At 42.8% G+C, this 144,179-nt stretch overlaps 3 protein-coding genes across 7 annotated transcripts; all 3 read left to right on the top strand.

The window, feature by feature from the left end:
- Nucleotides 1-31,991: 31,991 nt before the first annotated feature.
- On the top strand, nucleotides 31,992-95,704 carry nrp1a (neuropilin 1a). Of its 4 annotated transcripts, none has more exons than XM_085418155.1 (18): nucleotides 31,992-32,531; nucleotides 33,749-34,208; nucleotides 35,476-35,650; nucleotides 52,862-53,043; nucleotides 62,402-62,629; nucleotides 66,077-66,232; nucleotides 68,771-68,937; nucleotides 78,563-78,718; nucleotides 80,752-80,896; nucleotides 84,598-84,929; nucleotides 86,211-86,355; nucleotides 89,369-89,458; nucleotides 90,183-90,233; nucleotides 92,105-92,248; nucleotides 92,341-92,618; nucleotides 92,701-92,797; nucleotides 92,922-92,972; nucleotides 93,072-95,704. In XM_085418155.1, the coding sequence occupies exons 2-18, from the start codon at nucleotides 34,142-34,144 to the stop codon at nucleotides 93,353-93,355; spliced, it is 2,748 nt and encodes a 915-aa protein (XP_085274281.1). In that variant the 5' UTR covers nucleotides 31,992-32,531; nucleotides 33,749-34,141; the 3' UTR covers nucleotides 93,356-95,704. The 4 variants fall into 4 exon arrangements, with proteins under 4 accessions (XP_085274281.1, XP_085274279.1, XP_085274280.1 ...); XM_085418153.1 differs by having other exon boundaries at nucleotides 89,369-89,479; XM_085418154.1 differs by lacking the exon at nucleotides 31,992-32,531 and having other exon boundaries at nucleotides 33,416-34,208; nucleotides 89,369-89,479.
- Nucleotides 95,705-101,673: 5,969 nt separating this feature from the next.
- itgb1a (integrin, beta 1a) lies at nucleotides 101,674-126,033 on the top strand. 2 transcript variants are annotated; one of them, XM_085418150.1, is made up of 17 exons: nucleotides 101,674-102,010; nucleotides 117,336-117,402; nucleotides 117,763-117,848; nucleotides 118,280-118,511; nucleotides 118,604-118,774; nucleotides 119,125-119,363; nucleotides 119,608-119,763; nucleotides 119,856-119,951; nucleotides 120,330-120,419; nucleotides 120,673-120,813; nucleotides 120,927-121,129; nucleotides 121,245-121,483; nucleotides 121,587-121,809; nucleotides 122,509-122,741; nucleotides 122,945-123,111; nucleotides 124,447-124,524; nucleotides 124,915-126,033. In XM_085418150.1, exons 2-16 carry the CDS (start codon nucleotides 117,336-117,338, stop codon nucleotides 124,522-124,524), a joined length of 2,421 nt encoding a protein of 806 aa, XP_085274276.1. In that variant the 5' UTR covers nucleotides 101,674-102,010; the 3' UTR covers nucleotides 124,915-126,033. The 2 variants fall into 2 exon arrangements, with proteins under 2 accessions (XP_085274276.1, XP_085274277.1); XM_085418151.1 differs by lacking the exon at nucleotides 124,447-124,524 and having other exon boundaries at nucleotides 124,915-126,032.
- Nucleotides 126,034-128,526: 2,493 nt separating this feature from the next.
- Nucleotides 128,527-141,605, top strand: rab18a (RAB18A, member RAS oncogene family). The gene is made up of 7 exons (XM_085418149.1): nucleotides 128,527-128,746; nucleotides 130,744-130,799; nucleotides 137,126-137,187; nucleotides 137,467-137,539; nucleotides 138,411-138,529; nucleotides 138,944-139,010; nucleotides 139,687-141,605. The coding sequence occupies exons 1-7, from the start codon at nucleotides 128,679-128,681 to the stop codon at nucleotides 139,854-139,856; spliced, it is 615 nt and encodes a 204-aa protein (XP_085274275.1). The 5' UTR covers nucleotides 128,527-128,678; the 3' UTR covers nucleotides 139,857-141,605.
- The last annotated feature ends 2,574 nt before the right edge of the window (nucleotides 141,606-144,179 follow it).

Here is a 144,179-nt window from a genome sequence, read left to right as displayed (position 1 = left end):
CTATGCGAAACAATATCTGCAGAAAACACACTCAACAATCAGCTTTTTAAAGCTTGATGTCTTAAATAGCCAATTTGCTCTTTGTTTTGCCTCTCCTGTATATCAGCCGAGACAGGAGTCATCCCGGTTTTGCATTTTGATCATAAGCGGCAGTCAAGAACACTCAATTGAGCGTGATGATTCATGATATTATGCTCCTATATTCCATGAATAAACATCAGTAGTAAACACAAAGAAGGTGGGCTCTCTGCTTGCTGGGTTCTGCCTCGTATTTAATTCGCACCTATTAAAATGCATAATCTCCTTTACCTCTTCACAATTGCGGAGAACAATTGCAGCCTGAGAGCCTTGTATTGTATCAACACTGTGATAGCGAGTAACAAAGGCCTAATTACTACCTGCTGGATATGATGAGGAATAATTAGCTCGATCGTGGAGAGCCACTGATGACAAGTTTGCAAGGAGCTCACTCGTGCCCCTTAATGGAGTGAAATCCATGTATTATCTCCGATGTTTGCACATGAGCAGTCAGTTGGATGTAATAAAAGCAAATATTATCGGTATAGTTTGTTTATTTCTCACATGTTGCCTCATTCAAATTGCTCAGAAGACAGTTGCATTCCTGCTGAAGCTGTTTGCTGAAGCAGATCTATTAGGGAAGTCAAAATGGAAATATTGTAGTAATGCATCTAGTTGCTGGAGCTCTTCAGTTGTAGCTGTGTTAAAAAGGTATAAATCTCACTGCCATATGGTAAGTCCAACTTGAGAGCTAACACTTGCCAATCTACCCACCACATTTACACTGAGTAAATTACGACCGATGCACAGCTAATAAGAGCTCTCTGTGCTATCACTGTGTTAAAAAATATCTCTGTTTCCCCTGGCCCGTTCAGGCCTTCCCTGGTCCTGGGGTTAACTCTCCTCACTGCCGGCCAGTTGATGCAGCATTCCTAGTTCTTGGACTGACCAAAGGTTACTGTGGACCATTAGCATTGAACAAAAGGAAGCAGACAAAAGAAGACGACAGGGAGAGGGGGCAGAGCAGAAGCAGGTGCCTTTTAATGATGGTGGCAGTCCATGTTTCTGTGTATCGGTGCGTGTACAATCCCTGAAAGACTCCAGTAATGACTCTGAGACACTGCTTAAGAAAAGAACTGTTCTCTTCCCAGATTCTGTCATAACCTGCTGACAGATGCCGTGCGGTTAAATGTCGGTGTGTGGCCAGCTATTTGTTTTCCATCTCTGCATGTGTGTGGCCACCTCTGTCTTTTCTTTGTCACCCAAAACATTGCGCAGAGCACCATAAATCAGCATTGGCTTTAACCCCCACCCCAACACACACACTCACACACACTGTAATTATATGTTAACATCCTTGCCTCTGTTCTTTATGGGAAACAGTGATTATTTCACTTGAATTTTCTAAAATAAGTTATTTTAACTTATAACTTCCACATTACTGCAAGAAAAGAAAAAAAAACACAAAGCGTGGCTAAACTGTGAAGAGAGAGCAGCACTGGCAGATGAAATATGTTAATAAGCTGCCAAGGCATGAGCGCAACTTCTGGTTAATGGCACAACATTGCAATTTGGCCCTCCAGAGGAGACAGAGAGATGAGGCATCTTCATCACCGCAAGTCCCCCGTTTGAGAGAAGAAGGAGTCAAGCAGACAGGCAGCATTAAGCTGCCAACGAGGAAGACGGAGAGAGGCTGCACGTCTCCAGCTCCCATGCACATTATCCCTCCAACAAGAGGAAAAGGGAATCTGGGATAATTTCCTTAAAAGACCGTAATAAAGAGAACATGAAAGAAAGAAGAAAAGGAGTATAACAACCCTGGACAGGAAGAATGGAGTGTTGATGGGAACAGTAGGGAGCCGGAGCGAAAGTGGCACATCAACGCGTGTCGGGGACCCCGGCCAACAGATCCCGTCCCTCTCAGCTTCACATGTTTTACCACACACACACACAAACAAAAATGTTGTGTTGTTGAAAGCCCATCAGCTGTTTGAAATCCGACAGCCAACACCTCAAAGATGTTTACAGTCGTCTCATTTCCAAACCGAGAGGCTGTTTTTGCTTTTTCTCTCCGTTCCATCAGAGACATTACTGATAGTGAATCTATGTGATTGGGTGTGACAGGCATCTGACATTAATATCCCAGCACTGTTATGGAATTATATCACACAAGTGGGTGGGCTGATTGGCCCGCTTGAGGGTGAATCCCGAGAAGGTGCACGGCAAGGTCACGGTGACAGCTCCAAGCGTGATGCAAATAAAGGAGGAAAAGTTCCATGGTGGAAATGCAATCAGCCGGGCCGTGTTGATTAAAACAACACATTTATTTTGTATAGGGGTTCCAGAGAATGGAATGGCCTCATTAAACTGGGGTCGGCGCAGAACTATCAGGGAGAGGGAGTAATAAGGGAGGAAAAAAAGGAAGAGAGACAAATTGACTACCATGTTCTAATGAAACATCTCAGAAGAGCGCAAGCGATTTGAGTGGCAGGCTGTTTGTCAATTCAAACACTCAGAGCATTCTCCAATGGAGAACAAATTGGTGAGATTTTGCCATTACATATATTGCTGCTATATTCAAGATCCAAAACAACAAAGAATCGATCCTGCTAACAAGCATTGCCTGTGGCGTATGATTATTCCAACGTGCCAAAAGACACCATTACCAATATGGACTGCTTATTTAATTACAAATTGCAAAATGCTCAGTAGTACATGTAAGTTTGTTATTATAAAACTGTAGTCTCTAACATATACATCCACCACTCATGTGTGAATGGCATTTGCTCCAAAACTACATTTCACACACACACACACACACACACACACACACACACACACACACACACACACACACACACACACACACACACACACACACACACACACACACACATTCTCATTTTGATATCTTGCTGAGGACATCTAATTGAAATAATGCTTTCCCTAGTTCTTACCCTAACCATTAAAAATGAATGCCTAATCCTAACCCTTAGCCTAAACCGAACCATAACCTAACTACCCTGACACTAAAACCACATTTTGAGCCTCAAAAATGCCTTCAAACTCGTGAGGACAGGCACTTTTGTCCTCATAAATGACCAGTGATGGGAATAACGGCATTACAAGTAACGGCGTTACTTTTTTCAGTAATGAGTAATCTAACTAATTACTATTCCTATCGTTACAACGCTGTTATCGTTACTAACAAGAAAATGCGCGTTACTATTTTTCAACAAACAGACGGTTGAAGCTGTCTTCAGCTTACTGCATCTTATATCAGTTGCGCGGAAGTAGCTGACTATGTAAGTAATCTGGGCGCTACAGCTTTAAGCAGCTGCGCGCACTCCTGCGGACAGCAATCACTTTCTGCCCAACGATCACTTTTTGGCACAACACCTGGAGCTAAGGGGGCAAAACAATCGCATGAGTGCTGCTGCTTGACTGAGGAAGAATAAAGTAGTCGTGGTAAGCCAATCACATGACCACTTTAAGACAAAGCAACAAGGTGATATATACCAGTTTTTAAATTGTGTTGATAGGCCACATACAACCAAATTCATGATAAACAATATATACCTGCCTGTTTTTTCCTCAATAGTTTTGTCACGTTTACTGTCTAAGGACAGCGCTAGCAAGCACTCTCTGCTTATGAGCAAAAAAAAACCCTGCCCTTTCATGTTGGTGGAAAAATGCACCATGTCAACCAATTAAAAAATTATATGTCAACATGATATTTGGTTGTTTAGGAAGAGGGGGAAGTTTTAGGAGTGATGTGATGTCTTTTGTAGTTAGTGTGTAGTGTTGTGGATAGTTTTGTGTTGTGTGTCAGAACAATGAGATGAGTGATACACCTGCTGCTGTCAGACCTGCAGGTATCAGGCTTGTGATGTTGTTTGCAAAACTTGTGCATATAATTTTAAAATTGTCAATTTATATTTGCATTTAAAGTTATGAAATATGATTCATTAAACATGTTTAGTGGTTGTTACAGTAAAAGATATAACTTTTTCTACTCTGATTGTATGTTTTTTGTCTGATTTTAGATCAATTGTGTTAATACAGTATGTCAAAATGAAAACATAACTGTAAATTCAGACAGGTGAGGTCGTGCTGAAAAGAAGGCAAAGTAAATAGTTTTTAAAGGTGAAATGTAGGGGTCAAATCAAAAGTAGTTAAAAATGGCCAATTATACCCTGGACACCAGAGGGTTAAAAATTTCTTTTTAAAGTAACGCAATAGTTACTTTTCAAGTAATTAATTACTTCTAGAATATTGTAACTCAGTTACTAACTCATTTACTTTTTTGAAGAAGTAACAAGTAACTATAATTAATTACCTTTTCAAAGTAACTTGCCCAACACTGTAAATGACTATAGTAACATTTCAATTTTTGGTCTCCACAAAGATGTCTAAACAGGTACACACACACACACACACACACACACACACACACACACACACACACACACACACACATGCACCTCTATGATAAACTCTGTTTTAACACTGCAAGTTTTATTTTGGTGGTGCTGTTCTGAGAACTACAGGATGTTCAACCCATTGCAACCAAATTTAACCAACTAAGGTGAAGGTTCAACATGTAGGCTGCTATCTGTCATGGCCAAGACACAGTCTGCTCCTGTACCGCCATGTATACTGATCAGGCATAACAATATGATCACTGATAGGTGAATAAGACTGATTATCACTATATAGTGGGTGGATCTATCAGGGAGCAAGTGAACGTCCTTAAACTTGATGCGTTAGAAGCAGGAAAAAAGGGTAATGTGGGGATTTTTAGTGAGTTCAACAAGGACCAAACTGTGATGGCTAGAGGACTGGTCAGAGCGCCTGCAGCTCTTGTGGGCTGTTTCTGGTCTGCAGTGATCAGTATCTATCAAAAGTGGTCCAAAGAAAGAACAGCGGTGAACCAGATACTGGGTCATGAGCAGCCAAAGTTCACTGATACATGTGGGGAGTGAAAGCTGGCCTGTGTGAGCAGATCCAACAGACGAGCTACTGGGGAAAGTGAAATTTGTCAAGTAAGCATTCATATATACAGTTTTTGTGCTACATAGTTGTGAATGAGGCCTTAAATATCATGCCCTGACCGTCTGCATATAGGGAAGTTTAACATCTCACTATTGTTACACCTTTACAATACACTGCATGGTAACTGTATTTGTTTTGTGCAATATTGTCCTTGTTTTCCACATTAGAAAACAAAGACAAAAGCTAACTATGCACAAAGCACCACTGGTCTTTTTATTCTTTGTTGAAAGTAAGAAAAGTACAAAATAACACAGTTCAAATACTGGATTTTTGTTTAAAGACACAAAGTCTAAAGAAAACTTAAAACTCGCTAACTGCCACACAAACTGAAATCAACAAAGAAAGTTTTCATGCTTGCATGACTATAATTTTTGTTGTTTGCTGTCTACTTTGTTTTCTACATCCTGTTTGTATTTGCATTCTTTATTCATTTCACCTCACAGCTGCCCTCAGATTGCATACGGAAGTCTGTGTGCATGCCTTCTTTTTTTCTCATGCATATGTCACACGACACGGCATGACAACAAGGGTTTCTGTCTGTCTTTCTATTAGAGGCAGGTGATCATTTTGTCTTCCTCCTCCTCAAGACAGAAGAGGCGTACAAACAGACTGATGATACACGTTGAAGATTACAATTGCCCCGTGGATGCCTCTTTGTTCCTCCACGCTTGATGGATAAGGGATGTCACCTGTGTGTGTTTCAGTGTGCGTTTGTGCATGAGAGAGAAAGACGGAGACAGAGAGTGAAAGCCAAGGCAGTAAAATTTTAGGGCAAAGATGACATGGCTGTTTAGCAGCTAGCTGCATGTAATTACACTGCAAAATGTGTTTTGCATGCTCAAGAGTTGGCACCACTGACAGGCTTACTCCTCAACTGCACTCAGACGAGAACACGCACACACTCACACACATCCTGTTAATAGCATTTGTTAGCAAGCCAGTGTTGACAAGAAAATGTATCACAAGAGCGTTTACAATTCAGCCCTTTTTCATTTGCCTTAAGAATTACAAGGACATGTGAAATCCATGCACGGTCTATATTCTTTTCCTTAATAACATCTCATGTACATTTTCTGCACATAGTTTGGGAAGATGAAGGCAGTGCTCCTCTACAAACCCTGGCTAGCTAATCAAAAGATTGTAGCAGGCCCTGGAGTTGGGTACTCTACCCTGTGTTATGCTAGGTGGAATAGGGAAGTCTAATTATGTCCTGAGGGCTGAGAGGGGCTTCCATTTATCCACCCCCACTCCTTACAAACTTTTTTCCCTCCCAAATACAGATATATGCTAACTTTTGCTGGGATCTATCAGACATGTTAGGTCAGCTGCAGCTTGTTTATCATCCAGATCTTCTGACAGCTCCACTCCTCACACAGGAGCCCATTTGATAAGAAGCATCAAGGAGTGCTAACTGATAAGCTGGTGGACACTTTACATCCAGGGCTACAATGACGCCAACTTTTGTAAACACAGATAATCAGTGGCTCATTCAGCCCAGAGTCCCAGGACCTCTGTTGTTAAGTAAGGTTATCTCCAGCTGAAAGTGGAGTCTGAACCCCGCAGGCATGTGGACAGGATGCCAAGCTTGTGTGACCTTGTTAGCCTTTGTGTATGCAGAAACCTGAAAGCTGCCCCTGGTTAAAGGTTAACACACTGCATAGTAAAAAGGTTTTTGTAGTTGTTGACCTTCGAGCATGGATTGCATCACCCGTGTAAGTGTACAACTATATGCTCTATTTCCAAGAAACACAAGGTGAAGCTAAACGTGTGTTTACTTTTTTAAAGCCACCTAGTTCGCCAGTACATCTGTGACACTGAGAACAACTTCACAGTTACCTAGTATCAATAACATTTAATTTACATGCACTATCATTCCTGATCTATTGGAGCCATTAAAAAGTAACTGTTCTAGATTCACATATTGCAGTATACACATAGCTGTAGTGTGGAATACAGTACTGTAATAATCCATCTCGGCTATTTAGTGAAAGAGCAACCACCAATCTAATTTTTAGCAAGCTGTGGAAAAATGAGCACCAACAATAGTGACACCAGGGCTAGCTAGTAGCTATAAAGCTAGCTAGCAGCTATAAAGCTAACCAGTATTGGTGTTGCTAATGTTAGCATTTTTTTCTATGGAATGCTGCTTTTCTGATTACATTTCTGATTTTCTGTCTACTTGCAGGTCCATGGCTAGTTCTAGTTCTAGTCTACTTTCAGACAAAAAAAAAACAGTCACAGGAAAAAAAAAACCAGGAAGAAAACGTCTTTATTTGGAAGAAATCTTGCTGGATAAATTAGATTTATCTCATTCATCAGCTCAATTCCGAGGCTGTGTTTCTTGGGACATATAGTGCAGAAAGCTCACAGCAACCTAGCTGAGTGTATTTCAACTCACTGGCTTAAAATTGACAAAACTCAGTCAATAAGGCCCAATGTGTGGCTCCAGACACATAGCAGGAGGCTTCTGGACTATGTGTGACCTGCTGGCATTTCAGCATGTTGCTCAACTCCCTTGACTTAGTTTATCTGCAGCGTTTCAATGAATGCTGGGTCCCACAAGCCAGGCTAACACTCTTTTCAGAGCTCTGAGTGAAATCGAGCACTCCAGATCCTATCTATTTGATTTCTCACAGTCCTAATATAACCTCTTCCACATGAGGCTTTTTATTACCGCTCAGGGAGACAAGCTTTATTTGCAAGCTGTTTGCTGTACCAAATCGTTATTGCTCCATGGCATTTCAATTGAATAAGATATCAACTTATTGTGTCATTCACTGGGCCCCAGACGTGACTCCAATAAGAAAAAAAGATATTGAAATAGGGAGTTTAATAAAAAGAGCTGACGATATGATTATATCTGAAGATGGTAGGAAATATCTAACAATAGTGCAAGAAGAATGGTATTCCCAAACTGATAGCTCTTAATCTTAAGTACTCAAAAAATCCACATAAAGACACAGTGATTTTGCTAAAAGCTCACAAAGTCATATTCCAGAATATTGTAAGATGTTTCTCTAATGCTGTTCTTCGTGTGTTTTTGCCCGTATAACACTGCAAACTTAAGGTAGAGGATAAAAGCACTGTTTAAAGGTTCAGTTCACCCAAGTCACACAATCAAATGCACACTCACACACACACACGGAGCCTCACTTACCCTTTTTTGGTATTTAGCTTCACATTTAGCTTTAACTTTTGGCTCCACTCCAGTACAATAGATGTGATTCAAATTTCATTTATGCTGCACAAAGCGCTGAAAATTGGATTTGAAAAATTAAACAGCTTTTCAAAGACCTTGGGCCTTTGTACCTCTCACTGTATAACTGCTAGAAAAGGATTTACTTTACGCTCAAGCAGATCACACAGACGTAAAAGAACCAATCATAATCAAAAGTTTTTCGCATGCAAAAATTTCAGCTTTTGAGAAGTATTAAACTACAAAGGACAAAGTAAAGTCTGACAAAAGCCACTTGAGTCGAATGTCTGACCAAACAAATCATGTTGATAGACTATGTAAAAGATGGACGTAACCACTCTGATGTCAACCATCAGCTTAATGACGACTGTTCAACTGCCATGAATCTGGACAGACTGTTTTTTTTATTCAATGCTTTTTTTTTTTAAATTTCTTGTCCCTGTGCCTAGCAATTCAACTACTCCTGTTGAATTTAACACTTTGGGACAGATTTGTCAGCGCAAACTGTGTTTTGGCAAAAAAACCCTGCTGTCTGAAAATGTTGGGAATGATTCAATACGAACTAATAACAGGCCAGGTAGAGCAGGGCGATATGACCAAAAATATTTAACACGATATACATTTGAAAATTTGCAATCACGATGTAACTGACGATATATTTGACACTAGACAAAATACTTTACAACTCCACAACTTTATTAGTGCAAAAAAAAAAAAACCCACCAAACATCAATGTATTTTCACTTAAACAAGAAAAATGTAACAGTGCAAATGCAAATTCCTTGCTGACAGTTTGACCAAAAGGCATTTCCAGTGGAAACTGGCCAACATATCCTCTGCATAACCATGTATAATATCCACAGAAGAAAAAACCACACAAACGCAATACGGTAATATTATGTTAAAGCACACTACGTATCACTCCGCGAGGCGCCTGCCTACGATAGCCGCAATGCTCCGACAATCCATCAAGTGGTGCGGGTTTGTAGCTTAGCAAAGTCGTACTGAAACATTTGACAGATTTTCGAGTGCCGTGTACAACATAAAATCGTTTCGAGGTCAGTAAACACAACCAGAATTCATACATAAGGCACACGGGATTATAAGGGACACGGTCGATTTTCAGAAAAATCAAAGGATCAATTTCAAGTGCCCCGTATTTTCCAAAAAACACGATAATAACGACAGCCGCTAGCATGCTCTACCAAAAATAGTGCTTTGTTGTGTATCTGACGGATGAAAGCTAAAAAAAGTTCCACACCACTGAAGTTGCAGCATTTCTTACAAACCAGTTGTGGTTCATCTGTTTCATTCAACGATCCGCATTCGCCCTTCTCATTCTCCGTCTGTGCATATGAAAACAAAGGCACTGCCTCATGCGCGTTTTACCCGTATTCTATTGCGATATTTCATTTTCTTATCGTTGCCCAACATTATACCGGTATTACCATGAATGGTATGATATGCCCAGCCCTAAGGCCAGGAATGCCTATGCCGGTACATTTTACCTAAGAAGGCAGGTTTTAAAGGCGAGAGCAGTGTGCCATGACAATTGAATGACCACTATATCACTGTGATTTTTACTTTCCATAAAAATTAATCAACAAAACAAAACACAGCACAAAAAATGTGTTTTGACACTGAGTTTTTAGCAAACCTGTAATGTCAATGTGCTTGTCTTTAAAGCACTTTGGGTCACCTTCTGTTGTTTAAATGTGCTGTAGGCTAGAAATAATAATAAATAATAGTATTGATGTAATACCTATACCATTGGTATGAATGCTGTCAAATATTTGGATCTGCCCACCTCTGTTGCATATGTATTTCTGGAAGTTCCTTTCTTAAGGCGCTATATATAGATAGCAGAATATTTAAATCTACATGAGCAGATTCCACTATTCCTGATTTACAAAAATGTTTTTGTGGTTTGGATTTGTGAAGAACCCCTTGATGTGACCTGGTGGGTATAACATGGAAATTGGGGTGTCACCAAACCCCTGCACAATAAAAAATACACCCCTGGAAGCCCTGTTTGTGATCTATGTGATCTCGCTTGTGTTGCTTCCAGGGAAATATTTGACAAAATCACTGCAAAAAGGTGTTCACACTGTTCTGTGCGCAGCTAAAATGTTTGGACACATGCAGGCACTTTTCTTTATCGGCTCACTGTCGATTGTTGTGGGACACCCAGCATGACAACACACACAAGCTTGCATCAGGCAAATACAGACAAACACACAGAGCCTTTTGCTGTCCAACTGACAAACACCTCCGCACACACACGTACATGTATGCACGCACACCTTATCACTGCAGTAGGATGTGGTTCTGAAGCTGTGACAAACTGTCCAGCCAGTGGAGGCTATCCACTGAGTGCTTTTCTGTTCTGTTCTTTGATGCTGTTTTAGTAATTAACTCAGACAAAAGCTCTGGCATGTCTCTTCTGATGTGAACTTAACAGGCACTCACGGAAAGACACATTTCACATCCATCCTCCTTGATAAGATAAGATAAGATAAGATAGAATAGAACTTTATTAATCCCTCGGGTGGGTTCCTCTGGGAAATTCGATTTCCAAAAAAGCACAGCACCGACAGAAGTTACAGAGTTATACACACACACATATATATAAATACAGAGACAATATAAATAAAATATACGAAGGGGATAAATAGAATAAATAGGAATAAAAATAAAAATACAAGTGAATTGCACATTTCAAGTATTGAGTCTATTGCACCGTTGACTATTTACAAAAGTATTGCACAAAAGGTATTGCACAGTGAGGTGAAGAGGCACTACAGCTTAGTTGTTCCCTCCTTTGTCCTCCTGTTTCCCCTCCCTCTCCCCTCCAGAGAGGAGTTAAACAGTCTGATGGCGTGTGGGACAAAGGAGTTTTTAAGTCTGTTAGTTCTTGTCTTTGGGAGAAGCAACCTGTCACTGAACAGACTCTTCTGGTTGTTAATGGCCGTGTGCAGAGGATGCCTGGCATTGTCCATAATGTCCATCAGTTTCTTTAATGTCCTTTTCTCTGCCACTGTCACCAGAGTGTCCAGCTTCATGCCGACCACAGAGCTAGCCCTCCTGATCAGTTTCTCCAGCCTGGATGAGTCCTTCTTTGCTGTGTTGCTCCCCCAGCACACCACAGCATAGAAAAGTACTCCAGCAACCACCGACTGGTAAAACATCCTCAGGAGCTTCCTGCAGATGTTAAAAGACCTCAGCCTCCTGAGGAAGTACAGTCGGCTTTGGGCTTTTTTATACAGGTACTCTGTGTTGCATGACCAGTCCAGTTTATTGTCCACCCACAGCCCGAGGTACTTGTACTTGTTGACCACCTCCACCTCCTCCCCCTCTATCTGAACCGGCAGTGGACCTTCTCTGGACCTCCCGAAGTCCACAACCAGTTCCTTAGTCTTTGAGGTGTTGAGTTGCAGGTGGTTTGTGTGACTCCATGCGACAAAGTTCCTCACCAGACTTCTGTACTCCTCTTCCTGATCATCCCAGATACACCCCATGATGGCTGTGTCGTCTGCAAACTTCTGAATGTGGCATAATTCAGAGTTGTAGCAGAAGTCAGAGGTGTACAGGGTGAAGAGAAGAGGGGACAGCACAGTTCCCTGTGGTGCTCCTGTGCTGCTGACCACTGTGTCAGACGTGATGTCCTTCAGCCTGACGTACTGTGGTCTGTCGGTGAGGTAGTCGGAGATCCAAGCCACCAGGCAGGGGTCCACCTCCATCCTGTTCAGTTTTTCTTGAAGCATACAGGGCCGGATGGTATTAAAGGCACTGGAAAAGTCAAGAAACAGGATCCTGACCGTGCCTTTTCCCCCATCCAGGTGTGAGTGGGCTCTGTGTAGGAGGTACAGGATGGCATCCTCCACTCCGACACCCGCCTTGTATGCAAACTGTAGTGGGTCCTGGGCATGTTGTACCTGTGGTCGGAGGAGGTTGAGGAAGAGCCGCTCTAGAGTCTTCATAAGATGTGACGTCAGTGCCACCGGTCGGAAGTCATTCAGCTCATTGGGCCGGTTCTTTTTGGGGACCGGGACGATGCAGGATGTCTTCCATAGGGCGGGCACTCTCCCCAGTCGCAGACTGAGGTTGAAGACTCGTTGTAGCGGCTCCCCAAGTTCAGCAGCACACGCCTTTAGCATCCTAGGACACACCTTGTCTGGGCCTGCTGCCTTTCTGGGGCGAAGCTTCCTCAGTTGTCTCCTGACCTGATCCACTGTGACACTGGGAGATGTTTGGGAAGAGGGGAGGGGGGGGAGATGTCTTGCTGCTGAGAGAGGGATTGGAGGAGGGGGGTGTCATGGTGTCAGGAAGGGGGGGAAGCGAGGGAGGTAGGAGAGTGGGGATTGGACTCTGTAGTGAAGGTGAGGGTGGGGGGGTTGTGGGCTGGTCAAACCTGTTGAAGAAGTTGTTGAGTTCGTTTGCCTTCTCCACAGTCCCCCCCACTGTGCTTTTCTTGGTGTTGTGGCCTGTGATGGTTTTCACACCATTCCAGACCTCCCTCATATTGTTCCTCTCCAACTTCTGCTCCACCTTCCTCCTGTAGGTGTCCTTTGCTTCCCTCAGGCAGCGTTTCACCTCCCGCTGTGCTGCCTTCATCTCCTCCTTCACTTTGCTCCTGAAAGCCTTCTTCTTCATGTTGAGGACAGCTTTGACTTCCTGTGTTACCCACGGTTTGTTATTAGGATAACACCGTACCGTCTTAGCAGGGGCGACCGTGTCCACACAAAAGTTGAGGTAGTCTGTAAGGCAGTGTGTCGCCCCCTCTATGACACAGGCTGAATGTGTCAACATTCAGAAATAGCTTGAAAATGAGCCAGCGGGGTATCTGTAGGAATGTCTGTCTGTGGATGAATCGGAGAACGTGTGATATTTCCATCATATACAACCCTAAACACTTGCCTGATATCCTCCTGGAACGAGGATCACGTGGAATTAATTGGGGTTTTCTGCAACATCAACGTGTCAGCATATGACAAACGACTGTAAACTGTTAAAAGTGATACTAATGGTGAAAAACAGCTAAAAAACATATCTATATACAATATAAAGCAACAAGAGAAGAATGCTAAAAGAGTCCTATCAGACACGTGACTTAATTTAATTACAATAAACAAAGGGGAACCTGATGAGATCATCTGGCCAACTACACGTTCCCCAAGCAACAAGCTGCTGCAGTCTAGTTCCTGATTACACCAGATGAATACATACAAACTTGCACAGTATTGGTCTCTTCTTTTTGAAAACAAACACCACCAATGGCTGACTTTTTTGATCTTTTTAACAGACCATTATAGTATTTACAGAAGCCCCGCAGAGACATATAAACTTGTACTTTTCAAACTTCAAACCAGAGCACTGCAAAGTATTTATTTAAATCTGTGCTCCCCTGTTGTCTCGAGGGTTTGGTGGAACACGGGCTCTGCTTTCATGTTTGGAAAAAGGGTTTCCTGGGCAAATGTGAGCCACTCCTCTGACGAATTCGAGGAACGGGAATGTTGTTCCTTGGTTTAGTTGTTTTTGTCCTCTTCTGGTTTCATGTATTTGCTTTTAGATTTACAGCAGTTTTCAAATATTTACATTCAAAGTTTCTTGTAAAGTTATGTCTTGTCTACAGTTTAGCATTGCCTTTTGTGGGTACCTTAGCCATGAAATCTTTTTAACTACCCTGAATGTGGGTAGCGAGAAAGAAGCCCTTTGAGTCCTGTGTTAAACACACAGTGAAAGATCCAAGTATGAGCAAGTTTCCGCAAAACATCTCACTGAATCGTCCAATTTCCGAGCTAAACCCTCAAAACCCACCTGGGGCTCTCAGCTGAGCTTCAAAATGCCCTCGCTCACAAAACCATCGCCCACCCTGAAAACCCAAATAAATTCCAAGCATTGTATTGTGTTACTGAGCCAAGTGAAACATTCCACATGTTTTGATATCAGAGGAGCTTTGGGAGGGTTCAGCTTTGCAGACTGTCAGAGCCATTTCCAAAGCAGCATCATATCTAAGTGAGGTCATTTTGTTGAATCACCCCCTGAAGCAAACTGCCTACCAAGCCTCTAATAACTTTATTACCACATATATCATGGCCAGGCTTTGGTCTTTTTGCTTGACTTTGTGGGGGACTTGGAAGCCATCTGCAAGCCGCTGTGCTGCTCTTCTGCTCTCTCCTCATTCATCTGACCTGCAGTCATCGCCGCCATTGTTTTATTTTTTTCTCACCCCCCCCCCCTTCCTCTTTGTTTCCCTGCCTGTCTTCATTAAACTTGTCAAGTTCCTGCCGCAGCTATGCCAGCCCTGTATTATGCTCTGCTGTTCTCATCACCGTGCCCTTCAGTTGCCTGGAAACTGCCGAAGAGATGTGAAGAGGCAGAGAACACCTTCTGACACAAAGTAAACACTGAAGCTTGTTATATAAAGTATATGGAAAGTTTTCAAGTCAAAGTAAAGTGCAATTTGTTTTTCAGGGTGTGGTCTTTAGCTGTTAATGTCAAATAAAAATAGGGACAGTCCTCTTTTTCTGAAAATGAAGAGCCTCTTCTTTTCTTCCTTCTTGCAAGAAGTTAGCACTAACGAAAGTAAGACAATAAGTTAATAATAATATTATTTGCATCCTTTCATTTTTCTTGCATTGTCAATTTTATTCCTTACAAAATGCGGACATTGTGCTTACAGTTGGGTTCATAAGTGTTTGGACTGTGAGACAGTTTTCTGTAATGTTGTCTCTGAAATCCAATCAAGAAAAAGCTGCGATTGAAGTGCAGACTTTCAGGGCTTAAACAAAAACTGATTAGGAATTATAATCCCCCATTTTTTGAGATTCAATAGTAATTAAACTAAAATGATTTCAAATATAACAACTATTTTGATCAATCAATGACTCCTTCGGCCACCTTCAGTTGCTGCTTCTTTATGGGTATCTGTATGTTCAGTTTTGTCTTCACTAGGTGATTTATAGTATGTTTCCTGACTGGGAAGTTAAGGATTTACCACCAGCACATCCTCACACGATGGCAGCTGTTTCCAAACGATAACTACAGCATGCTCTAGAAGCGGAGTTAAACCAGAACAGAAACTTGTACGTGTTTATCAGCAGTAGTGGTCAAAGGTGACTGATATCAGGTAGAAATCCTCTTTTGAAATCAAATTGGTGAAAGCGGTAAAGCTATTTCACTCCAACCTTAAACCTGGGGAAAAAAATCAGAAAGTGGAATTTTTTTTTTTTTTTTGTGCCCTTCTACTGAAAACAATTTTACCGCATTATGTTTCGCTATGGACTGGGCTACCTACAGGGCCACCCCTGTAGGAGTGGAAGTCCTTAGAAATTATGTGGTGATGTCATGGACTGAGCTACTGTCGTGAGATTTTTATTGTCATGGTTACAGTTAAGTTATACACTTAAGGGACAAAACTGTGTTCATGTCTAAAATATAAAGCTCCCTCGAGGCTGAAAACAGGACATAAACAGTAGTCTCCCACGTTCTAGAAATTTGGTTCACCCATCAATCCACCCAACCCCCCTCCCTGTACAGACGTAATCATGTGAAAGTTGGAAACGCTTGCTCCTCCTGCTGCATCTGCTCTGTGTGGATCTGAGTGAGGGTGGTGGACATACCTGGCATGTGATCTAAACTCCACCTACTTGCTGCCTTGGCCTGTGTTGGTGTCTGTGCCGTCATAGGTGATGATGGTGATGGCAGGCTCTGGTTTAAATGGTAAGGTCACAGATGGTTGTTGGGAGTGGGATGTTGTTGGGGATCTTGCCCACCAATGTCAAAAGAAAAAAAGAGGGGGAGGCTAATGATGTATCAGAAAAATGCACAGTGATGGATGTCTGGCACATGTGACATTTCAGTTTGCTACCAGTTTCACCTACTGGGGTGGGGTTGAGGTCAGTTTAGTTTAAACTGAATAAGGGTGTTTTATAGAAGAGCTGGTTTTATCTACAGAAGCTTTGTCATGCTGGAACAGGAAAGGGTCTTCCCCAAACTGCTGACACAAAGTTGAAAGCATAAGGTGCTTTCAAATGTGCCTCATTTAGGCTTGTTGTATATGAGTAACAGATCTTGGCCACAAATCAAGGAATTATAAATCGTTTGTGGTGAAAATATGAAAATGTTCAAAACTATGGTTGGAGCAGTAAATGTCCTTCATTGGAACTAAGCTGCCTGGACTAAATCACAGCTCACAAGCATCCTGGTGTAGGTAAACCTACTTTTAGCTGTGCATGGATCATCTTTGACACTGAGGTACCTAAAAGCTCCTTAAACTGTAAAGATGAGTATTATTCATGCACAGAATAAGAATGATTTTCAGAAAAGTATCGTCTAGTGTTTTTCAGAGATGACAAAATAGTTGAAGAGGCAGATTTTTGTGTCTTGTAGGGTGATGGGAGAACTTATAGCTAAGTTTATGGCTGTTTCATTATTTATATATCAGAAAGCCCACTTAAATAAAACACTGTGCAACTATTCAGAAGTTATAAACAGCAATTTACTGTAAGAATCTACTCACATTTACTAATATGCTATCAGGGACCACTCAGTGTATTATGCCCATGGCAGTAAAGCCATTTGTGTTTGGGATGAAAGGCCTGACATAAATAAATTCATTCATCCATCTGGGGTGCTGTAAAGCAGCCACACTGACAGGACCAGGCGGTGGACAGCTGAAGTAGCTGGACGGCCACAAATGCCTAATTGACTTATTATTCCAAAAAAAGCAAGCAATTTTGGTAAAATGGGATAGCACAGCACATAAAGTATCACACAAAATGACATTAATGAATGTGACAATAATGAAAAAATTGACACTGAAGAAAAAAAAAACAAATTACTTACTGCGGCTACTGATAGCTATTAGTCACTTAAAATCAATTTTTTAAAAATGTGTCCTCACTAGCCCCGCTGAAAGGATCCGCCTGTTTTTGTGGTTCACAACAAAGCAGTCAGTCACCGCATCAGTTTGACGACACATTTATCCATCTGGGAAAGCTGCTGACACTTAATTAATGCAGTAAAAGTGCTGCTCTTTATGGTAAACAAAAAAGAAGAGGGTTTTGGATCTAATATTTTAAGGTCATTTTATGAATGAAATTACTCATTTTACAAAGTGATCAGGTCACCTTCTATTTGAAAAAGTTTTATCTATTAGTATTAAGATAATACTGGGGGGGATTGGCCTGTTTCTAGAGCAAACTGAAGCATCCTCATAGGACCATTTTCACGTTGTCTGTGATCATAAGAAATTTTTAAGAAGTCTCAAAAACACACTCTCATGTATCATATATTATACACTTGGCTTTAAAGAGTTGAACACAAAATCTCTGTAATCCTCATATAATTATGTTGCTGTAAATTCAAAGTGATGACTGAAGGCACAGTTTTACATAAACTGTCATTCACAAAAGGTATATATGACAGAACGTAGGAGTTTGAGCACATACAGTTCTCAGAAAACTGGGCCAAAATGAAATGTTTTGTTATTTTTAGGGAAATTATTTAATAGCCACTGCACAATTTATCAGTTCAACAGTCATGAAATGTGTGATAACAAGATTAGAAGCAGGATCAGCGGACACACAGGATTTCCTGCCTTTTATGAATTCAGGCAGCCCTCCATTAGTTCATCATCTCAGACAGCCAGCCTGCCATATGTGTTAACTTTTCAAAGCAGTGAAGGCACATCATATCAAATGCCATCAGTCCTACTTGTCATCCCCCTGCCCATTGTATCTTGTCAATGTGTGACATACATTACATCGCTATATCCCATCAGTTTTCCTAAAACCAAAAACAAGGGCGGCCAATTCGTGCATCACTGCCACGCGGCAGCTGACATTAAATCGATACGAGGGGCATGTGTTGGTGGGTTGCACAGTGGCTGCAGCGCTAATGACAAAACAAGACAAATTAAGTGTCTGCTTAGGCACACTTCCTCAGCTTGACAGGATGATGGGGGCGGCGTAATGGGAAAAAGAGAGGACAAGGAGAGAAGAGACCAAAAGGCCAAGAAGAAAAATTCACTTTCATATATATATATATATATATATATATATATATATATATGCTTGTGCCCACAATATGATGTGGCACTGATTGCCACTGACATTTCAAAGCATGATAACCTCTATATGGATGTGTCATGCTTGGTATATATGTGTTTCTGTGCAGGCGCGTGTGTGTGCTCAGAGCAGGACTGATAAAACAGACAGAAGCATATCTCTACATCAGATGCCTGCAGTGGAACAAGTAGGGTCAGAGTTCAATATCATCACAATGTCAGTCCCAGTCTGCAGTTGGTATGGCTGTTAGCACTGAAACAGGGGAGCTGATAAACCAAACCCCAGAGCCGACACAGTATTGTAACAGAGCCACAGGATGGTACTGTAGCTCACAGTCTGCCATTTGATTCATATCAGCGAGCAGGGTGGGGAAGGAGGGCTGAAAAATCAGCAGAGCCTGAAATGATTGCGTGTCCAATTGCAAATTAAAGTAACAGTTAACAAGAATGCAACGTGTTGGGGACAAGCCTGTTGTTTGTGTTGTTGTGTTCTCATGCCAGGCCTCCGTTTTTTTGTTTTTTTTTCTTTTTTGTTTGTTTTTTTCTTTTTTCTAAAGCGTGTGCTGAAACCTTGTGGTGATTACACCCAGCCATATGTCTAGTCTGTGAACACTGTAGCTTCACAGCAATCCCATCCATTTGGCCTTTTAAAAACAGCCACTCGCATCAAACGCTTTATAATTAACCATAAAATATGACTGGAGGAGCTGTGGTGAGCTGCTGCTTTTGTTCGCTGTCCAAAAACTGGGCCTGGCTTCCTCTTGGAGGATGATTTCATGATTCTTTATTGAAAATTTAAACAGGGTAAGGGAAGCCCTGTGCCACTCTCTGTGTGTTTATTTTCCATCTGATACTATCCATTTGTCTGTCTTGACAAAATTGAAATATTAGAAAGCCATTGAAAAAAAACCTCTAGTTTAACACCAGACTGCAGTGCACTGAATATATATATAAATGGTTTTTGTGTGTTTTTAACCCACTCTACTCAGCTCTAATGCTCTTTTAAAGACCACTGAGAAACTATTTAGTAACCACTGTGACATGTGTTGTAGGTCTGTACCAATAAACATGTACTTTGCCAGACTGTGTGTCTCAGAGTGCTGATGTTCAGTGGGGATCGGGTTGGTTTTTCTTTTGGATAACAGTCTTTTGCGATTAAAAAGCAACTAAATCTGTGGAAGCAGTAGAGGTTTCAGTATTGCAGGGTTTCACACTGCCTGCTTCTCTCTATTTGTATGTCAGCCTTTCTCGACCACCAGAGAGGTTTATTGTTGTTCTTATTTTTAAAAATATTTTTCATCTTGACAAGAAAATGCCAAAAAATAAATAAATAGAACCTAATTTTCCAAAACGTTGGGATGAGGAGGAAATTACGAATGTTATATATACTCATATACACATACACACTCACATACAAGTGCATGTGAGCATACTCAGTTAGGACAGGGGCATGTTTGCCACTATGTTGCATCAACCTCTTCTTTTGACAACACTGTGTGTTTGGGAACTGAAAAGAACAACTGCTGCAGTTTTTCAAAGTGAAATGTTTTCCTATCATTCCTTGATATTGGATTTCAGCTGCTCAACACTTCAGAGCCTCCTTTGTTGTATTTTATTTTATTTATTTATAATACATCAAATTGTTTCAGCAGGTGACAGTACTGCAGTAAGACCTGTTTTGCACATATTGCCTTTGTAATATGTACTGTACCTTAACAGGGTATGGCATAGTCTTAATAACCAGCACCTTCACTGTAAAAGACATCAACTAAATGATATAGCAACACATTTTGCTCCTAAGCGTGTATAAACCGATCAGGTTTATGACCACCAAGCCTGATATAATGTTGGTTCTTCTTTTTTCTGCTAAATCAGCCCTGACCCAACGAGGCAGGGACTCCACTACACCCCGTAAGGTGTCCTCTGGCATCTGCACCAAGATGTTAGCAACAGATCCTTTATATATTTTTCTGTTGCCCCATAAAAAAAAATATAATAGTGCCCCAGAAACCAACGAGTCTCTGGAGAATATGAAGACCCTGTTAGACACTTTCCACATGTATGTGCCAAGTAAGTACTCCATCAATCTGTACCCTAAGTATTTGTTTGACATAGCCTGTCTAATGCCATGGCCATATAGTAATTGGGGTCTGATCTGGGATCAGTAATCATTTTTTCAGTTTTCTGTACATTAGGTGATGCTCATCACAGCAGTTCGCAAGCATATCCACTCCACTCTACTCCATAATGGTTGCCTCGCTGTGTAAGACTAGTGACCTGTATACTCTGCCTCTCACGCTGTGACAGCTGGGATAGCCTCCAGTCTACCCTGAACTGGATAAGCAGAAGGAGATGGATGGATGAAAACTTTCTTCCTTGCATGAAATTCCAGATTAGCATAAATTAAGGAACAGATGAATGCATTCTCAGTTTGATCATTTCAAGTGTAGTCTTTGTACTATTTTCAGTTACATTTAGGAAATGTATTGTTAGCAAAGTGTCCCAGTGTTTTGGAAACGAGTACGATTTCAATAGCTCCCAATATTCTGCACCACACTTTTGTGTAATTAATTTTCACCTATTATAATGAAGTTTACAAAGACGATAATAAATTATAATCTCCCGATTCACTCCACTCTTTCTCTCTACTTGACTCTGTTGCTTGGTTTCGCTGTCTGCATCCAATTACATTTGTCTCTCTCCTTGTCAACCTCCATTTCTCTCTCCTTATCTTTCTGTCTGCATCCAGCTCCAAATCTCTTTCTCTCTCGCTCCCCCTTCCTAGTTTCCTCTCTGCTGCGCACAATTTCGTGTCTCTCTCTACATCGAGTTCCATCTCTCATTCTTGATGTATATACATTTCTCACTCACTGTCCCTTTCCTCTGCGTTCTGGCTCCACATATTTCTCCTCCTTTCCCTTTCTACTCCTGCCTCCATTTGTCTATTCCTGTCTCTTCTCCCTCTCGGACTCTGTCCTGCTGCATCTCTTTCTCTTGCTGTCTGTCTCTATTTGTCTTGGTGGACAGGTTGGTTTCTCTGAGGGCTGCACTCTGACATGGTGAAATGGAGTTAGTTTGTTCCTGCAGTGACGGAGGCACTTTGCAGTCAGGATAACAGCTCCAGATATTGACAGTGAGGAGGAAGAGGACTTCAGGGGTCACCGAGAGCTGGCAGGAAGAAGCGGTAAAGCTTCAAACCACTGCAGACATTAGCTGTAGGTACAGTTGCAGGTAAACACAGAAGCCCACAAGACAGTCTGAGGTTAAGATAAGGCTGTTCTTAGAATAATAATTATTGCTGAGTAGTTTACATCGTGACGTTATTAAGATTCTTGATTGCAGAATCAATCAGTTGTGACCAATCATAGATGTCCCTGTTAGTACTAAACAGCATGCACTGTGAACTCCTCTGTTATGGGGTTAATACTGCTTAGCTTACATATGCACTTCCTGAAAAGTAGACATCTAGACCACAGCATACACATTGTGTGGAGAGCCATAAAACTGTGCCTAGGTTTGGGCATAGTGTGTTTATAATGCTGGACAACAAAAAAGCAAAAACTTAAAAATAGCTAAAGTTTTTTCACACAAAGCCATCTCCACTGCAAATATTCTACTCAACTTTCACTCAGTACCAGCCACTTATTAGCTGAAAACACAAGCAAAATATAATAATGGATTCCATTTATATAGCGCTTTTCAGGACCCCTCAAAGCGCTTTACAATACCACTATTCATTCACTCTCACATACAGCTGCCCTGGGGCAGACTGACAGAAGCGAGGCTGCCATATTGTGCCATCGGCCCCTCTGGCCATCACCAGTAGGTGAAGTGTCTTGCCCAAGGACACAACGACCGAGACTGTCTGAGCCTCGAACCAGCAACCTTCCGATTACAAGACGAACTGCCAACTCTTTGAGCCACAATCGCCCTACAAAGCGGTTTCAGTTAAACATGTATATGCATTGCCGCCACTGCTCATATTGTAAGGTGTTCAGAATGTTAGTGTAGGAGCAGCATTGCAAAAACAGTCATATACAGTTATATTTTCTTTATATATACATCACATATCACACTTCTCTAACTGGCATCTTGCAGGAGAAGCGTTGCTGTGTGTCAAATCTATCTTTGTGCTCTCATCTGGTCTGTTCTCCGTTTATTATTCTAAATCAAGGTCAAGCAGTGTAAAAACAGTTAGTTGTCTAATGATGCAGAGCAATTTAGCTCTGCAATGAAAAAAACCTCCTCAGATAACCTATACTGCATTTGCATCTGTGTCACTGAAGATGAATGTTGAAAGTTTATGACAGTAATGGGACACAAATAAGCTCATGAGAACATGTTGAAGGAATAACAAACTAGAAGGCTAATTTAGGCAGAGTTTCACTTCCCAGTACTGTAGCTGCTCTCAGGCCAGTCTGTGGCCAGTGCATCTGAAATGAGGCCAGCATACTGGTTGGGATTCAGGTGTACTGTGAGTCTGGCAACACTGAGTGCTGGAGTTGGGCTGCCATTGTGTTGAGACACTGAAAAGAGAAACTGAAACTCTAAATCACGAGGAGCCACTAAAACCACAACAGGACATCATGGTCATCATGGTCAAGAGAAAAAGGTTTTCCCAAAGTTCACAAATGGGTTCTTTGTTAAGTGTTATTACCTGTCTATAAAGAGGAAAGGGTGTTATCCGAAACTGAAACTGAAAAACATGCTCCTCTCTGGTGCTACACCTTAAAATCCCATTAAGAGATGATGGGGAGGTGGAGAGCCTATTAGTTTTTTCGGGTGAAAGCCAGATTCATTTCGAAGAATTAATATCCAGAAGTCTTGTCCAAGCACGGCCCGAGGATGATGATATATATCCTAAGCAGTGTGGAATGTGAAATGTTGTGCTTCATTTTGCTGCCAGATGAATTTCATTCCTATTAATGACTCTATCCTTCACAGTGATTGCTTTTTTTGTGGCATTTTAATTTTGCACCTTCTTGTTAGAGTCGAAATAAGTGGACATATCTGACAGAAAAATGCATTTAGGTCTTTGCTTAGGACTTGGTTACATGCTGCCAGATGACACACAACAAAAAGTTAGCTGCAGTAATGTCTTAAAAGGAGTGGATGACCTCTTAATTGCTTCTTTTATATTCAGATAAAACTGAAGTTGGCTCTAAAAATGTTGGAAACATGGTGTCAAACCAGATACTTACTGTGGGTGGCCGTGGCCTCCAATAACACTGTGAGGAATCTTAGAGTTGGTTTGTATTTACGCAATATCTCTAAAAATAGAAACATCCTGTTTCAGGGTGAAACTGAAAAACTAGTAATGCATTTATTACTTTTAGGCTGGACTGTTGTAATTCACTGTTATCAGGCGGCTCTAAAAAACTCTTTGAGTATCCCATATTGGCTTTTCTTCATTGGCTCACTGTTAAATCTAGAATCAAACTAGATCAAATTACATAAAAGGTCTAAAAGGCCTTGCATAATTAGACCCCATCTCATCTTCAAAACCTCACAATATAGAGCACTTTGCTCTCAGCAGGGAGCCATATTTTTCAAGTAACCTACATTGGACAACAGCATAATAAAACTGGAATTTCTGGTTTTAGTGTGCCACCCCAATATTTTAGTGAACTTAGGGCCACCCCTATGAAAACATTCTGGAGGTGCCCCTGGCTCAAAGTAGAATGGGAGGCAGAGCCTTCAGCTTTCAGACCCGCCTTCTGTGTAACCAGCTCCCAGTTTGAATTGAGAAGATAGACACACTTTTTACTTTTAAGGTTAAACTTAAAACTTTCCTTTTTAAGCTTATGAGTCATTCCACCATTTCCATCCCCTGGAAATTCTATTTATAAAATCTCATGAAGATTAACTGTAAAATACATTTTCTTATTAAGCAGTATTTGTCACCTGCCCTCACTCTATAACATTACACAATACAATAAAACATAATGAATAAAATCCTAAAAATATTTTGCATTTTTCGGTGACGGCTTATGCCATCTATGCCCTACATAAATTTCTTTTAAAAGAAATCTGTAATATTTTGTTAAAATAAACACCTAAAAAAATTGGAACATTAGAGAAGTCACATGCACAACAGCAAGTTGATCAGTTGGATCTTCTAAAAGACACAGGAAGACAAAATCTAAGTACATTTCACCTGATCCAGCCCTAACTGATCAGGTGACCCTGAATCGTCCCTTAGTTGGGGGCTTCCCATGATGCACTGAGTGTTTCTTCTTCACTCACTTCTATGCTGACTTACGCTGCCAGAGGAAGATTCTTGTTAAAATTGAGTTTTTTCTTCCCACTATCGCCAAGTGCTTGTTCATAGGGCATAGTCTGATTGTTGGGGTTCTCTGTTCTCTGTATTATTACCTTACAATATAAAGCTTCTTGAGGTGTAAAATTCAGATAAAATTGAAAGTGAAATAAACTGCAAATACATTTGCAGTGAAAGGTCCCTGCTATTATTCTCTGCTTTGAAGAAAACAAAACTTTTGTCTGGAAAGTACCTAAGTTCAGCAAAAACATCTTTTTCTTTTTTTATTGCATGTGACCATCTTTGGACGTTTAGGGGAAATGCAGTCTTGTGATATATCTGCCACTGTGTGCATGAGTTATCAGAACACAAACATTACTTCCAGTGCCAAACCACAGGTTTTTCCTCTGATCGTGTCTCAGCATCTAGTCACATCCTTTCAGTCTTCAGTGAATAATGCAAGAATAAATCACCAGTTCTGTCACATGATACAGTGTTGTGTCAGACCACAATCAAACCTTGTGGCAGAGACAGAAACAGCCACGTAAAATGTGCTATGTAAGGATGACAGCACACATTCTTTACACACAAACGCTGAAACTGATAGAGGTGTACTCCCTCCCCTCCAGCATCTCACACACATACACTTGTGTACAAAGGCAGGCATCTCATCTTCCTACTCTGTATCATCACAGGGCGAGCCGCCATTGTTGAGATTTCCTCTTCTTAATTACTAGGACACTGAGCATTGTTCTTACCGCCCTGCTGTTTCGGGCTCCATTTCTAACTCAGTTGTGTGTGTGTCTTTAACCCCACTGTTAGTCTTGAAGGCCAGAGGGCAGCTAGGTTTACCACCTGTTGAGGCAATTACTAACTGAACAAAGCGGAAAGGGCAGGGAGGGGCTAGGGTTCACATGTCAGCAATTTCCATCTCTTTCTGGAAAACCGTCGATTGTTTTTAATCAAAAGGTCGCTGCCTTCATTAGATTTATATTTAAAGTCCTCCTCTCCGACACGTCTGCCTGAGAGGCAAGCCAAAATTTGATACGATTTTATACTGCTGCTGACAAGAAAACACCATCCCCACAAACTAATGGTTCAATACAAAGTACATAAACAACATGGAGTAAGTGCTTCAAAAATGGGAACAATGACTGAATCACTCCACCTCCACCCTTTGCCAGCTCAAAGAAAAAGCCTTCTGAAGAAATGAATGGGTAGTTTAATGGTGTCATGTTACAAGACGTCTTAACAGAAGCTTTGTGAAAGTCATGAAGCCTCCATTGGTTTCAATGAAATATTGGCCTTTTATTTGTTTGCTCAGAGTAAAAGGCGTCATTATTTTTACTCATGAGACTTTTTTTTAAAGCGTCAGCTTTTGTTTTGAAATGTCTGAAACTCTAAATTAATATATGACACGGTTAAACCGACTTGACCTTCATAGGATTTCATTTTTCTGATATTGAAGACCTTTTCCTCATACCGTCCACCGTCCAGAGCACCACTGTTTGCTTCTTTAGTGCACCCCTAATGGAAAATCCACAAAGAATGCACTCTCTTGTATCATTAAACATATAAATAATATACAGCAATGCAAATTTGTATGTCCTGAACTGGAGGAAGACTCTTACTTCCTGTTCATTGATTTTAATATTACTTTTTGATCTCAGCATTCTTCTTCATTTTCTTGAGCTTGACAGAGACCAGAATTAAGACCTGTTAACAGCTCTTGTCGCAGCTTACAGGAAGTCCTTCACTTAGTTTGGACAACCACTAAGAAGGATGTAGACACAGGTTTTAAGGCATGTAGTTCACGAGATAATGTGTGAGAGACCAGGATTAGTTTTCCACTCACAGATGTGCAGTTTTTGTAAATCATATCCACAGCCTTTGTCTGAGCTTAACTGGACAGTATTCTCCTTAAGCACAGTTTTGGAACTGAGTATTAAAATACAGTACTGTGCAAAAGTCATGAGCCTAATGTTTTTCTCCTAAGGAACCAGATTTTTTATTTATTTATTTATTAAAGCAGTCTTGAGCAATAACTCTGGAGGCTTTCTGGAGGTTTTTTGTTGGACATTGGTTGCTTTTTCACTAACCGTGACCCTGACCATTATCTCAGGAATTCTTTTTTGGTTTTCTAAGCAGCTTAAAACTGAATAACTGAACCATAAAAAGGCATCTAACTCATGGGATGAACCAATGTTGTGTCTACACATAAAACACAACTTAGAAAAGAACCATTTTCAGGCATCTTCTTATTAGCAACCTGTTGGGGAAAAAAGTCAAACAATTTATTCCCCTTTCTTTGGTTGATTTACAAAACAGCCAAAGATAACCCACTGTGACAGGAATAAAATTGTATTTTTGCACCAACAAGACAATTCCCAAGAGCTATTAGCTGAAAACGTGGTATATATGTGGGTGTGCAGTGTGTAATTAAAAGTTTTAAGTGAACTTGACAAGTGGAGGACAAATTAAGACGTAGCAAGCCTAAAAAAACTATCTACAGCAGAAGAACAGTATCTGAAAGCCACATCCTTAAAAAAATCTAGCAACGACCTGATACAGGACCTGGAAGAAGTATCTGGCCCTTGAGTTGATCAGCTATTTGCCAAAGCCTCATCACAAGTAAGGAAAGTTTATTCATATAGTGCTTTTCAGGAACAAAAGGCACAAATTAAAGTATGTCCAGCACATGTCCAATAAACCACTGTACCTGTTTGTTATTTTCCTAGCTAAACATAGGCCTTTGTACAATACTGTATAAGAAGTTTCCAGTATCAACATTCCTGTCAGGTGATGGGTTGCTTCTGTAATGATGAGCATTGCTTTCAGTTCTGCAAAATGAAGCCAGGAGGAAGTGACTACTCTACAAAAATTCTCAGCTGAATACAACTGGACATCACTAACCAATGGGTGACAGTAGCTCCTTTTCAGTAAAGTCTGTAGGTTTACCATGCAAAGTAGTAATGTGTGTCAGTTTGAAAAGTAAGTCCAGGTAAACTGATTGAGCGGAAGTCTGAAGGAACCCCCGCGTTACAGACGCTGTTTGATGAAGGTTTCTTTAAAGAATCTGGACAGATCTAAAGTAGGTAGAGTAATGATCTCAAGGTACAGATCCCCCTGAGAGGAGAGGGTTCCTACGGCAGTCACTGAGGTGATTTTAGGTAGGGTAATCTCTCATAATTCAAGTCAGATGGATTCACCGGAAATCAAATCAGCTTCCCAGACTGTGAGCTGAGGAGGCAATATCCCAGTGCAATTCTTCATTGACCTACATAGCATTTCTTCCTGACAGTTCCCTCCCGCTCTTACCCATCCCTCCCCTCCATTGGCCTGATCTCTGGGGCTTCTCCCTGCGTTTTTGATGATGAGCTGCACAATATTCATCATCTCAGGCTCCAAAGTGGAGAAGAAGAAAAAACAAGTGGAGAATCGAAAATTACCCGACCTGAATAGAAAAAAAAAAACATATCTACCCCAAAAATTGAAATTTGCCGGGAGGTTTGCTCTTTAGCTTTCCAGAAATGTAATTAAGCATCAGAGACAATTGCAAATCTGTGTGTCTCCCCCCAAAAAATGATCGCTTGATTAGGTATCTAGGAATGGGTAATTTCCATCAGTGATGATGTGAAATTGGGGTGTTGCAAGAGTGAGTTGGATGTGTGTGTCTGTGTGTCCTAACTTCAAACACACAGACATACACATTTGCAACTAAATGCTGTCACATGTGCAGACACTCATACAGACGTACACACACACACACAGACAGACAGTAGGCTCCCTCATCATTAATTCAGGAGCCATCACTCTCACCCTCCTTCTGCCCCTGAGAAGCTCTCAATGCTTCCCGGCAACATTATGCATATTTATTCATACATCCTGCCCGCTTTACTAAATGTCACTGTAAATGTTTCTACATCTAATAAAACCATTTCTTTATGTTTTTGTTCTGTTCCCCCTGTACCACCTTCCTCCCCTGTTCCCTTCCCTCCAGCTTCTGTTTAAATGACAAATATCCCCAAACATGTTTTGGGTTTTTTGTTTCTTTCTTGAAGGTCTCGAAACTTCAGAAGTGCTCGATTCTGCTAATTCCTCTCACGCTTAGTTTCATCTCCAGCAAAAGCCCCAGAGGAGAAACGCTGCCTTTGTAGCAATTACACCAGACCTTGATCTGACTGAGCCTGCACCACCACCACTGCAAACTCACCCCTCAAATGTCAGCATGGATTTTTCTGGGTCTCCTCGGTTTCCTGTGTCCTCACAAAGCTGACTTTGGTTCCTGTTTATCTCTGTTTGCTTTGTTTTTGAATTCTTTCACCTGGTTCTTTCCCACTGCTGCCTCGCACAAACATGCACACGCGTGTTCAACATTGCCCCCTTTCACAAAAAGAAAAAAGCCCCACAGCATTAGACACATTTTGAAGGTATGTCATTTATTCCAGCAAGCCTGTTTGAGAGTGTGTGAAAGATTCTTTGGCAAGTAATTATCAGCAGCTCCCAAAAGTGTGAAACAGGTACAGAAACTTCTATAGTGTCAGAGCTGTATGCCCCTTATTCACATGCACATTAACCTTTCAGCTTGAGGCTGCCTTTGGAAGCAGTTGCCATGGAGGTGAAACTGGAACACTGTATGATTAGTAGGTAACAAAGTCTTTGAAAAAGTTCAGGCTGTGTCTCTAATCCGGTCTGTACTGTGGTAAGGTGGGAACATGCATTTATGCTTTCCTATTGCTGAGGTAAATACCGTATCTGTCATCTCATACTGAACTTAAAAGACCAAAGTGTGCACCGCAGTGATATCCCCTCTGACAGTCTGAGTACTTGTTGTTTTCTTACTAAGAAAATACTTTTACTTTTTTGACTTTTTATTGAATGAATCCAAAAGTCTCGATGTTCTGCGTCATGGCATTAAGCAAGACCCACAGTCCATCTGATATCAGTGCAAGATGCATTGAAGATATGACATCAGGACAAGCATTGTGCAACCAGTTATTTAGGGCGGCAAGGAAACATCAATCCTGGCTGTGCAGCTGAAATCGGAAAATGCAGAAAGTCAGCATGTTAGGCTAAATCAGATGGCTAGGATAGTGGTCAGTTAAGTTGACATAGGAGTTCAGACCTGCTAGACCTCGTTTCCATGTCATCATGTTCACTTTGCTCATTGGTTAAGTGCATATGTAGCCAGTGTGAGGAAGCAGAAAGGTCTTGAAAATTCGAATGGATGAATTGCACTGCTCTGTGATGCCAATGTCGGGCATCACGGGAAGAGATGTGCTAATTATGCTGAGAGATGGAAAGTAAGCAACACTGGCTTCCTCTCTCTAACCGAGTTTGACATATTTCATTTTCCAGTCTCTTAAACTACTATGTATTAATCACTCATCAAAAATATTCACTCAGAGCTTGTTCTTGACATGGACACACTACTTATTCATTTTATTTATTCATTTAATTATTGAATCATTCCTTTATGTCTATAACCCCTCCCACCCCCACCTGAAATATCACAAAAAGTATGAAACCATGTCCAAATTCTCAAGCTAATCTTAACAGGTGACTTTTCAATCAGACACTGAGGTAGAGTGCTCGCTCTGACGTTGTGCCAGACGCTTTGAGTCTGTACATTTCACTTGGACTCACTCACTTTGGTGAATAAAGGGCAGGCTAATGAAATCAAGTCCACTACTCACAGGAGCCATAAGATGTCTGCTTTTGTACCCGAGCTAATTATTCATCGAGGTTGTACTAAAGATTAGTGAGGATATATATGAAGAAGCAAATCCTTTAAATTGCTCTTTTATTGTTCCTTTACAATCCCCCAGCTCATTTTAGATATGGCACTCACAGGCACCCTTGTGAAATGACTCTAAGCCATTGTTCCTTGTGTTATCCTGGAGACACGAAAGGCTAGTTAGTGCTGCCTTTGATACAGATGCCCGGCACCGTTTTAGCATTTGTGTTATCAGGAAGACAGAGAATTACTGAGGCCGGGGTGGGAATAAAGCCACTTGTTCCTCCTGCTGTGTCTCTCTCTAGGAATAAGAAATAATAACGGACAAGGTTTGCGAGCTTATTGTGCTGAATTGTTCCACAGAAACTTTTCAAACAGGAAACATCTTAATACAGTTTGTATAGCTGCACATCAGGTTTCTGAAGCAACAAAGTGCTGCTTGTGTTTCTCATAGAACAAGCAGAATATAATATACACCGTATTAAGATTCTTGTGCTGCCACTAATGCTAGGAAGAAAAAAGAGAGAGCAACTTTAATGCTGACGCATGGTAAGCTGAATTTATAGTGAATGGAATGATTAAGTCTGCAAAATCCTTGAATCAGTGCGCTCTGGTTATAAACACAGCTGTGCAATCTCAAAGGCGCACAGTGAGGTGAGCCTGAGGAGCAATGGGTTGCTCTCTCTGAGCTGCTCGCCTGCTTTGTTGCCCCCTACAGGGCAGAAAACTGCCAGCCACGGACCTGCGCACGGAAACCTCCGCTTATTGCAGTTAATTGAGCAAAAAACAGCAGAGAGAGCTCCAGTGAAAGCCCGTTTGCAAGGCTTCGGGGGCAAAAGAAGCAGAATGCAGGAAGTTTAATCTGTGTGAAACAATGAAACTTTGCTTTGAGTTCCTCTTTCTGGAAAGTTGCACAATTGAATAGACCACTGATGTTTTGACAAAACTAAGTGATGAAATGTCATTAGAGGAGTTCCTTTCAATGACTTCACAACCTCATTCATGAGGAAAACCTTTGCTGTCACTCCGCTCTCCGCTAAACAATCTGTTGATCTGGAAAAGTCTCGCTTCTCATGAATTATAAGTGAATAATAAAAATAAAGGGATGAAGAAATGAAGGGACTGTATTGTCCATGATTAGTCAACTTGATCTCCCTTGTCAGTGTTGCTTCTTACATCCCTAATGTCTTTCACGACCAGCTCACAGCTTCTTTGATCACAGCAGCACAACTTCGTCGAGCCTCTATAAGCTTCCAGAAACTGTACAGGACCACACAGTGTCTATATTGTGTTAAAGCGACATTGCTATGTGGATTATAAGTTCATCATCAAGCTGGTTAACATTTTCAGGAACGAATAAATGAATGAATAAATAAATATATAATAATAATAATAATAATAATAATAATAATAATAATAATAATAATAATAAAACCCCTTTTTTCATGATGGCTCACGTGCGCAGAGACGTTGTCGGTTCAGTATTTCACTTGTAATGTGACATCCCGAAGGGGCCAAGGAAGCCCACGGGCAGGTAGAGAAAGGCAGTTGAATGAAATCTGCATAAGCGTTGCAGAGACACCGACACGCGCACGCACGCGCGCTCCTCTCTCGTAAAGGGGCGTGTGTGTGTGGCTAGCAAGGGACTCAAACCCTCCGCATTTGCATCAGTGGAGGAGCCGAGAGCGGTGGCGCACGGAGAGAGACGGACGGGAAACAAGTTGAATTAAACCAATAAGGACTTTTATTTTTATTCTGTAGATTTTTTTTTATCCCACCTCTCTCACTGAAGAATTTTCAACACTGTTCCTCCACACGCTGGTCGTATTGCAGTTTGGACCGCGCGTGAATGAGAGCTAAACAGCCCGGGAGACCCAGAGACATCCGCGGCGAAGGGACCGTCTGTACGCGGAGAGGGGAGAGTGTCTCCGGGTGTCGGCTGTGCGCCTTTGCGCGGTTTGGATTGGACTGCGGTGCGATTCTTCCACGGCGTGTAGCCCAGGGAGGAGTTTTTTTTTCTTTTTTCGTGGGGGGAGGATACGTTGGCTTGCTTCTTTTGGAAGCTCGGGAGAAGATTTGGTGTCATTTTAATAGGATTTGGGGGAAGCCTATCGGATCCTACACTCCGCTCCACTCGTGTTGAAAGTGGAGAGGGGAGGGTTGGATGCCTGCAGGTTTGCGAGTCCTGAAGAAGCAGGTGAATGCAGGTTTTTTTTCTTTTCTTTTTTTTGTAAATGTATTTAACTTGTGTGAGAGACTGAAAGGAATCTTCTGCTTTGAGTCCACTTAATGTAATACAGTTTTTACACATTTGGCTGATATGACCATCTTATTATCTTACCGTCGATTTTATTGTTATTCATACACTGGCTTGCTTTCTTTTAATGCAGGAATTTAGAGTAGAGCATGCTGTGTTTGCTGAGGTTCGTTCCTTTTTGTGCAGTGTGACCCAGTAAGGGCAGCCTTGAGTAACCGACTCGAGGCTACACCGTAATTTATGCTTTAATTGATTTCTTTTTAAATTTTCAGGGTGCCAGCTAAATGGTGTCACTGATGTGGGGTGGTTATTAAGAACAGTAGCGTTACATAGCTCCTGGTGGATAAAAGGCATGCAAATAAAATAATAATAATAAAATCAAAATAAAAGAAAGATGGAAACACTTTGTAGAGAGAAAAAATAGGCCCACGATAAGCACTTCGATGTAAATTGGCTTACATCTGAGCTCTGTTTTCTGTGTTTTTTAGGACTTGCACCCACAAAGGGGAACTTGGGATGAAAAGATCAGGTTTATCCGTTGGTTTATCACATAAAGGCATCGGTCCCACACACAAGCTAATGACCACATCCCGGGGAAATGCCCTCTACAATACAGCCTAAAATCCAGGCTTGAGTGGTAGCTTGTCCTCCAGGAGTAGCATTCTGCTGCTGCTGCTGCTGCTGTTGTTTATGGCGAGATCTCAGATAGTTGCGGGGGGGGTAGTGTTGTGTCGCTACGTTTTGCATTAATGTCAGACTGCTTGTTGTCACAGAGAGCGGAAGAGAGCGTGAGTGAGTAAAAGGGAGAGAGAGAGCAAGAGAGAGAGAGTAGTGTCACTTAACGGACCGCTGGTGCTCTGACACTCAGTGTGCCGCTCTCCTTACTTATAAAGACGCGACGCCTCTCAGACATAGGTTGGCTATTTGTAATCAAGCCAATCACCAACCTCTCCCATTCTCTACTCTAAGCCTATTGAAGCAAAGCGGGTCACAATTTGGGGGAAAGGGGTGTACCCGTGCCTTCGGAGTCTTAATTGTGTCAGATAAGGCGCTTTTAGACACTTTTGGGGAATGTCCAGTGCGCACGGAGGCGACACGCTTTCATAGTCTGCTCACCTCTCACGTTTGTGCTGTTTTGTTTTTTGTGCACTCCACAGACAAGGATTACATCCTGCCCGGGCACCTTCTGAAGGGCCAAGGACGCAAAAGACAGGGTTGGAGTGGCTGATTCTTCGTCCGCCTTGCGCTCTGGCTTCTTTTGGAGAGGATATGGCAAGGTCGGCACTGGAGAGTGGAGAGCAGACGGCGCAGGCGAGAGGAAACCGGAGCTGAATGACAGGATGCCAGCGACCTGAGCCCGCACTCAGATCACTCCTAACTTCGTTAAGAGACACTTCAGCTTTATTTGTTGGACAGAGTGGAGAGAAGAATACTTTCCCTTGAGGAAAAAAACATCTTCTGGAGGAGTTTATTTTCAGAGGATTTTTGTTTTTGTTTTTTATATCTATATACACGTAATTTTATTTTTTTTTCCTGGTGATAAAACAAGGATGCATTGTGGATTAGTCTTTATCCTGTTTATGGGAATCCTCTCGGTGGCCAAGACTTTCAAAAACGGTAAGTGTGACATCTGATCTCTCTATAAATACAGATTTTATGTACACTGCAAAGCTACTAATCCCGGTGTTTTTTCTAAAGATTAGCCCTCGCTGATCTCCGGGCAAACTCACAAGGCGCTCACCTGCTCATTCTACCAACGCCTAAAGAAAACCCCTCTGATATTATTTCCACACAGACTTAGTAAAGTGACTTCACTGACACTTATCTGTAGCCTTCGTTAAAACCGTTTTTACTGCTATATGATTTCACTTGTATTTATGGGATCTCTTTGATATTCCTGTTGTCCAGCGCGTTAGGGTTGTTACCTTGTTTCCGTTCAAATATTTTCTACCAAATTCCATTAAAATACTCCTGAATACTTGCTTTCTTTGCAGATATTTTTTAAAAGACTTAATTCCAACAATTAAGCAGTTTTTAAACCAATTCAACTACTTTTTTTAGGGCACCCGGGTTCTTGTGCTCCTGGTAAAGAATTTCTAAGTCAGGATGAAGTTCAAAAAGTCAGCCCAAACGCTCGGCTTGCACAACTTTCCCGGTTTCTATTCTCGGAGGTTCTGTTTCACTTCAGCTTTTATTTTCCGCTGTGATAGACTTCGGAGGGGGAATGCGTTAGGAAAGCACACATGAGCTTTTATAACACAGAAATAAAAGCAAAAGGAACTTTGTTTTTTAACGAGGGGGTACTTTTATATGCAAGATTAAAGGAGAATGACTGCAAATAATAAAAATAAATAAACAGTAAATAATAAAAGGGCGTCTTCTTGTTCGGTCCTTTGTGTTATATGGATCAGTCAGCAAAGGCTTATCATTTTCCCCTCGTAATGTGTGGCAGTGTAATTTAAGCGTGTGCATGTCACAGCATGAAATTAACGACTAAGTGAATTTCACTCGCTCGTTACTGATAATTTTCCATCACTGCGTTATTCTGCTGTTGACTAACCCTCACTGCAGAGTCGCAATCTGGTAAAAGATGATCATTTTTTCCACTCTACAGATAGATAAGCATGTTTGCAACATCTCGCAGAGCAGCGGTCTGGTTTTGTGGAACAACATTTTCGCTCCACGCTTACACCAAAACGTTATTTATAAGAAGAAGATGATTTGTCTACAGTGTGTTGTGTGTGAAAGAAATGGTCTTGTAAAGCTCGCTGTAGTAGTCCAAACTATTGTGTCTCTCTGAGCTGCCAGTGATGTATCACTCTCGTTTGTTTCCGTATCCTTTAAGAACTTTTCTCTTTTATTTTCTCTCCCCTCCCCGCTCCAGATAAATGTGGAGGCAACATCAGAATCTCAACCGCCAACTACCTCACTTCGCCCGGATACCCCACGTCTTATCCCCCTTCTCAGAGATGCGTGTGGGTGATCTCGGCGCCTGGTCCTCACCAGCGGATCCTCATCAACTTCAATCCGCATTTTGATCTGGAGGACAGGGAGTGCAAGTACGTGCACCGCGCTTCTTCTCTATGAAAAACACATGTGCAAATACAAACGCTCGTTCATTCAGGCAGATTTTGTCCCCGGGGGCCCCAATTTGATCGAAAGATAGGGAATTAAAAAAAAAAAAACAGTGAGACCTCTGCCAAAAACAGTAAATGTGTGCTTTCATTCTGTTGGCGGTGGAAGAAGCACCTACAGATTTATGTTTATTTATATTTGATGTACAGGCACTGTTACAGTGCTGTCTATAACGCCAGTCTGAATCCCACTCCTCCTCTCCCCTCATGTCTATTGCTCATGAAACTGCGCCATCTAGTGTCGGAGGTGGGTTCAGTGAAAACTGTGTTATTGTAATCCAGGTCTGGCACTACATAGGGGAGTAGGAATGTCTCGCTCCTGCCATTTGGTTTTGGAATGTCCTTGATTTTCATCTTTGTGGAGTGAAGTCACCAGCATTTAATACTGATTTGAACTGCTGTGTTTCTGCAGAAGACAGAGCGAGGGGAAGGGGGAAGTGGAGGGGATTGAAGAGGCCAAAACCTCAGCAGAGGCATTTAATTGCGGCTACTTTCTGCACTGCATGAAAAAAAGAATGTCTATTAAAAGTGTCTGAGCAGTAAACCAGTGACTCGAAATCCAATTACTTTCTAAACAAAGAAAGAAAAAGAAGCGATTGCATTAAAAACAGCTTGTTTTAATTAGACAACCACTTTAATAAAGTCAGAACAAAGTGAAATTATCTGGCTGACATGGGATTTTTTAAAATTTACTTTCACTAGTGCCCCTCCACCTCACCCCAAACTTACTGAAAGCACTCTTTTAAGGTGGCGCTCTCAGCGACGGTTACTTACCGATCCTTATTTGACCTGTAAGCTGTGAGCTGTTGCATCCAGCAAAAAGGCTAAGCTGTTTTCAGATAGATAGTTTAAGCCGATGAAACCAGAGACAGACAGTAATGTGATGAGCCGGTGTCAGTGTGGGTGCCCTGAGGTGAGCCTTGCCTGGGCAGACTGCCTCAGTCTGATTGTGTGTGATGTGGTGTTTTGTGTGTATGTGTGTGTGTGTGTGTGTGTGCACGTGTGTCGGTGCCTCTGCCCTGTCTCTGTCTCAGCTGTTTGTTTACGCTGCAGGGCTCCAGAGAGTAGAGGGCTTTGCTGGATCCTGTTACTGTATCTGCGCTCCACCCAAAACCTGGACCCTACACTTTCTTTTGTGCTCCTTGAATTGGCCCCAGTGTATACGCTTGCAGGCTTCTTTTATTTATTTATTTATTTTAATCCCAGATTTAAATCCCACTTTAGCCTTTCTTTACTGCTGACAGGGGTTTAGTGCAGATGCTGGTGTCCTTTGGAGTGTGGGTGCTCCTTTGACACTTCTTTTGGGTTCGATTTCAGCACCAGGGAGGCCATTAAGCTGTCTGAGGTCCTTAGTTAGAAACTGAGAGTGAGGAAGGGACTGGAGTAGGAGTAGGGGCAGCAGTGACAATGCTTATGTTAATCAAATTAGTCAGGAATGAATTTCCTGTGTCTAAACACATGCAGCAAGGAGAATAGAGTTGCTGTGGGAGCAAGGAAGGTTTTTTTTTTTTGAAAGGAGGGAGGACATTGAGCTTAGTGAGCCACTGATGTGTCATTTGCAAATTAGCACTGCTCTTTCATTTAGCAGCCACAAATTTGGTGGTTTCCAGTTAACCGGTCGCTCATACATTTGTCAGCAAATGAATGTTGTGCAGTGGGTGTCAGGAGCGCCTCGTTGCTGCTTCTGATTTTCTTTTGCTTCTCATTACGTTTGAAGAAGACTCAGTCTGCAGTGGTTAGGAGGCTATAACCTGCTTGTCCTGAGGAGAAAGAAAAAATTAACAGATGACTTGAGTCATTCTCTGATTCATGTGGGCCTCACAGAGATTGCACCTGAAAATGGGGTCAGCCTAACCCACAGCTTTTTTCCTATTTTTAACCCGGTGTGCCGTTTCATTTTTAATGCTGTTAATGGAGTGGTTTTCATGGGACTTTGCTTCTACTTCGTAACATATTCTACACAGACACACACACACACACACACACACTCCACTCCACCCTCCTTAATTTCAAAACTATGGCACTGTGCAACGTGAAGGCTGATTGCTGGCCTAATAGCTGACATGGCAATGTCCATGGGTAACTTGATTATAAGTGAGGGAACATAAGTGACTCATGTATCTGCAGACAGTAGTTGGGTTGGGTGCGATTTGTGTTGAGCCATCAGAGCCCCTCTTGGAGCCCCACTCACCAAGTCAACCCTTTACATAATGGAAACTGATGAGAGCCCAGAATGGCTTCCTTATCTGATGGACCTGCAGAGTGGGTGGAGGTGGAGGCGGTGGGGTTACAATGCATGCTTCAGTGCACTGCCTTGCAATCTAATTAGTGGGCAAATGGAACACACATGCACCACATGTTCTCCAACATGGGTCTTATCAGCAAACTAAACAAGAAGCACTCAAAGTGGTGCTCCTGGAAAAGAAAAGAAAAACAGCCTTCCCTGTGAGTGGAGCCTGGCTGCCGTGCTGCTGCTGCTGTTGTTGCACGTGCTCGCTCCCCTTGACAGGTTTGTTTGGGGAAGTGCAGGGGCCTGTATCCTGCGAGCTGGAGGAGGAAAACACTTCATCACGGAGATAAGGCGACTAAGTGAGCCCTGCGATTCTGAATGCAGAACGTGTTTACCTTTCACGCACCGTTGTAGACTTTCACAGAGTGGAGTTTTTCATGGGGGCGGGGGTTGGGGGGAGCTGGAGCTGCCCTCACTTGCCTCACGCAGCTAATGAAGTTTGAGGCAAAGGCGCAGCCCGCATCAAGGCAAATATTTGAAGTCAATTCGATCTGAAAGTCGTCGGAATGAGCGAGCTTAGCCGGAGTGAAAAGCTGGAGTAAACAGATATGCTTTCGCTCCGCGCACCTATTCTCTCTCTTTATTCACGGTTATCTGATAAGGCCTGTCAGGCTCATCTGGCTCCACTAGCTCTGTCGTGGGGAGGTATAAGTGGAGATGGATCTAAAGAAGCGATGGGAAGGTTTTATATTTGATTAACAGACTCGTGTCATCATCATCATCATTATTATTATTATTTTGTGAGATTCAAGTAAATCTGGTGAATGTTTCTAGTTTTAAACTCATCTAAACCAAGACCTAGAAATATTTCATCTGAAGCTGGAGGCTGTTCTTTCCACCTCCTCCTCCTCCTACTTTCTTGCTGAGTCGAGGAGGGGAGCCAACTTTCTCGAGATATGATGTACTCCTGACAACATTATGAATCATTGATAGCATTGGATTTGCTGACCAAACCAAAAAAAAGCAAGAAAACAAACCCCCTCCAAAAAAGCTCTTCTGTCTTCAGCTCACTGAGAGCTCCCTTGCAGTTTGTAAGCTAGTCGAAGTCATGCTAGAACAGAGAGAGGGATAAAAACGAGAAGGAGACACAGCCTCCTCTTTCTTTGCCTTTCCCTGGTATTTTCCTGAGACCTTGCTGAAATTCCAACGTGCAGAGTAGCATGAGGAGGGGTTCAGATGACACGTATTACAGGATGGTACTAAGCGGAGGAGATATTCAAGGAATGCCTTCTCGAGCAGCTCTTTGTGCGTGAGATCGAAAACATCCCACCTCAACACAAAGTTCAAAAGTCATCGAGCTCCCCCTCAAATCTTCAGGTGCCTGTAAGCTTGGAAAAGTTTCCTTTTTTAATTATAATTTTCTCCTTTTTCTGTCCTTATGCCCCTTTGCTGCAGTCTCCTACTGAGTCCCCCCCAGCCCAGCCCACCCCTGACAACACACACACACACACACACACACACACACACACACACACACACACACACACACACACACACACACACACACAGAGCTGCTTGGCCTGCTGGGAAGACAAACATTCTCTGTTATGTCCCTTTTATAATAGGCATCCTACCCCTTGTGGCATGGGGACCAAGTCAGAGCTCCAGAGGTGACAGGAACTTGGGGAAGTGGGGGGTGGGGGTATTAACTGACCCTGTAACCATGGCTCTTTCTTTGTCATGTGGAATCCCACTAACTCCACTCAACATGGGCACAGTGTCCAACAAAGGTGACTGCCACCTGTTTCTAGGAAGTGAGAGTGGAGGACAGAAGGGGATTTAGGGACAAGATCCTCTTGGCCACTTTCCCTAATTCCCTTGTTACCATTCCAGCCTTAATAGCACACAGCAGCTACAGTATAAAGACCAGCAGAGCTTCACGGCTGGTGGTGGTGGGGGACAAGGGCTCCTCCCTTAATCTTAGCTGCTGCTTGCTTGTTTTGATTACCCACCTCACAATCACTCTGTAACTTATCTTGCAGCTGCAGGCGAGGCGCAAAAAATGGATGTGGCATATGCCAAGGCACAAGCCTGCACAGAGGGCCACTACATGAGAGGAATGCTTCTATTTTCTATACAAGTTGTACTATGATTTCCTCATTAAAAAACAAACAAACATAACATTTACTAGATTCGTACTTAATTCTGATGCTCACATGAAAATGGATGGAAAAAATACAAAGTTATCATAGCACGAAAAATCAAATCTTATGAGATCCAAAACACACATGCATTGCTTTTCCCCGCGTGGTCTCTGGAAGAGGGCTGCAACACCTTGAAACAACCAGCCCTTGTGTTGGTGCTTGAGTGTCGCAGTCCCTGAAGCTGTTCTGCTGTTTTTCCAGCATTGTTGCTTTCATTTTCCCCTGAGCACCAGTGTCTTTTGTGCAGGGAAAGACTTCAGTTAAGCAAATACAAAAAGTTAGTTAAAAAAAACAACAACAAAACGCTGCTCTGACACTACAGCTCATACGTGCAACAAGTGTTGCTTATTCTTCTCAAAACTGGCTGTGCAAGGTAACTGCAGGCAAAGGACCACAGGTGGACTGTTTGTTTAGTAGCCGTCAGAGGAAAATAATTAAAATGGGAAAAAAAAACAGGAATGCAACAGAAATGTTCTGTTGGCAGGTGGTGATGTGGTGGTGGCGGTGGTAACTCTGAAAGGAGGCGCTGTGATCCACAGTGCTGCCAGTTGGGTCTCTAAATTGACATGGATTATTAGAGATACTTACAGCCTGTTAGAGGGCATTTATTTCTGCTGTCACTCTGTTCTTTATGTGTGTTTTTTTTAAGTGCATGTCACTGAAGCATCCATGCTGGGGTGGGGTGGGGGTAGGGGAGGTCAAATTGGCACCGTGAAATCGGTGCTGCAAAATGGAGTGCGTAGGGCGACACCGCTTCTTTTAACTAGCGGCTTTGACAAAGGCAGCTCAAATTGTGCACCTGATATTCTCTGCAGCAACAGACTCCTACAGCTCATAACAATGGAAATCAAATCAGAGGCGAAATTACATTGAAACACTGCGCCTTAGGAAAAAAAAAAAAAAGCTTGTCAGCAGCATCTCAAAGAGCAGGCAATCCACTTTGAATGTGTCTTGTTTGGACTTCACTGTAATTATACGGAGCCTTATTTTGCCAGCAAGGATTCAAAAAAAGAACTTCCCCAGACGAGTGTTCTCGGTGCAAAAAACGCAACTCTTAATGAGGCAGGTGAGCCTTTAAAGCAAAAAACAAATGAAAGCCGCAGTTAATTAACAGGAGGGCAGAGCAGAACAGACAGCAGACAGAGATGTTGCATCAGAAAACCACTGACCTTCACTCTCATTACTCTCTTTCTTCCCCTTCTTCATCTCTCTTAAACATGGAGGGCTTACTCCCCAGCTAATGAGCGGGATTAAAGTAGGTCTGGGCACATGTGTGCTCGCACATGTATGCGTGTGCGAGCGAGTGAGAGTGACCGTGGGGTTCAGGGTCTTTTTTTTCATCCACCGGTGAAGTGTTTCACCTTGGCAGCAGCTTGGAAGGGCAGTCTGATTGAAAAGCTTTCTGGCCGTGGCATCTGCCATCCTCCCTGCTGCTCTGTCACCACGTTGATTCATGCACAACAACCTAACCACAACCGGGAGGTGAGCCACTCTGCCTCACAGCAGGAGGCAGGTCCACTTCACGGCAGAGGAGAAGGGGAGAAAGGAGGGATGAGGGAAGGAGGGAGGGAAGGGAAAGAGGGGGGGGGGGAAGGGAGACGACAAGCTCCGGGCTCATGAACAAACCTCCAGATTTCAAGTCAGCAGTCACATATCTGTGACAGCACAAAAGCATCAGCGTCTCACATGTCTGCCCGTTTTGTTTGTCATCTCAGTGTGGGAGTGAGCTCCTTGTGTTTGCCAGGGTCTACTATCCCTAAGCTGCTCCTGGCACACTGCTCAGCTCTTTCTTTCTTCTTTCCAACCCAGTACAAGCTTCCCCTATATGGAAGTTTCTTGTGGAGTGGAGCTGCGGCCCACACAGCTTAGATATGTCAGCCTTATGCTTTTTTTTCAACCTCTTTATCCAAAACAGATTGTAAGAAAAAAAGGGAGCCGAATAGAGCGACTCCTGATTACAGGAGAACATTTGGTAATCTCGGCTCTCTACATCTATTAACTGTAAGAAAATGTAAGAAAAAGAGGAGAAAAGGAAGGAGAGGAGGCCCTTTAGTTGAATAGACGAGGGACTTCTAGACGCTTTAATGCTGCGTGGCCGGGCTTGTCAGACACGTTTCACTCAGTGGTCTAACCTTGAAAGGGGGCCCGTGATTTTGATTGATGTGGCCTGCTCAGCTTGTTTGTTGTCCTAACGCCACGGTGCGTACAGATCCACAAGGAGCAGCAGGTGGGAGGGGGTGGTCTCGGCGACCACAGGGCTCTCTATTCAGACAATCAAGCCAAAGTCTCCAGAGGGGGTTCTCTTAAGGTAAAGTTTGTTTGCAGTGGGTGAGAGGGTAGGTAGGTAGGTAGGTAGGAAATAGGAAGCCAAGGGCCCCCAGATAGATCCCTGGGGTCATTTTCGGTCACTGTGTTTGCGCCACAGCGGGTTGTTGGCTCTCTGGTGGTTCTTCACCACTCAACTCAGCGTGATTCGGCGAGGGCAGCAAGCAGACAGTGATTGATGGGGCGGTACCCCACTGCTCCCTGATTGAGTTAGAGCCACTCACAAGCCCTCGCTTTGTTTGCTCTTTGCTTGATCTCCCCTCACTAAATTGGCAAGAGTAGTTGTGGTCTTTCTTTCTTTTTTTTATTATGACCACTATTACATTTTTTTCCTCACAAGTGTATTTCTTTTGTTAGCTGGTGGTAATTGTAAAAACGGCCTTTATATCTGGCCTAGCAGCAATCATTTGTGGTGTTATCTCAGTAGGGTAGCACTATAAGTAATATAAGTAGCTGGGGTGTCTGGCGCCAGCATGACCCTCGCTCATGAGGGGATAACCAACCAGGAGGCCCCTCTCTTATACGTATGTCTATCACCCGCAGGCTTTACCAGAAAGCAGGGGGAAATAATGCAGCTAATCCAGCTCGACGGTAACGTTCAATTGTCAGGCAAGTAAATGGAGGACTCACCTTGCCCTCCAAATGTTGGCAGAAGCTGGCCGGTCATCAGCACTTAAATCAGCTCTGCAATGCCAAGAATTCAGCCTCTCTGCCCATCGCCACGTAAGAGATGCACTGCTTGGCGTGTGGCCCTCACAGCACGGCCCGGTTGGCTTTCAGAGTGCTGCATCGTTGGAAAATCTGACTTCTTTGCACAATCTGGGAACAATGCAGTTGTCAAAGTGAAATAAAGTACGAGGATTTAAACATTAGCTTTTCCATCCAAGGGCTGGTTTACATTAAAAGGAAACTGCCCCGAATCTGGCATCGCCTGATCTCCTCACTGTGCAAACATATGTCCCAACCGTAGAAACACTTCCCTCATTTATTTTCTTCCTCTTCTCACTTCCTTCCTCTTCCTGTTAACATTCAGAAATTCAGGTTGTGCTGTCTCGAGTCTGAGGTCAGGTGTAGTTTGTTCTTTTTTTAATCGGTCACTCATACCGAAGAGGACACAGTCCCAGTCCTCCACGGGGGAGGGGGAATGTTCACATGTTCACAGTTCTGTCCTGCTCCCAGCCAAGTGACTAGATGTCCAGCCAGATGACCGGGTCATGAAGTACCCTGCCCAGACTGCTCTCTGACCCACTCCAGGGAGGACAGAGAATGGGAAGAGGAGGGAGATTGTCAGTGGGGATGGATGGGCTATTTAATTGAATAATTCCCGGTGCAGTTATTATTACCATTGCCCTCAAGCATCCTAAGCATTGCTGAGCCATGTGTAAGAACTCACGCCACTGACCTTTTTACTGGATTCGTGCTGGCACCTGTATCAGCTGTTTGCATGCTTTGCTTTTCTCTTTTCTGGCTTGTCCTCCACTCCCTCTATCACCAACTGAACTTCTCTATCTCCCCTCAGCTGTTTCCTCTTAACACAACCAACACCTTCACCCCACCCACGCCGCACTCTTTCTCCCCTTCCTGTCCATTGTGGAGAGGCAAGAGAGTTTTGAACAGCACCCGAAGGCTTTACCTCTAGCTGACCTCAAACTCAGCTCCCCTCCTCCCTTCCTTTCCTCCTTTTTTTAACTCTCCTTGTCAGGTTCCTCCTGCCTCTTCTTTGAAAGCAGCATGCTCATTACTCGACAGGGAGCGCTGCTATAAGCAGATAGATGATTACCTCTGTAGATGCTGCTGGATGTTGGTTCTGCTTCTGTTTTTTTCTTGTCAGGCCATAAAAGCTGAAGCAAAGAAGAGCTCACATAGCTGATTTTTGTCCTATGTGAAGTTCAGTGGGTCACTAGCACAAAGTTGTTTACAATTATCTCCTTCTTTTTTTGAATGCTCTTCTTTTCACATGGTTCCAGCAAGCCTGACCCCAATCATGTACTGTACATCCTACACATCCAGTCATGAACAGGATATCTAGTAATACTTTGTCCTCTAACAAGCACCCTAACCCATACCCCAAACCACACACACACACACACACACACACACACACACACACACACACACACACACACACACACACACACACACACACACACACACACAAATGCACACACCCTTTTGCGACATGAATAAACAGGATATTGTTCTTTGACCCTTCGGATCAGTGTCATGGTTATAGTCTCTCCTGCATTGTGCAAACACCAGTGTCAGTCATTAGAAAGTCATATTCTGAGTAGCGGTGTACCACCATACCACGTACCACTCTCAAAAGGTATGTTTTTAATTCAAAGTGTTTGTCCATAACTGTACTTAGTTAGCTACAAGCACAATGACACAAGATAAGAAACAAATGATCGCAAGGGTGTAGTCATTTTTAGCATTGTTAGATCAGACGGAATCGGGCATTTTTCATTGTGTCTGCATGAAATTTTTCAACACAAGCAGAGGCGTACAGTCTTGGGATTTTCCAAGCATGCTTACAACAATGAAGTGTTTTGCATATTGAAACATTCATATGCAATAAACGGCATGTTTCCGTGTTTCAAGCGCATTGAACCGCGAGTCTTTGTGCTCTTAAATTAAATTGTGTTTAGAGATGATTCGAATACCCACACTTGAACAACATATTTGACCCCTGCTTATAGCCATATAAAGAGATGAAATGTTAAACCAGCATATATCCTGTCAGCTGAGGGTTATGGATTTTCGAGTCTTCATTACAGGTTCAAATAAAGGGCCCATTTGCTCCCTCCTTCCCAGCAGGGTGCACGTGTACTTATGTCACCGAGGTGCTCCGTGGGGTAGAGCAGGAGACAAGAAGAAGGGCAGGGATAGCACACTTAAAAAAAGACAGTATCCAAGTCGGCCCTGCTGTGCCACATCACCCCTTTCTCCCGATGCCCTGTTATTTTTACCCTTGACTTCTCATTGTTGTAACAGCGGCGTATCATCTGAGCCGTGCCACAGACCCCTGTGGAGGACTCTCTCCTCGCTCACCTCTGCCTGCCCCTCTCTCATGTGTAATCAGAGATCCTCTCAAATGTCAAGGTGGGACAAATGGGAGTCATTCCCCCCTGTAATGGCCCCAGAAATGGACTGGAGTGCTCCTCTCCCCTCTCTCACTCGGTCTTTCTCTCTGCTATCTTTAAGAAATCACACACCTTTTTCATCCTTTGTATTTTTTTTTTTGGTTGCTCTCTTTTCATACTTAAAAAAAAAATGTTATACTAATTTCCTGCCGGCCTTTTTTGGTTCCTTTGTAAATGATATCACACAGTTTCTAACTGTGTTTTGTCCATGTTAAACCTTTTCAGGAGCCGGTGTATCGCTGACATAGTTCTTCATAATAGCTCCAAGTCAAGCTGACTACATAATAAGGCCGTAACAGATATAGCTACTTTACTTCCAAGAAATGTTTCAAGAAATTACCCCAAAGGCTTGGTCGCTTCATTTGGAAACGCATACATTCAGCGTGCGAACGCTCCGATCTGCACTCAGAAGCATGTATGCTGTATTTGCTGTATGCAAAACAGATTCATTTCCCAAGCATACTAAGTGGGGGGGGGGGGTTGTGCTAAATGTGTGTTCCCATTTTGCCATGGGCAGTTTTCTAATTGATTGTAGTTACTCATTCCCACAATATTCATTATAACAAAATGTGTACTATGAAAGGAAATATTGGCAGCACCGCTCACAGCATTATTGCATCCTGATAAAAAATGTAACATTTAAAAAAAGTTTCATTTTTATTGAGAATATTTGAAAATAGTTGAGTTATATGTGGGAAAAAGCCCAGCTCATTCTTATTTTAATACTTTACTTAAGGGAAAGTCATCAGGGTTTTGTTTTTTTTTTTTGCATTTCATCCACATTTTTCTTCTCATTGAGTTGTCTTGGAGCAGGACTTAACTTTCAGATGCATTAAAACCAAATCTTGTTGAGTGCATTACTTAAAAAGAACCACCTGTTTTACTTTTGGTTCAATAATACCTTAAAAGGCCTAAACCTCCAAATTAGCAGTATCACACTAGTACAAGGAACTACAAGGTAACTACTGACAGATAGTCAGTAGTTATGACCGTTTGGTCATGCTTCATTGCTCCAGTAAGGGAATAAAGTCCAAGTGTGTCCATGGAGAATTACTGGAAATATGCACAACTCTGTTTTGGCCTTGAAGGCACGTCAGTGGCTCATAGGAGCAGAAAGCGAATCAGCTGAACATACTTCCCCAGGGTTCAAAGTGCAGTGGGCCTCACTTGTGAGGTGAGCACAGGCAATTCAGACAGCCTGCTAACAGTGGGAGCTTTTGTGGTCAGTTTTATTTCCCCCACTTGTTTCTTGTCTCCTCCCATCATCCCTTAAGTTCACATTAGTGTGAGCCTGCTCTGTGCTAAGCGGGGAAGGAGCCCCCCCGGGGGCAGAAATCTCCCTCCTGTCAGTCTGGGTGCTCATATTTCTGAATAAGGGATTATTGTGCTTGTTGCAGAAGGGGTGGGGAGGTGGGGATGTGCAATAATTGAGTCTAAACAGCCAAATTCATTAATTTGATTGTTGGCGATGGCAGATCTCTCGACAGTGTAATTAGGAGAGCTAATGGATGGAATCATGCTAAATCCATCAATGCTAATGATAATTGCAGTTTAGGAAAGCGAATATGCTTACGAACGTGTGGCCAGGGCCGCTGCAAAATCCGAAACAGCTACAGCGTCTAAAAATACGTCTAACCGTGTGGGGGTGACACCCAGAGAGGCCCATTGATGGTTGCAGCTGGGCCATCTGGGTGGGGAATATCCAACTTTTCATCCATCTTTTTTATCTCCATCCATCTATACAGAAGCATGGTTGGCGAGTTAACCAATCATGCCCTCCGCCCCTCGCAAGTGAGAACCACTTCTGAAGCCGTCGGCCCTGATTGGCTGGTGGTTTATTCCACTGGGTGTGCTGGCATGCTCCAAGAACCTAAACTCGTGCAATAATTTTCTGTGGTTTGAGAAGTTAAGATTAGCTTAAAACAACCCCGTGGTTTTTTATTTTTTTCCTGTTTAAATAATTAGATATCTCCCTCCAATCGAAATCTTGAAGTCAGAAAGTTCATTAAGGTTAATGTTTTGAGCTGCGAACATTAAGACGTAAGCTTCATTTACGGCCTCATTCTTTCTTCCTTACTTCCTTACAAGCTGACACAAGGGTCATTAAAGCTGGACTGGTGCCCAAGGAAAAATGGAACCTGTTATTCTAGGCTTAGGTTAATGAATGTCACATGCAATGGGGATGCAGTGAGGGATGGAAAGTGGAGAACGACAGATCATTTTATTTGAGCGAGGCATGTCCCGCCCCCAGGCTCGGAAAAAGTAACTCAGAGATCAACTGATCTTTGCCCTCCCCCGCTCACTTATTCAAACCTTAACAATGTTTTACCAAAACCCCAAGTGGCAGTTTGTTCGACAAGTCTCATTAATACATTGAGTCCCTGGGCCTGGAATTTTCTGACAGCCTACAACAAGGTCAGTTTTCCTGTTAAGTCTCCCCGGGTCCTGCAGAGCCGTCCCAGGTCTGCTTTTTAGCCAGTTCCACTTATGTTCCCCAGAGCTGTTTTTACATGTTATAGGTGACATGTTTTCATGTCAGCTTGCAGACAGAGAAATGCTTGAGAAAGGAGGTCAGGCATTTGTTCTTTATGCAGTTGAAGCAAGGGGCGATAGCAAAGAAAGAGCTCTTGTTCTGAGGGGGGGTTCCCGCAACAAGCATGAGCTTATAAATGGTCTGATTAAGAAATCTAACCAATTGTGTGAGCCTTATACAGTCTGTCATAGTGTTATTGCATTGCCTTAGATTGCATTGCTTTTGTAGAACCATATCAAGCAGACATTTATAGAGGGAGGACAGATTATTTCCATGGGAAAGCTTCAGGCAATATAACTGTTATATTGTTAGGCCGGTGGTTTGTCGCCTTCTCTTTAGCTTTGTGAGGAGGGCTAATGTTCTCGTTTGACACTAGCGGATTGCTTTCTCTCTGTGCCTGAAGAAAGAAGGCAGGCTAATATATTTGAGTCGGTGAAGCGAAGGTCGTTGAGAATTACATTGCCCCCCTACCACCACCACCTCCGCACCCACCCACCGCTTCTTTCCCTCTCTTTTTTCCTTTAATTTCCCCACTGGATTGGCAAACCGTTTTCACTATTAGCACTGTGGTAGGCAGCTAACTGTGTGTGTGTGTAATTATCTGTGTGTGTTGTGGTGTGCTAGCAGGCCCACCCAGGCCCAAAGCAGACTAGACAGATAAATAGGTGCACAGCTCAACTAGATTGCATTGTCATGGGGAATAACAACAAGAGCAGCAGTGATGCAGCATAAAAGGTCATCGCAAAGGCTCCTGGGAGGAGGAATCTGGGTTTAGCTCGACAGGTCAGTGGGACGCAGACAAGCGGCAAACCCCCCAAAACTATGGGGAGGTTTATAAGTAGGCCATGTTCATGTGCTGCCTTTAATATCTAAAATCAAAGTTGTTAACTGTCCTCTGTCCCCCCCCCCCCCTCAGGATTCTTAGCCCCTAGAGGTGAGCACCCACAGGTGTTTAGAGTAGCAGATTAGAGCTGCATTTAACACAGCTGGCAACAGGAGTGACTTCTGAAGGCGTCAAAGTGCTCGGCCAAGCGTTTCCCGTAATGTCTTCCAGATGATAAGGGCCCGGATGGATTCTCTGTTAGAGAAGCGGAGCATGTAGGACCCGGTGGCGCAGAACCGCTGGAGTTCTGGCTGATGCACCAGTCATTTAGGAACAAATAGAGACATTTTGGAGTAGGAGGTCTCCTCTCGCGTTCTCTTCCACAGCGAGGACCCCCCGGGGCGTGTTCTCTCTTCCATCTGCAGTCTCGCTCCCGCTGCGCCGTCTTCACGAGGGCCATCCAAGCTGATGATGATGATGTGCCAGGGTGGAAATGCAGTAAACAGCTTTTCTCGGTGTGATCGGAATCAAAATAGAAGTCCAAAACAAGCTTTTTCCTCTCTTTGCTTGGAGGGGTGAGAAGGCAGTCTGTGAGGGCTGATGAGATGAAAACATTAGTTAGTTAGTTGTCTAGCTTCTTTTCACACGCCTAATGCTGAGCTTGCACACGTGTGTGTGTGTGTGTGTGTGTGTGTGTGTGTGTGTGTGTGTGTGTGTGTGTGTGTGTGTGTGTGTGTGTGTGTGTGTGTATGCGTGTGCATGCATGCATGCATGCAAACACAGAAACTCAATCAGTTGCAGAAAATCGGCTGTACTGCAGCTTGCTCTTCTTTCGTTCTTCATCGCAGTGATGCATCTCTGCATCAATTTTTTAGGCATCTGGCAATGCTCAGCTTTTGGCAGTTGTGGGGGAGGGAGGTGGGGGGGGGATAGCTGCAGAGACAGAGGCTCTGAGGTGAATTATAAGTCTGCTGATAGAACAGAGCAGGGCCATGGGAAGATTGATGTTCTCTTTTGTGAGCTGGGAACCAAGAGGAGAGGACAGGAGAGTAGAGGAGAGAAGAAATTGATTGTGTGTAGACTCGAAACAAAGTGGGAAGAAATCTTATTGTTGCAGCTTTCTGTCAAGAGTTAAACTCAAATGAAGAAAATGCCTATGCCAGTAAGACTTTTGAAAATAAACTCTGTTTTCTCAGGTGACTCAATCAGTTTAGAATCTATTCAGTTTTATTCATATAGTGCCAAATCAGTCACCTCAAGGTGCTTTATTTTGTAAGGCAAAGACAACAGTACAGAGAAAACCCCATCAATCAGTTGACCCCTTACAAGCAAGCACTTGGTGACAATGGGAAGGAAAAACTCCCTTTAACAGGAAGCAACGTTCAGCAGAACCACGCTAAGGGAGGGGCAGCCATGTGCCAACCTCTCTGGACCACACCCATCCTCAGAAATATTATAGAGCCACAGGGTGTTATAAATACAATACATATCAAAAATACATGAAGTGAACCCAATCTTTTCAGTCAGATTTTGATGGCAGTTGTAATGCAGTGACGTCGCCTGTGTGTGGGGTCATTCTGAAAAAAGATTTCGAGTGTAAACATCTGGCTATCCAAGGCTGTTGGCAGGCAGACAGCTGCTTTCTTGGTATCAAACCTTTAACCTGACACGCTAAAGACTTAAAGCAGCGGTCCCCAACCCCCGGGCCGGGCCGCGAGAGTGAGACTCGGGTGTGAAATGTATGGTTTTCAGGGTTTTTATCAGTTTTTAGCGTTATTTTGTTATCATTTTTTTTTCGTTAACTCGGTTTTCCTGGGTCTTTTCACGTTTGTTTTGAATAGATCTTCTTTTTTTTCTGTACCGGTACTAGCTTTATTTTGTTGTATTTATCCGCGACCTGGTCCGTGAAAATATTGTCGGGCACAAACCGGTCCGTGGCGCAAAAAAGGTTGGGGACCGCTGATTTAAAGGAAAGAAGAAGAACAAGGCTCAGTGTGTCTTGACAGCTCCATATCACCCCAGATCACCCCATCTGAGCCGAAAGACAAGTGAAGCCATCCATCCACCGCGCTGCCTCAGGAGACCTAATTTGTAGCGCTGACACTTCTGTCCAGCTCCACAGTTAGTTACCCTCTGTCCTCGCCTCTCACATGCCAGTCCCTCTTGCTCGCCTTAATGTTTTGCATATGAAAACCCGGCGGGCACTCCCCTTCCCACTTAATCCCAAACCACCGCTGGTAATTCAATTCCTGTTTTACAAAAACATTTTTAAAAATTTGAGGCAGGTGAAGTAAACCATTTAGCAGAAAAAGGTGTCAAAGGGTACATGTTGATACATGTGAGGTCTCACCTGAGGGATTTGGTCCACCCTCGCCATCATTCAAAGTGTAAATCGCCTTTTTGTGTAAAATCCCACGCATTAAGGGAGTTTGGAATCACTAAGGAGCCCTGGTGTTTTGACAGTAATTTGGGAATCAAGGAAAACTATGAAAAGAGTTCCTGCTCGCCAGAAGGCACATATTTTCTTCTAAGGAGACAGACAGAGCATGTGCACGACTGATTGTGACCACACACTCGCTGCGCCTTGCACACACATATATCAATTTTTTTGTTTTATTTTAAATGTACTATGTGTGAATTATATTTTATTCGTCTGGTTCCTGATTAAGATGGAGGAACTGTGCCACAGGCCCTTGTGGTTTGGGTATGGATATCCACAGTAAGTGGCCTGGAGAGCGGAAAACTTGGCAGGATATTCGTGTTCTGGGCAATTAGGAATGTTGGAAACCTGAACTGAAATCTGCTTTTGGAGGAGCACTCAATCTGTCACTCACAGTCAAAACACAGCACGGAAAACTCATCCCTGCACATCGTTCAAACTTGCACACACACACACACACACACACACACACACACACACACACACACACACACACACACACACACACACACACACACACACAAACACATATATGCAGGCACTAGAGTGAAAACCGCAACTCAAATGCTTTTAATGTACACCTTTAACAAGTGCCTGAAAATACTCGCACCCACAGATAACCAGGGGCTAGTTAGACCACCCCCGATTGCCAAGCACTCTGATTTCTCCTCTACCAACTTAAGTTTCACATGCTAGAATCTGTGTGTGTGTGTGTGTGTGTGTGTGTGTGTGTGTGTGTGTGTGTGTGTGTGTGTGTCCTATTTCAAAGCTGTTTTCCTCTTCGACTCCTAAACTCTGCGCTGACTCAATTAAGTGGCTGCTCCCTTCAATAGCCGTGGGTCTGAAATTCCATTTGAATGTGATGTTCAAGTGTGTGTACATGTGTGTGTCTCTCTGAGTGTGTGTGTTTTAATAGCTTTAGCACCTGCTCGTTCTATACACCAATCTAAGCCAAAGGCCAAAATATAATTACGTTGGAGTCCCGTTTTATTCTGTTATAGAACAGGCTCACTGTGGCTGTTATCCTGTGGTTAAACAGCAGATAGACAACTGTTCAGCTCAAGTTCACCAGTTAAAGCAGTTACATAAATCTGACCCCGGTGCTGCTGGGAGCAGAAAAACCTCTGCAGTGTGTGCGCGCGTTTGTGTGTGTGTGTGTGCTCATTGAACACCGATATAATGAAAGCAAACTCTGCCCACCTGTTCTCCGAGTTTTAACCTGAGACCTCATTAGCACACAGTGTGTTATTTCCACTACATAACCTGCACAGTATGTTGTGTTGCTCTGTGGTCCTCTGAGAATGTGTGCACATGCACATAATAGCAGTAATAGTCTGATTTTCAACCTTATTACCTAAACACTAGACTCAAAAAAGAATATGATTCATATACAACATTGTGGGACTGACACTCCCGCCCTTGTGTCCTCTCTGTTCAGATATGACTATGTGGAGGTACGAGATGGCACCGATGAGAGCGGTCAGTTGGTGGGGAAGTACTGTGGAAAGATTGCCCCTTCTCCAGTCGTCTCTTCTGGAAACCAGCTTTTCATCAAATTTGTGTCCGACTACGAGACCCACGGAGCAGGCTTCTCTATCCGATACGAGATCTTCAAGACAGGTAGGTGACAGTTATCTTTTGCACAATAGCAATATTTTTCACATTCATCCATCCATCCATTCGCTTATCCTTTTCAGGGTCGCGGGGGGCGCTGGAGCCTATCCCAGCTGTCATAGGGCGAAAGGCGGGGTACACCCTGGACAGGTCGCCAGTCTGTCGCAGGGCTAACACATAGGGACAGACAACCATTCACACTCACACCTAGTGGCAATTTGGATTATCCAATTAACCTATCCCCACAAGCTGCATGTCTTTGGACGGTGGGAGGAAGCCGGAGTACCCGGAGAGAACCCACGCAAACACGGGGAGAACATGCAAACTCCACACAGAAAGACCCCGGCCTGATGGTGGAATTGAACTCAGGACCTTCTTGCTGTGAGGCAACAGTGCTAACCACAGTGCCACCGTGCTGCCCTTTTCACATTCATGTTAAAAATATATTTATCTTGTATTCTACATTTAAAAATTGCTATCTTGCATATTTTACATCAGCAATATCAAATTGTGCATGCTGTTATTCAAGGATGGAGGAAATCATTTCTCCTTTGTTCTTTTTAACAAAAAGAAAAGGGGATGCTGCAGAGTAACAAACAGAAATGCAACTGACAAAACTTACCTCAAAGCAAATTTAGTAGCTCTTCTTGAACACAGACTGTATATTAAAGATTTACAGAGCTGCTGTGATGTCACCAGTTGTATTGTTTGCTTGTTTTTTGGAGCCAGAAGGGGCCATTTTTCAGTGAGTTATTATTACCAAATATTAGCTAGCTTAGTTAGCACCTTTCTGGGAATTTAACTCACTGAAATTCCTCTTGGACGATTTGTTAGTACAATAATGAAACCATAGGCAATATCACTTGTCACATAATTGCGCACAAAATTCTCCAAAAGACGATTAACAGCACAAAAACTGTCAAGGGGCCTCGTTCTGTGGATTCAATTAGCTGAGGTAATACCTCACTAGACAGCTAGCAGTTATAACCACTGCTGTTATAACCACGGGATCGTGGCTCAAAGAGTTGGCAGTTCATCTTGTAACCGGAAGGTTGCCGGTTCGAGACCCGACTCGGACTGTCGCGGTCGTTGTGTCCTTGGGCAAGACACTTCACCTACCGACTACTGGTGATGGCTAGAGGGGCCGATGGCACGATATGGCAGCCTCGCTTCTGTCAGTCTGCCCCAGGGCAGCTGCGGCTACAACTGTAGCTTGCCTCCGCCAGTGTGTGAATGTGAGAGTGAATGAATAGTGGAATTGTACAGCGCTTTGAGGGCCCCGAAAAGCACGATATAATAATGCAATCCATTATTATTATTACACCTGTCACTTGAACTGCAGATGTTCTCAATCATACAGTGCTTTAAGCCCTGAAACATTTTAAATGGATGGGTAAGAAAAAAAAAACAACGTCCACCCTTGTTAATCATAAACTTTGCATTAGAGATCCAAAATGTTTTTTGGCTGTTGACATGCCTATTTCTTCTCTTACCTTTGAGATTTTATCACTGATGTATGAGGCTCGCTTTTTGAAGACAACCTCAAGTGGCCATTATTGGAACTGCAGTTTGAAGCACTTTTTGCATCAGCTGTGGTTCGCTAAACCATTGGAAACTTAGTTGCCCGGAATTCAAAGTTGTGTTTTCCTCCTTTTTCGAGCAAGCTTACTCTGTGATGATCTTTCTTTTGTTCTTATTTGCATTGGTATTACATTTAAAATGTCTGAGCTGACACCTTAAAGTAATTGTTGACATCTTGCTTTAAGTTGAGGGAACGCTGTCCCAGTCCCCTAATTTGTCAAATCTATCAAACGCGGTGCAACACGCTATAAAAGCTGGAGGAATAATTCTGATAATGAAGCAAGAAAGAGCCCCTCCATCTAATTTCATGGTTTGTTTGTGATTTAGTCAAGGCATTAGAGCATCAAATTATGCAAATGCAATATGGCAAGCAATATGCTTCATTCAAAACCAATGAATCATAGTCCCATATGTTCCATAATTGTAGCAGTTTTCATCTGGTGTGAATTATTAGACAATAAGCATGGGCATAATTTTCTAAGCGCTGATTTAACAAATGTTGTTTCAAGTGTTGGTTTATTGTCAGATGGCAATCCACAGCAAGGGTATGAACCAGCTATTATAACCTCTGATGTGCTAGTTGTGGAGAAAATTATTTCAATCCACTTAGCAGGGCTCTAGCTGAGGAAACACTTTCAGCACCACAGTAGTATGCAGTTAGTCATGTTCCTCCCTTAATACTTAAAAATAGGACCTCTGGGTAATTTTAGGTGAGAGCCCAGTATGTTAAATCAAAAATATTATCAGGGGATGTCTGTCTTATCAGACCGAAGCATAGCAAGAAAGAGAATTTCCTGTTGGGTTGCTGCCTTCCTTTGTTTAGACTGGAAGAAGGCAGAGGAGAACAGCATATCTAGAGAGTGAGTAGTGGCCAGGTAGGTGCGACAGACTCCTTTTATTAATTAACCCTAGCAGCAGTCTATGGGACAGCCCCCCGTGACCCCAGGAGACATGATAAATAGCCCAGCAAGGTTCCTCCTTGCTTTTAATCTGAGCGAGTGTGTGTTTGTGCTTGTATGTCTGGGTTTGTGCGTGTCACCATCACAGTAGGGCAGCTGGTGGAGTGTGGGTCCATTTACGAGATCAAAGCGACACACCACGAAATACGCAAACCGGTCCACACGCACACACACATTCCCCCCTGATAGGCTAGTTAAATCTGCTACATTCTTTCCACGATTAGCTTGGTATTTCCCAGTCTCATCTATTAGCCAGGACTGATTATAAATGAGGCGTGTTAGGGGCCCTTTGGCGATAGGGAAGAACTGCTGAACACTCACAGGGAATCTAGCAAGAAACATGAGTCTAAGCGTGGACAGAGAGCAAATCGGGGCCAGGGTCGAACTTTTTCATATGAATATTTTTCACCCAGTGCTATCCCCCCCTGCAGAGAAGAGCACCGTGGGTGCGCCATCACTTTCTTAGTGGATCCAGACCATCATTAAGCTTTGAATTCACTCTGTGTTTTGACTACTGTGGTGCTGGCTCCTGCCAAGAATGGGCTCTGAGATCAATTAGCAGCTCTGTTTGTTGGAGTGAGAGAGAGTGAGAGAGAGAGGACCGAGCAGAAAGAGAGATACAAAGCTAGCTGATTAGCGCAGCTTATCAACACGCACGGCATTAGTTGGGAAAACATTGTGTTGGCTAACACATGTAACGTTAATGATGATACACAGATGCTCCGATAACGGACGGGGAAACGGGAGACTCACGCCCGTGCATGTCAATGAAGGGAAATGCAAAGAATGCAGGCTGTTTATCACTGTGATTATAGGCCCCGGCTCACTGGAAGTCAACCTTGGGGGCTGCCGCTGCCTTTCATCCTGGGTTTAACAGAAGCAAAGGTCGTGTGCAAGATAAATATGCTCACAAGGCAAACATATTCAAATGCACAGCCCCCCTTTGGGATCATATGCCAACTTTTACAAGTATGTTTATATGTGCAGGTTCACTCACGTCAGCTGTAAGCTGTGTAGTTACAAATTCAGAAACACTTGAAAAATCCTGGCATCTGTACCCCTGGCTTTCATCAGCGGCATGCCTGCAAAGTGTCTAATTGGTAGAGAACAGGTTGTTTTGCAGGCTCTCTATGGCCGCTTCTGCATCAGTCTCTACCCCCTCTCCACTCCTCAGTCCCATCCAACCATCTTAATTAGCATGGGCTATTTATTTTATAACCCACAAATTGGCAGCCTCGCTCTGCTGGCTGAGGTCTGGCGAGAGGCGGGAAGAGCTAGATGGTGGTGAAGAAAGAGATAGACAAGAGGGATAAGTCGGAGAGGGAGGAGTGTTTGGCCCAAAGGGAGCAGTTCAGCAAGCTGCTAGTGTTTGTGCGTCTCTACAGAGGCATTTGACGCCCAGATAAAAATAAAATGTCGATTAAAAAGAATGTGCTGGGAAAACAATGGCCTCGACTTGCAAAAATCGAGCAACAATGAGAGTGAAAAGCAGTAATGCGTCCCCCCCCTCAGTGTAAAATGACTTGATGTTGGATTACCCACCAATGAAATCCGGCTGCTTTTGTAAGAAGAAGATCCGTGTTTGTCCTGTCATCTGAAAGAACCGTCCTCTTTAAGTGAACGCGTGTGCGCACACGCGCAACATATGTTTTCTTTTAGCAGCTCCTCAGTTTGCTTAGAGCTGCTCCAAGGCTGGCCGAGCTCCCATTGAAGTGGGAGAGCAGGCAGAGATAGTGCCACTGGTAGCCCCCACCCCACTCACACACACACACACACACACACACGCACACACACACAGCTCATCCTAATTGCTCGGCAGAATGACTAAGCCTGGAGTGAGGCCTACCATGCCACACTAAAATATATATGTTCTCATGCAAAGGCCCTGTTTATCATGTCATGGAGATGTGGTTGCTTTTACTCTGAGCACACACCTGTGAAAACACTTTGAAGGTGTGTGCGTGTGCTGAGTGGGACCTAATGGGAGGGTGGCTTTTGTGGACGACACACACTGATGCCTGATGGCAGAGGTCACATCTGGAGATGCACTGTCATTGTACACACGCACACACACACACATGCAAGGCCCTCATGGAAACTCGAGACAACAAATTTCTTTCAGGGGAGCCCGAGGGATACTGTGTCCCCAGCCCACCCCCATCCTATCAGTGCAGTGTCATCCATCCCTGTAAGTGGGGAAGGCAGGGTGATGTCATAGGCGCATGCTAAATACCACGTCAGTTGTGCAGAGCCTCAGGATGTGTGTGTGAGTGTGTGGGGGTAAATGCAAACCTGCCTCTTCCATCTGTTTCAATGACAGACACTCCACAGGCTCCAGGTTAATGTTTGATTTAGTGTGGAAGGAGTTAATTCTCCACCGGCAATTAACCCTTCTGTCAGTGTGGCATGAGAACAAAATGGGAAGGGGTGGGGGCGGGCGTGAAGGCGGTGGGGGGCATTAATGGCGCAGGGGGGCAGAACTGGGATAATAATCAGCCGGAGAGCGACATAGAACACAAACAGTGGTGATTTACTTAACAGCCTAAGAACAACACCTTCAGCTTCTATGGCTCCAGCCAACCCACCCTGACTTGGGTGGGTTGGTGGGGGGCAGTGATGATTAGATGCAAAGAAAAAAAGTTTGAAGTGTTAAAGGAGCAGAAAGAAAAAGAGGGGGACAGCAGGAAAATAGCAAGAGGCTGTCACATTTGACACCCGTTCCCTGGTTGTTCTAATGATTAACGCACAGTCTCCGGTTTTCTCTCAGCACTCAGAGCAACACAGAGCACAAGCAATCAGGGGAGACTTAAGAGTTGAAAGGCGCACCACTGCCTTAATGTCCAGACCACATTTATTTAGCATTCATTATGAATCTCTCACTCTAGCAAAGATTGAAATCAAATCCCCATTAGATATCGTTTTGCCAGCTACAACTTGCCCTGTTAAACAAATTCAAATCATTCAGGAAGCAAGTTGCCAGTGACATCTGTTTACTCCTCCATCCAGAGAAGGACTCCATATAAATGAGAGTTAACAGAAGTCATTACTGCCAGCGGTAAACAGTGGAGTGTCTGGTTGGAGGCTGCCACTAAATGCTGTGCGCTCAAGGTTGCTTCTTCCTTTCTTTGTCCCGTCCTTCTGCTTTAAGTTTAAAAGCTGCAGTTTGCGCGTGCTTGCTCAGTCACACTTTTTCATGTTTGCAAACCTGTTTTTTAACCTTTCCTGTTTTTAAGAAATCTACGAGGAGAGACACCCACAACTGCAGCAGTAAAACAGCACAGGGAGAGACAGGGAGTAACTGAGGTGCAGGGTGTTAGCCTTTGGTTGACAGCTGGATATATTTGTCTCCTGAAGCTCCTTGTCAAGACACACGCAGTGCATGTACGGGCGATGCGACAGGAAAGCGTGACTGCTTTTCTGTTTGCCTCTCGCTCGCATCAGCACAAAACATCCTGGGCGTAGTGAGAGGAGCTGGGGACAGAAGCCCTCCCATGTGGAGACGGCAGATAAAAGAGATCTGTTGGGTGATTATCTCACCGGTGGGAGCAACCAGAGTGCTCTGTCTCTCTCGCTCCTCTTTTTTCATTTGGAGGGAGTTGCATGCAGCCAGGAACAAAAAAGCTGACAGTATAAGAAGGTTTGTCCTTGCTTTCGCCTCAGTTATGACAGTTCAGAAAGAACATAGCAACAGAAATGTTGACGGTGAGGTTGGTTCAGTTTGGGGACAGTATCTCTGGTTAATGCCTTTTAGCACTCAGAGGAGAAGTCTGGTGTGGGGGACCTTGGTAACTATTCAATTCAATTTTATTTATATAGCGCCAAATCACAACATAAGTCGCCTCAAGGCGCTTCATAGATACAGAGAAAAACCCAACAATCATATGACCCCCTATGAACAAGCACTTTGGCAACAGTGGGAAGGAAAAACTCCCTTTTAACAGGAAGAAACCTCCGGCAGAACCAGGCTCAGGGAGGGGCGGGGCCATCTGCTGCGACCGGTTGGGGTGAGAGAAGGAAGACAGGATAAAGACATGCTGTGGAAGAGAGACAGAGGTTAATAACAGATATGATTCAATGCAGAGAGGTCTGTTAACACATAGTGAGTGAGAAAGGTGACTGGAAAGGAAAAACTCAATGCATCATGGGAATCCCCCGGCAGCCTATGTCTATTGCAGCATAACTAAAGGAGGATTCAGGGTCACCTGGTCCAGCCCTAACTATATGCTTTAGCAAAGAGGAAAGTTTTAAGCCTAATCTTAAAAGTAGAGATAGTGTCTGTCTCCCGAATCCAAACTGGAAGCTGGTTCCACAGAAGAGGGGCCTGAAAACTGAAGGCTCTCCCTCCCATTCTACTTTTAAATACTCTAGGAACAACAAGTAGGCCTGCAGAGCGAGAGCGAAGTGCTCTAATAGGGTGATATGGTACTACAAGGTCATTAAGATAAGATGGGGCCTGATTATTTAAGACCTTGTATGTGAGGAGAAGGATTTTGAATTCAATTCTGGATTTAACAGGAAGCCAAAACAGGAGAAATATGCTCTCTCTTTCTAGTCCCTGTCAGGACTCTTGCTGCAGCATTTTGGATTAGCTGAAGGCTTTTCAGTGAGTTTTTTGGACATCCTGAAAATAATGAATTACAGTAGTCCAGCCTGGAAGTAATAAATGCATGAACTAGTTTTTCAGCGTCACTCTGAGACAGGATATTTCTAATTTTAGAGATGTTGCACAAATGGAAGAACGCAGTCTTACATATTTGTTTAATATGTGCATTGAAGGACATGTCCTGGTCAAAAATGACTCCAAGGTTCCTCACAGCGTTACTGGAGGCCAAGGTAATGCCATCCAGAGTAAGAATCTGGTTAGATACCATATTTCTAAGCTTTTCAGGGCCGAGTACAATAACCTCAGTTTTATCTGAATTAAGAAGCAGAAAGTTAGCGGCCATCCAGGTCTTTATGTCTTTAAGACATTCCTGCAGTTTAACTAATTGGTGTTTGTTATCTGGCTTCATGGACAGATAGAGCTGGGTGTCATCTGCATAGCAGTGAAAATGTATGCTATGTCTTCTAATGATAAGGGAAGCATGTACCAGTGTTTAGCCGAGATAATCAGAAACCAGTAGAAATGATACTGTAAGAGCTGTAGTTTTACTAACAAAAATTTGTAGTGGTACTGTGCTCTTTGACTGCCAGCCTACTGCTTGGATTTCGACAGTTTTTCAGCGTGAACCATTTCCAAACTTTAAATCTGTTCTGGTCAACTGCTGAGCTGAGATAAGGGTCACGGTAGAAGCTGATGAAATGGATGGAGAGTGGAGCTCGGAGCCAATATCCACACGAAATTCAACACATTGACCTGAATAGCACTCTGGATGCTACAGCTGTCTAGAACACTCACCACAGAAAGAACTGGCTTGCATCTATAGTTTTACCCCCCCCCCACCCCCAGAACTGCGTGACATTAATATCAAATGTGGCAAAGTGCAAATCTCCAGCATCCAACAACCCTCTCATCCCGGGGAGCACTCTCCCTGAACAAAAATCAATCCGAATTTTTCCTGGGGTAAATACGAAGGGGGAAGCTGAGAAATTAATGGCGCCCACTGTTCGCGAAAGCCACACTTTAGCCGCCGCACTAAATGTCAACTCTTTTTGGAGTCAAAGCGCCGGCTCGCTGTGGCTTTCAGCTTGGGACGAGGGGAGAAAATCAACGTGGCTCTCCGTCCCTTCACTCAAAGCACCGGTGGACAGGCTCAAGTGGGGTTGATGGTCTTCAATTAGGGGCCCAGCAAGGTGCTTGAGTGGCGATGGAAAAAATGCAGTTTGCCACATTCATTTAAGCTGCAGTGACTGCGGCACAGTGGCTCTGTCTAATGATAACTCCCTGCAATTTTGGTTTCGATTGGCCCCACCTGCACCCATCACGCCAGCTGCCAGACAGGCATGAAAATGATGTTATCCTGGGTACATTTCTACAACTAATGGCTCAAAATAATAACAGTAATTCTGTTTTTTTTTTTCTGATTTTCTATCTCTGTGTATATGTTTGTATAAAACAGGTGCTTTCTAACACTTGGGACTGATGCTTGAGTCTGCATAGTGAACGCATCCTAATGTCTGTCACATACATTTAAACATTTTCAAGCAGCTGCTAGTCTCAGTTTGTTTTTGTTTTTTTGACTCACATGTCAATCATTCTTAAATCATAATTTTGTGCTTGTGAGAAGTGTCTGCCATGGGAAATGCGTTAATACTCCTCATCAGCTGAAAGGTAGCTCTCCGGGGAGCTGTGCATAAATATTTTGACTTTTCCTGGTGTAAAACTGTGTGTTTAGGTGTGCGTGCGTGCGTGTTGATGAATGCGCAGTCATTCACTTTGCCTTCCATCACTGACGCTGTAATTTTGCTCGAGCACCTCTCATATGTTTCGCAGACATGAGAACATCAGAACAAATCAAGCTCTTTATTCATCATTCCCCCGATTCTGGTGATTGAGGCCTTTCACTAATGTTTACACTTTCAGCCCAGATGTTCCTCCAGTTTTAACACACATACAGTGATGGAGTGTGATGCTCAAAAGCTCTGAGCTTTTGAACATCCAGATGTAGAGATCCAGATGTGAAAACAAGAACTACTGAGGTGGTCTTGCACCTATGGGCCGTAAACTGTCCTCCCCTCAGTAGGGCAGCTGGAAGGCTGAGCTTCTAAAACTTACTTTAACACCTAAGCAACTCACTTAAGCAATAGTCATTCAAATGTCTTCCTTTGTCCCCCATTCATCTTCTCACTTCTCATCTCACTTTTTCCTGTCATCCTTCCTGCAGGTCCAGAATGCTCCAGGAACTTCACCTCCAACAGCGGCATCATTAAGTCACCTGGGTTCCCCGAGAAATACCCCAACAACCTGGACTGCACTTTCATGATCTTTGCCCCGAAAATGTCGGAAATCATCTTGGAGTTCGAGAGCTTTGAGCTGGAGCCCGACCCAACACCCCCTACTGGTGTGTTCTGCCGCTATGACCGGCTGGAGATCTGGGATGGGTTCCCTGGAGGTGAGTGAATGGGAAGAACAGAGAATTGAATACAATTTAATGTGAAAGTGTGAGGCATTGCAGCAATGCATCATTTAACAATTTAGGGCATCACTCCTACCTGCTGGGCAGCGTTAGATCACTTAATATACACAGATCAGGCATAACATTATGGCCACCTGCCTAATATTGTGTTGGTCCCCCTTTTGTTACCAAAACAGCCCTGACCCATCGAGGCATGGGCTCCACTAGATCCCTGAAGGTGTGCTGTGGTATCTGCACCAAGATGTTAGCAACAGATCCTTTAAGACCTGTAAGTTGTGAGGTGGGGCCTCATTGGATCTGACTTTTATGTCCAGCAGATCCCACAGATGCTTGATTGGATTGAGATCTGCAGAATTTGGAGGCCAAGTCAGACAAGCTCAAACTGACTGTGAAACTCAAACTATTCTTGAAAACCTGTTAACCTGTGGTGGGAGCGTGAGAATGCGGGTGAGTGGAGTGATAAGTTTCAGCTTCGCTGCTCACTGTTTTTCCAAAAGGAAAGGAGCAACTTTAAACAATAAGATGACATTCTTTGGGCAAGAAGGCTAACTACCTTAACCATACTTGGAAGTGGTCTAACAGAATGCTTTGTCTTTGCCAAATGCTGAACACTTCCTGTCACAATCCTCCCATACTTCCTTTTTCAGTCACAGACCGTATGCCTAGTGCCTGTACATTTGGGAGTTCAATGTCCAATCTAGGCTGTAATGTTTAAATTGATGCTTTTCAGGGTGCTGACATGTGGAGAACACAGTCTGATCTTGCAGGAAATTGCTCCAAAAAGAATTTCCTTTGCAGGATTCTTTGTGTTTCTCACCAGAAGTGCTTATTAGAGTGAAACAGCACTCCGTGGGACGTCTGCTGCTCTTGGTTTACCACAGGCCACAACGTTCACGTGGATCCAGGCACACAATCAAAATATTCCCCCATAAAATGGCGTTCTAAAATCCATCTATCTAAAAATAAATAAATAAATAAATCAGCAGGTGAGCGACGGAGCAAGAGCAAGCAAGCAACGTTCAAAGCAAGGCTTCCATTGCTCTGGGATGATGCTTTGAACTCGGCAAGTGAAATCACCTCTTGAAGTTTTCAGTTTTTCTCCTGGCTATTCCAACACAGGGTGCAGACAAGATGAAAGCTTCTCTTAGCCATCAGTGGCAGAAAATTGAAAGAATTTTATCTTGTTGCGTTCAGCACAGTGCACATCAGTATTCTCTGCTTTCACGTCGGAGGTGATAAGGTTGAAGCGCAAATCGCGGCGCCTTTTCAAGTAAGTTTACTTAAAGCTCAGTTTTCTTTGAGCCCCTGTGTCTGTAGATGTTAACTTTTGCCAAGCTGACCTTTGATTCCACAAAATATTTCCACAACTCATTTGTGCAACCCCTCCTCCCTGCCAGAGGTGACGCATGTCTAATTTTCAAGACTGGTGTTGATTAAGTCGATTCTCAAAGACTCTGGGAGCTGAGAATATGTCACATTATTAGCACCTTTTAGTACATATTTTTACAGAAGACACTGGGGGTCTAGAAAAAGTAACGTTTCCGGCACTGCTTGATGATTAAGATTCAGATCTGTCTCAGTTCATCATTGCATACAGGAAGCTTTGATGAGAGCAGGAACTGGAAAATGCCATTTTGAACTGATGTAGCGTCACGTCACTCAAGTGTTGCCACGTGTGATCCACAGTCCTGTATAAAAATAAGCCAGGGGAGGAAAGCAGCATGTCGGCTTCTGCCAGGTGGTTCCTGTGGTGCGTGCAGGATCGATAATTATGCATTAGCACGGAAGACTGGAGGCAGAGGTGGGAGACGTTTGGGCAGGCGCAGGTCTTTGTGAAGCAGCAGGGGGAGGAGGATCTGTGCTACTCCTTACCCCTATTCTTAAAGTGCACCTCGCTCAACAGGTGTGTCGTGGAACCTCAGCGAGCCATTTCCCTGGGAAAGGCTGGAGAAAAGGCAGCAAGGTTCTTGAAAATATCATAGTGCTGGGGACTCATGCAGATAATCCAGGAGATGTTTTTTCAGCTCAGGTTCAAAAGCAAACATACAGTAGAGTTGCACATTTGTTCACCAGGCACCTGGTCTGTGAAGATTAATTTGAGCCGTCACATTGCTCCCGCCCCCCCCGCCCCCGAGCCCCAGCAGTCTGGCCTTTGCCTTTCATGTAGGAGCCGGGCTGGAAGTGGCATGTTTTGGATGACAGGAGGCCACGGGGAGGCAGGACTGTCACTCGCTGCTGATCACAGCATTACTAATCACAGATAAGCTCCAGCTCCCCCAACAGGAACGCACACTCACCAGTGTATCCTGCGGGACCAACATCACCCTGCGCGCCACCTTTTCCATCTGCTGCCCTCAGGGAGAAGGTACAGGTCTATACAGGCCAGAACATCCAGACTGGCCAACAGCCTGTATCCACAGGCTGTGAGGCTCCTGAACTCTCTGCCCCCCTCTCACGGACAATAACCATATCCAACTTCTTACTAGCAATGAACTGGTCTGCATTGGTGCATCATATCTTTATTCTCTTCCCCCTCCTGCCCCCCCCCCCCCTCTTTCTTAAATAGATAACTATCATATCTGATATCATATCTCACAGTACAATAATATTGAATGGGTTGCATTGTTGTATTTTGTCATGTTTCTCAGGTCTTTGTCTGAATTTCTACGAACATTATTGCTAAGGATTGTCTTATTGCATTGGAGTCACACTGGGTTAAATATGTACACTTGGGTTTTAAGGGGTATTTATTATTTTCTTCTTTTTTTGGGTTGTATGGAAGCCCCAAACGCAATTTCATTGTTCTTGACAATGACAATAAATAAATAAATACTAAATACTAAATACAGTGCGCACGGATCACAGCACACATCAGAGACGCAGGGCAAGGTCATTGTGCTCCCGCGCTCACCCTCTCTCTCTCCCTCCCTCATCACCCCCATCGTTCGCACTCTCCCTGCATTTCTCCACCTCCAACCTTTCATCCATCCTGTTTTCCCATTCTGCTCAGTCTGCCCGGCCGAACACATCGCTCTCCCACTTTTATTGCTTTCCGACTTTTAATGCTTCCCCATTGTCTCGCTCCAGTCTTTACTTGTTTGGCCTCGCTGGGCCACGGCTGTGTCTGCCTCAGGTCTAAGAAAACAATTGTGGGTACAGGAGGTTTGTGGTATTTACAGCCAGCAAATAGAGACCATGACCCCCCCCCCCCGCACGCCACAGGTTGCGCTTGCTTTTTTTTTTTGCCCCTGTGGCAGGCAAACGAACAGTCTTTTCTCGCTCTTCTTTATTGGGTCGATTGACACACCAGGTTTCACACCTCCACGGTGGGGGTGAGGGGCTAGTTAAAAGCTATGTGTGACCAAGTCTAACTCGAGGAACATATTATATGTTTGCACTTATTCCCTCTTTTTCTCTCTCCAGTTGGCCCACATGTCGGAAGGTACTGCGGGCAGAACACCCCGGGCAGGATCATCTCTTACACAGGCATCCTGGCCCTGACAATCAACACCGACAGCGCCATTGCAAAGGAAGGCTTCTCTGCCAACTTCACCGTCATCGAAAGAACTGTTCCAGAGGGTGAGCTGGCATACACTCCAAACCCCCCCCCCCCCCCCCCCCCCCCCAGAAAAAAGCACTTAAAATCAGACAGATGGGGATGTCAGGGAGGCTGAATCACAGGTAGACAAAGAACATTGGTACACAAGTGGGATGACTGAGGCAGAAATGTAAATTTGTTTAGTGAAAGAAAACTTTAAAAGTTACTAGCTGTAAAAGAATTAGAGGGCAAGAATGTAACCAGCCGGAGAATATTACACAAAGAAGCAGATGTTGTCTGCTACTTTCAGTGGGTCCTGTTGTGACAAGTTCCCACTTGTTAAGCAGAACTCATAAGAGTTATTAAATAAACACCTCCTGCCTCTTCATTTGGGGAATGTGTTACTGGTTACAAGTCTGCCTCCTGTGGTTTACAAGGCTTACATTTATACACCATGAGCCCAGACGGGCTCCAAAAGACGGCTTCCTCACCAGTAACAACCCTGGACGCACACTTACACACATCCCTGGGGCTTTCACATTCAGTGTCCCTGTCACGGCGCCTGACCCCCTGACCCCGTTTTGCAAAACTTTCCATCTAAACATTTCATCAAGGAGGAAAAGTCCTGGTAGGAGTCATAAATCTGTCCAGAGGCAAGACCACCCCCTACACACATACCCACACCCACACATTTGGTCTTTGAATAGCAGCAGAGATGGATGAAGTCCAGCCAATCTACTAATCATCTCCAAAGAGCGTTTTATCTCACCCAAAGGGGAAGGCACACTTTGCTGTTGTACACATGCTGCAAATGAAAACAAGGCCACCTCGCAGCAACGAGAAGAGCTGTGACTGTTTATGTCACTTCTCTTTAGTTTACTCCGAGTCACTCGGGCTATTTTAATCACGCGTCCAAGATCAGATTACGCGGAGCAGCTTTTCACATTCGCCCTTAAGAGGCCCAGTGAAATATCTGACCTGTGATCAGCGCACACCTTCATTTAGAAGTCAGTTGCTTGGGATACGTCACCAACTCAAACAAATCCGAGATGAAAATAAAAATCTCCAGACCCTGTCTTTGCTTTTCCAGGCTTGTACTGCTTGAATCATTCATAATCCCCTTATGCATAATACACGGTGGATTTTCTCGCTTCTCCGTGGCGAGGGGATGGGTACGCTCCAGCTGAAAGCTACTGATGAAAGGTGATAAGGCGCTGAAAAGAGGCCTTGTCTTTTGTTCTTTCTCATACACTCATCCCCTCTATCAACTGTCGCCATTTTCCTCAGCTATCAAACCCCGCTTTGGTCGCTAATCCACGTGATCAGATACCACCTTTGAAAGCGAACAGACAACCTCCTTGTGTTTTTTCGTTGATCGCGGTCTGTATTCTAGGTGACGTAGGTCCCAGTACAAAAGTCTGGCAAGAACGGCCTTCAAAGAAAGGCGACAATGAATGCGGGAGGTGCGAGACAGTTTTCTCGGCCTCACACGGAGACTCCGGCATACCTTTGTGCACGAACACATGCGTATACAGCCACACGTCGACACTGTAAAGCACAAGGATGCACGCTGACCCACTGACTGAGGCATGTGAGCAGGCCAGCAGATGGGGAGACCATCTGTGTTAGCTTTTAGGCAGCAGCCACACAGCAGTTCCACACTACTCTCCATCCTGAGCCCTCTGAATCTGTGCATGTGTGTCTGCATATAAGCAAATGACTGTATTTTTTTGGTCATAAGCTTTTACATTTATGCTAACATGCTGCTTGAAGGATTGCCAGTTTGCTTTATGACCAATTTCCCCATTGGGGGAAAAAAAAGGAAGTAAATAAACAAGAGCTGCTTACATGAGTGGCTGTAAGTGTGCCTTCGCATACCTCTGTGTTGTTGTGGTGAACTTAATGAAAAACTGCCCGGATCAAAAGGTCATTTTCTTCATCACTCTACAGCAGGGTCAGTATGTCCAGCCAACTGAGGTTAGAGGGGCTGACCCCAATCTGACCCAGCGGAGTCTTTTCGTTTACGGAGCCCCGGATACCACAAATCAGCTGCCCAGAGTTAACACTAACAAGTGAAGCACCTCCTCCCATGGGGCTGACCACTGAGTGTGATGTATGGTCCCCAAATACAGACACTAAACACACCTAAACTCCCACAAGAGACCAAATAAGGGAGAAAATGGGGAGAAAGGTTAAAAAAAAAAAGATAAACTGCCCACAGGGAAGTGAAGGGAAACTGATCCAGTCAGTGGAAAAAAAAAATTACTGGAGGGAAAGTCACTCTAACGCGTAATACCAGCCTACACTGAATGTTTTATGAGGACATTTTTACGTCTTAATGCGGAACGCTTCCATCCTTCTTCCATTAAAAAGTAGAGGGAGAGACGCGGGAAGGATTTACCGAGGCACTGCTGATGTGCTCCTCTTTCCCGGCCGGCAGTGCTGAGTGGCTGTCGTGCGGTGGCCTCCTCCCTTGAGATAAGCTCTGATTCTGTAGCGGGGGTGGGGGGCACTGAAAAGACATTGCTGTGTCGCATTTTGACTCAGAAATAAACATTGTTTACATTTTCCCTTTGCAGACTTTGACTGTAGCGACCCTTTAGGCATGGAATCGGGAGAGATAACGTCAGATCAGATCATGGTTTCATCCCAGTACAATCCTAGCTGGTCCCCAGAGCGCTCCAGACTCAACTACTATGAAAATGCATGGACACCAGCAGAGGATTCCAACAAAGAGTGGATACAGGTAACCTACTAACAGGAAGATAACAGCACATCACTGATAACATTTAAATTTTTAACAGGAAGTTCAATCAAAAGGCAGCGTGGAACAATTCTCCAGCTGTCTGTGGTCTGTCTTTCTGGAAGTGCGTCACAGTCTAAGGGTGTGTTGTGTATTTGACGCGACCGCTGCCTGCTCGAGCACAGTCAGTGTGCTCCGTGTTTGTTCTTCGGCCTCTGGAGGTGCAGCTTCTCCATAACACCCAACAGTTCCGATGATGAATGTCAGCTGTCCTGATGGACCTCTGGGGTGGTTAAGTTCACGCCTTACAAAAATTGCGAGTCCACTCTCTCTATCACTGTCTACCTACCTGCCTATCTCTCTCTCCCTCCCTCTGTCTTCTTGTCCTATCTGATAACTTTTCCTTCTCCGTGATAACAGAGACCGCCTCTGGGGGATGCTGGGATTTATTCCAGGCGTCCTGCCTGGCTTCACACACACACAGACACTCTCAAACACACAAACAGGCTCCGTCATATTTTTTTCTGACTGTCAGCTTATCTGCACAAAATGATCATCACCCACCAAGGGAACTTTATGTGGGAAGATTAAGGATTTAGTTCTTCCATCCCTAGACTGGGATAAGTCACATATTCCAAGTCCACTCACAGCACAACCCCCCCCTCCAGTGACATACCCACTGAGGCACTACCTAGATGCATTCGGAGCTTGTTTGATTTATTAACCGAAAGCCTCCAGGCCTCGTAAATGCCCAGACTGTTTGTCTTTTTCGACTCTTTTCTACAGTCTTTGCTTCACTGCTGAAAACTTTGGCTCCGGCATATTCCTCGGGGGATGAATAATAGAGCTGACCCAAAGCCAAATATTTGCTTGGGGAGGGCCATAAGCAAGCTTTTCCTTTATTATTGCAATGAAAATATTGTCCTGGGGGCCCCTGTTGCTCCTTCAGACTAATTTAATCAGTGTGTGTACGTGCGCCGGTTTACGCGCACTCTCCCATGCTTGTGTGTGTCCGTGCGTTCATACTTGAGTTTGTGGATGAGTGGGACTGTCTGGCAGGGTCCATATTGTCCTGCAGAGGAACTCAGCATGTGTCAGAGTGGAACAAGGCACGGGCTCCTTTACCACTTCCTCCAGCGGTTGGATGGTCTGTTGCATTACAGCGTTTGTCTTTCTAAAAGGAAAGTCCATTGTTCACAGCCCGATAAGTGTAACAGCTTAGACTTGAAGGCTGCGCCGCTCTGGTTCTCTTCCATGTCATGTTGTGAGTTATCACAATGATTTCTTGCCACTCCAGCCTCCCCCTGTTTTAGTATTGATCATATTGAGGATTTGATTTGGCAGTAAAATCTGCATTTTTAAAAGGAGGGATGTGGTCTAATGAGCATGCTGATTTCCCAATACTAATCAGATGAAAACACAGAATGAGACTTGTCTAATTTCAGACTCTGTGAAAGAGCCAAGTCTGCGCTTGCCACGTAATTTATGTTTTGGTTTTTTTTCCGAGGATGTACTTGTGCCGAGCGCTCCGAGCAGAAGTCCAATTATCACAAGTGGTATTAAAAGACTAGAATTCTTCATTCCTCTTTCATTAAGCCTGTCCGTGGTGTTGCAACAAGCTCAGTCCCCCCTCGCGGCACGTACAAATCATCTCAGTGCGCAGTCAGATGCATAGTAATCAATTCATTATTTATTTCATTATCATCCCCTGACTGCAGTTTGAGGCAGACAGTTTTATTATTCATGACAGCCCGGCCTTTGATTCCTGGGCATTTTCTTTTGCTCTGCTTTGCCTCTTCTTTGCCGAACATAATCCAGATTTGTCATCCATTTTAATACTGCCTCATTCTGATGCATGGAAAGGAGGAGGGCGAGATGCTGGAGTCTGTGCGCTCTCCGCTGGGTAATTAGATTGGTGTGGTGGGTACAGCATTGAGTGCTGGGTTAGCCAGGTCATTAATCAGCCCCTTTGGTCTACACGGAGATGGACAGATGTCCTTTGAGGAGGTTTACAGGGGAGGGAAGAGGGAGGAAAGGAAGGAACAATAATCCCTCAAAACAGGTCTTTCTTTTTTCATGCTTGAAAATTTTAGGCTTACAAATCTACATCAAGGTAGAAAGAGATTTGTACGAATTACCCTGCTGCGCGACGTGTGTCTTTTTCAGATGCTTAGCAGTGGGGTTCTCTGGAGCAGGTTGAGGTATTAAAAAAATAATAAATGAGGATACACCACAAGTTTTCACACAGCACCAGTGAGGAAATGTCCGCATCTGTACAACACATTTAACTCTGAAGGGGAGGTATAGTCTATGGATTGGTGTAATGGTTCCTCGGGGAGCGTGATTAGGGAAATTGCTGAGAAGCTCACATAGTGTACAATGGCTTTGTCAAGGATGTCAGAGGAAGGATCTGATGGCCACCAAGAGTCAGTAAAGCATCTGAAGGACTCAATAAAAGACACTCCAAGACTGAATCTCTGTGAGACGGCTGCCATTGATTGCACATACACACAACATGAATAATTTAGACTGTCTTGGAGAGAACCCAACTGTCAATACCTGAAAGCCTCTTTATTGAGCATCTCATAATGGCAATATACAGTACACGCTATCCCATACAGCTGGGGCTTTTAATTTTTATTTTTTTATGCTCATGAGCTTGAGCTTGTCTCCATATCTATAATTTAGCTGGAACGGATCCTGCCATTATCTTCAATCTTCTTGTCAGGATGCATTATCCCTGACTACTTTGTCAGTATTTATGTATTTTTTATGTGTCTCTGATAAGCTAAATTGTTTAATCATAAATGGAGATAATGAGTCCCTTTACTCTTGTCATGCGTGCTTTAATCTCACCTTTGTTGCAGACATCAAAGGTTCAGAAGCATATCGGTGTTTTGTTGACACAATATGCCTCTTTATCTCCCACATGCAATATTAATCTCATGGTAAAGTCAACCGTTTGCGGGGGATATTGTCACAGGTTTAAGTTGCAATTTGAAACACGGGGGGGCACAGCCCTTCCTGGGTGTATTTGCCCAGGCAAAGCCATACAGCAAACTGTGCTTTGAATCTGAGGCCAGATAAACCTTCACCAATCAAACACTTGCAGAGAGCCTTGATAATGGTGCAATTCCTTCCACCAATCAGATAAGAATGAACGCTAAATCCATGTGGTCTGCCCACAGGCTGTATATAATAAATGGACAAAGGCATGGTTATGTCAGATTAGATTGTAAAGTCTCACTTTGAAGCCTCAAGTTAACATTATGGGCAACTGCTTCTAGTTCGTTTGTTTATTTTCTTTTACAGCCAGAACTAACCATATATGCTAATGCTAGTAAGAAAAAGATTTCATAGACATCATATGTGTATGACACAGACATAATTTCCCACTAATAAGTGCTAAATTACAATACTATACTTTCCGTTCCTAAGAGTTGAGCTTGCTAATTTTATAGAAAATGCTCCAAAAATCACCAATACCCCAAAAAGCATTCAGGCTTATCTTTACCTGACGGCTATGCTAACACGGGGAGCCATAACCAACAGCTGGTCAACTATGTGGTGCAGACCATCCAAGAGGTTCGTGCATCAGTTTTAGTGAGTCAAATTCTTGTGTCTTACTCATTTGTTAATTTGCGCTGATGGGCAGATGTGCAAACTGTGGATGCTAGCTTTAGCCGATAATTTATTAATCTACTCGCTTATCCAAATGTTGCTATTTCTGGTTTGGAAAGGCCAATATGTCACCTGCAAAAAATCTAACACTTGAAAATGAGGAGACCAGAAACCACTGCATGATGTCATAATGTCTATATCGTTAGTTTTAGCTAGATACTGTGGCATTGGCTTTTTTTTTTTAGCTCTCTTGCAGCTTGGATCTGACACACCCTATTTTCCATCATCTAAAAATGTTCTCTAAACCCTAGATCAATGATTTGTGAAAATGTCTCCTTCATTGCTATTGTCTGCTTCTTTACCTCAGCCTCTGTTTGGGCTTACTTCCCATACCAAGTGATAAGTAATTAGAATATGGAGTAGTAATTAACAGCAGATTCTCAGTTGATGAAGTCTAGTGAGAGCCGAGGAGCGGAGGCTGGCATGCAGCTGCTGGTGAGATCATCATCGTGCCTTACAAATGGAAACAATGGATGCTGTCTGTGCCTCGCTCCTTCTAGGCCTTGCGCTCAATTGGAAAATCAATGAGAGAATAGAGACCCACACTCGACTGGAGCGGCCCAAAAGTCAGACTAGAAATCGAAACATGAGGGATAGCATGATGTAATTAAATGAAACAGTACTGCATCAGTACTCTGAGACAAAACCTCAGCTCAACCATAATCAGCTTCATTTTCAGTGCCTGAAAGTCCCGTAGCCGGTCATCATCTCCAAGCGATCACGTGCAGCTGCGTATCCTGAGATCAGATCATGCAGCCACTTCCAGACGTGACATACCTTCAGGTCTGCCCTGCTTCCCATCCCTATCACTGTTTCTGGGTTTCATAATCATTACTCAGCACGTTAGTCATGTGTGTGGCATGGCTGGGAATGACCCTGGAGTTAGTGTGATAATGATGATTCACAAAGGAAAAACTTGAAGCCAGACTGTTATCCTCCCTCTCCAATCACGCAACAGTGCATATGTTTAAGCTCACCCCCACCTCACGCATGACAAACCAGGCAACCTTTAACTTAACTATCGCTGTCATCCAGCCTGTACATCCCTCTTTGTCAAGAAAACAGATGATCAGCGCATGGGAAGACCTGCATAATTCAGTGCCACCAAAGAGGTGCCGTGGTGCTAAAAATAAACTGTAATCCTGTCAGGTGAACACTGTGATAAATGGAAGTTCGTGAGAGGAGCTCATAGGTCCCGGAGCATTTGAGTAATACAATTTTCATGAAAGAACAAATTAATTACAGTTTCCAGGTAACTGAGCTATTCCTACAAAGCTCCTGCTACACCAAAAGTGACTGTGGAAGAAATTAGTGAAGAGATTGCCAAAAGCTGGTTTAGAAATACTGCATCTGGGAATGGAAGCGTGTCTCTTTAGCTTCGTGGCGAGGTATCTTTGCGAATGTCAGCTTCACCGAAATGTCAGCCTCCTCTCATTACCATACAAAGAAGATTGTAATCAGATTTTGTATGCAAAAAAAAAAAAGAAAGTGACTCGAGACTCTCCGCCTGCTTCATCACTTCTGACTATACTACCCTTTGAGATCCATAAAGCATGTCCAGGGGTTGTTTCCTTGACCGGGGCTTCTAACTGTGTCTACCAGCTGCTCGTTGACTTTGGAACTCAGAGGAGCTCTCCTTTCTCTCTCACCCTGGGCATTTCTCTTGTTGTTGTTTTTTGGTGAGGGAAAACGAATAAACTTGTTCCCTAGAGGCCTTGGTTATTCAGTCAGCAGCCCACACAGATAGGAAGCTATTCCCCCCCCCCCTGTTGGGCAAGCAGAGAAATGGATTTCAAAGAAAAGTACTTCTTCTCGCAGAGTACGGATTGCTCTATGCAACTCCTTGGCAACTCAATTATAAGCCAATCAAGCAGCGAGAGATAGAGCTTTTGAGTCTTTGCCGTTTCTTTAAAGCTCCCCCCCCCCCTTCCCCGCCAACTCTCACACACACACCCCTCCTTCCCTCCCAGGCCTTATAAACCACGTCTTCTTTCTACACCTACATAAAACTGACAAGGCTTTAGCCTCGAAATACATATCATGTGGCCTTGCTGCACATCTGAGTCATGCAGAGACAATACACCTAATGATCACGCCTACAGCTCCTACTGCCAATGAGGTATAATTAGAAAACTTCAAACTAAGCCACACTTGCGCAAACAGATACAGAAATACAACGTCTATCTGAACACATGCAGTGCATCCGAAAAGTCTTCACAGCGCTTCACTTGTTCTTCACATGGATTAAATTCATCTTTTTTGTAAGAATTTCCCAATACTTTTTTCACTTCGTGATTATGAGGCATTGTGTGTAGAATTTTGAGGTGAGAAATTGAATTTAAGGCTGTAACATGACAAAATGTGAAGCAAGTGAATATTTTCCACACCCCCAAACTTACACACCAAATCAGATGTAATCAAATCAGACCATCCAGACGCCTTCTGTTGATTTCAGTGTGTCGGCCTGATTGCATTCACACCAGGCTTTAACTGGCTGATGTTACAAGCCCGAGCCCACGACTGATTCTCTTTCTGCCTTTCTGCTTCCATTACATTGCGGAACCACCGGAGCTGCGCGCACTGGCATTTGTGGGGCATAGGGCTTTTGACTCATCAGTTTGCCTCATAACAGGAAGGGAGAAAACATCTCAGGCGCACGCACACTCAGAGAGAAAGTCACACATATTCTGGACTGTGCCGGAGCAGGAAAAACTCGTGGGAGACAAGGACACACTGAAGCCTTGCCCAGATATCAGCCTGCCACTGCTTTATGGAAAGATTGTGGGTGATTTCTTACCCCGCCTGGCATGTTTATGGCTCAGGTTGTGTGTCCCACCAGATATGAGTTACTGTGCACCGGCATGTCCCAGAATGTGTGTTGTCATTTATCTATAGGTGGGCTCGAGTCCAAACACTTATGCAAGGGGAAAGAATAACAATATGGCAAATGCGCAGCAGATACAAGCTTTCGTTCTGTTTGATCAGCAGAGTCTGGAAACGCAGAGCCTCCCTTTAGGCCTGCGATTAGGAGTCATAATTCACACCTTCCTCGCAGTCATTACATCACCCATTAGACATGACTCAGCCTTTCATCTGCAGATGACAAACGGCTTATCATCTGTGAGTGATCTATTTACCCAAGCTCCGCTGTGCACTCACTTTCTAAATGTTGGCTATCGGTTTATGTATATAGGTCAGCAAGTTCTGTCCTGTGCTCTGGGCTAAAAGGAGTCCCACTAGTAATCATTATCTGGGCCTGTTTGTTTTCACTGCGGTCTCTGCGGCGTAGGATGGACTCTGCTTTGCATCCAAGCGCCCTGGCAGCCCGCCTTCTCTCCATGACCCGTGCAACCCCGGTCTGTTAGCGCAGCCTCAGCACCGTTCTTCTGCTTCTAACAAGCAGCCATTAATAAATCATGCTTTGCTCATTACCCAGGCCCTGTTATCAGGCTGTGTCTGTGAAATTGATCTAGTCTGTGCACTTCTTCGCGGGAGACTCTGCACTCGTGTCCCTCACATCTTGCGAGGCATCGCTGTCAGCCACTTGTCCCTCCCCTCCTAACCTTCTCCTCGCCCTTCACCTCTCCTCTTTCCCTTTTTTTTTTTTTTTATTTTACCTCAATTCCACTGTTGGACTTTCATTACAGCATTACAGCGATTTGGTTATGCCCACCACCGTGATAGTTTGTAGGAGTTTAAAACAAATGAGCGTAAGGTGATTAAAGTATGTAAAACTGGGAAGCGAGATTGCACAATCACGAACGCTCATTTTTACCCACCGACAAAACGTCTCTGCTAATCAGAAATATTTTGGCACGCACATGTCCTGAGATTGTCTGAGTCTGAGCACCCACGAGTGTTCCCAATTAGCCCCGCCACTCATTTCGTTCCCAGAGGCTCTTCTCCTCCATTAAACTTAATGAGATCCATTCAGAGAAAACAACCCCAAGGCCAAGTCTTCCTATTAGAGCATTTTCAGTGAAGCCTTTACAGTAAACTGCTTTGCTATTGGTCCAGGCTGAAAATATGTCAGACTGGCCATTTGAATGCAGATGTTAAAGACCTGCCTTGGCTAATGCACTAAACGCCAGCACAGACCCAGCTTCCTCCATCCACTACTGGCACATGCAGCCGTTTTAGCCAGCAGAGAGGAAGTAAGTTCCTTTGTTATTAAATGGGAACTGGCTGAAGCTGACAGGATTTGATTTTGTTTCTATTTGCAGACCAAAAGAAATCAGGGGGACTTACTGTAAAAGCCCCTTGAGCCTGTAGACAGGAACAAAAGTATTCTGTCTCCGTATTTGACTGTCTTTTTTGTTAGTCTTCATCCATCCACATCCTTTGGGCGGCCAGGACAGAGTGAGAGAATAGCAGAGTGGAACCTCATTTATTGCTCCCATCTGTTTATGTCTTTATATTTCTGGAGCGGGATTGACCGGCATTCTGTGGCATGCAGATATTCCTTCCCTGCTCTTCGCTCTGAATCATTAAGGGAAGCACACTACTGTATATAATGTTGGCAGGCAAAGTAGGTAGATTCTGTGTGGCTTTAGTCTCAGCAGAGCTGGAGCCCTGCTAAGATAACCCTGGCTCTGATTGCCTAAAAAATGCACACGCTAAAGTCTGCTCACACTCCCATAAAGGATTTGACTGTTGTCGCACATGCTCAAGCCGACTATCTCCTCTGAGTCGATGCAGTAATCTGCTCGAGAGTCTGGTCGCCATCCGTCGGGGCTCGAGCCCATCTCACGTCAACATCAAAGGCTTCGTCTTTCCCCGTGATCTTGGAAATCTGTTCCACCAACGCCCAAGCTTCTTGCATTTCTCTTGTTTTTCAGGGGGGGGGGGTGTTAAACGGTGTCCGCACGCAATACCATTACTCCTCATTACCGTCAGCTCAGCCTGTCAAAAGACGGTGTTAGTGCTTGTTAAAATTAAGCACGCTACTTTTACACCGAGGGCTTGGGATTCTTTGAAAGTTTTGCAGGTCGACACCACACCCACTCTTTTTCTTTGCCTCTGCTGTGGATGATGGGATGATAGGTGAGGTCCAAGGAGCCTCTGCAGTGGTCAGAGCGAGCTCATTTATTATTGCTGGTGGCTGAAAAATTATACCTTTATCCCGCTGGTAAACGAATCAACGGGATCAAAGCAAGTTTTGAAGGCCGTTCCTGCCGCAGACACAGAAGCCGCGGGGACATATATATATGTAAGGACGAGGATTCTGTCTTTCCTGGCAGTGATGGTGATGGTTTTAAACAGGCATGATGGCTGGCAGACACAGATTGCGCTCCCTTTTCCAGGTCTGATGGAAACCAGCCCCACTTTCTGTCCAGCATCATCTCTGAGTGCAGCACCCATGCACTGAGCAAAATATACGTACACACAGACATTCACTCCTCCACCTCTCTGACCCTGCTACCTCTGGCTGTCTCCTTGTGAAAATATAATAGCCCTGCAGTAATGTACTGCAGTTCATGATTACTTTATAAAGCCCTGCATATTTTAAAGACACATCATTTGATATTCAGTCTGTATCTTTCTTTCCCGCTCACAGGTTCTGATGATGTGATTGCAGACCCTGTTTTATTCACTTCTATCCAATGAGCTCTCGCGTCCCTTCGCCGGAAATTAAGTTGTCGTCCTGTCTCTGCTTCATTAATGCGAATATCATTTTATTGCTGTTTATTAAATTCCAGGTAGCTGCTGATGAGGCTATGACCGGAGGTGAATCAGATAGCGGGGACTCATTTTTAACTCTCCAACTTGTCTTGTGTATTATTAATATAGGCTGTGCGCTGAAAGCCGTCTTTACAAAAGTTGTCAGGCAAAGAGCTTTACATTGTAGCACTTTTTGCCCAGGCTAATCAGCGAAACACTAAAGGAGAAAGTAAAGTGATGGGCAAACTCACTGTAAACTTGTCTCTCCTCTCTTCACCCTTTTCAGGTGGACCTTGGGTTCCTGCGGTTCGTCTCGGCCATCGGCACCCAGGGCGCCATTTCCCAGGAGACCCAGAGGGTTTACTTTGTCAAGTCCTACAAAGTGGATGTCAGCTCTAATGGAGAGGACTGGATCACTTTGAAAGAAGGCTCCAAACAGAAGGTATATTCCTCAAGAATTAAAAGTTTATTTTGAGCCACGAGTGGTGTACCGGCACCACCTCTGTGTTATGAACTATTTTTGCAGTGAAAAAGCTTTATTTATTCAGATAAATGAACAGAACCCAGAGCAGTTCAGGCACCAGTGATCACAATGTGAGATTGATCAGTTCAGATGCAGCATGAAAGAAGGAGCCGAGGTGAAGGAGGTTTATGGTCAGCTTCCACAACTGCTGCAACTATGCCCTCGTTAAAGAAGCTTTAATAGCGTGTCCTACAGGCTGGGATAACAACTAAGCTTAACTCCATGACCTGTCTGAACTAATGTTGTGCTCACTTTCTGATAGTGTTTCTAGATGCTTTGGCTGTAGCTCTTCATAAGACTGTTTTGGAAGAAACTAAATCATCAAAATAGCTGACGTTCACTCCTCCTTGACCAGTGACTGTGTCATGAAAAACCACCCATGCACATGTGCTACACTTGGAATATCCCGTCCAAACAGCACATCTAGCTGATTTAAATTGCAGTCTTTTCAAAGTTGCTTACGAACTCAACTAAAGGGGAAATACCGGGCTGTATGTACTTAAACCACATTCTCCCAACATGTAATTATACACTTTAAATCAGTAGGGTAATATACCCACTCTCCGTGTAAGCGCATGACATTTACAGCAAAAACGACGGCAATAAAGTCCCTGCAAGGAGGACCGTGCTGGAATGTTGCCTCTGTTTTATGTCAGGGACCTGTCAATTTTTCATTTAAGAAGCAGGGAAAAACAAAGACTTGACAGACAAGAGATAAAGAGGAGCGGGAGCGATGGTTGTCGTGTTTGAGCAGCTGGCAGAGAGGGACAAGAAAATGAAGGAAGAGAGGGATAGTATGCTTGACCGGAGTGAGACAGGCGATGACCACTGATTGCAGATCAGCCTGTCAAACAGGTTTTTGTCCATCTGGAAGCCTCTCTGTGGGTGTCCAGAGGGCAAGGGAAGAATGTGTGTGTCCATGTAAATACCACAATTTCAAATCAAGAGTGTGAGGCTACCACTCATATCAAGACGTTTTCAAAGGCAACAGAGCATCCAAGAACGATTGTTTGTGCTGCTGTGTACATGTCCCCCAAGCCCTCTCCAAAGTTCACTGTCACTTCTATAAAGTGGCAGCTTAAAGGTACCGTGGTAAACTCAGCCTGCGTTTTCCAGGCTCTAAAGTGCTTTTGTGCAGAGGGGCACCATTTGGTACATGCTGAGACTGCAGTTTGGCATCTTAGCGCAGCTCCGGAAAAAGCCACTTTACAGTTAGCGAGTGGAGACTCAGCATGACTTTTGAGAGAGTGGAAGGTTTTCTTACAGGTTCCCCTTAGTGATGTCCCTGTACTCAAGGAGTGCATGGCAAGCAGTTGGACACAGCTGCATGAACTACTCTTAGTTTTTTACTTTAGAGTTGATTAGCCAAACTACCAAACTTACTGCCTTTCTATCTCTTTTCCATCCTGCTTACTTCAGCTGGGTTCCTCTTTGCCTCATTGCCGCTAAGTCACGGAGGTCAGGAGGTCATGTGGTCACTGCTGTGATTCAATTACCCGGAATGAACTGTGACGGACTGCGGGGAGTTGTTTGGCTGGGTGGCCAGCCTACTCATATGATGCTAGTAAACTGTCAACAGACCTAAGGGGGGGACAGTGACGTCTGTGACCTTTCAACAAGACACTGCAGTAAAACCTCCAACTGATCAGGAAACAGAGGACAGTGAAAGAGCATCTTGAGCCAATCTGGTATATCTCGTCTCAGGTTTCATAGTCACATTACCCAGCCTGTGGGGGCTGCTACATATGGAGAAAGAGGAAACATTTAAACCATCTCATTAAAAAAGTGGCCATAAAGCTTGCCTTCCAATGCTACATCTTGTGTAAACTTAATGCAGATGAAGGCCGATCTCTGAGCTCCAGTGAATTCCGTCTCCGTCTCGTAGAAATTCTGCATCTCAGCAGCTCAGCATATTCTATTGATAACTTACTTCCCTCCTGCATCTTTCACAGGTTTTCCAAGGCAACACCAACCCAACTGACGTTGCCAAGACGAAGCTTCCCAAGCCCACGCTGACGCGCTTCGTTCGGATACGTCCCGTTACCTGGGAAACAGGCATCGCACTGCGCTTCGAGGTGTACGGCTGTAAGATATCAGGTTGGTTGCTGCTGAGATCACATACACATTCATACAGTGACTCCATATTCCATTTTCATATGCCTAATCAGCTTACACCACAGACTCTAGTCAGAATTTCTGCTCTCTTGCGGCAACCTAGTTGATATTTCCCATCCAGGCCTCACTGGTGCAAACACCTCCCTCCTTATCTGCTTCCTTTAAGGCTAAAGCAAGCTGTTGCATAATAGAGAAGTGGTGCATGAAGGAGGATTGCCTATTTATGTCTCCCCATGTTTAGATGTACCTCATCCAATATATATGAAGCCAACAGCTTGCAGGCAGAGTGAGCTGAAGCCGGGTGGGCTCTGTTTGGGCCCATCCCTCCTGCAGATCTTTCCTCAGCCTCCTCTTTAGTCTGGCTTTGCTTTTAAAGCTTTGATTTTGTTTGTCTCATCTTTGCCTTTTTTTTTTGTTGATGTTATTTTAATGTGTGGTATGTGCATGTGTGTGCGGCTCCCTTTCGTATGGTTTTTAGCACATCTGCCTGACTCTCTGCGGGATTATGAACATGTGTATTGAATTCTAATTAGCACTTGGATGTGTGTTTTGTTCCCCTGCACTTACAAATGAAGTGGACAGGGACAAAATATATGAAAGTAAGCCTCTTGTATTTTTTCCAATGTTGTGAGCGCCCAGGATTAAAATTAGGGGTGGAATTATTTGCAGCCAGCTAAATGTGAGCCGGTCGAGTGTTGTTTTTTAAAAAAAACTTTTAATGGAGCTTTGTAGCTCTCTGGTACATATGCAGAGCACTGTGGGTACAGCAGGGTTACAGATGGGGCGTGTGTTTTGGGGCGCACGACCAGACCGCTGCGCAGAGCATAAACACATCACAGGATCGAAGTCACCACAGGGCCTCGGGAATGACGTCAGCACCCCTGGGTGCTCTGAAGACACTGCCAGCTTCACTGCATGCTAGCAGAGAACGAGAAGCTCTGAGGCTCTTGAGGGCTGCATAAACTCAGTGACTCACTCCGTTCTACACTTAGTTACAAATCCTTGATACAAGATCTTGAGTAACTAGTGCTTTTAAAGTGCTCTTAAAGTTCATCGCTGCTTTTCTCACCAATAAAGGACTTTTCAAATCTGCATTTTTTCCAAGTTTTCCCCTTCCAGTTTTTCTTTAAAGCCATAACTTAGGCATCACAGGAGAGGAGGAGTAAAATCCCAGAATGCGGCAAGATGTTCTCCCTTAAATCATCATGGTCGCGTGCCGATCTAAACAGCTACTCATTAATGAACAAGATCCGCCACCCTGTTGTTAGTAAATATGCCGCGGTGTATAAATATCACTGATAAACCACCGATGCTCCACCCAAACCCTGTGCATGGCCCACATAGCCGCGTATCACCTTGTGCTTGCTCCCCTGGGTGTGCCGCTGCGTGCATGGCATCGCAGCTGAAGTCAATTAACAGCTCCAGATGACCCAGGCACTCGGGCAGAGCGTCTAAGCTCAGATCAGTGTCTCTCACACGCACTATCACACATGTGTACCTTTCTCTGTATCCTCCCACTTCAAAGGGGGTTCAGTATGCCTTTGCTCTGCCAGGGCCCAGCTCACTGATCGCTCTCAAACAGATTCTGGCCAAAGATGAAAGAAAGTGGGAGAAAAATAAAACAGTCGAGGAGCATTCGCACAGCCAGCATTTGTTACATGAGCTCCAATTTGGACCTTTTCGAGAATGCGGGAGCAGAGATTTGTCCCACGGGTTCTCACAGGAGCCGGTTTAGATAACTGGAGACAGAGAAAAAGAGAGAGAAAGACAAGTCTGAACGGGGCCTTGTTTTCTCCAAGTTTTCGCTGACTTTTCCCAGACGCAGCTACGCTATTGATTCCTGCTGCGGTACAGTGCACGCTCTGTCTCATACAGACACAGAAGATGTAATAATGCTGGGATTTATCCCTCCGTGGGAGCCAGATAGTAAATATATTATTGCTTAGCACAGGTCTCTGACTCAGTGTCTTGGGATTAAGTGCTGGAGGAAAGATAGGACGAGACACACAGGAAGATTTAAGCCCAATAAAAGCTGCTAATACAAGTGTCAGACTTCGAGTGGCAGCTCGTGGAAAAGTTTTGTGGACTCCTGTGGATTCTTTCTAGCTATGCAAAGAAGAATTTCTGAAGTATATAATATTTACTGCAGTCTCTCTATCGCGCTGCAGTTCAACCTTCTGTTTGGGTGGGGCAGCCAATTAAAGGACATATAGCTTTAAGTAAAGGTGACCTCTCACTTTAAGAGAGAGGAGAGCTAAAATGGCTTGTTTCAGACATAATGTGGACTGAGGCCCAGCAAACATTGGGATTATTTTTAATTATGAATCATGCAAAGTTACTCTAGTAGAGAATGTAAATGCAAAGCTGGAAGAGAGTGTAATCACTCTCCTTTACAGTGTTTACAGCATAAGTAAGTTGCTGTGCATGACTTTTACAACATCTCAAAAAGACAATCCCGTCTTGGGTTCAGAACTATTGTGTCCTTATCAATCACTCGCATGGTACAAAATTACTTCACAGATTTCACAAAACATTTGATAAAAGAATATGAACATAATTATGTCTATCTACAGATAAAGCATAACTTTCTCCTTAGGTCAGTTCATACAGCTAAAAATTACAGTAATCCTAAATTCAGAGCAGCCCACCAGTGTGACAGAGCTTTAAAAACTTATTATCTGAGACAAATTTGTTTTTATTTTCACATGTAGTGTTAGAGTTTGCTGGGTTTTGACTGTTGTTGCTGGGTTTTGACTGTTCTAACCAGAAATTTCTACATCCATGTACAGTCAATAAGTTTTCATTGGAATTATATCTGGCCACCTTTCGTGTAATATCAAGGCAAAAACATGAAAATGGACAAAAAAAAGTTTAAGGTTAAAGCATTCAGATGTTTCTACAAGCAGTAGCGATGAATTGGTGCCCTTCGACTTCATTATACAAGGGGATGTCACTGGAAACAAGGCTTGAGAAAAGAAAATAAAAAAAAAAACCAGCTTTCTCTCTTTTAAACAAACTGGAGATGGAATCAAAGATCATAAAATATACAAAAAGTTAAGCTAGAGATGATCACAGAGGTAGAATAAAAAAAATAATACAATGAAAGAGGAGAAAAAAGTTTGGAACTTTGGACAGGAAACAACAAGGTGTTCAAAGATGCAGCCCCACAGATGTTAACAGCTGCGGAGCAGAAGGTAGACGAGTGCAGCAGCAGCAGCAGCAGATAAAACACAAAGAGAATGTGTTTTTGTGTGTATATGAGTCTATAGAGGGAGGGGCAGAGAGATGAAAAGAAAAACTGCTCCCAGAATGCAGGAGATGGAAACACCAACAGAGAGGAGGGTTTTAATTGGCTGCCTGGAGACAACCGCCTCAGGCAGAAGAATTAGTATGCATGAGATCTGCAGGCAGAGAGACACAGAGAAAGAGAATAGAGGCAGAGATCACAGTAACATCACAACGAGTTTGGGGAATAGTTGTCCTCACTTTGACTTTGACTATCCATGACGATGCCCCTGTATGAACTCAAATTCACTGAAGCAGAGCCGTGGCAAGCCTGATGCTGAACCTCAAGCCTTTGGATGCAGATCGCATGTTTTATTTTTCCATCTATCCGCTCTCTAGGTTTTCTTTTGTTTGTGTCAAAAAGCTAAGCACCTTTTGCTTTCCCATTTGCCTTTCAGAGTACCCGTGTTCAGGCATGCTGGGCATGGTATCAGGCTTGATTAATGACAACCAGATCACCGCGTCCTCCCATACAGACCGGAGCTGGGTACCAGAGAATGCTCGCTTGCTAACAAGTAGGACAGGATGGACCCTGCTGCCCCAGCCACAGCCCTTCACTAACGAGTGGCTGCAGGTGGATCTCGGCGAGGAGAAGCTAGTGAGGGGCTTGATCATCCAGGGAGGGAAGCACCGAGAAAACAAGGTGTTCATGAAGAAGTTCCGCCTGGGCTACAGCAACAATGGCTCGGACTGGAGGATGGTGCTCGACACCAGTGGAAACAGGCCGAAGGTGGGTTTTTCTCTCTTACCTTGCACAGTGCCCAACAATACTTGGGTATGTGTTCAGTTCTGCTATCAAATCAGAAGATTAGTCTTAATCAAAGCTCTCTTGTATCATTTTTCAATTCATGCACCCAGGACTTTTTTTTTTTCAAGAGCAAGGATTGGAATTGACGTTTTGATTTAACAGAGGTTTTACCTTCAGCACTGTGGAAAATGATTTGAATACCAACTTCTAAAAATGTCTCTTAGACACGTCAGAGCATCGATTGTGATTATGACGCATTTAGTCAATTTTCACCCGACTACGCGCCGGGCAGTTGTGAGTCATTGAACAGTCATTGTGAGTCAATTTTAGGAGTGCTTTGAATCACATTAGGATAAGCATCTTGAGTCTCTCAGAGTCCTTCCCCCTGTTCTCTCCTCCTGCTTTGTATTCTGCATGACACACACACACACCGTTCAACCCTTTCAATGGATAGTGAAACCTCTCCAGAGAGGAAGGAGGGGTGAAAGGGAGTCAGAGGGATGAGAGAGGAAAGAACGGGCAACAGTCGAGAAGTGACCAGAGATTTATCTCCCAGTGGCACTGCCTTGCGCTGAAGGCATACTTGCCAACACTTTGCTCGATGCATGCACACACTTACACACAAAGTATGTAAGTGTGTGCATACTCGCGGATGCAGGCACACACACCTCCGAGAAGAGCTGCAACAGCTCGTCCCCAATTACAAGTGTCCCTGACAGGGCATAAATCTGATCCAGATGGGCTGATGGTTGATTTATGAAGGTAGTGAGGAGGATCCATATCCCGGCTGTCCTAGTTAGTGTCCTTTCTCCTCTTGCCTAAGAGTTTCCCAGCATCTAAGGCTCACCAGCCGTCTTCACGTGATCAAACCCATTAATCCGCTTCCGTCATTCCTCTCTCTCTTTCTTGGCTTGCTTCTCCCACACTGCCTCCTCTTTTCCTTCGTTTATACCTTCCCACATGGAGGACCGGAGAAAGAGTTAAAGGAGCAGAAAGTTACCCTTGTCAGAGGTGTGAGTCATGCTGTCTTTGCCACTGGACTCCTGTGTCACTCACCTAGTCTGTGCTTTGGATATCAGCAAGATTACACATCTGGTCAGCTTATTTATTTATTTTACTTTTCATCTGTCCACCTACCCAAAACAACCAACCCTCTGTATCCATTTTCAGAACGTAGGAGTAATTTTGCTGTAGGGTACCTGCATTTGGGGGGCTGTAGCAGTCAATACTAATCTTTATCACTCTTGCCCTTTTCCCTGCCAGATATTTGAAGGCAACAGCAATTATGACACTCCTGAACTGAGGACCGTGGAGCCTCTGCTGACCCGTTTTGTCAGGATTTACCCAGAGAGGGCCACTCCTGCTGGGATGGGCCTGCGGCTGGAGCTGCTGGGCTGCGAGATTGAAGGTAAAGCTCAAAAACATGTAGGACTTTCAATAAAATCGATTGCATTGTGTGTCCTCTGTCTAAAATGCTCCTTTCTGTTTTGATGCACAAAACTATAAAAGAAATAGAGTAGTATTTCTATTGACGCTGGTGACATTTCCACCCGTGGTGCTCATTTCTCCACCAGCAACAATTATGTGTTTACCAGTGGTGGCAAAGTTACTCCCCCAGAGTGAAACCTTTCTTCGAGCAGTTGACATTTTCAGCTATAGTGATGTTTTTAGTCACGAAAATGACATTTTCACTCCCGTAGTTGACGCCAAGACTGTCTTCGATTGTGTTTCATTTTCTCCCCGTGATGATAACCTTAGTGGGCACACCTAGACCTCTCAGACTACATGCTCACATCTGACGTGTGTTGACTCACACGCAGGTGAGCAGTCTATCATCCTAGCTAATGGCATGGCTGTGAGGAGCTAGCGCGTCATGTCTTTGCCACAGTCCTGTTTATTTAAAGACGTGCATGAGCGCTCCCTATGTCGAGCCCACAGCTGTCCAGCTCCTGCTCTTTATCCTTACAAGGGATAGTTGTCTTGTCTCCCTGTAACATCAAAGCTGCCCCCAATAGCTAGCCACTTCTACAGGGGATCAAATGAAAGCCCACCTGGCCCACTAGGATTATTGCATCCTGGCCCTCATCGCACTCTTCCCAACCTCGGCACGTCTTTCTTCTTTCAAAGGACTGCGCCCACTTTGCTATCTTTAAAATTACCATTATTTTTTTCCAGCTCTTTATCTGCCTCTCTCAAAGCTGATGTAGCACAAAAAACGCTCAGCAATATAAGCACACGGAGCATCCTAGCCCTAAGTGGATTTGCATATTGGATTTCAGGGAGGCCCATTCTCTTGTAAGCCTCATGGACTCCCACCGGGAGCTTTAGTCAGATGATAATGCTTGTTTTCGCTGTTAATGCCAAATACACACAAACTCGCACAGATTTATGCACACAGACCAACCGCAATCACCTTGCCAAACATGTGGTTACAGTAAACTGTACACAGTCGGGTGAGTGCACAGGCAGGTGCATCTCCTAGTGTGTACAAATGTGTTTGTGTGTGTATGTGTGTAGCAAGTCGTAGCAGGAGGCCGAAATCCTCATTTCTATGAGAGGCTCCCCTGACGCAGCGCTGACCCCATCCCTGACCTTCCCCACCCTGAATCTGACAGGAGCTGATCTGCCTCATATTTCATCTAGCAGAGAGAGCGAGCAAGAGCATTGGCTCACACACATGCACAAACACACTCAATCGCTCTCACGCACAACTACAGATATTGTACACATTTTTCAAGATGCTTGCCCCTGTCTGTCTTCGCCTCCCTTTTGTCGCCTCTCTCCTCATTCCTTCTCCTCGGCCTGCACTGAGGAAGCCAGTTTAATCCTCAGACAGTGCAAACACTTATGAAAGGTTTGGACTACAGGAAGTGTTTTGTAGCTCCTATAACTATTGGAGGAAATACACTTTTTTGTGCGGCCATACAGTGCAGGAAGAAGGACTATCAAAAGTTCTTGGAACCCTTTGATAGCGTTTCAAAGCTGCATACAAACTGGAAGGAATTTGTGGTGACATAGTGACCAGAGACCAGAGGCTGTAGTCGGGACCCACAATAAACTTTCAAGCAAGTGAAACTACCAAAGACAGTGAAGAATACTGTTGATTTACAGAGAGTCACCAAGGCAACCTGAGCCTGAAATACCAGCAAGAGACAAGCTGGCAGTTTCAAACTGATGCGCAATGAGCAAATCGTTTCCAGTGCTCCTACTTCAGGGTTTGGACTCTCCAAGCACAGGAAGTGATGTCAGTGACATGAATGAATGTGGGTTAGTTTAGATGTAAGCATACTTCGTTGCAGATACTGGCTGATATAAATTTAAAATCATCCAACAATATATGTCATGTCAGCTGTGTAGGGAAGAGCTGTAAAGTTGAAACAAAGCATGTAAAAACAGAACAACGGTGAAGTCCAAGCTTTTTTAAGACTATGTGTGACGGGGGGAAAATGCAACACAATGTTCGCTCGTCAAAGCAAAACTGTCCTCCCACATTTCCTCTCACCTTGAGCTTCTCCACACAGTGAAGCAGTGACTGATGAGAAGAAAGTAAAAAATCCCCAAAGCTCTGTGTGTGTAAAAACTTGTCCTGACAAATGGCTATTTTGTCTGCGCCACACAGTTATACCCTGCTTTTACAACTCTGTTGTAATCCTGACACTTACAACACAACAAACACACGCTCAGTCTTGTTTTGTTTGCAGATGTTTCTTTGTCAGCTGCTAGCTTGCTATCACACCATTAGCGGCCCTACAGAAGTGGGAAAGCATATAAAAAAGACCTTAGAAGACATGTAGTTGTTGGGGAAGTTCCTCAGTGTGCAGATACCCTCAAGGAGTCCTGAGAAATATTGGGTCTGAAATCTCCAAAAGGCACACCGCTGTGTGGCACTGGACCATGGAGCGGATTTTGGGCCTTTCCCACATCCAAGTGAAGCAGGGCCATAATGATAGACTGGAATGGCCCTGCTTATATCCAGTCCCAAGTCCTGTTACTCCACCTTCTAGTTTCAAAGCCTTACGCACCATGTATTCGCTTCAGCTCTATTTATACACCCACACCTCCACAGCTTGATGAAAGGATGGATACTAATAGCTCAGTTCTACACTAACGCTCAGCATGGAACTGTGAGCACAGCAATCGAGCTTACAGAAATATATTTCACTGTTTCTTCTTCTTTTCTTTCCTTTTCTGTTTTTGTTTAAACTATATGCTTAAAATCGTAGGCTTGAAAAGAAGGATTTCAGACAATTAACAAAAAGAAATGCGATGCTATTCAATAGATACTGGCCTTAAAAACAAAGGAAAACACTGTAACCTTTTTTTTTTTAAGTAGTCGAAAAATCCCTTAAGCTAAAATCAGTGCACTTTCCATGTTTAACCTGTAATCTAACCTGTATTGTTTCCTCTCTCTCCCTCTCCAGCTCCTACACTCCCGCCAACCACCGCAATCCCGAGCACCACCCCGTCTGACGAGTGTGATGACGACCAGGCGAGCTGCCACAGTGGCACAGGTGATGACTACGACGTGACAGGTGCTAACATCACCTTCATGAGACTGCGACCAGCCCCTTCCCCTAAACCCTCCCTTCCCTAATTTCCCCTTGCTTTTGCTGTGGCTGGCGCTCGATCGTCTCCCTCGATTCTGCGCCATCACAGCTTCTGTAGCATCGCTGCCGCAGTCAGATTTTGATACCAAACCCAGTCTTCCATGTACTGTACCCTGCACACTGGCAAGCATGCATGCACCCTCGTGTGTCCTGGCAGCCACACAACTCTAATTTGCTGCGCCCCCGTTGCTACCACCTCCTCCTCTTCAGTCTACCACTTCTTACCTTAAGCTCTGAGCGCTCACCAGAAAGCATTGTTGCATTTGCACCTGAAATCAATTCACCCACATCTGTTCTCTATCATTTCATCTCTCACTTGCTTTTTGCTCTGGCTCCCCCCCCCTCTACTCACTCCTAGCTTACTTTTCCTTCTAACCAGTCAACTATCTCAGCCTGCACCCCCCATTAACCAGCAGTCTCCAATGATGAGCATGGCACCGTCTCAGTCATGTGTATTGTATAAGTTCTTCCTGCTAGGAATACCAGAAAAAAGGCATTCATAAGAAAGAAGCCAGAGACAAGGCATGCGTTGATACGCCAAGTTTAGTTAGCATGGGTACTTATTTAAAATGAAACTTAGCTCATTGCAAACCTAGGCTAACTGTGCTAACATTCTGTATTGTGACAGGTGGTAACATGATGCCAGAGAGCACTACTGCTGAAATGGATACCATCCCAGGTGAGCAAAAGATACCATATATACATATTTTTTAAGGTCAGTGCTTTCAAAGTTTGCACATCAGAGCGATGAAACATACAGCGGGGCAAATGTTTAACTGCTCATGGTTTGTTCTGAATTAATTTCATGAATTCATCAAGAGACACACCTGAGATAATGATTGCCAGCCTCTCTCCTCTGATGTGTGTCTGTTATTAAAGCTGATGATATGGCCCTGAGAGGCTCCCGCTGACAGGGTAAAGGGAGGCTACGTGATGCAAGGCTAGCCGATGATTAGCACTGGTGCTCTGCTGCTGCCTTCTCAGCATAATCACTAATCACCAGGCTGACACTGACACACACACAGAGCGCGCACAGACCTGTAAAAGCCAGATGCAAATGACTGGAGGAAGTTAGGTGCACTTTGGGGCCCACATGCATGGACAGACACACATAGCCAGTGTCTCCTACAGCGGGCTGATGAGGCAGCAGTCAAGAAGCAGTGCCCCAGCCTGACCTTGGCTAATGGGCCGTAGGCTCCACCCAACCCCCTTTCTCTCAGTCAGCTGGCTCTGCGGTCTGTCTTCGATTTGGGGCACGAGCGATATTATTAGAGTAGCTCTAAGATGCAAATGTGTGTATGCATTTATGCACATTTTTGTGTGTGTATGTCTGTATGAGTCTAATGAAGTACAGGTAAACGCCTATCTATTTGACTTTTCATCTCAAGACTCTCAAACCATGCATGTTAATAAGCTGTGTGTGTGTGTCCATGTGAATGTGTGTGTGTGTCATGCACCATGCATCTCAGGGGATATAGTTTCCACTCACATTCATGGAGAAATAAATATATATACATACATAATGGCCAAGTGAGTCACAGGCTCCTCATAATGGAAAAAAAAGCCAAAGTCGTTTTAATTGGGAATGAAGTTTCTATGGGGAAAATGGTGGCTTGGACCCTGAAATGTGGTTGATATGTGATGGGAATTCCATCCTTTGTGTTTAATGGGTAAATAGCGTCATTGCCTGCAGAAGTTAGTTAAATCCTTCCCATTTTTTAAGGGAATATTAGCTCATAGATTCTGTCATTCAAAGAGTGGTATCTCTAAAGGCATTTCATGTTGGAGAATAAAGCTATGGCTGGCCTCCCAAACATCTCGTTTCCCCAGTGTTCCTTGAAGTCTTTCTTTATCTAATTTGGAAAACACTAAAGCCCGAGCTCCCACACATTTTCTGGCCTCGATGAAGGCTTCTTCGACACGGCGTGTGTCCACAGGGGATGGCATTGTTGGAGTGGGGCCCCGGCGCTGTTACCATAGCTGTCTTCGAATCCCATGTCCCTGCTCTCATTAAAATCGTCAGTTCGCAGCGGGTTGCTATGAATGTTTCCTTTCCCAACTGGGCACGGTGTCCAGGCATCTGTCTTCCTGTCCCTGCCATTGGGGGTTTTGACTCTTCTCAGTGTTCCCGTTTAATGCATTCTTTACATACCCTGTTGCATTCATTAGAAGAGATCATTAAATACAGCCAAGACACAAGGACTGCATGAGGTCTGTGCCATTGGTTCACACTCTTTCTCATGTCAGAACTGTAATTTACCTTTTGTCCGACTCCTGCTTCTCCTTCATGAGTTAGCTGCTTGTATCACCCCCACCTGTAGGACTGTAGGCTTATGTCCCACAGTTATCTGCTGCCCTCTAGTGGTCTGTTCCAGAGCAGAATAAGAGAAGGAAGCTCCAAAGTGTAGCCTGTAGTTATACCATGACAGGCCCTGCGGTCATTGTTCGGATAGAGCCCAGGGCTACTGGCAGCTTCTCCTTTTGTAATAAGCAGAATGATTAAGGTTTTTTTTCTCCTGTGACACATGATCTTGATCTTTCTTCACACAGCTTTTCTCTGGTTTGCCTGCGACTTTGGCCGAGCCAATGATCCGTCCTTCTGCAGCTGGACATCGGAGGACACGGGATCTAGGTGGCAGATCCAGTCCAGCGGCACACCTACCCTCAACATCGGACCCAACATGGACCACACAGGTAAGTACCTCAGATGATAGACTCACAACATCTGACACAGTACATGTGGCATTTTACCTCTGTGTTGCTGATACAAGGGCTTTACATTACAGGTGAACCGGGGAATTTCATCTACACCTTAGCAACCAGCCCCCAAGAGACAGAGGTGGCTCGACTCGTCAGCCCCGTGGTCAGCTCCCCGGACTCGGACCTCTGTGTGTCATTCTGGTACCACATGTTTGGGCCACACATCGGCACACTACACATCAAGCAGCGCAAGCAAACGGAGAAGGGACCTGCAGATGTCCTACTGTGGACAGTCAGCGGCCACCAAGGCAACCGCTGGAGGGAAGGTCGTGTCCTCGTGCCACGCACCAACAAGCCTTATCAGGTAACTGACCCACCTTTTAATTTACCTGTGCTTTTTGTGTGTGTGCTGTCACTCTAGAGGCTCACTTATTTTTTTTGCCAAGGTGGTGATCGAAAGTCTAGTGGAGAGAAAGAGCTGGGGAGATATTGCTGTGGATGACATTAAGGTTCTCGATGGGATCACACTGCTAGACTGTAAAGGTGAAGCTTTGTGCATAGTTTCAGTGACTTCCTTCAGTTTTTGAACTAAAACAGCACTTTGGCACACAGCTCTGACTGCATTTTGTCATTTAGCTCTGCTTTTAATATGAATTTCTCTTTAAAGATCCCGACGTGCCCACTGAGCCAATATTGCCGGAGGATATTAATGAAATCAGTAAGTCCTTTCACACATCAGGTTTGTTGTGCATTCTAACCTTTTATAGTTTATTTTCTCACTTTTCTTTTTCTCTTCTGCTCCTTGCTTCCTCTCTAGTTCCGGAAAACACAGAATATCCAGACTTTGTGGATAACAACCAGATCCCTGAAGGCAGCATGCTAAAGACGCTTGACCCCATCCTGATCACCATCATCGCCATGTCTGCCCTCGGGGTCTTCCTGGGGGCCATCTGCGGCGTGGTCTTGTACTGCGCCTGCTCACACGGAGGCATGTCGGACAGGAACTTGTCAGCTCTGGAGAACTACAACTTTGAGCTCGTGGACGGCGTCAAGCTAAAGAAAGACAAACTCAACGTACAGAGCTCGTACTCGGAGGCGTGATTCAGGACAGAGCGCATTCATGTGACTGTGTGCGATGGGCCGGGCTCTCGCACGAGACTGTCTGCAGGCATATAATCCCGCCTGTCTGCAAGCAGACGGGCTGCCGATGCCCTCGAATCTCTGGACGAGGGACAGGTTCAGGAACCAACAGGAGGTCTGGACTGATCCATGCTTTTCTCAGGAGCTGCAGTTAAAAAAAAAAAAACAGAGCCTACCAGTAAAGGGGGAGGGACACTGTGTACAAATAAAATACAGGAAAAAAAATATGTACAGATGATATTTTAATTTTCTATTTTGATTTTCATTCATTTTTACAATCGGATGCTGGTGTTGAGACCAATTTATTAATGATGTTTAAAGTATTTATCGTTTTCTGGAAAAAAAAAAAAAGAAACGTCTTTTTATTATTACCATCAGTTGGTAACGGCTGTTTTCACCTTTTAGAAAGAGACGTATTGACATCCTAAGTGAACCATATCCGGTAAAAACTGTAGATTCGCCCCATGGCGTGGCAAACAGAGTGTGCCGTGAGACATGTACCCTTTCCTCCCCTTTGACCCCTATCACTCTAAAGTAAGGGTCCCATTCATGGCAATGTATGGTTCTGACAGTGCCTTTAATACGTTTTTGTTGGAATCCTCTGTTGATATCGGTGTTTTTTACTGTACTTGGCTTAAGCTATAATGACAGGAAACAGGGGCACATGACCTTAGAAATACCTGCAAAACAGGACAAGAGTTTATCACAGGTTTTTTTTGTTGTTGTATTTGTTTGTTTGTTTTCTGTCCAAAACAAAAACACACACACTGTAAATAAGTTTTAATATATTTTATTGTCCTTTTTTTAAAGAAAGTAAAAAGTAAAAGGAAAAAAAAAGCTACAGTATCCCTTTTGTCATGGGTTTTTGCGTGTGCGTGTGTGTAAATACAATCTCCTGGACTGTTTCGTGGAAGGTGCAGTGTTTCATTTTCAGTCGCTCAGCTGAGCATGATTCGCCCGCTCGCTGACGCTCCAGCGATTTCAATGTGCATTCAAGCCATCTGTCACCGAAACATCCACTTGTCAAAAAGAGCCCCAAGGATGAATGAATCGAGAGGTAGCAAACGCACAAAAACAAAACAAAAAAAAGAGATGAACTCTCAGCACTCTTCTTCTTCTGATCACTCATGACCACGCCATATCTCTGCTGTGAGCTGAACTGGTCACTGTGATGTTTTCCAGAACTTTAAACACACTCGTGACAATTTCAGAGGAGGTGGTAAAATATATCAAATATTTGGCAAAAACAAACAAACACCAATCCTCGTTGCTTTGCTTTATCTAAATCCCTTACTGTCTTGTCACTGTGGATTGTTCACCCAGGCAGTGCTATCTGGACAATGCAGCTTGAATGCACTTTGTTTTGCGAGCCCCTCGTGGTAGAAACCTGTAAAAAAGAGGGGTTAACACACTAACTGACGAATGGTGCTATCAGTAATTTAGCCAGACACATGTGTCTCATGATGAAAAAAATTTTTTTAAATAAAAAAGCCCAGTTTGTATTGTCCACATGCTGTAGTGTAGCTCAAGCGCCCCGACCTCCTCCTCTTGGGGGCTGTGAAGAGTTTTTAACGTGTTTCACGTGTAGCAGCCATAATGTTGTGATGTCAGAGCTGATGTCAAAAAGGACAGGACGCTGGTACAGTGGGTTGGAGTGGGGGTGAGGTGGGGTTGGGGGTGGGAATCGAGCATCGTCTGGGATGCTTTACCAAAGGATGGTTGCCCCCTTATACATACGGTTGGAGGGCTGGAGGGGGAGGAGGGGTTCCTCGCCAACACAAAATACCGTGAGACCACAGTCCCTCCTCTCCACACCCTTCCCCATGAAAAAATCAAAAAAAGGGGGTAGCCTATGGCAGGACACTCACAGAGAACAGCAACGTGTTTGTTTTTTCTATCTCTTTTTAAGCTTAAAAGAAGTGAAACGTCGCCCAGGTGTGAACTCTTCAATCCCAGGGTGGTGGTGCCCCCCCCCCCCCCCCCCCCCCCCTCCACGAGGCTGCTGGGGCCCCTGAACTCAGTGGGGGGGTTTTGTGCCACAGTCAAAACAATCCAAAAAAAAAATCAATCCTGGGAGGCGTGGAGTCTTTTTACATGGATGTGCTTTGTATGTTGTGCCGTGGTGAACACACGTTCTCAGCTTGTTCATTTTATTTTCAGGACCGGGCGACCCTCTCTCCCCTCAGCTTTTACACCGCCCCCTGCCCCTCCCCCACCTGTGCTTTCAGCTGTAGAGCACTGTAGCTGCAGCAGCTAAGGAGAAAGGATACTGTAGCGTGGACTCAAAAGAAATAATGTTGCACTGACAAATATATTTAAGAGGTTTATGTGTTTCTAGCATTCATTTGCAAAAAAAAGAAAAGAAACTGAAGAAAATCAAAAACTGTTTTCTTTTTCTGTTCTTTTTATATATACATGCATATATATATATAGTTTCAGATTATGTGACATAATTCTGAAATGTAAAAATAATGAGATGTTTTCATTATTGAAAAGGCAGAAGAGATTTTTTTTCCTCCCAGCAGTAATGTCCCTCCCCCGTACATTTACATGGCATATTAACCCTTCGTTTTGTACTGTCATTCAGACTTTTGTGCAGATTTTCTTTCTTTCTTTCTTTCTTTTTTTTTTACAATAACAAGGAATTAAGATTTTTATTTTCAGTACTGCTTCTGTAATTTACTGTTGTTAAGGGCGGGAGGGGAAAGGAATAAACAGCAAAGGCCTTAAAAAATTGGAAAGGGAATTTGTGAGTTGTAATTCAGGCTTTGAAATGTTTTTTTTCTTTCTTTTTCTGCTCCAGTCGGACATCCAAACCACGGCCCTGCTGTGAAGGGTTAAACCAGCAGCTTCATAAGCAAGCAGCTCTTTGAAACAGCATCTTTTTTGTTGTTGTTGTTTTTGGTTGAGAGTGATGTGAAAGCACTATCAAGGCAACGCAGTGATGTTAAAAGAGAACTTTTTTGTCTGGTCTCTGTCTCATTGCCACCGCTTTCCAAAGATACAATAAAAAAAAAAAGCGTCTCCACACGAAGGAGGATGAACTTTTCTTTGCTGAGGAGTTTTGCTTTTTTTCTGCATTTAATAAAAGAGAAACAACTCACCGGCTCGATTGGCCTGACACTGAGCAATGACAGGTGAAAATTAACCTCCTGATCCCAGATCAGAACTCTGCTAATGTGAGTTTCCACCTTACTGAAGTAGTTAACAGTGGTGAAACTGATGGCATAAAGTAAAGGGCGGGTGGTGACCACTAATGAGAAGCTGATGTGAGCTGGGATCAGTCACTCAGCTGGATTTTGATGCTGGTCTATCATTAGTTCAAACTGCATTTTCACTGATTTTTTTCTTCTTCTAAATTTACAGGGGTCATATCGTTTTGCCACTTATTTTGGCAGGCCAGGAAATGAGACAGAAAGTATCACCACAGAGATTTTTAAAATCTCTGGTTTCAGTGTCAGTTTCAATTTAGAGCGTGAGATACAGCATGTAAGCAGCTCATTGAGGAATGCTTATACACACATCTTGAAAGACATAGCAGGACCCTCATCATCGTTAGCAAGCAAATTAGAGTCCTAACATCTTTCAGCTGCTATATCCTTCACACGCTATTGACTACATGAGAGCTTAGAGCATGCAAACCCAACTTCATCGTTGTTTTATCTCTCCTCAGACTGCTGAAAACTAATAATCTTGCAAAACTATGCTCAACATTAATTAATGATTAATTAATTAGTCATTAACACACAGAGTATCATCAGTCATTTATCTGTGTGGCACGATTGATGGAGAATTGTAGCTTGATATACACCACAATTAGAAAGTGTCTGATATGGATACTTTATTTAGCAGTACTTCTTTGGGTTTTAAAGTCTTCTTTTCCAAAGGCTTTAAAGTGCTGCTTCTTTGTGAATATGTTATCTACTAATTCTAAAGATTAGTCTTTAATTATTAATTTTGGGGATAATGAAAAATCCCTTTTGTGTTTAGCTTTTCTATTCTATACCAGTGCAGTCGCTCTTATTAAAATCTGCAGAAGTCATTATTGAATCACCTCCTTAAAAGGCTATTAGTTTATCACTTATTAAGAATCAGTCAGTGCTGTAGCTACAATATCAGTAAAAAAAAAAAAATCTCTTTCTCCAGGTCAAACGTAACATGGAGCCAAAAAATCAAAGCCACAGTCGCACTGTGAGGAGAATCACTCACATTGTTTTTTGTCACAACTAGAAATTTGAAAATGTTTGACTTACTAGTTTGTAAAGGCTTTTTAGCTTTGCAGGAAAGAAGTTATAGCAGCATAACCACAGCACTAGTAACGTCCCGGACAGGCTCGCATCTGAAACTTGTAGTTTTATATTTTGCCACTGGGTGGCTCTGTGGAGTAATATTGAGTTCTTTATTCTGTATCATATTCCACGTTTGTTAAATAAAAGGAACATTATTATGAAACGGTCTCTAATGTATTAATGTAGAGCACTACAGTAAATGTGTATTTGCTTCATTATTTTTCTTTTTTGTTTCCATATTGTTTAATGTCTGCAAATGATTTAGTGGACTAGGAATGATTTGCCAGTTATAATACGTGCAAACATAATACACAGTTTGTTTGTTTTTTATTGTGGGCATTGTGATATGTTATCACGGACGCAGAGTGACTGGCTGACTTCAATAAGTTGCTGTGTTACACAGTCTTTACTGGTACTGCCAAATAAAACAGAACCGTTAGTTATCTGCGCCTTTCCTGCTATAACAAGAGGAAATTGTGTCTGTCATCTCGCTATTTTTCCATGACGAAGTCGTCTGCCCTCAAAGTGCAGCTCTGAAAAAAACTTAGATTTGAAATCGTATTTGTTATGCCCCTGTCCATGCAGTAGCCAAATCCCACCACAGGGGGGCTCCAGAATCCACAGAAGTCCTATGGCATTTATCCAGGATACCTCAGCTATTACGGCCCATCACTTTTATACCATTGGCTGTAAAAAATAAAAAAAATAATAAAAAAAAAAGGCTACAAAAACTCACCATCCACTTCATTAGGAACAGGTTTTTTGTTCCATATTGATATGATAGCATCACAGAGATGCTGCAGATCTGTTCGTTGTACATCCATGATCTGAAATTCTCATTCCTCCATATCCCAAAGATGCTCTCTTGGACTGAGATCTGGTGGTGGTGGAGGCCACCTGAGTACAGCGAGCTCATTGTTATATTCAAGAAACCAATTTGAGATCATTTGAGCTTTGTGACCTGGCACGTTGTCATTAGTAGATTATACACTGTTGCCAAAAAGGGATGGATATAATCAGCAAGAGTAGCTACTCAGGTAGGATGTGGCATTTTAAATGATGCTCAGTACTAAGGCGCCCAAGATGTGCCAAGGAACCACAACATTACACCACAAGCAACAACTTGAATTGTTCATACAAGGCAGGATGGAGCCGTGCTTTTATGTTCTTAAAGCTAAAGTCTGATCTTATCATGTGAATTTTGCTGGAATGTATGCACAGTTTTATTTATATAGCACCTTTTAAGATAAATATCACAAAAAATTGTCTAAAAAAGTTACCCAAAAGCAACTTTACTTAAAAAGATGGCTCTTTAGTTGTTTTTTATAAGAAACCACCAAATCCGTAGATCTAAGGCTCAGTGGGGGAGAGTCTAGGGGTCACTGTGGGAAAATCTGTGTCTCCTTTAGTTTTCTTGTATAACACAAGGTCTCTGATATCCTGATCGCAGGATATCAGAGACCTGCTGGAGACAAATGGCTGTAAAGGTTCAGTGATGTACATCAGTGTTTACCCACAGAGAGCTCTGAAAGTCACAACCAGAATCTTGAAGTGGACTCTGAAGTTGACGAGGAGCCAGTGCATCTGAATTAGAAAGTGACCTGACAGTACTCACAGGTGCATTCTGAACAACTTGCATACATTCTGAGGAGGTTTTGTTGAGACAAGTGAACAAGCAATTGCAATATTCCAGAAAGGATGAGATAAAAGTATTTGCCATAATTTCTAATTCACAGCGTGAGAATCACAGCGTGAGATTTCATGTGATCGTGATCATCCAAAGTTAAAGCACAAAACTGTCAGGGGCACAAACAAGGACTTCTGTTTTTTCTATATTAATCTGAAAAAAATGTCAGCCACCCATGCAGGACCTGAATCTGAATCTGGTATTTAGAAAATCAGCAGCACAAGAGAATACAAAAATAGGGGTTGACTTTGCCTCCACACCTAAACAGAAAAACAAGAACAGTCAGTGAGATTTGGCAAGTGGGGGAACACTAAGATCTGTTGTAGTTCCCAGCTCAGGGAAAATAATAACAGCTCACAATAATTTCTATTGGCACCATAGGCAAGAAAAGCAACTGACAATCTGTATAGCTTATATCTTTATATGTATATATTTACAAAAATTGCTATATTAAAGTTTTGTTTTTTTGCTTCTATTGTTTATTGTTTATTTCATAGCATGGTGTCTATTATTCAGTGGAAAGACAGTGGATCACTGCTGGAATATCCACTCATGTCTCTTTTTGCAGGATGTCTCATGGAACTGCCTGTAGGATTGTCTAGATTTACATTCAAATGCCCATCCAAAACAAATGCCTCTTTGGGGAATGTTTGCTCCCTTTCAGCAATGTCTTCATTCTTACTTAAGTGTGATTTGGGATGTATATCAGTAAAATCACAACTTAATCGGAACCTGTAGCAATTTCTGTTTCTCTGGAATGATATGAGCCATGTCGTTTATATGAGCCATATCACAAGTCATATCAACGTTTATCCTTGTAATAATACAAAAAAACATACTTTGAGTTTTAAAACTACTGCTGAATACCTGAAAAAAGTAGAAAGAAATAGCTGTAGTTTCTAGAACAGATCTTTCTGTGAGAAATAGAGAGCTGCATTCTCTTGTAAACACTCCCAGGAGGCTAAACAGGATTTGAGGGTCTTCCGGCCCACTGTTTATTTTTTCTCACTTTCTTTCCCCCACTGTGTCCACTAGTGCTCAGGCACAAAATAACAAATCAGAAAGTTTAAAGTAAATAAATAGCTGAGTGAGTTTACTTATTTATTTTTTTACTAGAACTCATACAAAAAAGTAATGATAGTGGCTCATTTTGTATTTGTGGCATCTAATACCTCTAAAAGAATTTTCATAAAAAAATAAATAAATTTCAGCTTTGTGGTTGTTAAAAAAAGTATTACACATTTTTAAAGAGTCCACTCGAATTTCAGGTTTTCAGTAATATAGATACTTTACAGCAAACCCTTGATTTTATTCTTTTTCATTTTTCGTTTTCTATTGGTTTTATATAACTTTTTATTATATAACTAAATTGGATTAACAACAAAAACATTTTAAAAAAATTATCATATTTAAAATATGAGTAGAAGAAATTACGACTGGATTTTTAAAAAATGTTTTGTAGTAAAAGTAAAAGTAACAGTAAAAGATAATTAATCAGATGTATTTAAACTTTATAGCCTACTCTTTTTTTTAGCTTCAGTGTGAAACTGTTAGTGGACAGTGAGGTACAAGTACAGAGCCAACTGTCCTTATAGTGATGAGGATGATGCTGATGGTGATTAAAGATGTGGACTTAATTGGAGTTACGGACTGAGTTAGTATTATACCGACACACTGTGTATGTGTGAGCGTGAGTGGGGCTGTCTTCTAGCGTTGACGTAGGCAACATAAGGGTCAAGTGAGCAAAATTAAGACGGTTAAACGAATGCGCGCGCCTTCAAAACAAAAAATATCAAAGCTTGTTTGTTTGTTTTTTGAATACGTAAAAAGACTTTGATGACGCATTGGGAAAACTTTTTAATTAGAGGAAGTGAAACCTTAATTGGAATGGTTAACAGGACATCTGTATCTTAGAAAGTACTAAGATACAGTACTAAGAAGGTCTAGATTTTACCCCAGATATTACAAAAATTTTAACCCCATATAAACAAAAAAAGAAAGAAAAGAAAATTAAAGACTTCTACCACCGTCTTTGTTTTTTGGAATTCCCCATTAATCTCCATTTACCAGAGAATTCTTACTCTTCTGTAAAGCTTTCGTCCTTCTCGAAAGGGGCTATAAAAATCTTTAACTTAAAAGTTATTGAAATTTTTTCCTATTTTTGTTATATATACAATTATAAAATATAAAGATAATAAACAAAAAAATAAAAAGATTTGAATTTTGATTTTATGTTGAAGGAGCTGTAACCGGAAACGCTCGGTGTGCCATTGTCCGCGATGCTGCTGCATTTTTTATTTATTTTTTTTAGGAACAGCGGCGGAGGACTGAGGATTTCACTCTTCGCTCGTCCCCTTCATTTAGTCCGCGGTAAAGAGGTCCGCCCAGGCAGTGTGCGGATACTGTCTCCCTCTCCAACTACCGAATATTTGGTTTTAAACATATATACTGCCGACATATTTCTCTGCAGAGAGGAATGAGCAGCAGGATAAATCTCCAGTGACTTTTCGGAGGAGAGAGTGGTCCCCGGTGCCAGCAGGGCAGATAGTTGCTGTCTGCCTGTGCCGCTGCTGCGGGCAGAGGACTACAAACGCTAGCTTACTTCTGCTTATGTCTCCTGTATGAAATAACAGCGCCAAGGTAAACTTCATTCGTTCATTTATTTCCTCTTTTTTCTTCTTTTTTCTTTATTTTTATAAACGTAACCAGCCCGGTTAAGTTTATACTGTCACTGTTACATTTTAATGGCAGGTATATAAAGTTTGTAACATTTTATTATTTTTCTCATCGCCCACGTTTTTTTTCACTGATACTTGAACCCGTTTGCAATAATCTAATCACGGGCATTGTGTTGTGGTTTAATTTGACATGACAGACATGCAGATTTAAAATGTAAAGATTCTGGCTGTTTATGGGGCATAGTTGTGGTTACTGGCCATGTGTCAGTGTGTTACATTGTCATTAATAGTCAAACTGAAGTGTACTAATGTGTTCGGTGTTGTGCCAGAAATCTGATCGTCAAAAAGTGATTTCCGGTATTTGCAAAAAAGTGATTAAATAATATTAAAATTAGATAGATGAGTTGTTGGCCTATGATATGCAAAACATGTGCCAAATGTATAATAATAGATGATATCATAATAAATGATATCATCTTCAGACACAAACAACATTCCTGTCACAAGGTAGAACATGCAATCAGTTTTTGGCAAAGTGACTAAAATGTATTCTTTATTTATCTAGTTAAAAAGTATCGTTGGCATTAAAAATGGCTTTTTAAAGAGAATTTGCAACAAATAAAACATAATAGTTCTACAAAGATATTTTAAGTGGCCACAAAGGTCTGAATTAGTTATAATGTAGGTACAATGTCACATAAAGTCATAACTTCCAAAACATTAATTAATTTATTTTATATAGAACCACTTTGTAAATACTGTTGACCTCAGTCTATTTACCAATATACGCAAAAAAACAAACAAACTGCTAAAAACCTAAAAACAGAGCTATAAGACTTTATAAGTGTTTACTGTCTGCTGCTTGTTGTTGCCCATGCAGTGCGTGATTGATAGGCTGAACAACTTCCATTTATTGAGTAACCCCCCAACCCCCCAGTCATTTAAAGGAGAGCTGGAGAGTGAAGGCCTTGTAAATAATATAGCCCACTGCACTGAAACCACCACTAGGTAAAGATCCTAGAAGTTTAATCAGGAAAATGGAGGCAGGAAGAGAGACAAGGATGGAGGGAGTTTGGAGGGGGGAGGGGGTAGAAGGCAATATGAAGGAGGGTGATGGGGCTGGAGGAAGGACAGTAAGGACATGGGGGAGGAATGCTAACTGAGGAGGAGGGTAAATGTAGGACAATGAGGGGAGTTGTAGCCAGTAGCCACCAGCTGAATAGATGTGACCTCAGGTTCCCTGGGGAGCAGCTGCTGGGGGGTGGGGGTGGGGGGCTCCCAGCTGATTTATAATGCCACTTAGACTCAGAGCCACACCCAGGCGTTTCTTCTGGATGTGTGATGTTTCCCATGAACGTGAGTGCGTTTGTTTCTTTGTTGGGGAGTGGCACACACGTTATGTGCGAACTTGTTACACTGAGATAGATGCGATCAGTGTGTGTGTTTGTGTTGCTCTGTGAGACATAAGTGATGAATGTGTACAATTGCCCCCTGCGAGACATGCTTTGTGCCGTAGGGGAACATTTCAAGCGGAAAGATGTAACGTGGCACAAATAATTGCCTTTTAAAGCCATTCACCTCAATTGCCTGCACACGTGCCCATCCTACCTTGAGTTTGAAAGCGGGTCAACAACCTGATGAGCTCTGAAACAGCGAGACATTCACATGCGATCAGCCAGCACCAACCTCAGCAGTCTTTTCTATAACAAATGCTCTCCAACCTTATGAGATTTAAAAATCCTATAAGAGCAACAATTTCTAAACAATATAATCACTTTGATTTGTTGCCTTTACTGGGTGCCATTCTCTTAGCGCACAGTTTTTTGGCACAAATACATTTGTTCACTCATATTTTCACCACATTGAACACCAGTGCACCTCTAGCCCCTTTTCTTCCCTGTTCTTTTTTTAGATGGGGTGCCTCCTCTTTCTAAAATCAGCCCCGGAAACACCAGGGAGGTATGAAGCGGTTAACGCTGACCTCGGCTCTACAAGGTCTGCTGAGAAAATGAAGAATTTGTTCTGCTGGGAGTAAATGACAGCAGACATTTGCAGGGCTGTAAACTCTGTCATTCTTTGTTTATTATTGTGACAGCGTGAGTTTTTAACTGGAAGGCTCCGTGAGTTTGTGTAACTCACAAATAGAGGCAGTTTGTGTTTAGCAGGACAGAAAAATTACATGCGCTGTTTGCGCTGGGTTTCTTTGTCAGATAAGCAAATGTAAGGAAATGACAGGAAATGAGAGATGAGACAGCTATGGCGTGCAGTAAACATCCCCAACTGCACTCAAACTTGCAATTTTACAGCATTCCAAGTTTATTCCTTGTAATTTTAAAGAACATACTACGTCTTAGATTGCTGACATCTCACAGAGCAGCACGTTGGTACTTTAACTAATAATTGTTATTGACTGATCTGCAGGCATTTAACATGAGACTCTAAAGGTGTCATTTTAAATGTTAAAGCTCATGACAGTACAATTAGAACTGAACTGAACACCATTGCACGCTAGGAAAGTGTCTTCTCTATAAAAAAAACCAAAACATGGCACCACAGCTTTGGTTTGCAAATTTGAAGAAACAATAAGGCTTCTGGGACAGTGTCCTTTGAATAGATGAGACCAAAGCAGAGGTGTATGGCTGTAATGCAGAGCACCATGTGGCGAGAGCCAGTTTATCAGCACAAACACCTCATACCAACTATCAAGCATGGCCGTAAAGGAATGATGATTTGGGCTTGTTTTGCAGCTACAGCACTTGGGCACCTTGGAGTCATTGAGCTGACCATGAACGCCTATTTATAACATTTATAAGCATATTGCATTTTATAACTTTGGGGCCATCTGCCCAAAAGCCAAAATTGAAATAAAACTGGGTCCTGAAACACGACAGTGCTTCCAAGAGTCTACAATAAAGTGACTGAGTGTTGCAGTGGCCCAGTCGAAGTCCAGACGTCAATCCAACTGAAATGCTGCAATGGGACCTAAAGAGAGCTGTGCATGAACAAATACCCGTAAACCTCAATAAACTGTAGCAACGTAGGAAAGAAGAGAGCACCACAGCGATGCCAGAGACTGGCAGAAAACAATTCTTTCAACTTACTGCTGCTGAAGGTACAAGCTATTGAATTGTGGGCTGTACTTCATTTTTATACAAGCCCTCTAAATTTTGGCTTAAAAATGTGTTAAATAAATAATGGCACAGTATAATATGTGAAGTCTTTGTATTTACCTAATTTTAAGACACACTGGAAGGGTTGCACCAGAAGTGTTATTGCTGTGCCAGATATGCAGAGCCACCCACTGTGATGATCCATTGTGAATAAGGAAGCAGCCAAAAGAAATGTTTAACATAAAACCTTAAAATTAAAAGAGAGTCTACTTTTTTCTACCACAACAGTAGGAGATATTTAGGGGGTGCATTCTATTACAATATAATACAGCGGGTAACATCTGTTAAATGTATTGTATACAGAGGTTTTTGCAGGCTCTTAGCTACAGTTATTAAATAGTTAAACTGCTGACATCACAATCTGTCTTCGTGCTCAAGTCCTCTTTTGAGCAATAATCTCTCCCCATGTGTCTGTCTAAATCACATGTATGCATGAACACATAAAACAGGAACAATTTGAGCTGTGAAGTGTTTACTGCTCCAGTCTCTCCTGGAAGCAGAAGGGGAGGTCCTTCACTTATAGTGTAAAGTATGAAGCTCTAATGAAAGACATCTGAGTGTCTTTAATGAGCTGTGGTTTCGAGCAGGCTCTCCATAGAAAAACAGTTGAGGTGTCCATGGGTGGCCTCATGCAGTGAAACCAAATGTCAAAGTTTCTTTATTACATGTGTCCGTCCACATATCTGTAAAAAAAACATGTAATGTCAGATTGCTGGTACTGTAGTTTCTTCCCTTTGAGTGTGTTCTCTTTGATTACCACCATGTAGTCTACATTCATAGCCTTGATTAAAATACCTAAACAGCGGCTGAATGTCCAGATGAACAGGATCAACAAAACTTTACTGTTTTTCAATCTGTCTGAGAGAATGACATCATCTGTGATTGAGTTACTACTGGACAACTGCCTCACTCTAGTATTGCAAGTAAGTCACTGACAATCAACTAGCTTCACACCTCCAGAACTAACATGCTGTTGTGTGAGTCCTTGATATCACCCAGCTGCTTCCCCAGAGAGGATCTCATGGTTATAGCCAGACATACTCAAGCACCACCTTCTTTGACTGCAGCTGGCAATGTTGGTCCTTTTTCTGTAACAAAGAGAATGTCAATCTCTTGGAATTGCTGCAATTGTCACATCTAGTGCATAGACCTGGAGAATTGACCTATTTCTAGTCAGCAGTTGCCCAGATTACTGACTCTACTGGAGAAATAATGTTTATTCCTGTCTCCATCCCAACAGACAATTCATTAATCATTTCACAGCTGCAAATATTTATGGGAGACTGCAGGCTGCTGTCAGCCCAGGTTCTGCTCTGATTTTTGTAGAATTAAAAAATGCTTCAGCTGTCAGTTAATTTCCAGTCGCTCCCTTTGGCTCCAGTGCTGCTGTTGTTTAAAGCAGTTTCCAAGTTTGTTTAGCTTCTTGCACAGTTCCGATTACAGTGATGGACTGGTTTAGGTTTAGATCAGACACGCTTCATTCAGAAAGTCAATAAGCTGCTGTTCTGGCAGATCACAACCATTTCACCTCTTTGTAGTAAAGTAGCCTTTTCCTGGCTCTCGCTTGTCATTAACTTTCTTTGTTCTCCTATTTCCCACTGAACATCCATATATGTCATGCCTGGCTGGTTTCCAGGCATATTGATGCAGGCTTCTTGTACGTTCTTTAGCTTCCTGTGTTTTAGAGCAGGAAGGACAGAGTCAGCAAAGACAGGGAGTTTGGAAGGGCTTATTGTACAGCTGCTCCCAGCTCCACAGACTGAGCCCAAGGCTCACACTGTCACAGCAAGATAACCCCACAAGATTTCCACAGCCATCCTACAGTTTAGACTGGTGGTTGGTAGTGGTAAAAACTGGACCCTCTTGCCTTGTCTCACTCTGCTTTTATAGCATTGCTGTAAATGGTAAAACAGATGGCTCCTTAAAACTAAACAAAGCTTGTCTTCTGTCAAACAAATCTGCCTTACTTCAACAGCAATTCTTTTTTCAAGAATGCTACAGAATAAAGTGTGTCGTTACTTCTACAGAAACAAGTATTAAATTGGTTATATGTTTGTAGGCTCGAGGGAGATTTATGATTAACTTTGTGTCAAACCAAAGAGAGATTGGAGAGGCCAGGCAGGGAGGACGAGTCCAAAATAACGTTAGCATTGCACAGCTATTTTCAACACAGGGATAGAGCCCTGAAAAGCGATATGGTCTTGGCCCTCCACCAAAGGCTGTGGCTGGGTTTCGATTGTTTCTACTTAGCTACCATGCGAGGACGTGATGTGATGAGATACAAACCCAGTTTGATGTGCACTTTTCTTTTTAAGAAAAAAAGAAACCAGTCCTATGAAAGTGTTATAGATTATCTGAGTGGAAAAGTCCTTCAAATGCAGTATCCCTTCTCAGAAGTATATCTTTAGCCTCTGTCACACACAAGGAGAATGTTGGCAGGGCTCAAGAGAGCATGCGTGGCTAAGTGTTTTGTGTGAAAAGCTGCAGCAGAATTTTTAAGGCCAGCAACAGGCTCTCTGTTGAATCGCTGATAAAACTGTTTTTTAGGCTGTAGCTATTATCCTTATTACTCTATTAAACTATCACACTGTGCATAATTACAGGTCTCTCAGGGAAATATTCTGGAAAACTTTGACATTGCCTGAAACACTTTTTAACAGGATTCCTGATTAAGAAAACAACTAGACGGCTTCTACCGGTATTATGTAAATGAGCTATCACCTTTAATAGCTAAAATGTGAGCAGCTGTTGTTATATAATGGCACATCACTGCTTTAAGCGTCAGGAGTGACAGCACACTTTTTTTTAAAGGTGCTAGGGTTATAATGGCAAAAACAAATTCAAGGTTGGGTTTGCAGTGAAGCAGAAAGTGCATAAATACACATTTTTTCTTATTTACTCACTAAAGAAGATGCCTAAAATGCCACTGCCTGTAACTGTTAAGGTTTTTGAAATTATGTGCTCTCTATCTTATACAAATCACATTAGTGCATTTCACTAGCATTTAAAGCTAGCTAATTTGAATGGAATTCAGTGACTGTTGCTGATATATGGACTGCTTTTAGCTACAGAAAATAACTCTTTCAACGGCTTTGAATTAATAAGTAAAGGAACCTGACTTATACTTATAAGTCCGATACCAGCACTAATATCTGGTGATTTAAAAATCAGATATATCAGCTGATACTGTCTCACTTAGTGAGTATGATAATAAAGTTTAATATTGTTTTTAGGCACAATAGGTGGATTACTCATGTACTCTCTTCAGGCTCTGCCTGGCTCTGCTTGGATCAGATGCTGCTTGTCATTGTGTTTCAAATGTGCTCCCAACAGGGAAGCTGCAGAGACAAACTATGCAGCATCAATAACATGGTTGCAGGGTGTTTTTCTTCTCTGAATTTGAATCTCTTAATTTATAAATGTAGATAAGAAATTATTGTCAAATAGCTAATACTGGCCGTTATAGGTCAGGATCTTAGCAAATCTGCGCATCACTATTATGCCGCTACAGTTTTTATGTTACAGTTACTGGGTAATTGTTGCTTCTGTCAGTTTCCTAGTTGAATATTCAGTATGCATTTTATATTACATATTTTACCCATAATCAATGAAAAACTTGTTAGCCGCTCTTAGAACCCCTGGATCGTTTTCTCGCAATGGGAAAATAGAAATGGAAGCTGAATATTGACTGTATGTTTTTCAGACTAAAAATGGGAAAGAAAACTCACTGCTCATCCCGTCTCATGCCTTTCAGCCTCACTCTTCGGGCCAGTTATTTTTAGTGTTTTTTCCATTTCTGGAAGCTGTTTCGCTTGAGGAATCGCACAGAACTAACATGCTGATGTAACGTGGAAACTATGACATTTCTCAGCCGCTGTCACCTGGAGTGTTTTACTCTTTTCTTCTGTGCAAAAATTCACATCGACTACTAAATTGGATTGTCTGCACTTATCAATCCCCTTGAAACAAAGAAGCACCAAAAGATATTGTATTTTGTCTCATTAGTATTATTTAGCGCACAGAGGCCCTTTTAAGCCAAAAATTGGATGGTGAGTGGGAGCACTTTAAGTATCAGATCCTCGTGGTCTCAGAGGGCAGCCTGATTCATTACTTTTGAGAGGGTCCTCCGGATGATGGTGGGGGTGGATAGAGACACAGGCAGACACTGTTTGGTATTCTCCTTCAGTTCTGTCCGGCGGCTTGTACGTCTCAGAGCTCAGACATGTTCCCCACTCCGCTGTGTTTGAAGGGTATGTGGAGTCAAAGGGGCCACCGGCTTGGCTCCACTCACAGCGGAGGGAGTGAACTGAGCGATTGTGCCGGGGATATGAGGGAGGAGGGAGGCAGCGCAAGGGAGTGCGTTAGGGAAATGAGGGAGAGAAAATGGGAGGGATGGGAGTATAGGATGCCAAAGATATGCCACAGGCAACTCTGGAAACTGAACACATGTTGGAATGCTGGAATTAAATATCAACTAAAAACTCCAAGCTATCAGTGTCTATGAAATGTATCAGTCTTAAGCTGTGAAGACCTGTTAAAAGTTACGTAATTGTCATTACCAATTAAAGTTAATGACAGTAAAAGTACAGTAAAAGTGCAAATGGAGGAGAGAGGATTAGGAGATACATGAGCAGAAGTAAAGTCTGTGGGATCCTTTCCTTTGGACTTGAGACTACCCTTTTTCCTTTGAGCTGTGGACCGCCCTTTCCTGTTTTTCCTTCTTTTCCATTCCCTCTTTTCACAAACTTAGAAGAACAGCCTTTCTGAGGGAACCAAGCACCCAGCCTTTAGCCACAAAGAGAGCTGTGACTCTGAGCAGCAACCAGTTCTTTGCAGCTCCACTGTATGGTTTACCGTGTCTCCCTGTTTCTCTCCCTTGACTCCAGTGGTCATTATTCATGGCAGTGCTTGCTGAAGTAAGTAGTCCTAAGTACTTGCAAATGCAGCTCAGCTTGAAGGGAAGTAAATCCAGTCTTTTAAAGTAGCTCAGTTAATTTCTGCACCACAGATTTTCACGCAGGGATTCACCCCCCACTCACCTCAAGCTAATATCTGTTAACGTGATGTAAAAAAGTCATAAACAATATGTGCAGATGAGAAAAGTCGTGGAAAAATGGAAAAAGTGGGTTTGTAATCGGGTTTAATCAGGAAAATTGAGGCAGGAAGAGAGACAAGGATGGAGGGAGTTTGTTTATGCATCGTGGGTGTCACAACAGCTCACATTTCCCCAAAGTGCAGTAACAGTGTTATGGGTTACTATCCTGGTCAGGCAATGTTCAGGCTCTCTGGAATGCCTCAGCCCGTTTTAGTCACGCACCACAGTGTCTGCCATACATCACTTTCTCTTGCCAACTGATAGAGCCTTCAGAAGCCTACGAAACGCTGGGCTGCCACTAGTCACAGTTCAGGTGTGTGTGAAGAGTTAAATTTCCATGTATGTATGCAGACGTCTGAGTGGGGGAGAGACAGGGAGTTAAAGTAACTGCTCTTTCTGCTGTAGTCAGGGAATTTATCTATATTACCCTTTCCATCTACTCACACATTAAAGCACACACATGTCATTACATTTGTTACGTAATAACACATTACCAAGTTTGATTCATATATTTTTCATAGTAAAAATTACCAGGTTGTTTGTGAAAGCATACTTCTAGGTGTACGGTCTTTTCGAACCTCATGAATTTTGCAAAGTTAGCGCAAAGAGAATTATAGATGATAACGTGTTCTTAGCATTAGTTTGCATGTTCATAAAATCCTGGTTCCAGCATCCTGGTGCCTGGAACCAGTTCTCCCACACACCAGTGCAGGATAACGACAGTGTGTTAAAAGCCTGGTTTCCTAGGAACTTATAAATAATAATATGTGCTGCCGTTTATTTGCACAGCTTCTGTCCTTGTGGGTATGCTTTTTACATTTCACCATATCAAAACATGTCTGAGTGAATAGTAATAGTAATTCTCAAGCAATTTTATTAATTACAAAAATATGATTTGGTTTCTTCTTACAGCCTAACTGTGTTTCTCATCCTGTAGCAGCACCTGACAGATATAAGATTTTTAAGACCAATATCAATATGTTGTGATTTAAAAATCTGATATTCAGATATCCTAGTAAGTAGAGGAGACTCTACTTACTAGGGGGGGATGAATTTAAAATAAAAAAGAATGCTTGGACACTACTAGCATAATGGACAAGTTTTTTGACGGGGCTCCAAGACAAATGCAAAGCAGAGGTTGAAACAGTATCCCATAGTTGTCTATGTTTTTAAACCCATTTTGCACGGAGAGACATTTTTTGAAAAGAGGTAGTGGTTTTACACATACACCCATATGGGTGTGTGTAAAACTACAATCTCTTTCAAAAAACAGAAAAAACAACCATTATTTTACGCTTGGAGGATGTGTTTTTGCAGGGGGAGTGGGGGGGGCATTTTATTGTAAAACAAAGGGGGGGCCTAACAAAAAAAGTTTGGGAACCACCGCGCTAACATTATACCAGCTAATGTTAGCTGTGACCTAGAAATCACATTTTCCCTTTCATAAACAATTTCAGTTTGTTTGAGTTTTGTCCGAAAGTGTCTGAAACCAACAATATAATTTCTACTTCAAAGACAGTTTCAGTAACACTGGCTTACTGACAGGAAAAGTTCATGATATCCTCAAGAATGCACCTCAGTATCGCAGAGCCATTGCAGGGGGGGCGCGGTATGAAAAGGGGAAAAAAAACGCTTGGACACTGCTAAGCCAAAGACTAGAAGCATGTCTTGGTGAAGCATATCTTCCCTTTGGTTTCACCTACACAAGTGCCAAGGTAGGTCTCCCCTGCATAATTGGGTCTCCCTTTATCGGAGCATGCGCTGGGCTGTTGAAATCACGGACAAACAGTATCCCACATTCTTGATTTTTAGTTCACAAACACTTGTTGTAATGACTAACTACTCCTGACATTTTGGAGATGTTAGCTCTTTATACAGTAAAGTTACGGTGGGATACAAATAATATCAGGCTGATCCTGCCACGATTTGTTCCCCCTGTCTAAGGCTATGTTCACACTGCAGGCAAAAGCGCATCAAATCCGATTTTTTTGACCCTATGCGACCCATATCCGATCATGGTGTGACAGTGTGAACAGCACAAATCCGATATTTTCAAATCCGATCTGGGTCACTTTCATATGTGGTCCTGAATCCGATACATATCCGATGTTTTAGAAAGCGACTGCTGTTTGAACGGTCATGTCGCATTAAATCCGTCTTTTACGTCACTGACACAAGACCGATGGAAATTATCAGCACTGGAGAAGACATCACGAACGCTTCCTGGCCATCCAGTGTAGATGTAAGTGAAACTGTTGGGAAGACAACGCTGGAGAAACGTGAACATTTTATTTGTACTGTATAATCTGCAGATTCTGACAGAAATCTGCAACTATCCTTTGAAGCACCGCTCCTCTCTAAAACAGCAATAAGGATCATTATTAGGTGGTGGGAGGTTTGGAATCTTCTCTAACCCCTGTTCTCTGCGGCCTGCTGGAGCGGGGGGGCTAGGAGGAGGAGTTGGCCGTCCGACTGCGGTCTGGAGTGTGGGGCCTCCCTGCTGCTGCGGAGTCGGGGCAGTCTGCCTCTCCCCACCGCAGGGAAAAGGGTAACACCACCTGGGTCTGGGTGCAGTTACCCCCTCCAGGGGCAAGGGTACCTAGACCTGGTTCTTAGAGTACGCTTGGGGAGTGTGATCGTGTGTACAGCGTCTCTTTATGTTTGTCTCCACGTTGGTTGAGTGTGGAGTAAGTGCACATGAGAGCATGAGGGTGGGAATGGATGTTTGTATATGTGTGTGCCTGTATGTCTGTGTCTATATGTCAGGTTGGGTATCAGACGCCACCTCTCTGGGGACATCTCAGGCCCTCCAAGGTTTGGAGGCCTATCTCCCCCCACCACCACTTCCCCTGCCAGTGGCGGACTCCCTCAGGTGTCGGTGCGTTGGTGGTTCTTTGTGTCTGGGGATGGGCGTCCAGGTACACACCGGCTCACTCCTTGGCGGCCGCTTATCGGGGCCTGGAGCCTGGGGCTCGCTCGGGCCACTTCGGAGGTGGGGTGCCCCCGGCCTCTTGGCCTGGGGCTCGGTCACTCAGGCACGGCTGGCTGCCGGCGGAGCTCACGGGCGCGTCACTGCAACCCCCCCTGGCTTCTGCTCCGCGGCTGCTGAGTGAGCCCTCATCTGGGACTCTCCTCAGCTCTTTCTGGGACAGTGGCGCAGCTGCCCCTCTGTTGGTCTTCCTTGGTCTCTTGTGTTCTGGGGGCCTCTGGATGTCTGGAGTTTTGATCTCCTCCATACCTGCTTCATGCCCTGGAGGACGGGGCTGTGGCCCCCCCACACCCTCTAGCAGATCATTACATGAAGGAACCTTTTAAAAAAACAAGCGCGTCCATGCTCACAGGTGTACAAACGGGTGATCACACCCACAAACTACACCCTTTTTGGCTCCTACCTCAAAGCACACTGTGTTCTGTTGATCTTATGTGCTGCACAATAATGTTTAATATTTAGTATTTACTGTCATATTCCCATATATCATTGTGATGCTGTTTATTCTATTACTCTTGTTCTCTTCTGCTTGTTTTCTTTTTTCTTTCTCAGCAGGTGATCCAGGTGATTGATATATGCTTTTTTTTTCTGCTCATTCTGTTGGTTTTTGTCTTTTGCCCTTCTCCCCCGTCCCTCTTCTCAGCTGTTTCTCTTTCCCTCTTTCTTTCTCCCCTTCTTTCCCCCAGTCAAGTCTGTCCCGTATTCAGCAAGTGAAAATAAAATAAACAATAAAAGGTGAATCAAATGGACCATTATGGCAAGGCTGGGATGGTCAATTTGGTAAAGTAAATCCGTTGGGCATCTTTCTTTGCCTTTAGACAACAATTCTGATGGCAAAAGAGCCAAACGGGACAGGCAAAAGAAAAAAAAAGGATCATTATTAGGTTATCTACATTATTATGTAAATAACAAAATAACTTAAAGCAAAAATTGGGAAACGTGAAGTCCGAAGTCTTTATATTAAGGGCCATCAGTCAAACAATATTGTTTGCTCTGGGTCTAAACAGAGCGCGTTGTGTGTGACGCCTTCTTTTGCGCATGCGGGCCGCTTTGAGCGCTCACACTAGAGCGCGTTTGCTGTCGCATTTTATTTGTAGTGTGAACGAGCAGACAAAAAAATCGGATTTGATCAAAAATCGGAATTGAGCATTAAGACCTGCAGTGTGAACGTAGCCTAAATCACGGACAAACAGTATCTCACAGCTGTTTATGTTTTTAAACCCATTTTGCACAGAGAGGCATTTTTTGAAAAGTGTATTGATAGCAATGTTGAATATTATTACACAGGAAAAAAAAACAACTACACGTAAAATAATCACACCGTGACGCCTCTGCCTTTGTAAATGGAGGGACAGTAACTGCGTGTGTGTATGTAAGCCTGTAAAAACTGAAGATAGATTAACATTTTGTCTCTATCTGCTATTCTGCAATTCATCTCATGTAAACAATAACGTGGCGCACAGTGTGATGTGAAAAAAGGCACATACCTTTGACGTTGTGTGACGAACTCTGTATTCCTCGTCCACACGTAAACGCAAAGAAGGAGTTTTAAAAAATCTCAGTTTTCGGTGATTCGAAACGCCGTTTACGTGTGGACGAAACAGCTGCATTTTCAAAAATACCTGTGTAGGTGTGGACGCAGCATAAAAGAGTTAGTAGTTTATTTTATTACTACCTGTAATTTATTGCAGATTACTTGTATTTGCTTAATTGCTTACTAAATGCTTGAGGTGTGAAATAAACCGCAATGGAGCAAAATATGGGTGTGTGTGGTTGGAGGATGTGTGCGCGTGCGGGGGGCATCTTGGCTGCTTTCAGACCCATGAAACATAAGCATTTCCCTAAAAAAATGTTGTGTAGTTTTTTGTTTTCTTATATTTACTCTGCTCAACTCTGCTTGGATCAGCTGACTGCCAGCAAGAAAAGTAAAGAGTAGTTGAAGGGTGTCTCTCCCATTTCTTTACCTGTTAAATTTTCATTTATCAGCAGTTACGCATGCAGACACCAATAGACCAGATGGCTAATATCAGCTGATAAATTGGTCTGATTGCATTCTACGCTGAATTTTATCATTTATGAATTGCATAAACTGCATTTCTGAAATGCAAACAGACAGATTACAGTTGAGTTTAAACATTCATGCTTATATAATAAACAACTTTCCACCAAGTATGTCCTACCTTATCAGTGGTGGGTTTTTGCTTTCGAAGTAATCGTTTTTCTACCTTTTTATTTTACTAAAACATATAACAGTGTGTGAGGAAAATATTGACAAGTTATTTAGTTGATTTAGAAGTCTGGGAAGTCTGACGTTTCTGGATGACCTGTTCCTGAACCTTCCTTGGGCTGCTCTCAGTCTTCAGCTCTATATCCTACTGTAGTTATTTACTAAGCATTCCTCTGTACAGCTGCAAAGCTTCATGGGATTGAAGACAGCATGGTTATTTTTCTAACTTGACACCTGAAAAGAGTCTTATTGCCATTGTTTTTATTTGACTGCAAACAAGAAACATACACAGAAATATCATGTTTGTGAACCTCTTTGATTTTAAGATCAGGATTTTCACCTGAGTCACTTCTTTATCCTGTATACTGACTACACATAAACCAATCATTCGCAACATTTAAAGCTGGGTCATAGATCTGTATTCTACCATAGAAGATGCTATGGGATCTTTTTATTCTATTAAATGTCCAGCTACAACACCAACTAGAACATGCTGCCCATGCCCAGCAGTGCCAAGCCAGCTGATCTAATCTGGGGGGCTGTAGACAGGCCGTCTGTCCCTCTGTGTCTGGATAAACGCACACACACATTCACACAAGTGCTTAGGAATGCATCAGTCAACACAGTGAACACTGAACATCAGAGCTTCCTTTAGCACAGTGTGAGGGAATGCAGTCTTTTATTGCAGCCTCCATGAATAGCCAGCAGCAGCCAGTAGTCTAAATAAGTTAAAATCAAAGTTTTGTGACTTTACCGCTGTCTGTCTGTCAGTCTCTAATTTGGATCCTTGACCTGTAGTGTGGTAGACTTCTATATTCTGAGAATATTTTAGCAATGACTCACCATCAGTTTGTGTTTTATGGTCAGATGGAGTGTTGGGTATACCTTCCACATGTTTTAGATTCAACATGATCTGATCCTTTGCTGGCTGGTGGTTGGTTGACAGTTCTGTCGAGGAGCTTTCTCAGCTGCGGCTGAGTAGGTCTGCCAGTAAGAGGTGCTGCGAATCTTAAAGAATGCCAGCACAAACTATATCTTAATATAATCATCGGTTATGCAGAATTTTTAGTGACACAGAGGCATAAAAACGAAACACTGTGAAAACAGTAAAAAAAAAACCATAAAACGTAAAATACATAAAAATAAAGCCTGTAAACTCGAACTCAGCTGTTTTTAGCTAGGCTATGAGCTCGTGCCTACTTATTTGGGCATTAGCATGTTTGTTGCTAAAATAAGTTGTTGAGCATTTTAGCAGCTTTGAGCTATCTGTGATAAAATATGTCCACACACAGCAACTAGCCAACCAAATGGCCTGCAGTCAGACAGGGATCAATGTACACGACGACAGAGGGGATGACTCTAGGGAGCTGATGCTATTTACAGTAAAAGGAATTGTGGGAGAGAAATAAATAATAGGTACAGTCCAAGCTAAGGATGAGTTGATGTAATCTTGTGTGTGTGCGTGAGTGAAAGTGGTTTGATTTAAATGAGCGGCCTGTTACCCTATGACCATCTGAGAATAGCCAAGCACGCTATAACAGGATAATTTATTACCTCCAATTATAACCAAGCTATTTGCAGGTTTAATCTCTCATCTCTTGGACACTCGTTCTCACTCTTGTGGACCTTTTTATCCGGGGATATTATTAATTCAGACACTCAGGCCACCAAGCACACCAGATCCTGTTATTGGAAATAAAGGCACAGTCAAAATGGCATTGTGCTTTTCAAAACAGCAGTCGCTCTGTTTATGTCAAGACCAGAACACCTTGATGTATATATTTTTTCCCCTTGTGTGTTTTTCAGATGGACCTGAAGGTGATCTTGATATCTCTGTTGTTAGGAGTCTTTTGCTACTGTAATCCTCAGAAAGGTAAGATTTTCCTCTTGATATTTCCGTAGCATCCTTCATGTGTCCCAATTATATCATTTTGTTGATGTCAGCTCGTATAGTAAACATGCAGTTTATTTTGATGAGTCCCACTGTGGCGAGGGAGGGTTAATGATGTTGCTGAGCAGAGCTCCACTTCAGCATCAGGGCATAGAGGATAATGGAAAAAATGGAATTATCCGTCTCTGTCTCCCATTACCATTGAGACGCGGAGTGTTGCAGAGGAACCGATTTGTAAGCGCGCAGGCGGGGGCTTAACAGGACTGCTTATTTTGCAGCGACTGCGCTATACCTCTCCTCCCTCTGACTCTGCTCTCTCTTCTCTCTTTGTTTTCCATCTAGAGGGGAACGAGTGCATCAGTGCCAATGCCAAACACTGTGGGGAATGCATCCAGGCTGGAGCCAAATGTGGCTGGTGTGAACAGGAAGTACGTGAACTGAAGTGGTCAGCTGTTTTCACTGCTGCGGAAGTGAAAACAGCTGTTAAGCCTAACATTATGTTTTATGTTAGGCTTATACTCTTTGTTATCTTTGAAACATCGATAGATTCGTCAATTCCCAAAGAGAAGGGTGGCATTTTTAGCAATCTTTTATATCAATGATATACAGAGGAGCAAGAAGCCAGTATTTTACACTCATCCAATTTACAAAGACTGCTCCTACCTAGGAGCGCAGGGTAGGCTGTAGTCTGTTATACTTTTCTAGTCTCCACTCGCTCTCTCCAAAGTGATCATTTGGCTTGTTGTACATTGTAGAACATCCTTGTTTACACATAACAAAGATGCCTACATATGAACAGATTTTAACTTGTTAAACTGACAGACTGCTCCTTTAATTCTCTCTGTGCTGCTGCTCTTAGAACTTCCTGAAACAGGGTGAAGCCTTGTCAACCCGTTGTGATGAGGTAGAGTCTTTAAAAGACAGGGGTTGTAATGATTCGCAAATTCAGAATCCAACCGGCAAGAAGTGGATCATCACAAACAAGCGTGTGACCAATCGCAAAAAGGTTACTGGGGTCGAAACCAATAAACCAAAGCCAGAGGAAATCACTCAGATCCAGCCCCAGAAACTCAGACTCAACCTTCGATCTGGTGAGAACACATTTTATACTGTTACTGGAAGTGCATCCAGGCTGGAGCAACCTCAGTTTTATTTAAACTTTAAATGTGATCTCTTTATGTAGGTCAGCCCCAGTCTTTTGACTTGAAGTTCAAACGAGCTGAAGATTATCCCATTGACCTGTACTACTTGATGGACCTGTCCTACTCAATGAAGGATGATCTGGAGAATGTCAAGAACCTGGGAACCAGTCTCATGTTGGAGATGAAAAAGATCACCAGTGACTTTCATATAGGTGGGGATTATCAATAACACCTGTTTAATTTTCTCACTATAAAATGTAATTACACAAGTAAAGAAAGACTTTTATAACTGCACAAATATACATTTGTAGCCCCCCTCAAAATTATAAAAATAAATAGATAGACAGTTTAGAGGTATACTCTTAAAGCAATTTTGAGGTTGGATGAAGTTCTTTTCAATCCAATTCTCATTTAAAAACAAGCAAAAAAAACAAACAACTAATCATATGCAGGATTAAAAGATAATCAGGCCGTTGTGCCTCACACCTAACCCCACAGTTACAGACATACGCATTGTCAAAGCAAACATCTAGTTTAGTTTAGTTTAAAATTTATTTTGCAGGTTTTGGTTCGTTTGTGGAGAAGACGGTCATGCCTTACATCAGCACCACTCCATCCAAGCTGCTAAACCCATGCACAGGGGACCAGAACTGCACCAGCCCCTTCAGCTATAAGAATGTCTTGAGTCTGACCAGTGACGGCAATATGTTCAACTCTCTGGTGGGCAAGCAGCAAATCTCAGGAAACCTGGACTCTCCAGAGGGGGGCTTTGACGCCATCATGCAAGTGGCTGTTTGCGGGGTAAGCATCAAGAAAAGGAAAGTGATCCTGTGGGAAATTTTCACTCTCAAGTAATTTTCCAGTCATTATGGGGCTTGCTTGGAGGGATATAGTGCCAGTAAAAGTGTTTAGATGTAGTGTCAAAAAGGTATTTTATGAGTGCTTGGTGTTTACAAGGAGATTTGTGGATGTAGTCAAAAGTTCATGTGTCACATATTAAGCTGTTCTGGTAATTACTTAATATATTTTCTTTTTTATTTATCAGAAGGAAATTGGCTGGAGGAATGTTACGCGTCTGCTGGTGTTCTCCACTGATGCCGGTTTCCACTTTGCTGGAGATGGCAAACTGGGAGGCATTGTACTGCCTAATGATGGAAAATGTCACTTGGAGGACAATGTGTACACAATGAGCCACTATTATGTAAGTAGTTCCTTTGTGCTTTGGTTGTTTTGTACAGGTTAGCTGTGTTGATTTTGTAAATATGGCTTTTTCTCTTCCTTGGTCTTTTTAAGGATTATCCCTCAATTGCTCACCTGGTCCAGAAGCTAAGCGACAACAACATTCAGACTATCTTTGCAGTCACAGAGGAGTTTCAGCCTGTGTACCAAGTTAGTTCTTCTTCTTGTTATCCCTGTGATACTCATTCACGTCTTTCTTCATTGTCATTTTTTAAGCATGCATGTGTTTGTCCAGTGCAACAAAAACATCTGCAAAAAGCTTAGCCATCTGCTAAGTTAAGACTACCATCCCCTTGAAGTTCTCATTATTTCTTGCTAACAAGCTGTTGCTTTTTAAGTCCACCTTTCGAAGTGTGAACACCCATCAAAGCAATAGTTGAAATTTGTGTGATCAGAATCTGCAATAAAATGGTTAAAATATTATTTTGTGGGCTGTAGTGTAAGTTGAAACAACTTGTGTCTCTTTCTGAGGCCACGAGATTAATAGAGTTCTGAAGTTTTGCTCTGAACATGCCTCTTCCTCCACAGGAACTGAAAAATCTGATACCAAAGTCTGCAGTGGGTACACTGTCTGCCAACTCCAGCAATGTAATCAACCTCATCATAGACGCTTACAATGTAAGTACATTGTTGAGATTTTTTGCTGTTAGCATAATGTCATAAAACTTTGATCAAGTTATCATTTCCTCATATGAACTCTGTTAAAATCTTGTAGCGATTACTGAGCTGGAACATTCCTTTTTTGTACTTGTATTCTCATTTAACCTACAGCCATGCCTTTGTGTGTTGTACTCTGTCAAAACAAAGCTACCAGATGAAATTCCAAAGCAGGAAAAAACCTTCATGTTGTTATGTTTTTGGTTTTTGGCAGTCTCTCTCATCTGAAGTTATTCTAGACAACAGCAAGCTCCCAGAGGGAGTGGAGATAGAATACAAATCACAGTGTAAGAACGGAGTGGTTAACGACAAGGACGATGGACGAAAGTGCTCCAATATCTCAATTGGAGATGAGGTGGGAAATACAGAATGACTTCTTGTTGTTGCAGTTCACAGTTCATATTTTCCATTTCAGTTTTCACACCATTCTTCTCTCATTTAGGCTTTCTTTCTTATTCCATTACTCAGGTCAACTTTAACATCACTGTGACATCTAAGGGCTGTCCAAATGAAGGCAAGAGTGAGACCATCAAGATAAAGCCCCTGGGATTCACAGAGGAGGTGGAGATTATCCTCAACTTCATCTGTGACTGTCAATGCCAGAATAACGATGTTGTTAAAAAAAGCGAAAAGTGCTCCTTAAATGGGACCTTTGAGTGTGGAGCGTGCAGGTAAGCCTTTAATTCAAAAGATATTTTGCTGAAAAATGCCATCGTTCACTTCTCGCCTTCGCATGTACTTGGACTTCTTTTAAAATGCATCACAACCTCCCCTTTATTGTCTCAGGTGTTTTGAAGGCCGTGTGGGTAGAAATTGCGAATGCAGCAGCAACGACATGGCTACAGACGACATGGATCAGACCTGCCGTAAAGACAACAGCACGGACATCTGCAGCAACAACGGAGAATGCGTGTGCGGCACATGCGAGTGCAAGAAGAGACCCAACCCAGAGGAAAGGTACAGCGGCCAGTTCTGCGAGTGTGACAACTTCAACTGTGATCGCTCTGAAAACAAACTGTGTGGAGGTGAGTGTGTCAATGTTACAGATTATATCTGTGGCTTCATTTAAGTGTTTAGGCCATTTACAGTATTTAATCACAATTTTCCTTTTTTAACTTTTTTCCTTAGGGAATGGACGATGTGTGTGCAGGGAGTGTATCTGCGACCCCATGTGGAGCGGTAGAGCCTGTGACTGTTCTCTGGACAACAGCACATGTTTGGCCACCAACAAGCAGATCTGTAACGGCAGAGGAAGATGTGAGTGTGGCGTTTGCAAGTGCACAGACCCCAAGTTCCAGGGTCCCACATGTGAAACCTGCCCTACCTGTCCAGGAGTCTGCGCTGAACACAAGTAAGTCTGATGTGTAGAAATAGTTCTGGTTTTGCATATATTTCATAGATGACAAGTTGTGTAAAATGTAAATAAAACCAGCATGCAATGATTTACAAACCCATATTTTATTTACTATAGAAAAGAAAAATATGTCTGATGTTTAAAAGAATATACTTATAAATCACAAGGCATCACAAGGTAATTAAAGGCTCAATTGGGAGTGCTGACAAGATACTATAGTGATTGGTGCAGATATCTACAGCTTTACTACGGCTGTGAGTGCATGCTCACTGAAATTATTGCAAACCTCTACTGTGTGCATGCATTAAAATAATAGGTGATTGGCATGTGTGTTCCTGTTCAGCTGCTGAACACTTCTCTTTAAGTGTTTGCTCTCATAATGTCTCTGTACTATGCAAGTACATGTACGTAAATCAGCTTTGAGTAAAATCTGACTGCATATCCACTGCAAATAAGAACTTAGTAATAGCTGATCTGTCATATATTCATTGCTAATAATAACATGTCAACATATAACAAAAAAAATAACAAAAAAAAGAAAATTATCAAAAATCTAAATAAAATATAGAAATAAGGCTACGTTAACTGACTCCATGACAACAAGGAGGTAGATGGGCTGCTGCAGTTGTTTCTTTTTTGTTGTCACGTGGCAAATCTAACTGAGTGTTTACTAACAACACTCCTTGTCCTTTCCAGACTGTGTGTCCAGTGCCGGGCGTTTGGCACCGGTGAGAAGATGAAAACATGCAAAGAGGAGTGCAGCTACTTTAACCTGATTACAGTGAAGGACAGGAACAAGCTGCCGCAGCCCAATGACTACCCTTACCCCGTGATGCACTGCAAGGAGAGGGATGCCAATGACTGCTGGTTCTACTATACCTACGCTGTCAACGACACGGAAAGGGAAGTCCATGTGGTCGACAAGCTGGGTAAGGAGAGGGCTGGGCTCACTGGGAACAGGGTGTGGAAGGTTTCTGTTACAGAAAAAGCTAATTACAGGGGCCATGGTGGTTGGCTTACAAAAATAGAGCTTTTGTTTACTCACATATAGCTGTGTGATGGTATGTTACTCCCATGGTGTTATTGCTGCACTGCGATTTCAAGCTGCCTGCTGAACCCTGCTCTTTTTCAGACTGCCCCTCCGGTCCTGACATCATCCCCATTGTGGCCGGCGTGGTCGCAGGCATTGTCCTCATTGGCTTAGCCCTGCTGCTGATCTGGAAGCTGCTGATGATCATCCACGACAGAAGAGAGTTCGCCAAGTTTGAAAAGGAGAAGATGAACGCCAAATGGGACACGGTGAGTGCCTGGAACAGGAAGTGGCTCTGTGAAAGACGAGCAGGATAAATGTTTTTGATTGTTTTAGTTTAAGTTAAATGTGGAAAACAGGTGTCGGTTGGCTGCTCAGCAACAGCAGCCGCTGTCAGAGAATTAAGTTGCGAAGATCATTGTTGTTTTTTAGCAACGGACGAGATTTGCAGACTTTTCGAAATCATTATGAAGTATCTTGTTCTCACTCTCCACCGTCCCACAGCTGCACACACAGACTGTATTTGTTGCTTTTGAGCGGAGCTCAAAATAAAGAGGGAAAAATGTTGAAGACTGTGTGGACTTTTTTGGGAATGCTATGCACTCTGAGCATAGCTGGACTTTTTCTGGGGAGTAGCCACAACTCCTCCCCTCCCTGCTTCTTCCACATCATCTGCCAATATCTATATAACAAAAATCTGGATTTCAGCATAATTCCATGTGCAGTAATATTCCCCCATCTAGTGGCAGGAGTTTGTCAAACCTGCAGTGAATAATGGGGTTGATGGTGCAGATGTCTCTAATCAGCAGCAGTAAAGCTGCTCTGCATTTTGGGGTCTTTCTTATTCCCACAGGCAGCGTGGCCTAAAGCTCCACATCCCTGTAATATTGAAAAATAAGAGTGCATGTAATCCTGCTCCCTGACAAGATAAAAGGAAGACGTCTGTGTCAAATATCATACCCAGATGCTTTGTTTGATTTGTTTTTATCTTCATCCTATAATTTTTAGGTATCTATCATCAGTTATGATCTATATATATATATATATATATATATATATATATATATATATATATATATATATATATATATATATATATATTGTGTATATTGACATGATACAGTTGTATTTAAGCTGCAACAACACTTACATTCAGTACAGGTCTTTAGGTCTTTAGGTGCAATTGACAACGAAAATAAACATCACGGGTGCCCTTCATGTTTTTCTGTAAATGTTTTAATCTGATGGCAAGTTCTTTTTATCCTTTTATTTGAGAGGTGGGAAGCTGCCAGACAGGGAGGGGAGGATTAAATGCTTCAGCACCTTCAGCACCTTCCGGTTAACCAAAAGCAAAAAGACAAGAAAGACTGCAAGTGAACAAGTGAATCATAGATGAGCTATGTTAGGAAAAATGCTTTGGTGGCTCATTGCTTAATAAGAGCTTCCAGCTAAATTCCTTCTATTTCACATGCTGTCTTTTCTTCTGTCACCGCACCTGATTCCTGCTTTTTCATTTTATCTCGCCTTTTGTATTTTTTTCTCTCCTGTACTGTCACTCTTTGTTTCCTCATTCATCTCTGCCCTGTGCTCATCTGCACCCATAGCAAGAGAACCCCATATACAAGAGTCCCATCAATCAGTTCCAGAACCCAAACTATGGACGTAAAGCTGCTGTTCTTTAAGTTTGTATTTCTTTTACTTTCCACTTGGTTTTCCCTGCACGGGCTGTTTATGTGTGTGCTGTGATCTCTCTCTCTCTCACCTGTCTTTTTAAAGACCTACAGACTCTGCAGCTACATTAAGAGTAGATTAATGAAGACTGCATGAACAGGCTGTGACAAGCAAAGTTGCTTGGTGATTTTTACCTTCTGGTGTTTAGTATGTGGTCACAAAAGCATGTCTGTTTGCAAAGTGTGATACAACAAAAACTGAAACTAAATTCTGTGAATATCCCAAGTTGTTGTATATTTAATCATAACCGGTGTTTTTGGAAGAATAACACACACACACACAAACATGCATGGTTTGATTGAGTTTTAGAATTTGACCAAATTTCAACTTTTCTTTTCCAGGGTGAAAATCCAATCTACAAAAGCGCCGTGACGACTGTGGTCAATCCCAAATATGAAGGCAAATGTTAGCTCCACAGTTCAGCTCTGCTATCAAGTATCCGACAGCCGCAGCCTTTACCGTAGCTTTGAGTTCTGACAGGAGCGTGCGGAGGAATTTATGTGCATTTTTTTTTCCTATTTGCTTTATCATTACAGTGTATACATTTGCCCACTGATTCAGTATTTTTACTAACACTTGATGATATGATTTTTATGCATTTGTTGTATTTTAGATGTACAGTATGTGTATATACTTTTAAGTTGCGTATTAGTTCTCCTGCCGCTGGACTGGTACGGGCAGAGGACTTGGCTTTTTTTTTAGCAACACAGCGTAGACGCCATGGATAATATAACACGTGCACAACACTCCTTCAGCTTCTGTCTGTCTCTACTCGTCTGACTCTGTCTGCACTGACCTCCTGTGAGTTTCTGTATGTTTGCTGACAGGGCCTGAGTTTAATATGTAAATTCTTGGCCATATCAGGACAGTATGCCGGTGTGTATATATCGAAAACAACTGCAATAGGAAGTACTGAGTAATGTTGAGCATTCGACTTAGATTAGGCTATTGCACAGTCTATTATACAGTATATATTATATTGAGTGCGGCGTAAGAACATCTAGTGATTCAAATATCATTAAAGGGAATGCATACCACTTGTTCAGATTTTGAAAATGTGGTGGTAATGAACAATCAATGGATTTTTATTACTATAAAATAAATTACTGCTTAACTAATGAGATATGATTGTATATGGTAAATGAAGTAACTTTGACACTCATTCTCAGGTCCTTTGCTGTCTTCTTTTCAAGTACACCAAACGCATGTCCTGTCAGTGAACTGGTGAAGTTGCCCATTTGATCCGATCGTGCTGGTTTGTTTTTGAGACTGTGAGGCTGAAACTGTCTTTGAAACGTCACATGAAGAACCTCTGAAATGTTTCCCAAACCCAAATGCCTCTGATACCACACTCAAGCCTTTTACAGTATTATTTTCAAAGTGCCTTTTATCTCAGTATCATGTTCTCCCACAGTGCTGTTTATGACTTATTTATTAAATAATGGACAAAAAAAAGTGTATTTTCTTTCTTTCAGGTGTTTCATTTGTGGAAGGGCTGTAAATACTGTTAGGTTCATAAAGTTTGTGGACGATAATTCAGTTTTTTTTAAGTTTGCATGTGTAAGCAATCACAGCAGAGTGTAAATGAAACAGTCAAGTCAATATGTGATGGAAGCGCAGACTTTCAGCTTTTCAGCTTGCATGAACTGTTTAGGAATTATGGACATTTTTATGCACAATCACAAAATTTCAGAGTCAAAAGTAATTGGGGAGTTGATTGAGAAGTATCAATCAACTGTGTTTTCTAATTAGTTTTTATTTTATTTTATTTCTTTTTTTTTATATTTCAATTCAGTTTAGTTTCACAAAGGTTTGATATTTCTTCTATATTTTTATTTGAGTTTAGTTTTCCAAGTTCACAGTATCGTTTCAGTTAGTTTGAATTATTTTCCAAAATTCGAATTATCCCATCAGCTGCAAGCATCTTGGGATAGGCACCAGTTTAGCTCGGGTGTGAGCATTTGACCATATGCAATATAGCCGGAGAGCAATAGGCCTGGGTTCCGGTTTGACCCATGGCTCTTTGCTTCATGTCTTCCATTTCTCTCTCCCCACTTTCCTCTCTGTCTTCACTGTCCATATTCAATAAACCCCCCCAAAAAATATCTTGTATTCTTATCCTCCTAAGACCTGAACACTTTCATTGCAAGCATTTTTAATTTATCTTTGAGCCGTGAGCTGAAGAACAGCATGTCAGGGGAGGAGACTTTGATACATGTTGACTTCTCAGAAAACTACAGCTGTAAATACAGTTCTCAAGTTCAGGCAGTCCACTTTGGGGCTTCACATCAGCAGGCCATCCTTCATACTTGTGTGTTGTATGTTGGTGGACTCTCAGTGCCTGTGTGCTTTAGCACCATCTCCCCCAGTAGACATAAAGGCCCTCCAGCAATATGGCAGCACCTAAATCCTGTACTAGATTACCTTCAAGGCCAACATCCACAAGTGTCTGTGCTGCACCTTTTAAGCGACGGAGCCTGTACGCAATACAAACAACCAAGAAACTTCTACCTTTTCACTACAGAACTGGACAGAAGAGGATTCAAGGCTGGCTCTTGGAATTTTTTCGAGGCTCGTAATGGAAAAGGAGCACCAGATGGTGTCGGGGGAGCCTTAAAAAGAGCAGCTGACATGATGGGGCATGACATCCCAGATGCAGAAGAGTTATTCAGGGCCTTTTCTGAAACAAACACAAGTGTGAAACTGTTCTTTGTGAAAAGTGAAGATGTTGAGGAAGCTATGAAGAAAATGCCAAAGCAGATACCAGCTGTTCCTGGAACCATGAGAATTCACCAGGTCATTACTGGAGCTCCAGGAGAACTGATGGTTTGTGATGTAAGCTGCATGTGCAGTTTAACTGCAAGTGCTGCAACACCAAGTGTTTCACTTTTGGCCAGAAGATAGAAACAGCTGTATCACAGGCAGGCAGTGGGGGGAATCCAGAAAAAGAAATCCAGTGGGAAAGTCCAGAGCTGATTGGTAAATGGTGTATCCTCAGATATGATGATGATTTGTAAGTATGTATGTAAATAGCAAAGTTGCTATTTGGGCTGATTAGGAACTGATGAATGTAAAAACAAAGAATTGCGTGATTTTTTTTTTTTTTTTATTACCTTATTTTTGTTTCTGAGAAAAATGAGATCCACATATGAGGATTCACTTTAAATTTCGAGTGGCAGTATAACGCCCTCATAAGTGGATATCAGATCCTTGTAGAGCAAAATTTAGCATTTTGGTCTATACAACCCAAAATGTGATTTCCACATATGTGGACGCCAGGTCCTAGGAGGTTAAAAAAAGGCTGATGGAGTATAGTTGACTGTTTTGACTAAAGACAAAATAAAATTGTATTTGGTATTCTACATAGGTGTAATTACCTTTTGCCATTGTCGAGCTAGTTATGGACCTGACCATAAGAGGACCAAAAATGTAGCCTTTGAAAACAACATATATTGTTTTGTACAGTTACATGTGTAAATACTGACCAAAAACCTTCCCTGTCTTTAGAATAGGATTAAAACATTAATAAGATCATGTTCAGTGATACTGGTGAACATGAGTGGAAAATTCATAGGAGCCTATATTTTTCATATATAAACCAATACTTTTTTGGTACACAGAGGGCAAGAAGTAAAATTCGGTGACATGCATAAATACCTCATGTAAACAAATGAGCCATTTTCAAAATGTCAAAATTGCCAGTCACAATCAATTCACTGTGACTGTCATTGACATAAGAATTTCAAATGGTTGACTTTGAAATTACATTAGTAACAAATGTATCGGAGTGTGAAAAATCCCCGTTTAAAGAGTCCAGTAGCAAATATACAGTACTATTAAAATGACACGAACACATGACGTCGACATGTTGCAACACTGCGTCCTTTGTCTTACATAATCTTCTCCCAAGATATCCTGTAAGATCTCCAGCGGAAGTAGTGACAAGTCATACCGGAAATGGTTGGAGTGAGACGTCTCACCAAAGGGCTGTCATATTATTATCTGTGCTGTGAGCTGTAAACAGGGACGCAAGTTAGTCAGCTTCACTTTAACAAGTCTCTTTTAGAGATTTACTGAGAGTAACACAGCATACAGTGAAGAAAGAATGGAAGACGACGTGCTTACCACGCTGAAGATACTGATAATAGGAGAAAGCGGCGTTGGGAAGTCCAGGTAAGACCAAGTGATCAACAAAGTGATGTCGTGGCTCCCTGCTAACGTTAGCCAGCGCTAGCAGGGATGTAGCAGGTGGATAAAGAGAATTTAGTTTTTAAAACGATGTAGACGGTTCAGTGCTGGTTTGTCCTGTTCTTTATTCTAACAGAGGTCAGACTGTCTTGGTACAACATGTACAAGAAATGCTTACAGTGTGCACACTGTTTAGCTAACGCATTAGTCAGATGCCAGAAGCTCTGTACGTGACATCAACTATGTGCACGTCTGACATAATTGCTAGAAACAGGCTGTTTTTGTTCACACTAATTTGATGGCTAAACGAGAAGCTGACACTCTTTTAAGTCCATTTACTTGTACTGCTAGCATCTCCGTCATTAAGAACCCAGCAGAAGGATCGATCCGAACCGGTCACGCTCAAGTAAGCGTACCCCTTCTCCAGATGGGACTTCAAAACATGTAAACGATACACTTGCTCTTGTCGTCATGTGGTAATCAGAGTCCTTATTAACAACCACAAATCAACCTGATAATATTCCACGCAGGGTAAAATGCTTTTTACCCACATCAGCATGGAAGTTTATAGCGTGTGTCCCTGCCAAAAGAGATCATGATCCAGGTTTGCAGGTCTCCATAACAGTGGTCCCGGCTGCTGGAGGAATTCTGATAGCCTTCCGGAGCCATCAACCATCACATTGTAGACTATGGTGTTGACTACAAGCGTGCCTTCCATAGCCATAGAACATTCCGAGAAAATTATGCCATTGTAAGCCTTTAAACAAGTTCTTGACCAAAAGTACACCCATCTATTGAAAATAGACCAAAGAGAGGCAATAATAAGACTTGGAACTTCAGCATCAACAAGGACAGAGTGTTAAAGTTAAAATCAGCTATGTTTTAAACCAGAAAGCAGAGATGATAATTAATAAAAAGTTTGCAGTAATTTATGTTCTTTGCAGCTGATATTTTAACGCCCAGTACTGTGTCCGCTGTTAGCTGAAATTTTTCCAATTTCCTGGGTCAGTTCATTGATGTGCAACATGTGTCTACTTATACTAAAGAGTTCCCTTTTTTTTTTAACAGGGCTTGTACTGCTAGTTGGCATCTTTTAATGGCTGGTCTGTATAAGCTCTGCCCAGAGGAAGGACTGGCTTTATGCCGACACCATAACACAGATCTGTGTTTGCTTATATTTCCAGAAAACAGAAGAATATCTAGACGGCTGTACTGCATGCTGTCTGCCGTGGCATCGTCCAGGCCGTGATGCATTGTTTCCAGAAAGCAATTTAGTATTATTATTAAATAGGATTTCGCTTAATACAATAAACAAAATCAGACCATGATTAGTTTCAAATGTCCTAATTTGAATCATCCATAGCCAGCTTTGGTAATATCAAATAGGTACACTTATTTTTGAATAGTTTACAGATATTTATTTTGTTTCCCTGCAATCTGAAGGCCTTAAATCATGACAGATTTGAATGCTTGGCAGGGAATGTATGTGTTTCATGTTTCTTGACCTGTACAGAATACATTTCTAACTTGGCTGTTTCCCTGCATGAGTTCATCAGCCATATGGCCCTCAAACAATAAACACTTACTGCTTCAGCATCTCTTCTGATGGCCCGTGAGGAAAAAGTACGAGAATTATGTCTGGGTCAAGGGAGAGGAGCGAGCATATTGCCATCGTCAGCGGGGCTGTTAAGGCCTTTGCACTCGATTAGTCATGGTTAAGAAACGAACCCTGTCCTCCTGACTGCAATCTAGTGGTGATGTCATCTGGAGCTTGACATCACCTCTTGCTTGCACGTGAAGGACAGAGTGATCAATAGAAGGAGATAGAGAAAGAGACTGTCTCCTGCCGCAGGAGTCAGGGCAACTGGAAACCTGACTTCAGCTCAAAAGCATCCTCAAGAGAGGAGAATACAATTACTAAAAAACACACGTGTGAGTCATGATGAGGTCTAATCTTCTTATTTCCATCTTCTTGTCAACAGCCTCCTACTAAGATTTACAGAAGACACATTCGACCCGGAACAATCAGCAACAATAGGTGAGTTGAACATGTGAGGTCTGTTAAAGGGTAAAATGGAAAAAATGTGGCTTTGTAGATCAGAACGTGCTGGCAAGTACAGGATCATCATCATCAGCAGCAGCAGCAGAGATTAAATAAGACACAGACGTAGAGTAGTAAACAGTCACAAAGACAAGGATCTTGAATTTGAGTAATAATAAGCAATACATCGATTCATCTGAGGCACAAACAGCATGAGCTCATTTAAACCTGTTGTCTCATGGGTTAGTAATGATGTCCACATTACATATGAGTATGCTAACACTTTAGCATTCAACCAGTGTCAGGAGTAGAGACTAAAATAGGGGTGCTTTTGGTCTATGCTGCATAGAACAACACATGCATTTGTCCTCCACAAGATGAACATGAAAGAATAGGAGGAATTAAAAAAATTGCTTTTATCTATCAAAATACTATCAAATATGACTATGAGTTTATATCAGCACTGAATCTTTAGTGGTTAATGTTCACATGCAACACTTGTTGTGATCTCAGTCAGCAGCAGCACAGCTCCTGCAGGCAGCTGTATAACCACGGTGGAGCCAGGAAGGAAAAGGAGGAGTAGATTTTCAAAAAGTTTGATGAAGCAGCAGGTTGCTGCCAGCATAGAGCCCGACCAGTATAGGACTTTAAGATCAATATGAATATTGTTGTGACTTGAGACATTTCTTGAATTTCTTCAGGCATAAAAAAGAGTTTTGTTTTGTTTGTCTGTTAATTATTTATGTGTCCTTATTCGAACAGTATGATAGTGCAGGTTAAAAAAGAACTTGTTTTAATGTCACAGCAGGTTGTGGATTATTCATTTATGCTGTGCTTAAAGTGTTGTCTATACCTAATACCTCTGTCGTCAGTCAGTTAGTGTGAGGGTCTGTGCAGACATCCACATGTCTGCCAGTTTTTTTTTGTTTGATTTTTTTGACCACATGGACTTGTCCTCAGAGAATTTACATTACAGCGCATCAACTACACATGCAACCAGGGAGCAGACGTCAAGAAGTGTAACAGGAATGACTACTCAGCCAAGTCGTACTCCAGCTGTCCGTGTCTGTAATTCAGGCTGGTAGTTGTTTGTAGTTTCTAAAGACTTGTTGTTTGAGACTTGGAGTTTGCATGTTCTCCTTGTGTCTGTGTGGGTTCTCTTCAGGTACTCTGGCTTCCTCCCAAATTCCACAGACATGCAGTTGGTGGGATTTGGTTAGTTGGTAACTAAATTGCCCATAGGTGTGAAGGTGAGCGGGAACGGTCTCTCTGTGTTAGACCTGTAATAGACTGGCAATATAGAATAGAATTAGAATAGAATTCAACTTTATTGTCATTGCACATGCACAGGTACAGGGCAACGAAATGCAGTTTGCATCCATCCAGAAGTGCTTTAGCCGTGATATAGATATATTACAATATATATTAGCAATAATATAGATATGTAAGTATATTACAGAAATGGGTCTATTATGGTATGTTATAATGTACACGGTATGAAGTATGTTATGAATATTCTATAACTATAAGTATGTACAGGCTGTAGTGAGTACAGGCTATGAACAGGATATAAATATGAAAAACTATACAGAAATCGGAGATATACAGCTATACAGAAATGTGAACTATGCAAGTTATAAACAGTTGTAGGATTAAAAATTATCGTATGTACAGAATGATTATTTACACAGAATAATATAGGGCGAGAGACAGGATACACCCTGGACAGATTGCCAGGGTGTATCCTGTCTCTCGCCCTATGACAGCTTGGATAGGCTTCAACCCTCTCGCAACCCTAAAATTGGATAAACGGAAGAGAAGTGATGGATGTCAGTCGGGCTCTAGAACAACGTTTTCTACATTAAAATAAATGAATTTGTCATAAACAGTTGCAATATGGCCATTTAAGCTGATTAAACACACAAAAGCAGCGTGATACCAGATAGAACTGTCTGATATTTGATGTTTGTGCACTCAGACTCTTAGACCAGCGAAACATGAGAGGGCAGAAGAGACAGTTATGCTGTATACCTGTAGTAATGATTTTTAATTAGAAACGTTGAAATGGATGATTTGGAAACTCTACAGAATGACTTGCTGCACTATTTTCTAGTACATACTGAATCATTCAACTGGTGCCTGGTTTTAGGCTTTACATGAGGATATTTTCTCCATAAACGGATACAGTTGGTGTCCAAAAGACCAAATATGCTGAGGGAGGACCACCAGACCAGATGCCCGCTGTCCCAATGCGAAAGCCAGTCGTGGTCATACATGACGTGAACTTCTGCCGTTGTGTGTACAGCATTAAACTCTAGCTCACCACAACACATAAGTTGAAGTACACCCTCAGTTGACACATGCATTTGATCTTTTCATAGATCGTGGTATTCAATTTTGATTAGGAATATCAGAAAGGTCTTAAATTAGCTGTAGTAACAACGAGGTTACGGGTTTTTTTTTTCAATCCTGTTGCTCAGCACTATTTGCAAACACCACCACTTATCAGGACCTCAGTAATGTAAGGATGTTAGTGATGCCTGCCAGAATATTTGTGCTGTGACACACCCACGCAAAGTTGGAGTTTTTAACAACTTTAAACAACTGCAGTAGACTAAAGTGACAACCATGCTCAGCTAAATGTACTGTCCTTCACTCTGTTTCCCAGCCTGTAGTGTGCAGGCCTGGCTGAGGCTGCTGACAGGTACTGTACATGGTCTGGAGCAACGCAGCCACAAGTTGACGGACTTTTTATGTTATCTGTTCCAGGCTCAGTCAGCATACTGGCTGCATGTGTTTGCTAAACCCCCAGTACCTACTGCAGATAACTGTAAAAGAGACGTTAAAGTTTAGCTTTTTTCTTCTTTTTCCTTTTTAAGTCAAGCTAGGGTCGCTAGGCAGAAATGTGGACGTTTAGGAGATTCTGCAGCACTTGGTGAGCTAAAACTAAAGTCACCACAATCCCACACACTGAGACAGCCACAAAGCTTTCAGATTAATTTTAAAGTTAATGCTGTGTGGAGAAAAAAAACAATCTGTGGCAGACCAAACTATCCATCTTATCTGGTAAAGGTTTTTAGAAGTAGTGGCAACCCCAAACTGTGTATCTGCAAATAATATCAGCCTTTTTTTGTTAATTGAATAAATCAGTTGACGGATCGAGGACACACCGACTATACTTTCATAAGCTATTAAAGCTGCAGCTACCTTAATTATTTTATTTTGACAAAAGCATCCCTGAGCTCCAGATTTAAAATATTTTGGAGAGAATTTGGATGAAGAATTCTACTTTCTTTTCTTTTTTTTCTTTTTAGTTTTTCAAACCAAACTAATGTTGTTTTGTGAATCGCTTGTAGCTCACAATGCTGTCTTTGTTAAAACGGCCGAAAAGCACAGATCCCAAGAGGGGTTGGAACTAGAGCAGGGCGATATGGCCAAAAATATTTATCACGATATATATTTGAAAATTTGTGATAACGATATAACCAACGATATAATTGATGCGAGACAAAATACAACTCCACAACATTACTAGCGCAAAAAGACAACCTTCCATTTATTTTCACTTAAACAAGAAGCTGGTTTTTATGTACATTAAAGCTTTATAAAAATGTAACAGTGCAAATGCAAATTCCTTGCTGAAAGTTTAACCAAAAGGGATTTCCAGTAGAAATGGGCTGACATATCCTGAGCATAACCATGTATAATATCCACTGAAGTTAAAAAGAGGTGCTTTGCAACATTAAACTGCAGTGTGCAGTACGTATTTTTCGGACCATAAGGTGCACGGGATTATAAGGCACATTAAGCGAAACAAAGCAGTCAGATAAATCAAACTTTATTAAACTCATTCTTCTTGCTTCCTCCACTTCTGTACCATTGATTCATTAATGTTGAATTCTCTGGCAGCTGCTCTATTCCCATGTTGTTGCAGTATATTAATGACTAACCTCGTATTGTGGATGGATTATCTCAGTTGTTCTCCTGACTGAAGTTTGGTCCGTTTACAGCATCCTGCCATGCGATTGCATTTGTCTCTAACCATGAAGAACCTTCACGTTAACTTTTATAAGTGGAAAAGTGTTAGTGTTCGTCCTCCAGCTTCACTGTTTATGTTATGCTAACATAGCTGTGTCGCTAGCGATCACGTAGCACATCATTATATACCAGCTAGCCCAACTTCAGTAACCCTACAAACGTCACTGCTGTTTAGTTTCCTGTCTTCATTTATGTTGGAAGTGATAGCAGAGCTGTACGTTTGATTTTTTTCAGAAATCTCTCAGTCAGAACATGCTATATCATGCTTAGGTAACTAGCGAAACTAGCGAGCTAACTTCCGCTAGCTTCCTGCTAACTTCTAACTCCGTTAAATGTAATAACTTTTGTTTTCATGGATGCCTGGAAGTTAAACTTTATAGTTACACCTGGTAAAGCAGCAATGCTGATCGTTTTATTAAAGATGAAAGAATTTAGACAGTTTTTAACTCTAAGTGATGCTGCAGTGTTGTTTGACCTGAAGCATACGGAGCTTAGGACCCAGATTACTCCCAGATTTAAGAGCATCTTAGTCCGACAAATACGACAATAACAACGGCCGCTTGCATGTTCTGCAAAAAAAATGTGCTTTGTTGTGTATCTGACGGACAAACACCAAACCAGTTCCACATCACGGAAGTTGCACCATTTTTACAAACCAATTCTGGTTCATCTGTTTCACTCAACAATCGGCCATGTGCGTATGAAAACAAAGGCACTGCGCATGCGCGTTTTACTCCCATTCTATCGCGATATTTCATTTTCCTATCGTTGCCTAACATTATACCGGTATTACCGTGAACGGTATAATATGGCCCAGCCCTAGTTGGAACGGAGAAAATACTTTGTTTTGTCAAGGTCAAGGCACGGGCCGCTACTGTTTTACTTGGCCAGCTGGGATTCTCTGCCAAACAGATGTCTTTATTGGAGTCAGTTCTGTGCTTTGACTTGAGATTCAGTTTTTTTTAATCTGGTATCATTCAGTCTCAGTTAAAGTATTTTCTTCATCTCACCACCCCGAGGCTGGATTTCTCCCATTGCCAAAGGCTGTCTCGACACATCATCACACTAGCACACAGAGTGTTAAATGATCTTTTGCAACGATGATCAGCAGGCACATTAGCAGCTTTGCATTTATGATACTCTTACTGGTGGCTTAAAGCACCTTGTTTCTTCTCGGTGCCATCGTTGCCAAAGGTTACAGACAAAAGAGAATACAGGCTAACAATGATGTGTCATTCCCCACCACCACTCTCTCTGTGTCGAACTAGTGGGTTGTGCTGCTCTGCCTTTGGTGTATTTATATCGTACAGAGAAGGGCCTGCAGAGAGCAGCCCAGCCTTGACCTGTAGCACTAGTAGCATCTTGTTGTGTTGTGATATTGCAAACAGATGCATTACTGTGCGTTCCCTGGGCAAGGCCCGTCTGTATATGTAGTGAATTAGAGCAGAAGAGACTGGTCCAGGTTCAGGGAAATGTTTAGTGTAAACTCGTCTCCACATGCGCCTGGCAGCAGTATCTGAGCAACCCTGCTGGACGAGAGGAAGAGCTAGTTGTTGTGATGGGCTTTGTGAACAGACTGTGTATTTGTGTGTGAGTGCGGTGCCATATATCAGCCTGTCTTCATGTCCCCTTTCTCCTGCTCGATCTCTCTTCTGTTTTGGCTCTCAGCTGAACTCCCCTCCTCAGTCCCAGATGTAAAAACAAGCCCATCACAAGTGTACATTGCCCTGGTAAATCTGTCAGTGGATGCTAAAACACGGCCTATATGTCATCCAGACGCCGCACGCTCCGCTCGCCGAGACACTGCAAAGAGGCAATAGAGGAGATTTACTTGTTGGGGGGGGGGCAACATTGTTATTTTCACGTCTGCTCCTCTGGGACCTGGCAGGGATTTTTAAGACTGAGTCATTGCTCACTGAGCCATTTTACAGGTGCCGGCCTTTCATTTTTTTTCGTCGGTTTTCGTTCAGGACGTTAAACCGCACTGTCCTTTCGTCGTGTATGTGAATGCACGGTCACACTGTAATTTAAGTGCAGGACACGGGACGGGCGTAATGCCAGTCTGAATAACCAGAGGTTAACACAAGTTCATAGACATTGTGTTTTGACAATTCATCTTCAATAATTATGGTCTGTCACCATGATATGATATTGTTGGCAGTAATTGAACAAACCTGTAGGAGTCATCATATTGGGCCTGAAGCAGGATGAGGTAATCATGTGGGTTTCGGTGATTAACTGCCCCTTTCTTTTTTTTCTGTTTTCTTTTTTTTTTCATTGTCTAGGCGTTGACTTCAAAGTGAAGACCATTTCTGTGGATGGCAACAAGGCAAAGCTGGCAATATGGGTATGTTACAGACTCTATCATTATTCCAGTGCTTTAGTATCACTCGGTTAAACAAACATGCAGCTCTTGTTTGTCAGAGCAGAAAAATTAACTATGAAACAGCTCCAGCTCAGGTCTAGACCGGCTCTTCTCTCAAGTAACCAGAAGATGGCGCTTATGTAACACTATTTCCACCCCTTGATACCAAGGAGTGTGTCTGTGTTGTTCGTGTTTGTCTGCCCTGGTTTGTAGCCACTGGTTTTTTCCTTGCAAGTGTGAGCAGTAGTGTGCGTTTTGCAGGACACCGCGGGACAGGAGCGCTTCCGAACCCTGACGCCCAGTTACTACCGCGGTGCCCAGGGAGTCATCCTGGGTAAGCAAAGCTATTAGCACCGTCATTGCTCAAACACCTGTACGTGCGTGTGTGTGTGTGTGTGTGTGTGTGTGTGTGTGTGTGTGTGTGTGTGTGTGCAAGCGCACATGTGTGCGGCCTTTGACTTTACAGTCATGCCCCTGTTGTAAAGTGAGTGATGGCTTTTCATCCTGTGACTCACACACATACGCCTGCCTCTTTCTGGAAGTTAGTTTATACTCTTAAATCAGAGTCTTCATAAGGTCATGCATGTGCAGCATGTATACACACACACACACACACACACACACACACACACACTACGGAAAGTTAAACCTCTAAAGCAGACTTCCTCTACAGTTCATGGTTTTTGACCACACTAATGATGTAAAGTAACAGGAGGCGCCTCGTTGTATCAGTGGGATTTTGACACCCCCCCCCCCCCCCCCCCCGTTTTTCTTTTGTTTTTGTTTTTTCAAATAAACCAGCCATGTGTTTAAGTTGATGTTCCTTTATTTTATTGCGGTATTTATTTTAACTTTTTTGTTAGATGATAATGAGGATTATTATTAGTATTAATATTATTATTACCGAAGTGGAAATTACAGTGTTATTGTCAGTAAAGTTTCATTTGCTCTGTGATTTTCAATGATAAACCAGTCAAAAAGGTTCAGCAGTCAAGGACTTCTTACACCTGTCAGATTAATTTTAGTGTGTCAGATGGTCCTATTGCCTTACACACCATAACTACTTTTGCATAATTATTGCAGTTCTCTCAATCGTGCATCCAGAAAATCCACTCACTCATTCTGCACTTAAAATATTTTTTTCTCATCCTGTGAATGAATATTTTCCTGCATTCTGAGCATGCCCTGTTCATTCTGTGTCACAGTGTACGACGTCACGAGACGGGAAACCTTTACAAAGCTCGACAACTGGCTGAGTGAGCTGGAGACATACTGTACAAGGAATGACCTTGTTAAAATGCTTGTAGGGAACAAAATTGATAAGGTCAGTGTGTTTGTCTATAAAATTGTGATGTTAAGGGTGCGCGTGACATTTTTAATATTTAGCTTCAGTGCAGTCTTCCCTTGGTTTATGCTCTTTAGATATATATGTGATACACACACAGAACAGGGAGATGGATTGCCCCAAAAATAAGTGTGTTTTACAAAGTGAGCCCTCGACCAGCTGATGGATTGCTAAGCTAAACGATAGTAGCACTTTCATATTTTCTGGCAGCTGGTCCTTTGCCAGGATACCAGAATCAGTAAGTGGAGTTAAAAACGTGTACTGTTATGAATTCATTGCGTTCTGATCTTTGTCTGTGAAAACCACTTTCTCTCTCTGGCCCGTGACGACCACAGTAGCTGACAGCCCAACCCGACAGACCTCAAATAATCCATTACCTTTCCTTTGTTTTAGGAAAACCACGAGTTAGACAGGGCCGAAGGGCTGAAGTTTGCAAGAAAACATTCCATGCTTTTTATAGGTAAGTCAGGAGGATTCCCCGCTCTACAAAGAGCTGCCGGGCACATGAGTTACACCAGACTGTTTCACAGGGGAGGCAGAGTTTGAAATAACTATCATACTCACCGAGGAATGCTTGCATACTTCTATTTATAAAGCAGGCTTCATATATCATCTTTAGTGCACTCTCTTTTTTCCCCCTCTGCTGTTATTTTTCAGGTTTGTCAGTAAAAAGGGGGAACTTAAAAGTTAATACCTAGTTTTTATCTTGAGCACTTAAAGTGTTATTTGGTAATATGTAAAGATTTCTTGACATGTTTTCCAAGCAATTCTCAAAGATATTTCTCGTGATTTGTCATAGTAGGATTTATTTCTTTATGCTATGGTTATTACAATTGAAATGTTCCTGGATGTTATCATGCTACGCAGCAGGTGCTGACTAGAGCCAATAATAACCTGCTATGGTCCAGTATTAGCATCGTGGAGCTGACAGTTACTGTTGAGATGTTTTCCACCACTCTGCACTCCTGCTGGGGGGGCCAGCAGATGATGACATCAAGACGCAGACATTAACAGTTGTTGTTTCTGCGTTTTGTCTTCTTTTTCTCCACCTTTTCCAATCTCTGCCTCCTCCCCATTCCCGTCCCTGTCACTTCTCCCCTCCTCTCTCCTTCCCTCTGCACTCTCTGTCCTCCCAGAGGCGAGTGCAAAGACGAGGGACGGCGTTCAGTGTGCGTTTGAGGAGCTGGTGGAGAAGATAATCCAGACTCCTGGCTTATGGCAGAGCGAGAACCACGGCCGAGCAGTCCAGCTCACCGACGAAGACGCAGGAGGTGGAACCTGCGGCGGCTACTGCTCCCTTGTCTAGACTACCTATACACACACATTTAAAGATTTACACGGGACAAATACCCTCGAATACAAGCATATCCACACACACACAAGCATACACACTTTAAAAGAACAGCTTCCCTTCCTGCTGTGTGCTGTCCTGAGCTCCGTCCTCACACATCAAGGCATTAGAGATCCAACTTTCTCCTCTCTTCTTAGGTGAAAGTGTTTATTTCTCTCTCGCAGACAGACACAAACACACACACACACACAGACCTTTTGCACACTTTCTAGTGACAACGCGGCGCTAAAATGCAAATACAGCTCAGCTTTCCTGTTAATGGAATTTGAGTGTTTCTCTCTTTCTGTTTTGTTTTGAGTCGCAGTTTTGTGCAGTCGCAGTGCCACGGTCAACACATTAACCGTTCTCGCTTGATACTCGTGTGATTTAGTTATAGGGATGCAGTAAAGCGAGTCCAGAATCGTGAGCCAAAGCTTGTCAGACATATGGCTAAATCTCTGAAGTATGATAATGAGAGTTGAAACTCTTGTATTTGACCTAGGTTTCTTTTCGTATCAAGCATGCTTTTTGTCCTTGGCGTACCTCGCCTTAGCAAGCACAGCTGCATCAAAGCAGGGCCGACTTTTCTCCAGTGTTAGTGTCACTTTTCTTCTGCCCTGCACTTTGTCCTGTTCCCCGTGCACAGGCTCTAAGATTATAATGCTGCTTATGGAGGAGCTTATCAAGCCGAGCCGTCTTGTATTTTATCTCGGCACTCTCGGTCAAAGGCTTGGATCAAATGACTCTGTTGTGCACATGACTGCCTCATTTCTTTCCAAGTGTTTGGAATGGTGTTTTATGACTTTTATTGACTTGGACTTCAAACTAGTGCTGTGTTTTTTGAAAAGAGCATAAATCGAAGAGACTGGCACCAACATGCTTTCCACTGGGTGCTGAAGAAGAGGGGACCTCTTAAAATTGCACGCCTTTTTAAAAAAAATTTTTTTTTTAATGTGTGTAACAAGTTGCTTTAATGGAGTGCGACCTACTGGCACTCATTCACTCAGACAGATAATATCAGTAATATCACCACCACTGTTAGTCTTTCATATAGATCCCTTTGACTGGACAGAGACAAAGGAAAAGTGTTCAATATTAAAGAGGGCAGTGAGTCATACGGGTGTCTCCACTGAATTTGGAAAAATCAAAGAAAAAGCTGTGCGCTCCACATTGCTAATGGATTTCGCAGTTCTCCCATCTCTGTGTTAGCATCTGAGAAACACTCATAAATGTACTGTACCCCTGACCTCTGACCATGTTTGCAGTATTCAAGCGCTGGCATATGTTCCAGGAAATGTACTTCTGGGGGTTTGATCTCCTAACAGGGATAGTGAAAGTGACATGAATTTGAGCATGTCTCATCACACATTGATTTTTATTATTTTTTTTAATTGCATGGGAAATCTGTGTGCCATTTTTTTCCCCAGTTTGTCTGCTGGTGAATGACGTTTAGAGGCTTACTTATATTTAGCTGAAAATAAATGCTAATTTACCATTTAAATTTAATGGTTACAATAAAAAGGAAGTAGGCTTTTACTTATTAAACTGGTATAGCTGTCTCTTTTGTGTTGAAATATGTCAAAACATTTATAAACGTTGTATTTTAAGACTTTGTCGGGGAACCTTTGTGTAAAGCTGAATGTATCCATATTTCACTACAAATTGCCCTATGTATTAAACTAAATAAAGTTCTTTTTTTAAGTGAATATAAATGGATGTGTTGCTGCTGATGTGTTACTTGACGCGCCCCTGTCATCATTGCCATGTTAGAAATGTGGCTGCTAGGTGATGGGTTTTCACCCGGCACCCGTCACATTCCTGTGTCTTCAGAATAAAGACTTGGTGTTTAAACAGTGTCCGAGGAGCCCTCAGACCCCAGACGTGAGATCTGTCTAAATCATCTTTTTGGCGAACTCCTCAGGAAGCACCGCCGCAGCCATAATTCACTCTATCAGTGCTTTAACTGGGATGTGAATAATTCCTGAGCCATTATAAAAGGGTCAGGGTTGGCAGCTAAACCAAGAACTCTTCCCTTGTAGCATATCCCTCATTTCTTGCCACACTCTGGGCAGCTGTATGTCCCAGTCAAACAAAAGAGACGCGGAGCCCAAAGTCTTCCTGTGGTCCAACCATGTGCTGAGCTGCAGCACCACTGTTTCCTCATGCCTACACTGAAAAAACAGTCTTCGAGGAGCTGAGAGATTATATATTTTGGAGAATACGTTTGTTTGGTTTACCTTTTAGTGACATATTGTGCAAAGTTGTGCAGTGGATGGTAATTTTCGAACCCCCACCCCAACCTCAAATGCTGTATGCATCAGAACCTGAACCTTTTATTTAAAGAAGGAAATGGAACTTTTTGCGATTTAGAATCTGTTTTTTGTGAAACTGTCCTTGGCAAAGACAGATGGACAACTTAGATATTAGATCTACTGTGAAGACAAGGTTAGAACGCGCAAACTCCACACATAACCAGAGGCACTAGAAGACGAGGTTCTACTGAAGCACCAATGGCCTTTACATAAATGGACACTGCACTCCAACAGTTACTGAATAGTTGCATGCCCATGCAAAAAAGTAGACTAACTATAAAACTATGGTATATCTGAATTTCACCGTAGTGTTTGACTAAAAAGACACGACTCATGTCAATTAAGGTTAAAAAAAAAGAAAAAAGGTCACCTTTTTCCAAAGTGAGTTGGAAAGTGTTTGAATGTTAAAAAAGTGATGATTAAAAATTAAATTGTCTTTTTTGGCAAAAAGGTTAATGTGTTGACAATGGCTCAACTTACATTCAGAATACAGGGATATCAGGGCAGTGTAGCAGCTTGGATTTGGGGTGGAACTCTATCAAGTCAAATCAAGTATTTTTATGACTTTAAGTGTCAGGCTAAATTCAGAGATTCATCACAATCAAACCTGCGACTGAGTAAAATGGGTCTAGCGATACCCAGGATGCTAACCTCTGAGAAGCCTTTAGTTGTAACAGTTCCACCTCTGGGGTAGATGTTCCAAATTTATCCACCTAAAGCCAAAAAAGTCAAACTTTGTGCTGGCATTGCAGGAACATGACTGGATTACCACATCAATAACTTGATCACCCTCAGTGTCTGTGGTTTCAATGCAATTCATGCAGCAGAAGATTCAACAGTATGGCTTGAAGGGGTGGATGAAAGACGGTGGTTTCCCTGGGGAAAAGAGTTTTTGGTAAACCTTGGTCAAACAGAAAAGCACTGAAAGGAGGATTAAACACTCTTTGGCACCCAACATGTCACATGAAAACACCCAGAACACCTCATGTCCTGACACACCTCGCTGTCTGAGAAAGCCTGAAAGCTGCTCTGGGGGGCACTGCTTGATAGACTGCTCTCTGTCCTGCTGCCTGTGTTTGAGCATGCAGCCAGGCACAAAGCTAACAGAGCAGATCTGGCTCTCATTAGCACAACCTGGTCTTCCTGCTCCTCCTCTGCCTGCCAGAGCAGCAGGCCTTATGGGTTAGCGTTCAGATGAGCTCCTCAGGAGAGCAGTCATGCTGTCGTGTGTAAAAACCTTATGAGACATTGGGCATCGTTTCATAAGGTGTCGGGTTCCCAGACGGCACTCACGTCGTCATGCTTATTGCCATTTTGCTATCAGGTGATTGTTTTGCCATGTTAACTTATATAAGTGAGGAAGAGAGTGAGAAGGTGATTGGAAAAAGATCATCCTCTAGTACAACCACCTGCACTGACTATTGTAGTGAGGAGCTGTGATATGGTAGGGGATAGGGCTGAAAGGTGCAGCAGGCCTTTGCTGAGTTTAACAGAACTTCTGGACAAGAGCTCAATGTCCTCTGCACTTAGGGGTTTAACCTCACTTGTTGATTGTAAAAGGAGCCCGTAGGTCTGCAGATTGTTTCACTATTTTCTTTCTGAGGTAAGTTAGAGGAAAATGCCCCTTTGCTCCTTTTCCTTCCTCTAAAGTCGGGCAAAGTCGAGCTCAGGCCTCCCTTAGGTAAGCCACTGAGTCCCAGAAAACTGGGAGGTAATGACCTGCATGACCAGAACTGATGGCTCTGGCACTGCAGGTGGAAACACTTTGATTAAAAGGAACCTAGTGTTTACATTGTTGCACTCGTTCACATTTAGACCCTTTGACATTTTTGTCAGGCAGCCGTAGAATCCAGTTTCAGGCCTGATCTCTTGAACTTGAACTGTGCAACCTCCTGTGTCCTTTGCTTCACAAAGAACACCCACCACCTCAACCACCTACATTCTACAAAATCTTGAACCTTGTATGGGCTTGTTGGAATTAAGCAAA

The sequence above is a fragment of the Rhamphochromis longiceps genome, linkage group LG9 (assembly GCF_057381845.1).
Source record: "Rhamphochromis longiceps isolate RC_006_pf linkage group LG9, R_longiceps_female_GT1.1, whole genome shotgun sequence".
NCBI lineage: Eukaryota > Metazoa > Chordata > Actinopteri > Cichliformes > Cichlidae > Rhamphochromis > Rhamphochromis longiceps.
Note: the sequence above shows the minus strand (reverse complement) of the source record. Positions and strands in the feature narration are given on the sequence as shown.

Coding starts and splice junctions, on each gene's coding strand:
- nrp1a (XM_085418153.1), top strand. CDS start 34,142: ATGCATTGTGGATTAGTCTTTATCCTGTTTATGGGAATCCTCTCGGTG. Junction 68,938..78,562: donor CCAACAAAGAGTGGATACAG/GTAACCTACTAA, acceptor CACCCTTTTCAG/GTGGACCTTGGGTTCCTGCG. Junction 92,798..92,921: donor CACACTGCTAGACTGTAAAG/GTGAAGCTTTGT, acceptor TTCTCTTTAAAG/ATCCCGACGTGCCCACTGAG.
- itgb1a (XM_085418150.1), top strand. CDS start 117,336: ATGGACCTGAAGGTGATCTTGATATCTCTGTTGTTAGGAGTCTTTTGC. Junction 117,403..117,762: donor CTACTGTAATCCTCAGAAAG/GTAAGATTTTCC, acceptor TTTTCCATCTAG/AGGGGAACGAGTGCATCAGT. Junction 122,742..122,944: donor CCATGTGGTCGACAAGCTGG/GTAAGGAGAGGG, acceptor GCTCTTTTTCAG/ACTGCCCCTCCGGTCCTGAC.
- rab18a (XM_085418149.1), top strand. CDS start 128,679: ATGGAAGACGACGTGCTTACCACGCTGAAGATACTGATAATAGGAGAA. Junction 130,800..137,125: donor GGAACAATCAGCAACAATAG/GTGAGTTGAACA, acceptor TTCATTGTCTAG/GCGTTGACTTCAAAGTGAAG. Junction 137,540..138,410: donor TGCCCAGGGAGTCATCCTGG/GTAAGCAAAGCT, acceptor TCTGTGTCACAG/TGTACGACGTCACGAGACGG.